This window comes from Manis pentadactyla, chromosome 1 (assembly GCF_030020395.1).
Source record: "Manis pentadactyla isolate mManPen7 chromosome 1, mManPen7.hap1, whole genome shotgun sequence".
Taxonomy (NCBI): domain Eukaryota; kingdom Metazoa; phylum Chordata; class Mammalia; order Pholidota; family Manidae; genus Manis; species Manis pentadactyla.
The window spans coordinates 193,054,886-193,183,989 of NC_080019.1; the positions used below are offsets into that span (position 1 = coordinate 193,054,886).

Genomic DNA, 129,104 nt, shown 5'->3' on the forward strand with positions numbered 1-129,104 from the left:
TCGCTAATTATCAGAGAAATGCAAATTAAAACTACAATGAGGTATCACCTCACACCAGTAAGGATGGGTGCCATCCAAAAGACAAACAACAACAAATGTTGGCGAGGCTGTGGAGAAAGGGGAACCCTCCTACACTACTGGTGGGAATGTAAGTTAGTTCAACCATTGTGGAAAGCAGTATGGAGGTACATCAAAATGCTCAAAACAGACTTACCATTTGACCCAGGAATTCCACTCCTAGGAATTTACCCTAAGAATGCAGCAATCAAGTTTGAGAAAGACAGATGCACCCCTATGTTTATTGCAGCACTATTTACAATAGCCAAGAATTGGAAGCAACCTAAATGTCCATCAATAGATGAATGGATAAAGAAGATGTGGTACATATACACAATGGAATACTACTCAGCCATAAGAAAAGGGCAAATCCTACCATTTCCAGCAACATGGATGGAGCTGGAGGGTATTATGCTCAGTGAAACAAGCCAAGCGGAGAAAGAGAAATACCAAATGATTTCACTTATCTGTGGAATATAAGAACAAAGGAAAAACTGAAGGAACAAAACAGCAGCAGAATCACAGAACTCAAGAATGGACTAACAGGTACCAAAGGGAAAGGGACTGGGGAGGATGGGTGGGTAGGGAGGGATAAGGGGGGGAGAAGTAGGGGGGTATTAAGATTAACATGCATGGGGGGGTAGGAGAAAAGGGAGGGCTGTACAACACAGAGAAGGCAAGTAGTGATTCTACAACATTTTGCTATGCTGATGGACAGTGACTGTAAAGGGGTTTATAGGGGAGACCTGGTATAGGGGAGAGCCTAGTAAACATAATATTCATCATGTAAGTGTAGATTAGTGATAGCAAAAAAAAAAAAAAAAAAAAGGGCAGTTCCTCTGTGGTAACCTCCAATGAGTTCTACACAAGGGTATAAAGGGCATATAAAAGTGTAGGCAAAGGGTCTGTTTGTGTTTATACAGAGGATCAAAGCCTAATTGGGCTACCCCGAAAAGGAACTAAGATACGATATGAAAAAGAACTTCCAACATCTGCACTCTCTGGAAGACTCATGCCAGAAGATGATCATCAAAAAACCCCAACAAAGATCCATGCACTGCTACAGCTGTAGATGCACTCATCCCACCAGTTCCTGGACTTGCCATGGGAATGAGGAAGGAGATATCTAAGCTGGCCTGTGCATACAGTAAAACAACAAAATTGGACTGGATCTATACTGTTGGAACTCAACCAAGAATTTGGAGAAGTGCAAATTGTAGCGCTCCAAAGTCTTACAACTACAAACTATTTACTGTTAAAAGAACATATGGCATGTGAACAGTCCCCAGGAATGGGTTGTTTTAATTTGTCTGATTTCTCTCAGACTGTTCAAGTTCAGTTGGACAATATCCACCATATCATAGATAAGTTTTCACAAATGCCTAAGGTGCCTAACTGGTTTTCTTGGTTTCACTGCAGATGGCTGGTAATTACAGATATGCTTTGGTTATGTAACTATACTCCTATTATGTTAATGTGTGTGTGCAATTTAATTAGTAGCTTAAAACCTATACATGCTGAAGTTACTCTACAAGAAGATATATCAAAGAAATAATCAATCTTCCCATGTTTTCTTCCGCCTGCTACTTCTATAGCTTTTCTTCTTCCTTCCTAATTACAACCCTTAAATAGAATTCGTGCCTCATATCAAATTTACCGAGTATCATAATTCTTCCAAGTGGTAAAGATACCTCAAGACAAATGCTGGGCATAGAAGCCACAGGGCATAAATATGCAAAGAAGTAAAAAGCTAACTTTTTCAAACAATAAGGCTTCTCTCTCACTTACCAACTTCACATTTCCCTGTATGGCCCCGGAAGATGACTGGTTAGCCAGAGACGGGTAAGATTCCTCAAGGGAGGAACAACCTAAGACAGGCACAGTCGCAGGGGGGCCATCAGGTGAGAAATTGGGGATCAACAGAGGTGAGGCTTAGAACCTCACCCCCCCGTTCTGAGAGAAATCTTCTGCATACGTGGATGTTTTATTGCCCGTGTCTAGCTTGGATTAACACATAGTCTACAGGAACACACCTGATCATCTACATGTGCTCTCTTACAACACTAAACTATGTTTTCTACCTTTATCTTGTATCTACCTACCACTTCAGCATTTTATTAAAAATAATAATAATAAAGAGAGAAATGTGGTATCCACATATAAATCAAGTATAAAAACCAAATGAGTATTCATATTTGAACTGACTGTTTATAGTTCATAATGCATGAGCAAAACCGAAAGTTTCTGTGATGACTGCCCTTTTACTGTTCACTATGTAACTTATTCATTATGTAAGAATTTGTTCTACATGTAAAAACTTGTTTGTTATGCCTCAGAAGATTGGAGACTCACAAAAATTAGGCTTGGGGTGGAATAATGATTGTGCATTGAGGATTGACTCCCCTATACAGAATTTTATTGTCGTTAACAGCCATTTGATCAATAAATATGAGAGATGCCCTCACAAAAAAAAAAAAAAAAAAAAAAAAAAAAAGAAGGACAGACTTCCAATGGTAAAATAAATTAGTAACCGGGATGTAATGTATAGCATAAGGAATATAGTCAAGATATTGTAACAGCCTGGTAGGGTGATAGCTGGAACCTAGAATTATGTATATAAATGTTCTACCACTGTGTTGTACACTCGAAACTCATGTAATGTAATACTGTGTGTCAACTACCCTTCAATAAAAAATAATTATTAAAAAAAAAAAAAAAAAAAAGAATCAAATGAGTATTCATATTTGAACTGTTTATAGTTCATAATGCATGAGCAAAACCGAAAGTTTCTGTGATGACTGCCCTTGTACTGTTCACTATGTAACTTATTCACTATGTAAGAATTTGTTCTCCATGTAAGAACTTGTTCGTTATGCCTCAGAAGATTGGAGACTGACGAAAATTAGGCTTGGGGTGGATTAATGATTGTGCATTGAGCATTGACTCCCCTATACAGAATTTTATTATTGTTAACAACCATTTGATCAATAAATATGAGAGATGCCCTCACAAAAAAAAAAAAAAAAAAAATACTCACTTCCAATGGTAAAATAAATAAGTAACCGGGATGTAATGTATAGCATAAGGAATATAGTCAAGATATTGTAACAGCTTGGTATGGTGATAGCTGGTTCCTAGAATTGTCATGTATATAAATGTTGAATCACTGTGTTGTACACCTGAAACTAATGTAATGTAATACTGTGTGTCAACTACCCTTCAATAAAAAATAATTATCTAAAAAAAAAAAAAAAAGAAAAGGCCACAGCCACCCAGCCACCACCATGCTGCTCAGTCAGCAGCCACCCACACGGAGGCAAGACCCTCCCCAGCAAAACACTGAAAGTTTAAGTGGCAGTTAGCGCTTTTCAGCAATATTTTCTAATTAAGGTATTACATGTTGTCTTAGACACAATGCCATTGCACACTTAATAGGCTACAGTATACTCTAAACATAACTGTTTTATGTCCCAGGAATCAAAAAATTTCACTTGTCTGGCTTCACTGTGATATTGATGGGTGGGGTGTGTGGTGTGTGTGGCCTGTGGCATGTGTGTGGGTGGGTGGGGTGTGTCGCATGTGGTGCCACCGGCAGGGCCCTGTGCTGTGGGTGAGTGTTCAGACGTGGCAGCCTGGCGGGGGGCAGGAGGAGACCCTGCCCACATGGCGGACACAGCACTTACCAGGCAGAGCTTCGAAGAGCTGCTGGTGAAGCCCATCAGGAAACCGCTGCTGGACCCTGTGATGCTGTCACCTTAGTGTTGTGAAATACTCCTGTGGTGAAATATTTGATTCCAGTGGTGGGGAAAGGGAGGTAGGAAGCTGCAGAAGGGCTGCCGGCCAGGCTAGTGGTGAGGAATGAGGGCCCTGAGCGGCCAGGAGCGGGGGGAGCTTCTCTGGGCACCCAAGGAAACAGGCGGTGGGGAGGCATCAGGGCCCTGATGGGAGGCCCCACCACACGGCTGAGAGAGGAGGGGCTTCACGGAGTGGCGCAGGCTGCTGTGAGACACATGTCAGTGGGAACAAGGCAGGGGTTTGAACAGAGGAGCAGCATGTGGCATATTTTGACAGGGTCACTATGGCAGCTGGGCAGAGCATGCCAGGGGTCAGGAGACCAGCTGGGAGCATGGGGCAGGTAGAGATGTTGGTGGCTCAGAGCAGGTGGCAGTCAGGCATAAGACGTGGGTGGCTGGTTTCTGGTAAATTTTGAAAGTAGAGCCCAAGAGATTACTGATGACTGGATGTGGATATAAGGTGTGAGGGAAAGAAGGGTCACAGATGCCTCCCAAATCGTGATCTGAATAGCCAGCAGGATGTGTGGGACATTAACTGGGGGTGAAGACAGCAGGTAGAGGACTGGGGAAGACTGGGGAAGACTGGGGAAGGATCCGAGGTGCCCATTAGAAATCCCAGAGGACTGTCTGGAGGCAAAGTCATGGTGCCAGGAGCCGAGAAGAGGGCCGAGCTGGTGCTCTGAACTGACATGATCCTTCCAGCCGTGATTCTGGGGAGACTCCACCAGGCACAGGGGAGGACCAAGGACTGCACCCCACATCTACAACACTAAGAGACTGAGGAGCGGAGAAGCAGAGCCCGTGAGGGAGACCAGAGAGGACAGAGGCGAGCCAAGGAGGGGCGGCAGAGGGACGGGGAGAATCTGGGGTGGGGGGTCTGCCCTGGATCAAAGGCTGCCCAGGGCTCAGGTTAGACAGTCAGCAGAATGTGCCTTCTGCGCTGGGGCTCACAGCCAAAGGTCACCTTCATACCCTTGGGTGTCCTTCCTGGGTCATGCAAGCTGCCCCTGGGGTTCACACCAAGGGACTCCATCAAGGTCACTGTCCAATGTGGTGATAACAGGGTCTGAGGATTTGAGCTAATTTGTTTAGCTTCGAACTTCAAGTACAAAATGTCACAGCCCAAGGTTATCACACAGAGTTAGAGAAATAGAAGCACTGCAGCCGTCACCTTCCAAGCAAGGAAGGCGAGCTCGCCACCCGCCACGTGCACGGACAGAAAGCCGACGGCCTTCCAGAATGGATGCGGGGGCTGCTCCCACCTCCTGGGGGTGCATCACTGCTCTACACCCCTATAAAGTATGGACGCTCAGAGTATTTTCTTTCAAAACCAAGTAAAGCACTTAAGTGGAAATAATCCAAAAATATTGGTGAAGGAAAAGCTGAAAGAAATGTGTTGCCCTCCAATTCTTCCTGAAGCTATTCGATGGGTGGATGACTCAGGGCGGGGGGCCAATGTCCACCTGCTGTGGGACACGTTCCCTAACACCTCGGAGTGGCAGTGGCCCCTCTTGTGAGCTGGGGGTTATATCGCCCACTGTCCACAGTTGCTTACAGATTGAGTAAGAGGAAGCGTGTAAGTGCCTGGCCCACCTGGCGGCTGATAAACAGTAACTCTTACGGTGGAGACCGTCTGTCTCTAACTATGCATCCCAACGTTTCTACCCAAGGCCCTCGTCCCCCAGGCCCCCCAGGAAGCCCCAGAGCAGTGTGGCACCGCTGGGCCTGCCCTGCCCACCCACAGACTCCACCGTCCCAAGTGCACCTTAAGGGAGAACTGCCCGGGTGAAAGTCCAGGTCTGTGGGAGTGGCCGCCAGGGCCCTTTCCTCCTCATCACAGGCAGCGAAGGCCCTTCACAGGGGTTTGGATAGCTGAGGGAGCTCCAGTTCAGGGTTGGCTTGTGACTCAAATCCTATGCTCCTGGTTGGAAAACTAATAGTTGCCACCCACTGTGTACACAGATCTATGGCCACTCTTTGCCCTGAGGGAGAATTTTCATGTATGACTTTCTCAGGTGTTTTATTATTAACGCCAATGCCAGCCGCCACCCACCGGAGGGCAGGAGCCCAGCCTTCCAGAAAAAAGCAGACAGTCTGCCCTCCAACCCAGACCCACCTGGCTGCAGTACACAAGGCCCCACCTGCAGGGCTCGCTGGTGAAGAGCTGCCGGTCACCCCCAACCCCTCCCATCTTGAGGAAGGAGTTTCTGGGTCCCTCCACAGGGGCGCAGGCCAGTCAGTGGGGTGGGAATGTCAATATTCCAAACCCAGAATCGAAAGGGTTTCTCGTAAGTTTTTGTAATAGTGTAACTAAAGTCCTAGGCTTTTTAAAGTTAAAAAAGTAAAATTAAAACATGTTTGCCCCTATATTTTCCTACCACCATCAATAATAATTATTATTAATTAAAATAATAGATGGTGAGTACTAAACACTTACAATGTGCCAGCTCCGTGTGACTGACTGGTGTGTCTGTCTTCATTTCACAATATTCAGGAAAATAGGCTTTAGCTCCCACACAAAGAAGCTAAGGCCAGGTGTGGGGGGCAAAACAGATGGTGACTGGGGTCAGGATTCAAGGCTGTGTGGCGAGGGTGCCTCCCTTCCCTCTGCAGATAACCCCAGGGCACTGGCCCTCCCGTCAGCCAATCCAGCCCACCTCACCCACACAGGACATACAGTTTAAACAATTTTCTCTTTGTCTCTGCGATTCCCAAGTGTCTTTTAAAATAATAGCACCCTGTTTTTGGTGAGCTCGATCCAATGTCTACAGTTCAAGGACAATCTGTTTCTTTGACCACTGGCTCACCTCCACCATTTCTGTTCTCCCTTCCAGGCCTCCCATGAAGGAAGAGATCTTCTGGGTTCCCCTCCATCATAAATAGTGCTTTTGATTCATAATTCCCACCTTTTTGCCTTTTTGCTCTGGGGTTGCAACAATTCTGGGAATTACACTGAGCTCCTAATTCATCCCATTAGTTATTAGCTCTGTCCTTCCTGCCATTTACTGCCTCTTGAGTTTTTCATTCATTCTAAAAAATTCTTTATATCTCCAAGAATTCTTTTTTGAACTCCAATTACTCATTTTTTAAACAGTAAAAGCTCTTATTGCCTTCATGTAAAAGCTTCTGAAATTTCTCAGAGAAAAAAAAATTAAACTGTTTGCTTCCCCACGACCCTCTCAGCCCTATGGGCCTCCTTAAGCTGCTGATTCTCATAGGTCTGGGAACCTCTCATTGTCCACACGTATTTATACATGAAAACTAAGATTGCTGAATTTTGGTGGCTCAGCTGGTCTCTCTCTATAAACCAGTCTGCTGGGAGTCTTTGGGAGCGACAGAGAGAGTAGAATTGGGGGTGGGGGCCAGCTGACATGCTTCCTCTTGGGGACAGTGTGAAGGCAGGCTGGGGACAGGTAGGTAAAGGCTAAGAACCAACTCTGGGAGTGTCTGCCATGTGGAACCACATAGGTGGCCGTGGCAAAGGCTGATGGTCACTGTAGGTACTCTGGTGCAATTTCTGATATTTCTAGTGAGTTCTCCCATAGCTGCTCCAGGTTTGCCCATCTACCCTTCCAGTGAGTGGTATTTTAGGGGCATTTCTAAGAGGTTAAGGGGAAGGCCAGGGAAGGTCAAGGCAGGGGCCATGCACGGCCCTCCTTCTGATCATGACATCCTAACGTGAGCTGCAGCACAGCCCTCCCCACTTGGGGCCCCTGCCACCTGCTAAGGGCCTTGTCAGACCAGAAACCCCACAGCAGGCAGCAGGCAGCCCACCTGGTGAGGATGACCCACCAGGGCCGTCCGAGGTCACAGGCTGTGGCTGGCTGCTTTATGTGCGTTAAGAGCCCTGCCTGAGTATTTGTCTCTCAAGATCCTTTGCCTTCCCCTCCTCCCACCCCACCCAGGGGACCCACTCACTATGGGCTGCCACACCCTGAGCCTAGCTGGGGAAAGGGGGCGTGCGTGCCCAGAGCTTGAGGGGGAGGGTGGTTTCTGGGACCCAAGTCCTGTCCAGCGGGAGGTGAAATAGATCAGATGGAAACCGAGGCAGCATGGGGCTCTGATGCCCCACAGAGCACAGGAGCCCCTGGGAGGGGGCACAGCCAGGCGGACTCCCACTGGCCCCCGCTGCAGTCTGCTGCATCTTCTCCCGCACTTTATTCCTCACTTTTCCTCCTTCACTCCCTCCCTTCTTCACTCTTTTACTCTTTTTCCCCAACAAGCTCATATATCCACACATAGACAGTCCCACTCTCGAAATGGCCTGCCAGAGCAGATTTTTGTGTTTTTGCACACAAGGTCTTAGCTTGAATGTGTGTTCCTCCAGATTTTTCCAGGAAAGGGAAGCAATTAGGACTTTACAAAGGTGACCAGAATACACAGCAGAGTGAAGAAGTCTGTGCAGCCGAATGGGCCGGTGTGCGGCTGCAAACCCACTTGTGACTTCTCCACTCAGGGACTCTGCCTGCACTGGCGCTAATATGAAGTACGATGCTGTAAAATTTGCAGCACACAAGGGAGCTGTCAACTTCAGGACGGTCCTAACCATGGTACAGGGGAAATCCACTCTCCCACCTGTGGGCGAGGTCACCACCAATGACTCCCTGTCCCCAGAATGGACACTGTCCTAGCACAACGGGAAAGACAGAACCACGCAGGTATAAAGTAGAAAAGGAGGGGGTTTGGGCCATGTCCAGGACTGGGTGATAAGGAAGGACAACAGTGGAGACGCACCCCAAAATCTCACATATACAGCCAAGGGGCCAAGTCTTAAAATCCTAGACAACATTTTCAGGGGAGGTAAGCTAGCATTAATGGAGGGACTCCTAACAGTTCTTCAGCAGGTTTGCTCCATTCACTGACTCTAACAATAGTGAGAAAGACACCTCGGCCGTTGGAAGCACTATTTCACGTATCAGTAAGGGAAAAAAAGTTACCATGAACCAATACCGTTATCCTTTCTTATCACTTTGGGTTTTGTTTTATACTTTAAAAGAAGTTTTTAGCCCTATGTGGATAAAATGAAGGTTCCTGTGGCCAGGATTCTCACCTGGCCTGGTTGACTAGCTCACTGCACACCTGTGGGCAATACATGGCTGTTGACTCTATATAAAGAGCTCCACCCAGTGCTCTGGGCGACATGATGGCATGGCTGCAAGGCCGCAGGAGAGCAGAGTAGAGGCTGGAGTGGTGGCAGCACCGAGGACTGAGGCCCAGAGGACGGCTGTGTGGGCAGAGGGACCTAGAGACAGAGACCAGCTTGCTGCATGCAGACTTGCTCTGAGTGGATGAGATTTTAGTGATTGACCTGTGTGGGGAAGTTGGGGTTCCTGTGGCCAGGATCCTCGCTGAACTTAAACCACCTGAAGATGTAACTGGCCTGTTGCTAGGCTACTGCTTCCACACCTTTAGGCAATAAGCTATTATTGCGCTATAATGAGAGCTCGGCCCAGTGCTCTGTGTGGAGGCAGAGATGCTAGTGCTCAACCTACTGCCAGGAGAAGCCTGGTGATAAACCCTTTCACCCCAAAGAACGTTTTACTGTCATTTCTTTGGTCACACTGAATCCATAGTGAACTTGCCTGGGGCTGAAACTCATTGGCAAGACACCTTATTTAGACATTCCTGTAGAAACATAAAACAAGTGAAATAAACTGGTAAGTTATTCTTAAAAGTTTTTTACGCTCCAGCCAACTCTTCAAATTTAGACTCACAGTTGTTAATATCCACATTTTTCCACACAAGTTCATTCTCTGTGTCACTGAGGCATGAGGCAATACAGTTTCCTAAGAGTGGTGTGTTGGTTTCCCATTGCTGCTGTAACAATTTGCTACAAACTTAGTGACTGGAAACATGAACTTTTTATCTTATACTTCTCTGGGTCCGAGGTCTCAGCTGGGCCTCACTGGGCTAAAATCAAGGTGCCAGAGTTGCTCTCCTTTCTGGTGTCTCTAGGGATGAGTTGGTTTCCCTGCCTGGACAAGTTTCTCAGGCACCACCACCCCCCACCCGGCCTGTGGCCCCCTCTTGCAGCCTAGCAGCACTGTCTCTCTGCCACTACTCTTCTGTAATCACACCTGGGAAAGCTTCCCTGCTTTTAAGTATACACATGATCAGATTGGGCCCAGCTGGATAATCTGGGATACTCTTCCCATCTCGAGGGCCTTAATTGAATCACACCTGCAAAGTCCCTCTGCCATGTAAGGTAACTTAGTCACAGATTCCAGGGCTTTGGATGTGGGAGACTTTAGGAGACCATTATCCTGCCTAACCGAGGATCCCCTGTTGTTGTCCCTGGCGGACGCCCAGCCCCAGGCACCTCCTGTAGGTGTGTATGCGGGGCTTTCTGGACATTACTTGAAAGTATCCGCTTTCTGGACATTACTTGAAAGTATCCACAGGAAGCTTCAGATCATCCCCAAGACTCACACACCTTTCACAAATGATCCTTAAATGGTTTGGTAGCTGAAATGTCGAGGGGAGTGGTTTCCAATCGTTAGATCAGGGGTAACCTTCAAAGGTGACACTGTGTGTGTCTTGCTTTGGGGCAGTTAAAACATAGACAAACAGACCTGGGGGACTAGAGAAGATAATGTAGTCCTTATAAAGACCCTTCCAAAGCAGGTAAATAAGCCATACTGCTCCCACAACAGCAGAGGGCGCCGCTCAGGCTGAATCAGGAGAACACAGCCCTGGAAGTGGGCAGTAGATACAGAAATAAGGGTGCCAAGGCTCAGAGAGCAGAAGAACGGTGCCCGGGGACACTCGAGTGGTCTGAGGCAGCATCAGAGGTTGATCACCGGCCTCTGGACTCAGAGCCTGTGGGCCTCCCACGGGCTGCTGTCTCCACACACATCAGAACAGGGCTGCTGGGGGACAAACATTTGGAAACCTCCCTGGTTGGGCAGCCCGCCTCCCTGGGTAGAGCTGTGCCTAGGTGGAATCTGGCTGATGTCACATTACAGTGATGGGCCTTTTTAATCCAACCCATGGGTTCCTGAAAGTACATAAGGCTTTTGTAAAGGGGACCTGTTTTAAGAACATGAGGGAAAGCTAGTATTTAAAGAAGTCTGAGGTGAATCCTTACTTCCCTCTGTCCCAAATGTGCCTCATTGGTCATTTTCAGAAGGCAACCTCCTTCAGGGAAAGGAAGGTAAGCTCTGGCAGCCACCTGACCAGGCTCAAACCCTGCTGGTCATTTCCTGGCTGTGATCTTAGGCAGATTTTCAGTTCTCTGGGCCTCAGCGTCTTCCAGGATGACAGGGACACAGGGTGCCTCCCTCGGAGTGTTAGAGAACAAGGGGCAGAGGGCGGGGATCAATCTGCATGCAGGGCATGGTGAGAGCTCGGTGCTCCTGACCTTCAACGTCCCTGCATAAATGGGGACATCTGCCACCCCTGCCTCTCACTGAGGATCAAAACGAGGTGGGATTTGTGACCCTGCTGTGAAAACCAAGCACGAAAGGAAGCACCACGCAGAGATATGTGCACTGAATGTTCCTGGCTCACATGTCCCACCCGACTTCCTTAGGCTGTCAAGACATCATCTCTTGGCCCTGAATGCTAACGTCTTCCTCTGTGTGCCCATTGCCACCATCGTCAAGGAGCCTTGCAGCGGGCTCTGAACTGGCCTCCCTGTCTCCGGGCTCACCACCCCCAGCTCTCCTCCACCCTGAAGCTGGAGGGGTGTTTCCATAAAGAAAACATACTACGGTCTGTCTCCTGGTAGACTGTGGTCTCTAATGGAGAGGGCTGGCTGGTCTTATTTGCCCACAGGGCTTGGGCTCTAACATGGTAAACAGCACAGAGAAGGGCTCCGCATACATCTGCAGCACCCCTGTCTTATCTTCTGTGCATGCCCCAGGAGGTGCTCTTCTGCAGGTCCTCTCCAGCCTGACCATCTGTGACCTGCAGAAAGACCACATCAAAGGCACGGCCCCAGCCCCCTGATGAAAGAACACAGGTTCTGGAGTCAGACCACAGAATCTAAATCCCACTCCCACCATTCAGCAGTCCAATATCCACTTTGTGCCTTGGTCTCTCATCTATACAGTGGGAATAATAATGGTGCCTGCTCATAGGGTTATCACTAGGACCATTCGTGTCATGGAGAACACTGACTGGCATGTCCTCCACCACCCAAATTACTTTGAAACAAATCTCATTTTGTTCCTAAATATCACAGCATGTGCCTCCACTAGGTAAGAACTCATACACACACACAAGCCAATGGCATCATTAGATCTAAAAATATTCACAGTAATTCCATAACACCATCCAAGCACTGTTTAAATTTCTCTAATTATCTCATCAGTAACTTTTTCATTTTGTTTGATCAGGATACAAATAAGGTTCCTATATGACAATTGATTGATAAGGGTTTGGGGACTGTTGATGTGTAGCAGGAGTTGGTAAACTTTTCTATAAAGGGTTAGGCAGTGGACATTTTAGGTTTCGAGGCCCGTATGATTTCAGCTGCTGCTACTAAAACAAATGGGTAAGGCTGTGTTTCAGTAAAGCTTTATTTAAAAAACAAGCAAGCAGGCCAGATTTGCCAACAGGATGTCATCTGCCAACCTGTGATACAGAGGCCCAGTCAGATTCAGGTTTGATTTTTGGGGTAAGAGCATTTCACAGGTAGCACTGTGGGCTTCCATCAGGGCACACAGAAGGGTGGGAGGTCTCTTTTGTGTGTGTGGTGCATCGGCCACATGTGCTCAGTGCCTAGATGCATGGGCTCCTTAGATGCAGCACGATGGCCATGTTCTAGTGCCTCCAGCCCTTCCTCCACTAGCTGTAATACTGCTACGAGGAGAAATTTCCCTTCCTCAATACTTGGTTATACCGAGCTATAGTTTGTGCAGAAAATTAGGATAATAAATGTGTCGTGCTTTCTTTTTTCAGCCAGTTTTCAAAAAACAGTGCTTTGGGCTCCTTAGCATTCTTCTAAGACAATGTACATTTTAAGAGAACATTATGAACGAAGAGGTTTCAACATAATTGAGGTGTTCTGAACCATTACAGTTCCTACTCTTAATGATGCTTCAGTGGTCCCAGCTCTGCCACAGCCAGTGACCAAGAATATCCTTGGTGACATTCTTGCTTTCTGGGATAACAGGATGTTCCCAGGTCACCCTGCTCCATTTCTGCCCCAGGCCTGGAGTCAGTCTTCCCAGAGGAGGCCCAGCTTGCTTTTGATTTGCTCCTTCCAACTTAAACGTCTAAAAACATTGACAATATATTGAAATATACAAAAGTTTTGAAAAGTTACAACTGTTGCCTTTGCTACAAGGTGGTCATGATGTACAGGCTTTATTGAATTCTGTTGTTCACTTTGTTCAAAACACACAGAAAAACTGGCCATCATATTGTCATAATAGCTATGTAACACTGGTAGTTTATTAAACCATTCCCCAAATGTTAAAAGCAAACAAACAGACAGAGTGGAAGTACTTTTTCCCCTCAAGGGAAGTGATGTTTTGAAACCCTAATTTGAGCACTAAGGAAGTTCATGGTATCTGGGCCTTCCCAGCAGACGCAGCAAGGACAATTCTTTTTAAATATGAAAGATCTCAGGAACACATACTGACATTTCCAAGTCAGTTCAGAACCACAAGGCCACAGAACCCCTTCAATGTGATACCTCATTCCTCCCATGCTCAGCTCTGCTTTTAAAGCTAGCAATTCTGGAACCCCATCCCAAACCAACCTCTAGGGAATGGGAGGCTCTAGGGAAGAGAGGCACGCAGGATCCCCCAGGTGATTCTGAGGAACAGCCAGCCTTAAAAACAACAGGGCAGAGGAGCCAGCGCAGAGTGCTGTGAGGGCCGGTAAGACTAAAGGTGGAGCGACGTCCCCAGGGCTGCCAGCTGTACAGGGTGAGGAGGGGGTGGAGATAATCGCAGCACTTCCAAGAAGCAGGGCTTTGCTGGGATGTGGGCAGTAAGCTGCAGAGGGTGGGATCTAGACAGGTTTAGGAAGATAAAGAAAAGACTGCAGTTAGCATGTTTACAAATATCTGAGAAGGAGCCAGGAAGCAGGCAGGCAGCACATGAAGTTCCAGGAGAAAGAGAACGAAGTGATGGATTGATAAGCTTCCACGGTGGGGGTTAGGGGGTAGGGGTTGCTGGAGGTGACTGGTGTCCTTCTCTTGCTAAGCCTGAGAGGCGCTCAGATGGAGAGGATAGGTGTCCCTTGGTCTAGTCTACAGACCAAGAGCAAGGGCCAGATCTTAGTTTGCCTTTTCTTCCCAGGGGCTGACCCAGTGTCTGACACATATGACTTGTTATAGGATGAAAATGACTTCAGATGCAAAAGTACAAACCAAAGAAAGACTGTATGAAACAGGTTGTCCAAGTGCAGCCTGACCCTTTCAGGGGTCCTTTAGCTCAAAACTATTTTTATGACAACATTAAAATGTTACTTACCTTTTCCACTCTTACTCTCTCCCGTGTGTTAGGCAGAATTTTCCAGAGGCTTTCTAACAGACTGAATGCAGAAGCACACATGAGATTACAACTGTCTTTTAGATAAGCCAGACAGAGACTTGCAGAAATGTAAAATAATGTCATTCTTCGCATTAATTTTTTTTGAAAAATATAGTTTTCATTAAAGGGTTATTTAGGTTGCTAATAGGTTTGTTTATTGTTAAGGCATAATCACATTTTTGTTAAAATTTCTCTTTTAATTCCTAATTTGGTAACTATTAATAGATGTGATCCACATAGACCAAAGATCTTTGGGTGCTCAATTTTTAAAAGTATAAGGGGTTCCTGAGTCCAGACAGTTTGAGAACTCCCAGTGTAAAAGAACTCAGAGCTTGTAGTAAGAGTCTGTGAACATCAGCAAATACATTGATGACAATTATTCCAGCCACGTGCTGCGTATTCCTGGAAGGAGTCCCCAGTTAGCTCCTCGGGCAGAGGGTGAGTTCTTTCGTTACCTTCTGCTGAACAGGGGCAATCTCAGTTCGGGGTGATCTCAGGGAATGTTCACCCTTTACAAGAAGGGAGGCCCATCTTGCTGTAGGGCTGGGCCTTCCCTGAGTGGACCAGGGAAGTGTGTGGCTGAAAATGGAGGTGGGAGGAGGAGGGGAAGCAGGACAGAGGGGGATGAAGAGGGGGGCACTATGAGTGCCCTGGGGGAGAGTGGGTGTGAATAAAATGAAGGTTCCTGTGGCCAGGACCCTCCCCTGGCCCTGGTCCACTAGCTCACTACACACATGTGGGCAGTACGTCATTATTGACTCTATATAAAGAGATCTGCCCAGTGCTCTGGGCAACACGGTGGCAAGGCTACAAGGCTACAGGAGAGCAGAGGCTGGAGTGGTGGCAGCGCCAAGGACAGAGACTGAGACGGTGTGGCAGAGACCGGCTTGCTGCATGCAGATTCACTCTGAGTGAATGGGATTCTAGTAACTGACCTGCCACCGTGTAAATAAAGTTGGGTATAACCCTTCCACCCCAAGAGCATTCTGCTGTCATCTCTTTGGTCACAGTGAATCCATAGTGAACTTGCCTGGGGCTGAAACCCACTGGCAAGACACTAGGCCTGTCTGAAGAGGATTTAGGGGTGCCATACGGGAGTGAGGGGTTCACTCTCCTTCCTCCCCACTGCTTTGCTCACCAATACCACAGGGAGTGTCTTGGAGAGGTGTTTCAAAGATGAAGAAAAGGAAAGCGAATGTCACCCAGGAGGACTGCCATATATGATTTCAGTGAAAACACCTAGAAGATAAAATGATTGTTTTCCAAATCCAGCCAGCACCATCATTCTGAGGAGGGATCAAGAACTCTAAGACCATTCATAAAACTAGGGATGAACAAGGGGACAGTCATAAGATGCTGTCACTTCAGCCCAAGTTATTTTCTGATGAGAGTTGTACTATCCCTTAAAACTGCAAGAGGACCTCAGTGACTTATCTTCATGCAGCTGTTTATTCACAAACCTGAACTGGCCCCCTTAAAATGAAAAGCTCACTAATACACTAGATGGATGGAGTCAGGGGCTTCGTGAAGGACAAACCTTAATTAGACTTGATTTTTTTTTTAATTCCCCTTGTGGTTTTTAATTATTAAAGAGATCAAATGTCTCTAACATTGAGCTTGAACATCCCGTAGTCCCTATGTCAATGTCCTTAAAATCTACGTGCTTTTAACAAGGCACCATTCCTCTGAGAGCTGTCTGAATGTCTTTTTGAGCCCTTCAAGACTGGACACTAGAAGTATAAACAATCATTTTTTTAAAACTTACACTTCCTCTACAACCTTGAATTTGAAATGTGAATATATGAATCTAATAGCTCTGGGATAACTATGCAGATTTATGGGGAATATCAAGTTAGGTTAGATCATGGATCCAACTAGGCCTTTCTTTGTGTGGCTGGGGATTTGTTAAAGTTGGGATATAGTTTGGGGAAAATGTGATTTATAGTTAAAGTCATCTAAAAATCAATCCAGCTGAAGATCTCTGGCATAAGGGTCCTTTGCAGAGATAGACCTGATTCTAAAATTGAGAACAAACGAATAAAAATAAAATCCTGAGTGGAAGTAGCTGAAAATTGCAGCCAGGAGTGACGCTCTGCTCCAGCCTCCCGCCTGTTTGAAGACTGGCTTATTTTTTTAAAACAGCCAACATAATTCAGGTGGAGGAGGCAGAAAGATTTTTCTACTTGTTTCAGTAGAAATCGAAGGACTTTAGCTTGTGTAATTCCCACCCCCACCCCCACCCCCCGCGTTTAGTCCCTAAAGCAAAACAACCCTCTTAGCTTGCATTATTGAATGCATTTCTGCGACCCGTGGTGTGTATGGCTAAACACGTATTCATTTGATCAACTGCGGAGAGCTGGCTGCGGGGAAGGTAAGGGGTGGATGGCAGAGGTGCAGACCCGACGCCCTGACTGGTGAGTTGTGACGACTTGCTAGGCGGACTGGGGAGCAGTGGGGAAGGTACGGCAGCAGCGCTAGCAGCTTACCTACATTGAGGGCTGAGAAATCCACGCTCAAAGCCAGCTGCGGACGCCGCCTTCCGAGCCGGCATCGTGCGCGCCCGGACCGAGGGCTGGGGGGGGCAGCACCAGCGGGCCGAGCGCTCGGCCCCCGGGACTTGTGGGGAGAAGGCTCCGAAGTCTCGCCCGCTCGCCTGCCTCCCCGAGCCCGTGGACCCCAGCCTCCACCCAGACCTCTTCAGAATAGCTCAGGGGCCGTAAAGAGGGGGGGGGCACGAAAGGGGCAGGAGGGGGTGTCGGCGCGCGGGAAGGCGGCTGAAGCGGGGCGCCCGCCTCTGACGAGGGGAGGCGGACTCCCGACTCCGTGAGGACCCCGGCGTGCGGGCGGCTCCCCCTCTGCTCTCCGAGCCCCGCGATGCCGGTGCGCCCCGCCGCTGCGCGCTCCCTGGCGCGTCGGGCCCGGGGCCTAGCCAGGCCCTCGCTGCCCCTTTAAGGGTTCCCGAAACTTTCCCCGGTATCAGATGCGCCTCGTCACATCCGTTGGCCGCGGCCGCCGGGGCGCGCTCCGAGGAAATTCAGGACTCGAGTTTCCCCGGGAAGAGGGCGGCCCGAGGCGGGCGCGGCGGTGGGGCGGGCCGTGCGCTCCGGGACCCCGCGCCCCGCTCTGACCTTGGCCGCGGGGCGGGGCCGGGCCGCGCGGACAGCCGCCCGCCAGAGGGGGCAGCGGCGCCCAACTTGCTCAACTTGGCGGCGCGGGCTGGGCGGCTCCGCTCCCCGCTCCTCCGCGCGCCGCCTGCCCGGGCCTCCCGCCGCCCGCCCCGCGCGCCCAGCCCGCCCGCGGCCCCGCCAGCCGCAGAGCCGCCGCCGGACGGGACGGGACGGGCTGGGCGCGTGTCCCGGGCCCCGCCGCGGGCATGGGCGCGCAGGCCCGGGCGCTGCTGTGGCCTCTGCTGGCCCAGTGGCTCCTGCGCGCGGCCCCGGCGCTGGCCCCCGCGCCCTTCGCGCTGCCTCTCCGGGTGGCCGCGCCCGCCCCCGGGCCCGGGGCCCCCGCCGCGCCCCACGCGCTGCCGCACGCCGACGGCCTGGCCTTCGCCCTGGAGCCCGCGGGCGGCGCCGCCAACTTCTTGGCCATGGTGGACAACCTGCAGGGCGACTCTGGGCGCGGCTACTACCTGGAGATGCTGATCGGGACGCCGCCGCAGAAGGTAGGTCGGGGGACGCACGCCTGCCGCCCCCACTGTCTCCCCCGGCTGCAGCCGCAGGCTCTGCGGGGCTCATGGGGGCGCCCAGCGGTGTCTCCGCGCAGCTGAGAGTAGCCCCCCCAAGCAACAGCTGCCCCTGGTCCCCGGAGAGCAGATCGGAGGGCGCAGAGGGGCTTTCTGGGCGGCGGCAAGACTATCGCCGCCCGCCCGGGCGCAGCCAGGGGTGTGTGCGAGTGTTTCAGAACTTGTTCGCTGCCCCTCCGTGTGGCCGGGCTGCGAGAGCAGACCTAGGACTCGCCTCCTACAGCATTTCCTTCTGCCGAGCGACACCTGCTTCCCGCAGGGACCGGGTGCCGTGGGCCTCGGGCGCCACGCTATTACCGGGGGACTCACTTCGTGTGAACGTTCTCCCTTCGCCCCCGCCTTCTGTCTCATTGCTAACGAGGCTGGTGGCCGCCCTCCAAGGCGCAGCCCCCTGTCTACGGGATGTATGCGTGAGCCCAGCCAAAAGCTGCCGGGTCCGCGGAGGCGCGCTCACCGCCCGCCAAGCAGCCGCATTTCCTCCGAGTTCAGCCGCCCAGCCCCTCTGCACCGGCATGCGTCTTCACATGTGTGTGTACAAAGTATTAAATGCAGCAAAGCAACTGGGAAAAACTATGGACTGTGCTAGGCTTCCGGGAACCAGGTGGTCTCCCAGTGACAAAACAAAAATAAAACCAAACGGCTTTCTTTTTTCTTATTATGATTTTCATTTATTAGCACTTTTTGTGGCAAGACACAGTGTCCCCAGGCTAGATAATCTTTAAAAAGACAAAATCCCGGGAGTTGATTTGGTCCTCCTCCTTCCAAACTACTTCACTGTGATTTGCAGTCAAGGTTTTCTTATCAATTGAATATGCTGTCTGAAGATAACTTTATTTTTAACACCATCATTTGGGTTTTAATTCAGCTATGATACCCCCATAAATAGAACATACTCATGACTTTGGTGTAATTCTAATTAAATTATTCAAGACTTTTTTTTAAGAGGAAAGACATGCCATGCTAATGTTTTTTAAAAAAAGAAACTCTCCTGAATAACTTCTATACTGTTTAATTAGTTAAAAAAAAGGAAACTTCAAAAATATGTTCTGCTCAAAACTTTGATTCCAGTCGTCTTTCATCTGCGGGTTGTCTGAGCCATCCCCACCCCACCCCCCCACCCCCACCACCCCCCGTGGTGGATGGTGGCACAAGGCCAGCAGGAGGGAGTGAGTCAGCTGAGGAAGCTTAACTTGACCACAAGATGTTGGTGCTGGTAAAAGCCACCACGTGAGAACATTCCCTGGTGGTGAGAACCTTGAACATTTTGCCTTTCACAAGATTTCACAAGATACTGGGGATGAACCTCTTTTGTGGTCTAAGAACAATCTTTCCAAAGGGCTACTGTGAATGACTCTCCATTTGGGAAATGTGTGCCTTAAGGGAAAAAAAAGCTCAAGCTGATTTTGGAGTGGAAGAGAAATCTCTCTATTAAAGTGGATCTGGGCAGTGATAAAGGGAGTCGGGGTGTCCCTGCCCCCCTCCCCGCCCAGAGAAGAGGGTAGGCAGGGAGCCTCCAGAAGAAGAACTTTCTCCTGGGCTTACCGAGTCCAAGCTTGTGCCACTCACCACCCAAAATGCCAATAAGAGGAGACCCAAGGTGTTGGGGCCAGGAAAGTGACCTTATTCAGAAAGCCAGCAGGTTGAGAAGATGGCGGGCGTGTCCTGAAGAACCATGTTACCTTAGGGTTGATTTCAAGCGTCTTCTCTATTAAGGAAGGAGGAGATGACTGCCTCAGACACCTGGAGGTCAGCGAGGGTCTGAGGAGGCTTGTGACACTCCTTGTCCTTGGTTAGCTGACTCTAATTGTTCTGTTGATATGGTCTGACTATGATGTTCCTGTAAGTCCTTGACAATTCGGTCATTTCTGTACTTAGTTATCTGCTGGGAGGGGAGTTTCAGTAAGGGGCTGGTTCCCTCATTGTTAAGCAATGAGCAAAATTCCTTTTGATGATTAACAAGCCTACTGTGCAGGGCCAAGTGGAAGCTTTGTGACCCAAAGACTAAGGCAGCAGAGGAGACAGACAATATGAAGTTAGAGATGCCAACTTTTCCACTCAGTTACAGGATCTCAAAAAAAAAAAGTTTTCATGAATAATAACTTACCTTTATTGATCTGATGACCTTTACTTTTTTTTTTATTCAATTTATTTTATTTTATTTTATTTTTTATTCATTTTATTATCATTAATCTACAATTACATGAAGAACATTATGGTTACTAGATTCCCCCCTTCACCAAGTCCCCCCCCACAAACCCCATTACAGTCACTGTCCATCAGCGTAGTAAGATGCTGTAGACTCACTACTTGTTTTCTCTGTGTTGCACAGCCCTCCCTATGCGCCCCCCGACATTATACATGCTAATCGTAAGGCTCCCTTTCTTCCCCCGCCCTTATCCCTCCCTTCCCACCCCTCCTGCCCAGTCCCTTTCCCTTTGGTAACCGTTAGTCCATTGATGACCTTTACTTTTAAATGATGAAGTGTAATTAATTAATAGGAATGTATGATGCTATGCCTGTACCTTGGCCAAAGAAGTAGTTCATTCAAAGTTTTTTCTCAGTTAAACATTAGCATGTTTCCAAGGAAGGCTGTTTTTAACAATCCAGGTTTAATTTTTACATTTGATGGAGAATGAAATCTTCTGTGCCTGATTTAGTAGTAACTGCTTTATTGCAAAATCCATGTGTATGACCTTTCCAGATGCCTTCTGTAAACTCTTAGGTGTGAAGAGACAAGCGAATTAGGATTCTTTTCTTTTCTGTCTCCCCCTGATATGTCTCTGACCATCAGCAGGGTGTGTGCAGCTGGCTAGAGGTGGCCGCTGTGGTGACTTCTGAACCTGGGGAAAGTTCTGCTTTGTTAATGGCCAAGAGTTATGCATTTATTCTCTGCTGATTCACTGAAGCTTCAAATAAAACTTGCTTGGGTGGAGAGAAAAATGGAATTGTTAACTCCAGCAATAAATACCTGAGAATTTTTTTGAGAATTAAGTGACAGTCGTCGATAGCATAACATGCAGTGCTCCCCTGGTGGCAGGTTCTGTGCTGTGTGCTTTCCCTGGGAATGCTCACAGCCACCTCACGGATCAGACGCCCATTTAGGGAGCGGGAGAACTGAGGCTTGGAGGGGTTGAATGACTCACCCAGGGAACAGGACAAGAAAGACGGAGAGCTAGAAATGAAACCCAGGCAGCTGGATTCCAGAAGCTAAGTTCTGAACTGACCAGCAGATTCCTGCTCCCTTGCCTTCCTGCCTCCTGACTTTTCTTTGGTGTGTTAAAACACAAAACTCAAACCAAGTAAATATGGAGATCAAGTTGGTTTCATTAAATGATTTGGGCAGCATCCCCTCTAACAAGTAGAGATGCTCTGAGATGTACAAAATGGAATGGTGGGGGGGGGTAGTTATTATCAAAAGAAGACATTAGGGTTTGTGTTAGGAAGGGTCCCGTTCTCTCAGAGGAAAAGCAGGGATCATAAATCTTCTTTGAGGGAAGATGGAGAAGGCACACGTGACAGCTTATCAGTGATGCTGACCAGAAAATTCCTGACCAACTATGACTGTGTTTCTGGGGGAGGTTGAAACTATAGTTGAGTTTAAGTATTAGGCCCTGGTTTGGTGGCTTGGCCTGTCAAAAGTGACACCATGTGGGGCTTGTGTGTGTCTTTTTAACAGGTGTTTGGCCTCCAACTTCCCTTTTGAGCCAGAGATCCCTGAGCCTTATGTCCCAAGGTGGTAGGGACTTGATGTGTGACCAAAACTGGACTCTCCCCCTGCTGCCCTCCCCCCTACTTCCCCTCCCTGGAGGACAATGCTGAAGGCATGATGGACAGCATGCTCCAGGGGAGAGAGGAGGTGCACCAGCCATGAGAGCCCCACAGATCCCAGCTCTCCTCTTGCAGAGCAAGTAATTTCCTCTGCCCCACAGGGTTCTTCTAGCTGGTCTAAGGATCAAATTGACATGAGACAGAACAGGAAAAAAAAAACTAAGTTTAATTGTGCATATGGGGAAGCCATAGACATGGGTTCCAAACACAGTCAGGCAGAGTGAGGTCTGCATGTCATCCTGAACCCAGGAGGGCATAGGGCGCTGAGACTTCAAAGAAAAGGGAGGCGATTCACAGGAATATGAAAAGAGTAAATGATAAACAAAATGCTTGATGGGCCACCCAGAACCAGTGGGGCACAGAGAACAATTTTAACAGACTTGGCTGCATCCCTCGCTGCCTACCACACCTCGTTTACATTACTGTATAGCTATCTGTTCCTTCATCTCAATGCTTTCTTGGCAGTTGTGGGTGGGGGGCAGAGTATCTTCCAGAGCCTTTTGGGCCTCGATGGTTTTCGGCTCAAAGTGATCTGCCTGTCACAGTGGCACATCTTGGAGCGGCCTGCCCTTGGTCCCTACCCTCCCATGGGAAAGCCAACTGTGGGACGTGTGCTTGCTCCCTGAATGCTTTAATCAAGAACTGGGGGTCCCTTGTTCTGCCTGACATCACAGGCATCTGTCCAGAAGCCTGAGTGCAAGTGGGACCATGTTGGCATGGAGATGAGCCCCTGGCATTTGATACCATTATGTGACTTCTTTCTAACAGTAGAGAACCAGCACCCGCTTGAACCTTGCAATTCGGTCTTCCTACTGCTAATAACGGTGTTCTAAAGTGATTATAATTACAGCAATTTCCATTATCTAAAAAAAAAAAAAGACGCATGCTGACACAGAAATTCCAACTGAAGATGCTAGAGGTCTGCAGCTATACACCTTGTAATGGCATCAAAAAGGCTGTTGGGGTTTCAGTTGAAAGATTTTCTGTCATCTCCACTAATACAGGTAAAACAGCTAAACGATTTTCATATTCAAACATTCAGATGCAGAGCGAATAAATTATTTGGGGGACTCACATTTTAATCGTCGTATATTGGCTTATTACATCTTAGTTCACAATTTTTTGGAAGACTTTGGATTGAAAATAGGTCCTAACTATATGCAGTTTAGGAATTTGTCTCCTTCAGAATAAGCTATCCTCTGTCCCCAAATTACATTAAGCTCACTGCAGGCCAGGCTGGGAAAAAGAAGGTGATGGCCAGCCCCAAGAAATTTGGTGTAACAAATCGAGATGGTAAACTATTAAGGACAGTGAAAAAGGAGAAGGTTTCTGGAGTTAAAAGAACGAGAAAGGCAAAGCTAGGTTCTGAGAGTCCTGTGAGTAAAAGTTGGCAGCTTCTGAGCTTCAGAGAGAGAATTCAACATCAAAGGCCCTCTTTGGGAGGAGGGTGGAAGGCCAGCTGAGGTGTTGGCTCTGAGCACCTTGGAGGGACAGTCTGAGAACTGCTAACCACGCAGTGTTAATGGCTAACCTTCCCTTGGGGCTTCCTGGGCCTTGGGCACCATGCTAAGCATTCCGCACCGATCACCTCCTTACATTCTTGCAACAGCCCTGGGAAGTACATACAGTTACTTGGCTTAACTTTCAGGTGAGGAAACTGAGGCAGGGAGAGGCTTGAGTGGTGTTTCTGTGGTCATGGCAGTGAGCAGCCCAGCTGCCACCCCCATCTGGGCATTTCCTACCCCCCTCTCCTGGGTGTGGGCTTTGTAAACAACGCCTGCATTTGTCTGTGGATGACTTGTGCTTGGGAGAAGCATCATCGGGGCTGCTGGTGAGTCCAGGACACGGACAGGTGGTCAGCCTCCCTGCGCTTCCCTTTCCTCCTGGGTCGATGATCTTTTGAGTTCTTAGTTTCGTGTGGCTGCTGAACGGTCTACCGCAAACTCGGGGCCGAAATATCAGGAATGTGTGCGTTCTCCCTCAGCCTGGAGGCCAGAGGTCCAAAATCAAGGTGTTGACAGTGCCTGCTCCTCTGAGGGCCCTGGGTGGGGACCCTTCCTGCCTCCGCTTCTGGTGGCCGCAGGCATCCTTGGTTCCCCTCTGCCCTTAGCTGGGTCACTCCGGTCTCTGCCTCTGGTACCATATGACATCCTCCTCACCCTGCGTGTCTCTGTGTCCACATTTCCCTTTTATAAGGACACCAATCATTGGATTAGGGCCCACCCTGATCCAGGCTGACCCCATCTTACTTGATCACATCTGTAAATACAGGTCCTGGGGGCTCAGGATTTTGGCTTTGGTGGGGGAGGACATAATTTAACCCATAGGTTCATTCTGAGTTTGTCCTTATGATTTTTTTTCTTTCATTCTATCCCTCCTTTTCACTGCCAATAATTTTAATTGGGAATTCAAGTAAGTACAGTTCTCATTAAAGGCAGTAGCAGATGGTGGCTTTGGTGTGTGGAGCCTGTGACAAGACAGTGTCCTAGGGATGTGGTGGGAGAACAGGGACAGGAGGGTTGTAGGTTCCTTTCTATATTTCTTTTCTGTATTTCTGAGAATATCCTGTTGTCACTAGAGAGTAATCACTTAAAATTGGAAAAGGTCTCTTGTCATGTCACACTAATCCTGGAATTATAGAGTGATTGCACAACTCGGGGAAAGTCCACTTACCTTGTGCCAGCCCAGATCACACTATTGAAATGCCTGTGATTAACAAATACTCAAGCTGGGAACAACACAGACATGGAGGCTTGAAAGCTTGTATTTCATCTTTTAAAGACTTTGTCAGGCATCTGTCACCCTTTTAATTGGACATATTTGATAGGAAATACATGCCTTTTCTCAAGTACTTCCTCCTACAGAGCCAGGCCTTTCTTGACTTCTGTCTGTTTTCCTTCTTGTAGGTAGGTGGGCGTCAGTGCCTCTGGTCTTCCTGTTTACTCCTGGAATGATTGCTGACCCCATATAGCTAAAAACCCAAAGGGCGAGGTTAACATTAGCTACTGCAATGGGTGATTTCCCAGACTGTCCGGCAGTGGGATCTCACATCACAGACACTGAGAGAAGCGGGCCAAGCCTTTGGCCTCTGAATTCAGGGTCCACCTGGGCTGAGGGTGGGGGTTGGCAGCAGCTGACTCGTGCCCCTGTCCCAGTTGCAGGCAGCAGGAGTGGGGGCGTCCTGTGTGGCATGTTTGGGGCACCTCCCCTTCCACCTCAGGACCATCCTCACCACTAACAGTGGCTTCCGCTTGCACTTGGCGCCTCTGCCATCTGGCACAGCCTCCCGGCACTCCCTCCAGTCCGCTAGCCCAGCCTGGGCTAGATGCTGACCCTGTGGCTGCTGCAGGTTGGTGACAACAGAACCTACCTGGAAAATAGAACACTGGCCCCGCCGGCTTCCGTGACTCACACCTGCGCAGTTACGGGTGAGGTGTGATAGGGGCATGTGCCCCACAGTCTGGGCCCCTTCCCTGGGCTGTGCGGAATGTGTGCATGAGGTGTGGTCAGGTTGGCTGTCACTTGGCTCCCTGCTGTCCTTTCCTGGCCCAAAGGGAGTGTTTGATTTTTTGTTGTTGTTTTTGCTTTTTTGCTTATTGCTACTCAATAAAAACTGGTAACGTGTTTGCTCTTGGACTTCTCAAAGAGGAAAAAACCCTCTTGGAGTGCTGGCATAGCCACAATAAGGAGACTTCTAGGCTTGTTTATGAGTTAGTGTTTGCTGTCCCACACAGGTCTCAGGCTGGATGTTTCTGGATTTTTATGATATAGCACATCCTATACTTATACCATGAAGATGAAGAGGGGTGTCTGAAGAGCAAATGGGCGATGCCCTGGGCCTGCTTCACCATTGTGGGAGGCATGAAGGGCAGTGGGGAGCCTCTCTCTCCTTCCATTTCACACTGGACAGAATGGCAGAGCAGGAGAATTTATACCTGGCCGCTGGGGACAGTCTCATGCGCCCCCTCTGCAAATCGTGAGCCCCCTCCCAAACCCGTGCTGCCTGAAATGCCTTACTGGTGGTGGGCTGGGGACACCAATCTGTCCTTGTGCAAACCCCTTGCCAGAAGCCCTAGAAAACAGCCCAAGGCAGCTCCCTCAGAAAGTGGTGCTGGTAGGGGGAAAAGGTGGGAAGTATCAAGTTAAAAAATTTTCCTGGTAGCAGACGGGGCAGGAGAACCAGGCCTGATCTCTTCTCAAGGTGAGGGTGGGTTGCCAGAAAGGAAGCTGCTTCTTGGTAAAGGTGGGCATGGATTCCAGAAGCTTCCGCAGGGCAGCCAGAGCCTCCCCCAACATCAGGCTACCTCCTGTACCTCCAGCACTGCTCTGGAGGCCTTTCCCTGGAGAAGACGCATTCCACATTTCCAACCTGCCAATCTTTGCTTGAGGTAGAGATGTTCTAAATGGGCACCAGAAACCACCAAGCAAAAGAGTCTGGCTTCTGTTACAGCCTCCAAGGGCTGGGCACAGCCTGACTGCATAAGGGGGACTTTGTGGGATATGGTAAAATGCAGATTCTTGGGCCCTGGCCCAGTAAGTCCAGACTAGGTCCTGGGAATCTGTTCTCTTAACCAGCTTTACAAGGCATTCTGAGTCTTTCCCATGGCCAGCTGGGCAGCTGGGTCAGACTTGGGAAGCAAGGACACCAGTTGTGGCCTTCCGAGCCGGTGCAGCACCCCGCAGCCCCAGCGGCGCGGACCCAGGTCCCTGGGTGGCATAACACAGCTGATGTTGTGGTTGGCGCAACCGTGTGGTCGGCGCAGTTGTTTGGGAATTAGGTGTTTAGGGTGTTGGCCCCAGAGGTGCTGCCTGGCAAATGCTTGGTATGGGGAAGCAAGCACTTCAGCTTCTCAGAGCCTCAGTTTCCTCACCTATAAGTTAGGGGCTTTGCCCAGGTGACCTAAGATCCCCTGGAGAAGCTCCAGTAACACAGCTGATGGCATAACACAGAAGCCAGATTCTTTTGTTTGGTGGTTTCTGGTGCTCATTTAGAACATCTCTACCTTAGGCAGGTTGTGTAGAGGCTTCCTAAGATTGGCAGGTTGGAAATGTGGAATGCGTCTTCTCCTGGGAAAGGCCTCCAGAGCAGTGCTGTTCAAAGTCTCTGTACCGATGGTGTCCTTTTTAAATTCTAGTCTGTCACGGAGCAATAATTTGTAAATCAATAAAAATGAATTATTGGGAAGAAAATGAAAAAAAAAGGAGACGTATAAATACAGTGATATTTTAATGATTAGATTCCGCAGACATCCCAGGTCTCCTCCCAGCTCCAGGTAGAGTTTCTGGGGCCAGCCTGGGGCCTTGCTGCCGCTGGGTAACCATTCGTTGAGGATCCGTGGGGCTCAGCAGAGCACTTGTGCTGAGCTCCGCTCTGAAGAGCGTCCTTGGCCCACAGAGGGAGGGCAAATTAGTAGTTGTTACAAATGGTTCCAGGAACAACTTTGTTTTTCCACCTCCTCCCTTTAGTGGGATGGGGATTATTTTTTGCTAAAGCAAAAAGGAAATGTGAGCTCTGGGTTTTCTTCCAGCCTGAAAAAGGAGTGGGCATAGCACTTTCCTCCAGGGCAGCCTGTGGGTCTAACTCTGGTTCTCCACCAGGGACAGCGCATCCTCCAGGGGGCATTTGGCACTGTCTGGAGATGGTTTTGGTTGTTGCGATTCGGGTGGTCGCTGGCGTCTCTTGGACGGAGGTGAGAAATCATGGTAACTCAGTGTGTCAACTCAGCAGCCTGTGAGCGGAGCCTGGAGCAGTGAGGGGAGGATGTCCACTAAAGCATGTGCCATGGATGCAAGGGGCAGTGCCAGCATGCTGACACCTGGGGATCTCGATCTTCCCGGGCTGCGTCCTGTGCCTCACGCTGTGGTCCTCCTTGCCAGATGCAAGAGTCAAAGTGAGGCATCACAAGAGTTAAAATCACTTCTAACTGGAGTGACTGGGGATAGAAGGTTTGGAAGAAGTTTGAACTATCCTCACAGGATGGACATACTTTCATTCCTTTATTCAGTATATTTATTAAGCACCTGCTATATGCAAGGTCTCATTCTAAGCCCTGGGATACAACAGCCCTCTAGATAAAGATGGTCCTTGCTTTTATAGAACCTATGTGCTTATTGGGAAGACAGATGGTGAAGAAAGTAAACAATTTAAATAAGTGCTGGGCCAGTACAACCTGGTAGCGAGTATGGGTCAAGGCAAGCTGCTATAGAAAGGGCGGTTCGAGAAAACCCCGGAGAGGAGCTGCAGTTTGGGCTGTGACCTGCAGGATGAGAGGGCCCGGCTTTGAGAAGTTCAGGGCACCATGTGCCAGGGCAAAGGCAGGCAGGTGAGGGCCATGCCTGACAGGACACATGGCATGAACACGTGTGGGCCAGGGGGCACCGTGGGCCAGGGTGCAGGCAGGCAGGTGAGGGCTGTGCCTGGCAGGGCACACAGAGTGTGCGCTCATGGGCTGGGGGGCAACTCTGGCATGCAGCTTTGGGAACAGCTCCTCTGCCATCTATTTTGAAATTGTGCTTTGGGGTTAGATTATCAGAACAGAGGCGCTGCCGTGGGGAAACAGTACTGTACTGTGTACAGGCCCTGTGGGTGTAGGGAGTGAGGAGCTGGGGAGAGTTGAATATGGCTGGCCAGGGGGGTCTCTGAATTAAAAAGGAGAAATAAACTCAGAGTGCCCAGGTGGCAAGGCCCAGGCGGCCACTTAGACCATTGCCTGTGGTTTCCCACGGTGGCTTCGTTTGCATTCCCCCAGGAACAGACTGTGACAAGGATGTGAAGTATGGGCGGTTTACTTGGGAGGTGATGCCAGGAATCATGCGCAGGGGTGGGAAGTGAGCAGGAAGGAAGGTATGGGTGGGGGAGAGGGCAGGTGCGGGCACGGGCTCCCCCACTGAGGACTCGGGGAGACACGTCGGCTCCAGCATCCCACTGGAAGGGCAGGAGACCTCTATCAGTCGAAAGCGGAGGGCTGCTCCCAGGTGTCCTAACTCTGTAGCACTGGACTTCTTGCAGCTGGCCCAAGGAAGCCGACCACAGCCACAGGCGTGGGCATGTTAAGGCCTTCAGGTCAGGTGTGCGGAAACTTCGGGGTCCTCATGGCGTCTGCTGTGGCCCCTGCATCCCTTCTGCCTGCAGCCTGGGCTGGCACAGTTAGGCTAATATTGGAAGAATGAAAGAGTGAATTCTCCTATCACTGAGTGTATTTGAGAGCATCATTTTGGCCCAAGAATCAGAAATGGAGTTTTAAAACCCTCCTTTAAAGTCCTAACTTCCTAAAGTGATCTGGAATCTAACCCAGGAAAGTCGTGTGAGTCAGTGCAGAGGGTGCTCTCATGGCTGTGTGTGCTTTGAACTTCTTTCTGGAAGATTGTGATGTGTAGGCACTGAGCAAGAGACAATGGCTGTTGAGGGTGGGGGGTGCACAGGGAGATTATATTTGAAGTTAAAAACAACCACAAAACCTTTGAAGACGGAGTGCTCTGAACATAAGGGCTTGCAAAACCTTTCGGATGGCAGGCGCCTTATGAGGTCGAATAGCAGTGCAGCCAAGATACAGTGTAGTGTCACGCTCCTGATCTGCCCACACTTCCACGGAATCCAGATCTCAGTTTATCAAAGTGTAGCTTTTGTATGCACAAGAATTTAGTATCTCATAGTTTGCTTATATTCTACATAACATCAATTATTAAGTATATACACATTTCAAATACATATAAAATGTTTTTTATTGTCCTTCCATCACTTAATGTGTGTATGTCTGTATCTGCCTGTAGGATGCTGGCAATATCTATCACCCTCTTGCCACCTTCTTACTCCGTCCAAATAGCAGAGAATACAGTGCTCTCCCTGGGGTCCCGGCATCAGCACCATGATGCCCACTTCTGGGACTTTCTGAGGTCTGCGCACCCTCTGCACCCCACCTTGGATTGGGGAAGACAAAGGAGCCCAGCAGTCCCCGCTCCTCCAGCCAAACCCCATCTCCACCTGTCCCTCAGAGTTTTGGAGCTATTTTTACATTGTCTTCCACACGGATGCTGTTGATAAGCTCAGCACAGTTGTGATTTCTGGTTCTTTGCATACAAGCTCTACATGAGATATTGAAATATAGAAGATATTATATATGTCATATTCTTCGACCTGGCATTCTGAAATTTCATGGCGATGTGTCTTAGTTTGGCTTTTAAATGCGGGCACTTAGTGAGTCTTTTAAATCTAGAAGCTCATGATGTTTCATTCTGAGAAATTTTCTGGTAAAATGTTCTCTCTTTGGGGGCCTGTTCTCCAGATGTTGGGCCTTCTGGTTTGGTCCATCCCATTCCATCTCGTCGCCTTGTGGTTCCACTCTCCATGGCCACTTCTGCCTTCTTGACGTTGATCTTCAAGAGCAGGCTCTTTGTGCTCCGAATGTTCCTTTTTCTCTTGTACCTTATCCTTGTCTCGAGGTTGCACATTTTCTATTGCAGAGATAGAAACTAATTACGATTTTTTTTGAAGTTTTCTCTTGGCTTTCTGCCTTTCCTCTGTCGCCCTGAGTTCCTTTTCCCCGAGGTGTTTGTCCTGGCCTCTGTTTCGTGCTAGAGGCTTCCCCCAAATATCTGGTTAATTATTGTTTGGTTGTCCATGTTAAAAGAGAGGCATGTAAAGGCTGATGGAAGTTCAGGGCTGTGGGAAGGCAGGGTGTAGAGTGTATTTTTGTTATTTATATCTCTGTCTAGTGCTTTGAAACATGGCAGTGGTAATGATTATGTGTCACCTGATCTGTGGCAGGTATCTGATGGGTGATCAGACTGAAACACTTCTCCCTGGCCTGAAGCTTTTCCTTGTAGCTTCCTTTGTGACTGGGGACATGGCCATAGACAGTGGGACCTAAAAGCGGGTCTCCCAGAGGATTTCGGGGAAGGCTTATGTTTTCCTGATAAAAGTGGCAGGTGTGGCTGGGATTATGATGGTGCACCATTTGGAGTGTTTTTGGCTGCAGGCAAACAGAAAACTATAGATTTAGAGTGGCTCCAACAAATATGGATTTATGTTTCTCCATATCAAGAAATCTCTAGAGAGAGTTGGTGTCAGATCAACATCTCAGTGAAAATCTCACTTTGGCCCGTGGGCCTTCTTTTGCAGACCTCTGGTCTACCCATACAGACTCACTCTGGGGTCCTCTCACTCAGGGTCCCTTTGCAGTGGCAGGCTCTAGATCCATTCAACAGGGTCTGCATCTTGCCCACTGGAAATACATGCCTTGCCAATAAGAATTCAAATATAATATAAGTATACGTTTAGTAATTTGTATTAAATTTAAATTATATAAATTGAATATGTATAATTCTTAGTTTTTAAAGAATTATAATTATTATAATAATTCTATTGTTGTAATTTCTGCTCTTTCCTCTCTCTGATGAAAATGCAAGGCCTTCAACAGAGACAGCCAACTTCTGACCTTGAGAGAAAGGCCAGAGGGGGAATAGCAGTGATTCACACTGATTTTCATTGAATTAGAAGGAAAAATATAGCTTAATAATTTTACAAAGTGGTTGAAGACAGTTTGCTATTCTTTTCCTTCCTTGAAATCCGCATAGAAGGAGAGGACGAGCCTAAAAGTCTTTTCACTATTGTCTCTGTTGCTGTTACTGGCAAGGCGCTTGCTTCAGGGGGCCAGGGGTCGGCCCTGCTAAATGGATCTAGACTCTGGTCATTGCAGAGGGACCCTGCATGAGGAGACCCAGGGGGAGTTTGTCTGTAGACCAGGGGTTGGGCCGGATCAGCCTGTTTCCATTTGTAAAGTTTTACTACAGCACAGACACACTGACTTGCTTACCTGTTGTCTGACGGCTTTCACACCACTGGGGCAGAGTTGACTGATTAAGACCAATATCATACCACCAGAGCCTAAGATACTCACCACCTGGCTTGACAAGAAAAGGCTGGCTGACCGCTTGGTTACACTGTTGTGCGCTATAGACTAGAGGGAGCCTAACTGGCTGACTGGCCAGCAGTGACATTGCCAGGAAGTTACAGGGGTGGTGAGGGACAGGGAGACAGCAGCTCTGAGCAACCGCTGAACACCCCACAAGAGGAAGGCTGGGCATGTAGACATGGGCCATGTCGGCAGTATACCAGCCCCAAAGTCAAATAAGAATGCTTCTCCCCTATTCTACCCTCCCTCCTGTTTCAGTCCTAGAGAAATTAGAGGCATTGCCATGAGCAAGGTGGGAAAATAGAAATAAATCAACCAGGCCTCCCATCCCCACTGTAGATCTCTGAGCCCAAGGTAGGCCATTGATACTGGATTCCAGATAGAAGCTTAGAAGTTCTATAGCACTAGACTTACCATACCTAAAAATGAAATTTATTACCACAAAGCTATTAGAAGAATATAGGCTTTGCCTAAGATTTCATTCAAAGATGGGGAAGAACAATTTACAAAGCTTGTTTGAAGGCAGTAGAATGACAAGAGAAAGTGCTATTAACATATTATCCCATCATACAAAGGCTGGGAGGGGAGTTTGGAAATGTCTAGCAAAATCACATATGTATTTATCCTTTGACTCAGAAATGCACTTCTAGGGGTTTACACAAAAGTTACACTGGGAAAAAAAATGAAAAGATATTCACAAGGCTATTTTCTGTAAAACAACTTGTAATAGCAAATGATTGGAAATAGTCCGAATGTTCATCGGCAGGGAATTGGTTGAGTAAACTGTGGGCATCTACCCATGGACACAATGCAGCACAAATGAATGAAGACGATCTTTAAAAACTTGTAGTGAGGAAAGCACAGTGGAGAAGAGATGGTACGCTGTATCTGAAGAAAGCGGATACAGAATGAGTAGGCAGCTGTCTCTCAAGATCGTTCCGAACAAAGGTTTCCAAAACTGGGGAGATTCTGTCTGAGTGAACATGGCCTCTGCCCCCTGACATGGCCCTTTGCTTACAGATGCTCGCAGGCTTCACATTACTGGTCTGGTTTGCTTTAAAAAACAAGGCTTTTAAAGATGAGTTATACATGCTTTTATTTCCCAGAAAGCCATAGTTGGAGATTTGCTGGCTTTTATTATGATTGTGGCTGGCAGTGGATAGATAATGAAAACACACACACACACACACACACACACACACAATTAAAATATGTCCCTTTAAGGTGATATTTTAACACTGAATTAGAAACTACATTTCTTAAAGGAGCTTCTGAGGACGTTGTCTTTAAATGTTTCCATCATTATTTGATACTAAAAAAAAAGACATGTTTGCTACCTACAAAGACACTTTTGAACCCTTAACCTGGAAATAGAATTTGCTACCTGTGTCAGTGCTTTCCAATATTTTAGTTGCTTAAGAAAAAAATAAGAAACTAGAGGTAAGTAATACCTTCCGGTAAGTTAGCTAGAGCTGATGATGGACATTAGGGAAGATGAGGCATAGATAATAAAGCAACACAATACATGGGGGCAGACCTTGTGCCCTGAACCACTGCACTAAGCGGCCTCTTAGCATGTAAGTTATAGATACATACAAATATGGGGTCGAGTGCTCAAAAATACTATTCTTGAAGGCAGTTTATCCAAAAATTCTCAGAGTCACTAGTGTGAGAATGCAGGAGAGCCTATAAGGAATGGTGGACATGGTTTGATCCCAGAGAACCTGCCATTTGCTGACCTGAGTCGTTGTCTCAGTCCTTGGAATAGCGCTGATGCTCCATGAATAGCCATCTGTTTGCTCCTGTCTGCCTGGCCCTGACACTCGGCCTTGTGGAGGAGCCACCACTCCTGCAATAAGCTCCTCCACCAAAGCAGCCCCAGCGCGGAAGTGAACGATGGGAAGCTTTATCTAAATCATAAGTATCATCTCCCAACAGTGACTGCCAGGCAGAGCGCGTGAGAACCTTGTTTCCCCGCTCTTTCCAATTAGCTCATGTGAGTTACACCCCTTGTGCTTTAGCGCTGCCCACTTTTTTAAAATGGAAACTCTCTCAAGTCAAGGTGCAGTTTGGGGCCTGCTCACCCCTGCCTGCCTGTGTATGTGGGCAGCGGGCTGGTGGCCCCACCTGCTTGCCCCTGTCCCCTCCTGCTCCCATTCCTGCTCCTGGTGAAGCCAGGGGGCGGGGGAGGAGCAGAGGAGGCTGACGAGGAGCAAGGTGTTAGGCATGGGTGGCACCTGATCTGGGTGCCTGTGTGAAAATGGCATGGCCAGGGGCCTTCAGAAGTAGGGGGTCCCCTGGGACAGGCCCTTTTGTCCTATCCTGTTGGGGCTAAGCTTGCACGACTGCACCACCCAGATGCCCTCTCTTCCTGCCTTCAGATTGGACTCCATAGGATGAGCGATAAGCTGGCATATAAAAGCCCTTGTCTTGACTTCCCTTCCGGTTTTAGCATGGCTGCATTTCTCTGCATGGCTGCAGCTTCTGACAAGGCCCTCTTCTGAGCTCCGGCTCTGCCCTGCCCCTTCAGGCCAGGACAGAAGGTTCCCGGCTGCGGGCCTGGGGTGCCCGGGCCTGTGCTGACCCCTACCCTGCCCACTTCTCTGCAGGCAGCCCTCCTGGGAGCACGGGAGTATAGAATTCCCTCCCCTGCCAGGCTCTGCCTAATAAAGCAAGTGACAATGGCAGTGTGAGTGAGTGAAACTCAGTGTGCCTTAGGGGTCTGTCCAAAACTTCTATCATTTAAATGCAGGCTTTGGCTTACCGCAGTTGTTGTAGTGAGTATACTGAGCTACAGAAACTCAGAGAACCAGAGAAGTCGGGGTAATTGTCCAATCTGTCTTCACAGCCTTCTCCTCTTACTCTGGGTTTGGAACTCAGGGTATGTGTGCTCACGGAGTCATGGACTGAAATTCAGTGATCTGCAGGGTCCTATGCCAACCCCCTGCTATTGGCTGAATTGTGTCCCCTCCTCCAACTATGTATGTTGAAGTCCTAACTCCCAGCACCTCAGAAAGTGACTGTACTTAGGGCTTTAAGGGGGCACTTAAGTTAAAATGAGGCTGTCAGGTGGGCCGAATGCCATCTGGCTGGTGTCTTAATAAGAAGAGGAGTTGAGGACACACAGACACCAGGGATACAGGCAGACTAGGGGCAGCCATGAGAAGAGGAAGCGAGGGTGGCCATCTACACGTCCAGGAAGGGCCTCAGGGGAAAGCTGCCCTGCCGACAGCTTGATCTTGGACTCCAGCCCCCACAGCTGCCATACTCGCTGCCCAATGTGTGTATTCTTCTGGCAGCCCAGGTGCATGAATACACCACACTTCCATCCCAGTTCTTGATCAGGTCCTATGCACGCAGCCATTCACAGGTCCCCCAACTTTACCCCTCCCATCAACACTCACCAGACCTTTTATGTTGGCAGGAATGAGGTCGGGGAGGACCCTCCAGAGAGAATTGTCTCTGTGCCATAAAAGCCCACCTCACCTTCCTCTAGGGACCATAAAAATAGTTTGTCTTAATTTTTTTGTTCTTCAATAAACGAATGTTAATGTAAAAAAGAACCTGCTGAGCTCCCACAGTGCACAGGAAACTGCTCTTCTCTTACTGCTCTAGGGGCAAACTTAAGAAAAGCACATAACATAGAGTTGAGCTTATTTGTTTTTCACAAATCAAGACACATGTACTTGGGGCAAAATCGTGACATTCAGGTGAACCAGAAAATCATGGCTTCTCTATACCCAGCTATCCACGATCCAAGAACATCCAGCTGCCTGCCTTTCTAGGCTCTTGAAACAAAAAGGGTTGGAACGTTTTGTGCAAAACCTGGCCCTTGGGAGTCTGAGGCTTTCAGCTGTGACTCTCGTGGTGTCGTCTCTGTCTCTGCAGTTCATTGATCTCCAGGCCTGGCAGCCTCCCTGAGGGAGAGGAGATTTAAGATGGAGCGGCCAGCTCAAATCTCCATTTCGTCCAGGACCAGTGAGCCCCGGGTGTGCTCATTGGGTGCGTGCTGATGCTCTGCAGCGAGGCTGCCAGGCTCTTTTCACGGACATCAGAGTCCAGGAAATGGTGTGATGAAATGTTTTTGCTAAAGTCGGCACTAACACTCGTTATGGAGGGAAATCTACTTTTGCAGTAGGTGGGGAGCTAAAGTTGGAGTTCATTTTGGCAGTTTCAAATAGTAATCAGTATTTTCCAAACGGGCAAGCCCCACATTACTTAGGACCACTGTCAGCAATTCAAACTAAAACTTGACTGTTTTAAAACTTCAGTTGAATGCCGAGTGAGAGGTCTGACTGCACAGGGCTGGTGTATTGGAGCATCAAGAAATTTCTATCAAGTGCAAACCCCATCTTTGTCTGAAGCCAGCTTTTATACAGCTCCAATGTTTTAGGGAACTGTGAGGTCATATGCTACAGTTTTTACTATGAGTTATTTTCACAGGTCTCTGTGCTACCTGGGCAGGTGTGACTGTAACCCTAGGATCCTTGTGTATATCACGATATGGACAGTGTTGAGTTGGCACGTATAGAAATGGACCATTGGATGTTCAATTGGTGAATTGTTGGACGGTGGCATGAAACCTGGATTTTGAGTTTGAGGAGGATGCTGAGAAGCTGCCCAGGTGGGGGAGGGGCAGTAAGTCATGTCACATGACCCACACTTGGCAGATTCCCAGAGATGACATCCCACCCACCACCCCCAGACGAGGGACATCTGGGCTGTAGGGAGAGAACCTTCTCACTGCAAATCCTGGGCAAGCTGCCTTGTGGAAGAGGGCACTGCTGCAGATGGCAGAGTGGGCCACTGGGCAGGGCGGAACTGTTAGCTCTGTAGCTGCCTGGAAACTCCCTGAGGACAGGTGCCGAGTCCTCCGTCCACCCCAGGATGGAGCGTCCTGCCTGGCACAGGGTAGGGCCTCAATAGACATTTGTTGAATTAAACCAAGGAAGGAAGAATGTTCTAAAACGGACGCTTCGGGCTTATAACAAGATAGGACGTAAGGTAATGAGCTTCCCATCTCTGAGGGATCTGGCAGAACATGACCACCAGTCAGGGAGGTTCTGGAGGGCAGTGCTACCCCATGGGGAGTCTTGACCCCTTCTGTCATCCCCATACCTGGCTGTTATCAGTCATCTGGGACCTTGGTCAGTGTGGATTCCATGGGTGGGAGATTCCATACATGTATTTCTCAATTCCTGGGGTGATTCCAGTGGACAAAACTATGACGCCCTCAGATTCATTTCAATTGTTCACTTTCTGTGTTTCTTAATAAAATCTAGTCTAGTGGCTGAGTTTGGGAATTTTGTTAAGGCCGTTACTGTAATTCACATGTGACTTAACACATTTAACAAAGATTTGGTGTGCATTCAGTACTCGCCTGGCCCTGTTCTAGGCACAGAGGATTGAGCAGTGAGCCACGGTAACGGGATCTGGCCTTCTCAGATCTTACACTTTGGTGGGAAGAGCCAGACAAATCAAGTACATATATTGTATTTGGATGGTGGAATATGCCATGAAAAATATGCCAGGAGCAGGGAGGTGTTATACTATTTATACAGGATGGCCAAGGAGGCCTCTCTAAGGAGCAAGCATTGGAGCAGAGCCCTGAAGAGAGCAAGTTAGAGAGTATATGGAAGGGTGCTCCAGGCAGAGGGAACAGCCAGTGCAAAGCCCTGCTGGCTTCAGAAGAACCCCAGGGAAACTGCCATCAGGAGCTCAGTGGGTGAGTTGTGGGGAAGCAGGTGAGAGAAAGGGGGTGGTAGAGAGTGCTGTGGAGGAGAGTTCTGTGGCTGGGAAGGCGAGTCAGGAGTCTAGTTTTGGAAATGCCAAACTGAGATGCCTTTTATGCCGTCCGAAGTGAATGGTCCAGTCACAGCTCAATATGCATTTGGAGTTCAAGCAAGGGGTCCCAGACAGACTTCAGTTTGAGAGTCAAGTGGGCAGGGGACACATTTAAAGCCATGAGAATCGGTGCAGCCTCCCGTGGGGTGAGTTCAGGCCAAGGAAATGAGATCCAAGGACGGGCCCTGCGATACCCCAAAACTTAGCGATTGGGAGGTGAGGAGGAGTCAGCCCAGGAGGCTGAGAAGGAGCAGCCAGGGGGTTGGTGGAGAGCCAGAGATGGGTAGTGTCCCAGAAGCCAAGGGAAGCGGAGTCACAAACAGTGCCAAGTCCCGTCGCGGAGCAAGCGTGGCATGGTCTGGTGGGGAGCTCTGGCCCATGAAGGTTGGGGTTAGTGGGGAGAAGAGCCATTTCCATGGGGTGGTGGATGCAGGCAAGACAGGGAGGAGAGGCTGTAGGGACCATAGTCACGGTCAGCTCTCTCAAAGATCTTCATTGTAAATGGGGTGCAGAGAAATGGGGCCATGGGGTGAAGACAGTTGTGTGCTGTTATCTATCTTACAATGGGAAATAGGGCAGCCTGCTTGTCAGCAGGTGGAAGTTGCCCTGGTAGAGGAGAACCTGATGCTGCAGAAGAGAGAAGAGGGAATCGGGGGTGTAGGGTTCTGTGTGGATGGTGGGGAGGGCCCAACACCCTCAGGGAGAAGCTGGAGTCAGGAGGAGGTGGGTGACATCTATGTCTCCTTCTGCACTAACCCTATTTAATGATGGTCTAGAAGAGCTCTTGCATGCTGATTTTGCCAAGGTTAATATGTTGCAAAATTTTTTTTGCTAACTCTAGTTTCTCCCATCTCTAGAATGTTCTGGAATATTTCTGTGTGACTTCTCTGTATCCTAATTAGGAAAACATCTGTATTTCGCTGGCATAGAAGCAAAAGAGGGATGTAGCCATCATTTCTCTTCTGGGTTAGCATTCTTTCAAAATATCTGGACACCATAAAAATGTGTAGATCAATGGAGATTTAATGTCTTTCCTGAGAGGAATTTACTTGGAAGGGCTTTAAAAAATCTTTTTTAGCAGAGAATGATCTCTTTGATCACCATATGCCTATTAAAACACTTTTTTTCTCTCTCATGGGTTTAACAAGAAAAAAAACATCAAAGCCTTTGACAAACCACATAGAAATAGCCTGTTTCTTAAATGGCTGGCCTGAAATTAGCAAAGGGTAGCAAATCGAAACAATAGCCTTTCTGTGCTACACGGTCCAAGTTTAGGCGGATCAGATCAGCATGCACAGAGATAATGTAAAATAGAGAAACCGTTTTAGATTTTAAGATGTCATTGGACAGGCCAGGTCCAAGCAATCCTCTCTGCCATGAATATGCAGGTTCTTAGATTACGAGTTATTATCATATGCATAATCATTGATGGTGCTAGAAGGTATTTGTACCTTTGTGACACTTAAGACTTAAGTCACATTTTCAGCTTTTAAAGCACTTAATACAAAATAGGGGTGTTTTCATAAAATAAACTCTGTGAGAGCCTCACCTAGCAAGGCCATTTAGGGGGTCAGTTATAAACACGGTGCAGGCATTATTTATTCATCTGTATGCACAGCTCAAGATGAATTGTATGATTGCCCATTTCCCTAACAAGAAATTTACTTTCCTAATTCTTTGTGTTTTACACAGTATTAAAAGCTGATATAGTACTTTGATGAACAGCATAATAAACAGAGGGAGTTGTTTTTAAGTTTGTGGAGTGGCAGGGGAAAGGGCTAGAAATTAAATTTTAATTCAGTGGGTAAACCTCACATAAATCATCACTAGTTTCTTGTGCTTCATTCCTCACCAGTCCTATAATCAATTCAACAGAGATTGGAAACCATTGTGAAAGAGAAGGCTGGTCTTTTGTGTGAACAATAGGTGGTGAACTGTGGAAGGGGCACCGTATCTTCTTGGTATCCATGATCCAGGTACGTGGTACCTACTCACTAAATAGTTACTGAAAAACAAATCTTCCCCAAAGACTTGAAACAGGGCTTCGAAGAGATATTTGTACACAGTTGTCCATAGAAGCATTATTCACAGTAGCCAAAAGGTGGAAGCAACCCAAGTGTCCACTGATGAATGAATGGGTCAGAAAAAATGTGGTCGGAACATACAGTAGAGCTGTGCTCAGCTTCCAAAAGGAGAGAGATTCTGGCCAGGCTGTGACATGAATGAACCTTGGACATTATGCTGAGCAAAATAAGCTGGTCACAAAGGACAAATACTTTATGATCCACTCGTGTGAGGCATCTAGAGTCCTCACATTCACGGGGACAGAAAGGTGGTGGGTGCCAGGGGCCAGAGGAGGGGGTGGGGTGGGGTTGTCTTATGGGGCCAGTTTCAGTTTTGCAAGATGAAGAGTCCTGGAGATGGAGAGGGGTGATGGTTGCACAGCCGCGTGAACTCACCCCATGCCACCGAGCTGTGCACTTAGAAGGGCTTCTGACAGTGAATTTTAGGTTGTGTATTTTACCACAATTTTTTGAAAAGTGAATCTTAGTAGAATAATAGTGAGGAGTAGCCACTTTATAGTAGTAAATTGAAAATCTTGCCTGTTACCACCACAAGTATATATACTTTATCTTTCTTATTATAGTTTTACATTTACTAAAAACGGACAGTATCTGAATGTTAGGAACCAGAGTGAAAACAATCCTTGGTCTTTTTTCTGAAAGTTCAAATCTGAAATGGCTTTTCAATCAGTTACCAACTCTTGAGCAACAGGCAAACATTTAGTGAAACTCCTGAAATATCTGGCAAGTTAAGACATTTTCCCTTTGAAGAGAATCTGTTTAAACTCCTTTGGAGAATGTGTAGAAAGAGCTGATTTTTAATAAAATGACGTGTCCTGAAGTTCCTGGAATCGTGTAATGGGTTTGGGGGAATGGTTTTAGTTGTGTCTTTGGGAAGGAAAAGGCTAGCTTGCCCTCTGTTAACAGAAGTTTCCCTACTTGGCCCCCTGGCCCCACGATGACCAAAATATGGGGACAGCCCCGCTTTTGTTGTTTTAAAGTGCTTTCTTAAAAGCAGTTTTGCGTGAATTTTCATTTCCCTGGAAAAAGATCATTATTTTTATTGGCATCAGTGAATGAGGTCCAGCCTTGTGACTGTTGAAATATCCGCCTTCATTCTTCAGTCAAGGGGATTGCATCCTGCCAGCAGGTAGACTGTGTAAACTGGGCGGCCGAGGGGAACTCCAGCCAGGGATGTCCCTGGGTCTGTGACACCCCCTTAGAAAGGGCGTTCCTCCAGAGTTCTCCTGCAGGGAGGGAGGGCTGGTCAGGCAGCTGGAAGCATCCGGCCCACCCGTCCCTGAATCCCCCACAGCAAACAGATAAGCACTTTGTGGCTTCTAAGTCTTGCTTCCAGAAGTCTGGTAGATTTGAGGCTGCTCACAGCAGCTCCTCTCCTAATCCATGCTTGGCCTTTCCATCCAGGAGACAGAGAGCCAGCACACCGACTGTCGTGACCACTGGATGGTGCCACTGTGTGCGCCTCTTGGCCAGCAGCAGGTGCCCTCCAGCGGGACACCAGCTGCTGTGGGCCTTGGGGTGAATCAGCTCCTGATTGGGGTCCTGGCTCTGCAGGTCCCTGGTCCAAGGGAGCGGCGGGGCCACACCGCTGGGACTTGCATGAGGCTGTCATCTCCCAGTCTCAGCTACCTCAAGGATGGATGGAAACTTAGAACATTAAGTGAAATGAGCCACGTGTCAGCATGAGACAGAGAGCTGGAAACCTGCAGGCAGAGCTCTGTTAGGGCACAGGGTCCAAGGGGCGTTTTCTCTCTTTTCCAGGTGTGCTCTAATGCTGTTGCTATAGTTAAAAATTGTCCTTGGAGCCTGGGAGGCCAGTGCCCAGGCCAGGCTTTTGGGGCTACCCCTTAGGCCGGCTCTGCCCAGGGGCATCGTACAACGTTGTGGGGCACCCCTGCATATTAGCGAGACCCACAGTCCACGCACCTGTCTTGTCTCAATTCTTGGAGCAACAAGTAAACTTAAACACTGACTTTGAGGCTGAAGTGATTCTCTCCACTGTGCAGATGAGCAAACTGAGTTCAAAAATGACAGTCCAGCCAGCGGGTGGCAAAGCGGGCAGCAGGTCTGACTGCTCTGCCGTGGGGCCTCTGTCCAGCCTTTGACAGCTGGTGGACACCTCGCTGGTTGGCTGCGGGAGGCAGGCTTAGCCCTTCGTTTGGAGGCTTGCCATCTAAGAGCCCGGCGGTATTTCAGTGGGAAGCACTGGAGAGTGCTGCTCAGCCTTTGACCCGAGGAGAGGGGGTGGCAGGCCCAGAGCAGCTGCAAGCAGTGCTGAGCTGCAGGGTTCTCCTGCTGTGCCCTTGGGATCCACACCTGTGAGAGGCGGGGAGGAGGCAGGAGTGGGCAGACGGTGACAGAGCCCAAGGTGGGCCTCCCAGGAGCTAGAAGGCCCTTCAGAATTGCCCTGAGTTGGGCAGAGTTGGCCAGGCCTTTATTCTCCTCTACTGACCAGTCGTTAACAGTGGCACAACCCAGGAAGGGTGTGACCTCAGGCCACGAAGCCAGCTGGCCTCCTTCCCTCAGCCAGCGGGGATCTGAGTAGCACACATGGACCTACACCCACCGTGTCTAACCTAGGGTGCAGAGAGTATTTAAAGTCCCAGATGCCTGGAAACACTTTGCCTTCTGGGAATGGAGTAGGGCATATGTAATTCCCATCAGTGGGAATATACATCTGCTGCTGCTCTCCTGCATTCCCAAGAGTGGGTTGGGAAGAAAGGAGGGAAGGACTTAAAACTTGAGAGTTATCCAGGCCATTCACCTGGCAAGGCCTTGAGTAGTGTCACAGCTGCTAAGCAGAGATAGTAGGAAGATGCAGGCTGCCCTGGGGTGAGGGCGCTGAGACCTGGCTTGGGGAGAAGGCGGCAGCCATGAGGTCCTGCTGTGGTGTCCCGCCCACTGCCCCCAGGCTCTGCCTGTCACCCGCCCATCACTGTGGGGTGAGTTCCACTCCACGGTATCCCCAGAGGGAAAGGAGGTGCCATGCAACAGAAATCAGGAGGGTGGAAGCCAAATCCTGGGGCCAGGAGATTCACTGCTGCTGGGGTGACCCCAAAACCCCAGAGAGGGCATCAGACCCTAAGAGGATCCATCCAGAGAGCTCAGATAACTGGACTTAAGTCCCTGGGGACAGGATGGCCTCAGTGACCTTTCGGCACCATTTATTCATTCGACAAACCTTTATTGAGCACTTATGTGTGCCAGGCATTGTGCTCAGAGCTGGTGACATGAAGCCACTAGGGTGATCCAAGGAGGTGGAAGGGAGGAAAGAGGCACATGAACAGCTTTATGGAAGATTCCAGAAGTAGAATAGGCCATACGGACTCATGGAAGTGGAGGCAGGGGAAAAGGGAAGAGGAACTTAGCACCCAGGGGCCACTGGCAGGGGTGAGAATGGGGCGGGGGCGGGAGGAAAGGCAAGCAGGGTGAAAACCGGAGGCACGGCCCTGGACCTGAGTTCCCTACCCATTCCTGCCACCTTGTGCAGCACTGTGGACACACGGTCACTCCCAAATGCCTCTGGCGTGATCACATCATCTCAACATCACCTGCTGCAGGACCAGCCATGGTACATGGAGCGGGGAGACGTGCACCCAGACTAGCTGCAGTGCAGAGACTCAGCAAGTCTGCTGGGTAATTTGATGCCAGCCGTGTTTGGCACAGCAATATGAGAAGTAAGCCCTGAAACAAGAGGAAAAACAAAGTCCCACCACACCCCTCTTTGGGGATTAAAACATACCAACGTGCCAGGCACTATTCTGGGTGCATCACACTTACATCATGTGCTCCTTAGAGCAACACTGTCACCCTGCTGTACAGATGAGAACACCAAGGGGAGCCTCAGAGAGGGGGTTCCGAGGTTCCACAGCCAACAGGCTAAGCCAGGGCTCAAATCCAGGTCTAACAAGCCCTAAAGCCAGTATTTTTTTCATGCCTCTCTGCTTTAGAGAAAGTATACATGATGTATCCTGGGACTAGAGGTAGAAAATGAACTAGAAACCAGCATCTAGTGAATGAATATCGTTGTCAGCGCACAGGAGGACATGTGCTCTGGGTGCGTGGTGGCATCGTCCCCCACTTAGGCTTTCCACTCTTCCTAGTGGGGGTGGGTTGTTTGAAAAATTGGAGAACTCAGCACCCCCTCCCTCCTGTAAGTGCCTCACTGCCCCCCACAGACAGCTTTCAGTGGAGGAGTAGTAGAAGTTCCCATATGCAGAAGGATTTTGATTTGGGGACGGCTTTTATGTTCTTAAAACAGGGGCCCCCACATGCTCCCTCCCACACCCCAGATTCTGCAATCTCAACCTCAGCCTCTGAAGCCAGGATTAACCTGGGCAGCCCTAAGCATTTCATGGACCACTGTCACCAAGTTCGGGAATCGGGCACCCCAGCCCATGTCCCTCCCCATCCTCCTGGCAGTTGTGGTTTCTCCAGAAGGAGCCAGGGAATCAGTCCTGATGCGTGTTTTTCCAGCAGGCGCCCGTGCTGCAGTAGTGAAAGCGCGTGCACACGGAGCCTGAATGCATCGCATAATCAAGCCCCTCCTAGCTAAGTTCTGTAACATCTGTTTGTGTTAAGTGGAGCCCTTTGAAAATGATTTTTCCCCTTCTTTATAAAAACAACCTTAATTTTAGATTGTAGAGAAATGGTGTGTGACAATTATTTTTGCTTTCTTCAACAAGACGTGTTTAAGTAAATGAGATTCATTTCTAGAATTGAAGTGCTGAAAGAACCTGATTAACAAGATCAGTGCCTACAATCACATGTAATAACTGTGGGCAAACAGCCCCGTGGTAGCTGGGCTGGAAGGGACTCTGTGGCTGTGGGTTCTGCCTGCAGGCAGACCTCAGCAGATGGGCTGCTAATGCGATTAGGAATTGTTGTGTTAAATGAGCCATTATTTAAATTATCTGCTAATTTTCCTATCTATTAACCTGCTGAAAAAGAGATGGTGATATCTGAGAAATCTCAGGCTGCTAATCACTAACTAGTTCTTCCCTTTAATGCCACATTTTACCTTATTGCAGCAATTAGCAAATGGCTTACAAGGGTTATTGCCCAATGCATTGGAGGAAGATTAAGGGATGGGGAGACAGCACAGTCAGTGTGTAGGTTCAGCTGGCTGCTAGACCGTCAGATGATTCTTAGCTTTCCTGAACACCCTTTGTTTCTTTCAGGGTCTCTGAGTTAAAGGATATTTGGTCTCTGGGCCGCATAAGGCGAGCTTTGTGTGAGGCAGCCTTCCCCAGTTTCTCCTACCCTGAGACACAGGTGGGGACAGGGAAAGGAGGCAGGAAGGAGGAAAGGGCCAACGCAGGGCGCCCCGCATGGCAGGTCACTGCCGTGGGGCCTCCCCCCACGCTCAGAGTTGTGTCCCGGAGGAGTCCCCTCAGGGCTTAGTCCACCTGCTGTTGTGTGTTTGGGGGTGAGGGCTGCTCCCAGGAGCATTCACTCCCTGGCCCTTCCTGCTCTGGACACTGGAGGGGCTCACTCCTGCAGCTAGAGGAAGTATCAGGGCCGGGGTGGGGCAAACAGAGAGGAGGGGCTGGTCGGTAGTGACGGGGTGAGTGGTGGAGAGCGCGGAGTCTCCCTGGGCTTACAGCGCAGAGGCAGTTCGCGAGCCTGGGTGGCACTGGAGAGGCGAGGCTGAAGCCGCAGCTCAGCACAGTGTGCAGAGTGGGAGACGGGGAACGAGATGGGCGCTAACCCCCTGGGGCTTGGCTGTGGAGGGGATGACCGGCTGCGGCTGGAGGGTGCGTGTTTGGGTTTTGCTGTTTTTAGGAGATGGATGAGAAGTTTGCCTGTCAGCCACCGCAGTTCCCAGCCATCCCAGGTCTTATGACTTGGATCACAGGCAGCTTCGGGGGACAGGCCTGTGGCCACTTCGATCTTCCCTCTGGAATGTTAACTCTGCAGGAGCCAAGAACACGTCACCCTCTCTGCTGCTTCGCCTCCCACACTGAGCACCTACCTCTGCAGGAAGGGGCTTCCCAGGACCACGGAGGCTGGCAAGGGAGTGGAAAGCCAGGAACGGGCCCATGGCTCCTTGAGGAAACGGATTTGTGTCTCTCGTTACTCTAGTCTGTGAGAAACAGACGGGGAGTGCTACAGGAGGCTGCTCAGGCAGTGGGGAAGGCGGTCAGGGCTGCATTTCTGCAGACCTCCTTGCAGAGGGAGGGTCAGACCTCATAGATGCCTCTGAGCCACTTTCTGGTTGTGCTTTGAACGTGCAAAGCATCCCCAAATTTGAGACTGTGTGTTTATTTTCAACCCCCTTTATGGGGCTGAACAACGTGATCCGGAGTTAGCCTTCCTGTATGTATGGAGTTAAACCCGAGGAGGCAGGAAATGATTTTGGAGATTCCCAGGGCAGAGAGAGCCACTGACGGTGGTGCTGGCCTGCAAGTGGGGTGAGGCATCCAGAAGTAACCTACACCCCAGCCTTGCGTTTCAGTCCGTTCAGACTGGACCAGATGGAGTTGATAGGGAAGGTGGCACTCACTTTTCCTTTGTGGCTGAGGCTGCTTGCAAGGGGAGGGCCACGGCCCTGAGGTCCACCTGAGAAATTCCCTCCCGACACCATCACACAGAAAACATTGACTTGTTCGCAGCTCACAAGCTTGTCTTCAAGCCCAGCCCGAAGCGTTTACTGTTCCCTGGAGATATGTCCCTTGCCTCGCTTTCCAGCTACCTCATTTACTGGGGCGATTTGTCTCCTCAAATCATATGTTCTAGAAACGACTGGGGAGGTGACAAGCCTTACTCAGCAGCCATAGCTCTGAATTGGATTTTCTTGAAAGCTGGCTTCTACTGACCCAGCTGGGAAAGATAGGGTTCTGCTGAATGCCTGGGCTTTAGGAGTCATCTGTGTAAAAGAATGCTGTCGATGCTTTGGTGTACCTTTCTCCGCTTTTGTGTCCCCTGCCTCTGCAGAGGGGGATGCTGTGCGTCACAGCAGACTGTGGGCAGGGGTGTGTAAAGGCCGTGGCTCTGGTTTGCTCTGGAGGCAGTGGGTGCAGTTCCACTCCAAGGAAAGAATGAAATGTCTACCCAGAAAGTCCCCTGGCCACTGGGCCAAGGACAATAGTTTTGCGTCTACTTGGACCACGCCTGGTCCGGGAGCATTGGTGCGGATGTGGAATGCTCTCCTGCCGGCGCAGTGAGAACCCGGCTCCAGGTGGCTGGCCACTCCCCAGGCGCCCTGCTGGGCTGTGGGTATGCGGTGGCCAACGAGACTGCAGGAAACACTTGTAAACACTGCATGGTTCCTGACCGTGAACAGAGAGGAAGGGTGTCCTTGCTCAGGAATCTACAGCTTTTATCATCCATGACTTTTAATGACTGAGAAAAAGTGTTTCTCACTGTTGTGCAATTGTGCTGTATGTTTTTTAGGGGGGTTGAGATGTCTTGCCTAACAGCCCCACCCCCTTCTTTTAAAGCCTGGAATTCCCTGATTTGCCCACGAAGGTGTTGTGCTGTCGATTTTATTCTTGTTTCCTTACCTCGCTGCTGGTTTCACCCAAGCCACTTTGAAAGTTCGTCTTGCTTCCAGGAACCATTTAAATCTGGGAGGTGGAGACCGTGATGAGGACTCAGAGCCCTGTGGCTCTGTCCGTGAGCTTGGGTCGGCTTGGACCGGGCGCCTGCTGCCGGGACAGTGGCCCTGCTGTTGGCAAGTTGTGTTCTGGAACTTCACTCCAGTGATGGGCAAGGTCCCAGGCCCTGCTATTTTCACGCTGACCATGTGTGATACTGTGCATCATAAGCAATATACACTTAATCTGGTCTCCATCCTGGTTTCCTGGCCAAGCTCCCAAGAGTCATAAAGGTGTCTTTTATCGTTCATAAAAAGCCCCTTTTAACTACACCTGGATTATGTTAATGAGTCAGTTCTGGGAAATGTGCTGAGGATAGGGAACCAGCCCTGTGATTAGGGTGGAACTTTGAGCCTCCCCTCCAGAGGGATTGGAGGCTGAGTCAATCCATCACCAATGGCCAGCACTTCAATCAATCATGCCTACATGATGAGGCCTCCATAAAAGTCCTGAACGACAGGACTAAGACAGAATGTGACACAGGAGGTGATAGCATTAAGAAAAATGTGTATAATGTTGATTCTTGAACAACATGGAGTTGAACTGCACAGGTCCACTTACAGATTTTTTTCAATAAATATATTGGAAAATTTTTTGGAGGTTTGTGACAACCTAAAAAACCTGCAGATGAACTTCCCACATAGCCTAGAAATATTGGAAACATTAAGAAAACATTTTGTCACAAATGCATAAAATACATGTAGTTATTAGTCTATTTTATCATTTACTACCATAACATCAACAGTAGGATATTAGGTTATTAGTAAGTTTATGGGGAGTCAAAAGGTAAAAAGGTATAAATGGATTTTCAACTATATTGTTCAAGGGTCAGCTCGGACATAAATGGAATAATGGAATAAACTCGTTTCTTAAAAAAGCTGAAGTTGAGGGGTGTTTTAAAAAAGCACACAGAGATCCTGATGTGCCTGCCTGGTTGGGGAATCACACTGTGGTGAGCCGCTGAAATCAGTGTTTGGGAGCAGAAAGAGAGAGAGAACTCCACCGTGCATGCATATCTGGGCCAGTCAGTTATGCGGATGGATTGCTCCACCTAATTTTATCTGTTACGGGCTGGTCAATACATGTGAGAATTCCTCAGCATCACCAATTCCTCTCCAGTAAAACCCAAGTACAGCAGATTTACTTGGCTCCCCTTTGCATGTTTACATTCAGATGAAATTCAGATCCAATCCAATCCACATTGTGGTTTAGGAGCTTGGGGCCATTGGGCATCAAGTATTTGAATAGAAAAGCAGATTTTTTAAAAATCGCATGCTCTCCGAAATCAACACAGACATCTCTGTAGGGAAGCAGCAAGATATGGCAACTTTTCCAGTGACTGTGGGTTAGTAAATGTACATGAAGGATAGAGAACTTATTGAGATCATTAAGTGGTACTTAACCAAATATGCAGTGGCCATTCTTTTAGATTCACTTCAGGCCTTAGGCCCCAGATCTGTCTGCCAGCCATCCTGCAGAGGTGCCAGGCATGATCTGCAGCAGCGGTGAGGGACTTCTCTAAGTCACAAGACAGATTCTGGTTTGAGAAAGCATAGGCATCGCCCTGGTGGTGCCCACAGCCCCTGGCAGATGCTCCAAGGCAATTCATTATTCTCCACTATTTCCACAGCCCCCCTCCAGGAAAACCCCACATGACTACATTCAAACAATATCCATGAACCAGCAAAACCAGTCCCCAGTAATAGAAGTCAGAAGTGGTTGTCTCTGAGGAACAGAGGGATTGTCTGGAAAGGGGTATAAGGGGACCTTTCGGGAATAGTAGAAGTGTCTGTACCTTGGCACAGGTACACACCATGTCAGCACTCAACGGTGGAAAAATCTAAGACCTTGCATTTTATTGCATGTAAATTCTAACTCGTTAAAACTAAAAAATGATACCTGTGATAGGTGTTCCCCGGTGCTATGCAACGGAGATGAGGGGATATACCAACCGCCAGGAGGCAGCTGGGAGACATGCTGGGGAGGGCAGGCCCTGATGGATCCCCATTTCCAAATGAGACTGGGGAGGCAGGATGAGGGAGCCCAGCCAGGGGGCACAGCTGGCCCACAGCCCAGGTGAGAAAGGGTTCTGCCTTGTTATCAAGGACCAAAGGCTGAGGGGGGAGCCCGAGTTATCTCTGTGAATTGATCTTCCTTTAAGGCTTGGTGTGCATCTGAGCAAAGTGTTGACCCCTTTGTGCTGCAGGTTTCTTAATGGACTGTGTTCAGGCTTCAATTTTATCACAGCTTTTTGGAAAAAAAAAATTTCTAATTGATACACATTTTTTCCAACTAATAAATTGTTCCTGGTACTTCATTTTTAAAAGAATTTTTCAAGAGTGCTGCCTTATTCAAGTAACCTGATAGTTTCTATTTTTTCTCTTTAAAATAAAAGCTGCAGATTCTCGTCGACACTGGGAGCAGCAACTTTGCCGTGGCCGGTGCCCCCCACTCGTACATAGACTCATACTTTGACGCAGAGAGGTGAGTGATGGGTGCATGGCGGGCACGGCCAGGCTTGGGGGCACCATGAGAGTGCTTCAAAATACCCTGGAACGAAAAGCCAGAAGTGTTTTCTGGGGGATGTGTGTATGTATATATCTGTGTGTATCAGTGTGTATATGTATGTATGTGTGTATCCATGTGTACATGTGTATATCTGTGTATGTATATCTCCATGTGTATGTATCTGTATGTATATATCCATGTATATGTGGGTATCTGTATGTATTTATGTGTATGTACCATGTGTACATGTGTGTAGTCATGTGCCTGTGTGTATCCCTGTATATGTGTGTATCTGAGTGTATGTATCATCTGTGTGTATACATGTGTACATGTGTGTCTGTATGTATATATCTGTGTATATGTGTCTGTACATGTGTGTATACCCATGTGTACATGTATGTATCCATGTGGACATGTGTATCCAGGTGTGTGTGTGTATCCTTGTGTATGTGTATATCCATGTGTGTATCCCTGTGTATGTGTATATCTATGTGTGTGTATCCATGTATGTGTGTATCTGTGTATATGTGTGTATCCATGTATGTGTGTATCTGTGTGTATGTGTGTGTGTATCCTTGTGTATGTGTGTATCCACGTGTGTGTATCCATGTGTATGTGTGTATCCATGTGTATGTGTGTATCTGTGTGTGTGTCCGTGTGTGTATGTGTATATCCATGTGTGTGTATCCCTGTGTATGTGTATATCCATGTGTGTGTGTATATCCATGTGTGTATGTATCCGTGTGTGTGTATATATCCATGTGTGTGTGTGTGTATCCGTGTGTGTGTGTGTGTATGTGTGTACTGTACCCACATGTAGATACTCGGCTCACCCAGAAGGTCAGTGAGCTCCAAGCTATGGTCTGTTGGCACCCTTTTAGGGAGGTGTTTCTGGGGAAAGAAATCCGACTTGTTTGGAAAGGCTGAGTCTTGTGGGCACAGAGCCTTCAGGCCTGAGGCAGGGCCCCACAACGGGCACTGGGGGTGGGTGGTGAGAAGGGTGCAGCTCAGGGGGTCTGTGCCCACCGCCCAGGCCCAGGGAACACCGTCCAGGCCTCGGGGCAGCCTTCAGCTGTGAGGAGCCCGCCGGGTCAGAGTCGCTGTCTTCTGAATGCCTGTCACTCCCCTAATGCTGTGCACATTTTGATTTCACACCTATTTTTGTGACCCTAAAATTTAAACGCAGCACATACAATGAGGAAGCTCACATGTGGGGGGCTCTTTAGGGTCATGACGTCAGACGCACAGCTGCCACCCTGAATTTCCGCACGGTGAATCCCCCTCTTGTCTCCTCTTCCCCCTTCCCTCATCCACGGTCTTTTGTTTCAGGGGATAAACTCCAGCTTTAGTTGGGGGGAAAAGAGGAGGGAAATTACTGGAAGCTTCCTTACTCCAAGGTGACCCTAGTAAGGCAGAAGCACACATCATCTTCTGCCCACAGCACAGCCTGGCCTTTGTTTTGGGGGCAGAGGCATGCACCCTGTACAGCTGGGGGAGTGGGCCTAGTGCTCCACCAGCCACGGGCCACCAAGCAGTCAGGTTGGCCCCTCCTCCAAAGACCCATAGTTTAGTTTATGACTTAGTTATTGATGACCTTTCATCATGGAAAGTACAGGATGAAACTCCCGTATTCCTTTGTGATCAAGAAGACTGACATGTGCCCTGAAGTGTATTCAGGGTCACAACAACTGAATACATGTGATGTCGGGTCGGGGTATCTCTGTGTGTGTGCAGGTGGGGGTGGGGGTGGACTGGTGTTGGCTGGGCTGCCCCTTGTCCTTCAGATTGGTGGTTTGTCCAAGTCCTCTGCCCTCAACAGCTCCCCTTTCTGAACTGCTCACCCCCGACAGCTCCAACGTGGAACAGAACTTCGAGTTGGCTGAAACCTCAAATAGTTACTTAAGTTGCACAGGAGGTCCAGGAAACCAGGAGACCTGCCCAAGTTCAAGCTTCAAGGCCTGTTGCTCCCAAACCTTCAGTCTTGGCACCCCCTTTTTGTGGAAGCACTGTAACGAAATGCAAAGGTCCCACCACCTACATTGTGATTACAGAAGCCTGGGTAATATAGGGGAGAATAAAAGGAGGTAGTTTATAGAAAGGTCATCAGTGCCCCAATATGTAAATGCTCCGGGAGTGAAGTAAGGGCTGCACAGGGCTGGGAGCATCACCTCAGGTGCGTGGTGCCCAGTGCAGACGGATGCAATCGAAACAACATAGATGGACACCCACTGCATCATGGGTTGGTAGCATGACTGGTAAGTGGAAAATCTTAGTGAAGTATCCCCAGAAAGTATCGCCTTCCCCCGATTTACACTGTAGTTGCATTCCTGGCAGGTGCAATGTATATAAACTGTAAAAAAGTTTTATCTTGGCGGTGAAGCAATGCCAGGACTCTCCTTCCCACTCCAGGACTGCAGTCTGCATATTTGCCCAGTCGCCCATGCCTGCCTCGGGGCTCAGAGCATAGGCACTTGGAGCTCGATTACGTCTCCAGCAGTTTTCCTTCTCCTGGGGAGTGATTCTGCTTTTCATCACCCATCTGCAGACACAGGAGACAATAGAAAAGATAGTACAGCACAGTGAAGCCAAAGTCCGGGTGGTGAGTGTAGTTACTTTATAGATTTAAACGTGCATATTTAACATTATGGATGGTTATGTTCTTTTTGAGTAGGTAAATGGTAGCTCTTTGGCAGCCGCCCATATCCTGGGTTCAGTAAGTTCAAAGCACACTTTGAAGCCACTCACCCTTTTGCCTGCCAATGCAGTTGTTGATAGATTCAAGGGTAAATAATAGTCAGCATTTCAGATACTCTGTGCAGTGCCATTTAATGTGTGTGCAGTATTTAATCGACTGTAGACACCCAGCATCTTTCTCATTCCCCTTCTACTTTTGAATTGTGTTATTTCCAGGCTTTAGTGGGACACATCTTTCTAACTCACCTGCCAACCTTAACCTTGCTAGCCAGGTTTGTGTTCAGGTGGCAGGTGCCCCTGGTTCTCACATAAATGTTGCACCTGATTCAGTGTGAAAACTCCTGGAAACATCCTCAGCTCCTGTGATGGCTAAGGCTGCCTTCAAGAGAATTGAGGGATCCCTCCCGGCACTCAGGGTTCACATCTATTTCTCCTTTCTTGGGCACATAAATAGAGAAAGAGCAGCTCCTGCCCTGTGCAGGGGGAGCCCCCAGACATCCCCTCCATTCTCCTTCCATCCCACTGGCACTCCTGTCATTCAAACTTCAGCCTGCCTTACTCATTTGAAATGTGACTGAAATTTACTCAGTACCTGTAAAATATCGCCTACATTTTGGGCCTCTCACCTTTCTTTTTAAAAAAGAACCATTCTTCATCAGGGCTGTCAGGTTGAATCAGATGTGAAGCTCCCGTTTCTGAGTTCTAGGCAAGTTCTCTTCCAGCGGCTGCATCTCTAAGTGTTTTGTAGGCTAAGCTCTTGCTTAGATTTATGTTAACTTTCCTTTCTCTCCTCTCCTCTCCTCTGTTTTCCTCCCCGCTGCTTCTCCTAGGCTTATATTCAACACGGATATATTATGGTAAAGACATGAACAGTTTCTGTCTGAACCGTGTTGCTAATTTGTCTAACATTTTCAGCTGACTTCAGAGTTCGCCTAAGGCGCGCCTCCGCCGTCACGTCTGATGGAGGCCGTGAGAACATTCTCACTTCCTTTCCCAATTTCTGACAAAGGTTTCTTTTCTGAGATGCAGCTTCCTGCCCCATGATGCTTCGGTATTTGCTTGCCTCTCTGATCTCCCTTAGTTATAATAAGGTTTCTGGTGGGTTTTGTCAGCCTCTGATTCTAGTGCCCCAGTCTTTGGATATTCAGGTTTAATGCTTCCTGGAACATCTCGCAATAATTGGAGATTCAGCTTCGGGTTCTTTGACAAGATCTCTTTGATTTATGAAATGAGACGTCAGGCCACCGTGAATCATCTGTGCAGCTCATTCCTGTCAGATGCCCTCTTTCCTGGTGGTGAGTGTCCCAGCGAATCTATGTGGCAAAAAGAAGATTGCGTATTTTTTTAAAGATGTACTTTTTTAGCCAATAAAATAGCTTCCAGCAAACTTGCTTGATGAGAGACTCAATATGCTCATTCTCCTGGCCTGCTGCTAACCTATTCGGGAGGTTTAGGCCTGTTTCCACTAGAATGTCTCCTCTTCCCAAGCTCCATCTGGGCGAAGCCCACGGGGTCACTGTGGCAAGGGGACAGCTTACTTCCCTCACCTGATGCTTGTGAGTGGGATTGGAATGTGAGACAGAATTACCCAGGGGCCTCCTGACAGACATTCATGCCTCATTATTTAAATAATTCCTCAAGCCTGCCCGTTGTTAGCCTGTCCAGGGTGGGGGCACGTGCCGTGTGGGAGCCCACCAGCATTTACCATTGTTGGTGAATCTCCAGCTGGGGCAGGCTCGCCGAGCAGCCCCTGGGCTATCAGCAGCCCCATGCACCCAGATCTGCCCACTTCAGAACCCTGGGGGAGTAAGTGGGTACCTGGTCACTCGGGCGGTGCAGCATCTGGAAGGTGGACCATACTCTGAACTGTGTGGATGAGCCTAGGCTGAGTTTAGGGGGCTCAGTGTTCCCCAGAGGGATGGCTTAGGGGACCCAGAGCTGATTCCACTCTTGGATTCTGCCCTCTCCCTCTCTTTTTGTGTTCTCTGGAAATAAAAGTGGTTTCCTTTTAATGTAATGAGATGTTGTGCCCTTCTCTTCTCCTCCAGTCAGTTGATTTCACTGTCAGTCTGCATTCCCTGAGCACCTTATCTGTGTCAGGATGTCTCCTGAATCCAAGTTGCCATGAGTTCGTTGCTGTGAGCAGACTTTCCCTGGCTACGCACAGCCTTGATTGATTAATGTTTCCGAGCACCCAAGATGGGTGCTACAAAGGAGAAGCCAATTTGGGTTCTGTGTGGATATAGTTAACTAATTAACTAATTAGTGTGCAGAGCAATTGGGAACAAAAGAATTTTAGTGCCAACAGGTAGGATGCTAGAACATGAAGATGGAGAAAAATTTTTTTTTTTTTAGTGCTGGAAATTACACATTAAATAATAATGCTCAGAGTGCCTTATGCTTCATCCCTGGGGATCTTGCTTTTTGAGGTTTAGTTCCAGGAGCTCAGGGAATATGAGCTGATGGTTATCTATCACTATGCAGTCTACAAGGGTAGCCCCTAGCTTCAATAAATTTAATGAATGTTAAATAAAATTAAAAGTTCAGTTTTTCAGTCACACCTGTGGTTTCGCATTGAATAACAGTAAATATTTCTGTCCTTGTAGCAAGTTCTGTTGGGCAGAGCTGGTCTGCCCCATAGGACTCCCCTTTTTAGGAACCCAGAAGGCACCTACTCCTCACCATGACCACCTGAACCAAGTCCCACCCACAGACTTGCCCCTTTTCACGGGGGTGGTTGGACTTCAGAAGACAGTTTGGGATATTCAGTAAGGGTAACTATAGTAGCATTTTCTAGAAAGAAAAAAAGATCTTCTATTTCCTAATAGTTCATAAATTGAATAAAAGTAGTGATTAGACAATTATAATAATAGCAGCTATTTCGGGTACATACCTGCAGTGTTCCAGGCTTGTACTAAATGCTTTACACTATTAGCCCTTCTGCTCCCCAGGGTTAACCCAAGTGAGGTGTGGTACTGTATTACCCTCATATTTTAGTTGATGAAACGGAGGCAGAGAGAGGTTATATAACTTGGCCTCCGGTCCCACACACCTAAGCATTGTTGAACTCGTAGTTGAGCCCAGACTATGTAACCCCAGCTGCCTCTCATCTCTCTACAAATGGCACCGAAATATCCAGAATATTCCCCCCATGACAGGAAGAGTGAGCTGGTCAGTAAACTGTAGAAGACACACTAGATAGATGTCCAGACTGGTTCTGGCTCTTATCATTAACATTACCTGATAAGTTTGCTGTAACCTGGATGGAGTAAAAATAAACCACCCTCTCTAAAGAAAGTCATGGTGCTTTAGACTGTTTTGAGGAAGAAAACTGATAGACCAGAAGCTGGCAAACTAGTGCCTATAGGCTACCTCCAACCTGCTATTTTTGTAAATAAAGTTTTATTAGAATAGCACCACACATTTGTTGATTGTCTGTGGCTGCTTCATTATACCTGCAAAGCTGAATAGTTATAACAGAGACCATGTGACCCACAGAAGCTAAAAAAACATTTATTTTCTGGCATTTACAGACGAAGTTTACTGACCTTGTCCTGGCTCATATTCTTTAAGCATTTAAAAATAATTAGCCTCTTCTATTAGCAACAGTATGTTTTTGAACAGGAGGAATGACCCCAGATTGTCAAAAGGTATTGAATAATTCAGTATTTTCATTGCTAGTCAACATAAATGTGTACAGCCCCAGCTGTGTGCCAGACTCACCTGAATTGACTGATGCTGGCACTAAAAGTTCGCATTACACCAATCCTCAGTGCCCGCGTTTCCATGACCTGTGCTTTATGTGTGTAATTTCTGATGGGCCCCTTAGTGCTGCATGTGCTCAGCGTCTGCCTACTGTCATTTTTCTGCCTGTGTCTGCCCTTGTCAGGAGGTGTACACACACAGAACATTCACTTAATGCTGTTTTCATTCTAAGGTCACAATGGAAAGGGTGAAAATAGTAAGCAAATGTTAAAATGAAACTTTCTTCATATTTTATATCCCATTATGAAGTTAGAATAAATTAAATTTCTCTAAAATTCATCCCATCAGACTTTTAAAAATCACTTTTTCCCTGGTTATAAAAGTTATGCAGAAAATATAGAAGAGACCACAAGAATGAGTCCCCTCAGCAAAACCCCACCACCCAGAGGTAGCCGCTGTTGGTACCTGAGGTTAATAAATTGTTTTGAAGAAGAGTCTGCCACCTATACAAATTTTTCTTTTACCTTTATTTCCTCTGTGCCATTGGAAATGTCTTAGTAAATAGTATTTTTCAGTACTATGTAATATTCCATCATGGAGATGTACCATGATTATTAAACTATTTACTTTTTCCTGTTGCTATTTGCTGTTATAAATAAAACATAATGCTTGTCTTTGTACATGAATCTCTCTCCAAATCATGGGAGTTTCCTTAGGATCATAGTCTCAGAAATGAAATTATTGAATTAAAGACTATTAGCATTTTTAAAGCTTATGAGATGTACCAAAAAAATAGATCATGTCATCTCTAACTGCACTTCCTCCCTGACCCTGAACAAGATGGCACTAACTCATGCAAACCTACAATAAAGACTTATTAATCTGTATTAGTGTTCAGAGACTTACTATTAAAGCAGAATGAAATGAAAACTGCAAGCAAACAGGAACACTTATAATTATGTTTGGTGATTTGACACTTATCTTAGGAATTTGGTCTTCTTCTTAGGGGAAGTGGGGTTCAAATGCCCAGATATTTGCCTAGAGCTGTTCCTTGAGTTCCTTCCTCTAGTCCAGCAGAGTTTTCAAATTCAAATGGGTGTACAGATTACCTGACATGACTGGACACCCCAGGGCCTTGACACCTGCTATCCTTTCTCCAGAATGTCCTTCCGGCATGGCTCATTATCTCCATGCTGGTCTCACACAAACGTGGAATCAAAGAGACCCAGGGGACACCAAGTCACTTCCCCCTCCCCTTACTCCACTGTATCCCCTGGATAGCTTTTGTCAGTCTTTATCGCCACCTCTAGTTTTACATATGCATTTGCTTATCATCTGTCTCTGAACTGCCCTGTCTGTTGTCTCATCTTGTTCATGTCTTTCTGTTTGAGTAACATTTACCTTAGGGCTATATGTATGTGAGGTTGCAGGTGATATCACCACAGCAACCTTGTGTCACAGCATATCACTGGCTTCATCCCCCACATTTTGGTACAAGTGTAACCAGCTTCGGGGCCTTTAGGAGAGCCCTGAGAAGGACACTGTGCCATCAGAAGGTGACGTGGCCCCTGAGGCAGGGTGCCCATGGTGTCTGTGGATGTGGCTGGGTGTCACGTTGGTTGTGTGACTCTGAACCCCTGGCCACTGCTGATACAAGCTGTTGGCACCTCCTGCTAGGCTGCCAGTCCCTCACTATGTCACAGAGCAGCAGTGCCAGGTCCCTGCAAAGCCAGAGGGCCAGGTGGGTATCCAAATGTGGGCGTGCCTTCAAAGGCTGATGCAGTTGATAAACACCTGAGTTGTGGGGTTTACCTGGGCCCAGGGAAGAGCTAATTCAGGGGCTGCATGTTAACCTCGGGATGTCCTCACACACAGTAAGGAAAACATTACCCAAGTGTTAGAGATTCTATTTTGCAGAAAATGTCACTTCTTTAGCAAGAACACTCCTCATTATTAGGATTGCATGCGGTGGGCTGTGCAGCTGTCTTAGCCACCATGACCAGGCATCTTGGCCAAACATGGACACACAGACACATTATGAGGCATTTCTTTCCTCTCTCCAGGTCCAGCACATACCGCCCCAAGGGTTTTGATGTCACTGTGAAGTACACGCAAGGGAGCTGGACTGGCTTGGTTGGGGAGGACCTGGTCACCCTCCCGAAGGGCTTCAACAGTTCTTTTCTTGTCAATATCGCCACCATCTTTGAGTCAGAAAATTTCTTCCTGCCTGGGATTAAGTGGAATGGGATTCTAGGACTTGCTTATGCTGCCCTGGCCAAGGTAAGACCCCAGGAATGTAAGTAAACCAAACGATGGGGCAGGCCCCTGAAAACCAGGCCCCAGGGGGGCTGGCAAGTGCGCTTCGGCTGCTGGAGATGCCCAGTGAGAATAGCTTGGTTGAAACAGACTGGTGGTCACACAATTAATTATATTCCTGTGCTTTTAAAAATGGAAGGTAAATGGCCCACGTGATTCCCACAGGTCCAACACCAAATGCAATGGTGTATTTTTTTCCTACATGTATGTTTAACAGTAACAATATTATACCCAGCAGTAATAGTCAAGTCATGTAACTCCATTTGGGTACCTGGACCCAATTCCAATGTGTGTAAGTATGTGGGAGGGGGTCTCCCACACGTATTTATACCAAGCAGTTCTCAAACACCAGCAGGGTGTTTGGAGAACTCACCTCAATCCTGATGCCATCTGCCTGGAGACAGCACCAGATTCCCAGGTCAAGGGCTCTGTCCTGCAAGACTGATCTCCACCGCCAACTCCAGACACGGGTCACAAGCTCCAGGCAGTTCCCCTGTGCTTCTGACCTACCGGCTACAGATTGGAGGGTCCCACAACCTCCCCCTTAGGTTCAGTTAATTTGCTAGAGCAGCTCACAGAACTCAGGAAAACACTTACACTTACCAGTTTAATAAAGGATACAAGTTCACAGCCAGATGAGGAGACACATGGGGCAAGGTCCCAAATAAAGGAGCTTCTATCTTCGTGGAGCTTGGGGCCTGGCTCGGTGGCACGTGGAGGTGGTCAGGTTCCCCAAACATAGAAGCCGTGTGTGACAGAGAAGCAGGATCCAAGGGAGAGACAGGCTCTTCTCTGGGGCTTCTGTGAGGGCTTCAGTGCATAGTCATGATTGGCTAAATTATTGGCCATTGGCTGATTCAGCCTCCAGCCCCTGCCCTTGTCTGGGGTCCATAAGTCTCTCATTAACATGACAAAACAACAACTGTTTCACCTTGCAGACTGCAGTGTTTTCAGGAATTGTGGATGAAGACCAGATATACCTGGGAAATATTTATTTGGTCATGGGAATGACCAAATATGTATTGTAACTCATTATATCACAGCCCCGATTCTTTGAACTTCCTGAGATATATGCTTTTTTCCTTTGTCTTTTGTTTTTTAAATGTTAACAGAAACTGAATCACTTTGCTTATGGTGTTTGTGTAGGAGTTTTTATTGGGTAGGATTAAACATCTTAAATCCATACATTTGCATGAAGATGGAGACTGTGGGCAGCATGGAATCTCAGTGGGTGGAGTGCCCCCAGCGGGCCCAGAGAGCTTCGTGCAGCCTTCCTGTCACTCCCGAGCATGGTTGAGGAAGCACATGAAGCTGGAGTGCAGCCGAGCTGAGGGCCCCCTCTAGGCTGGCCAGCCCCTGGAAGTACGATGCATCGGGAAGGAGAGTAGGACCCTTGCTCTTACGTGCATCAGAACCTTCACAAACTGGGAAGCCAGAATTGCACGTTCTCCAAGTACCTGTGCTGCGGCCAACCCGAAGGAAGTACTTTGGAGTTAGGAGGAGGGAAGCGGGCTCCCTTGCAGGCTGGGGAATCCATGCCAGAAGGCATTCCAGAGGCAGGTGGGGCGGAGCCTGGGTGTGCCCTGGCTCCAGGGGACAGGTTTGTGTACACTTGAGCAAGGCAGAAGGAGGTCACCCCTCCTGGCCTGTAGCTGGCGTCACACCTTGCCTTTTCACTGTTGGGTGCCAGGCTTTGAGCCACAGCTAAATGTGAAAGAATATGGAAGCGAGACCCAACACACCGGAGCCCCCACTGGTCCATGAGGACCTGAAGAGAAGGCCAGTTTTCTCTCCCTGTAAGGACGTTTGTTTACTAGCAAGTGCACAGGATGTTGGGGAGCAGTGAGCAGGGGAGTTCCCCGACTCTGTGGCTTCTCAAGGAGAAGGACGAATCCAGGAGGTGCCAGGCTGAGAGTGGACCAGTCGTTCCCTTGGCTGGGGCCTCCCACTGGGCAGCCTTGTAGGGCCGTGTTATCCCCAGGTGATTCCAGGAATGAATGATGCGGCTGTGATTGATTTTATGCTGAGGATTTGGAAGACAGTAAAGCTAAGCTACCTGGAATTAATGGTGTAGAAATCTCCCTTGAGAATAAACTACTTTGAGGTTCTTCTGGGTGTCCAGACTACCCACAGGGCCTTTTATCTTTTCTTCTATGAAATGCCAAGATGCCAGCAGTTGACTTCATGTTCTCCTTTGAGGATATAGTAACAGGATTTTAGGAGGTGGGACATGGCTGGAAACAGGCCTGTCTGGGCAGTTCTGGTTGATGGTCCCAAGGTGTTTCTGGAATTGGTTGACCAAACGCTCAGCGGTGGTCCTTGTGGGGCAGCCCCCCATGTGTCCCAGACGCCTCCTACCGAGGACGTGTGTCAGAACAATCTGCGGGTCTCGTACAGCTTCAGAGCCCAGCTGCACACCTGCAGAACCACGTGCCCTCTGCTGGTCTGGCGACTGTCTGTTTTTAAACCTCTGAGGGATTCTGCCCGAGGCCCAGTCCTACCAAAGAATGACTTGGCCAACTAGTAACAGATCTTTTACTGCAGGCAAGGCATTGCCCCAAGCCTGTTGTATGTATTGACCCACCTAAGCCCCAGAACAGCTCTAGAAGCCTATTATCCCTATTTTACAGACAAATGAAGAACAAGTCATGCAGGTAGCGGGTAGGAGCCAGGGCTCAGTTCCAGGCGGCATTCACTTCACTGCCTCTCGTGGTGGACAAGAGAAGGGTGGCAGACAGCCACCGCCAGCCCCAGCCCACTTTAAGAGGGGCTTGGGCTCAGTCATCGACCCAAACACACAGCGCTTCAGCCAAGATTGTGTGTAGAGATTGTACCGAATTCTGCCAAAGATTCCACAGGAGCAGAAGGAAACCAGTTGGAGGACAAATACAAATGAACTAAGCCATTGGGCAGATGGACACCTCTCTGATCCTGGGGCGCACTCTCCCGTCGAATGGTTTGGCTCTTACAGGTAATGAACAGCCATTCCTCACATTGACGGAAGGTGGTCAGAATATTCTGAGAGCATCTATGCTACTGCAGTTAAGTTCCCATTGGGACCAATAACTCAGGTGACTGACTGTTATCTCCCAGTTGTTGAGGCCCAAATTGAAACACAATTCTGTGACCTTCCTTCATGGCCACCAGCGCCCACGGCCCACCCCCGGCTCAGGACAGTTGACAGACCCTCCCTCTTCCCTTTTGAGTCCTAGAGAAATGGGGGTGTCCCCTGAAGGCACGGCCATATGCAAGGGGCACAGAGTGGACTGGCTGTCCTGAAATAGGGCAATGGGGAATAGATGAACGGTCCTCATGGGCTGGGTACCTCTCATGTGTGGGTTGGAGGACTGGGCCTGAAAGGAGTGAATAAAAACATCTTCTGAAGCTGTGAAGCAGCTGCTGGAGAAGCTGTTCTTCCTTATTCCAAAATGGCCACACTTAGAGCCCGCCAGCTTCCATGGTAACCTGCTTCCACATCTTCCCATGCCCACCTCACAAGGCAGACGCGATGATGAGTGGGACAGCATTGCCACAGCTTCTGGGAATACTGCCTTATTCTGACAGCAGAGCCACACCAAAAGGAACATTCTACGTGGTGGGAAAGTGTGTGGTGGACTTCTGAATCACTGTACTTAATCATCAACTTGTTTGTTAACCGTGGAAACAATTCAATATAAAGAAAAACAGCCTTATATGTCATGTCTGGGGTCCACACTGGCTGCCTCCTCCTCTACACTGTCATGACACTGCCGTCCTTCTTTCTCATCCTCCTGCAGCCCTCGAGCTCTCTGGAGACCTTCTTTGATTCCCTCGTGACACAAGCAAAAATCCCCAACGTCTTCTCCATGCAGATGTGCGGAGCAGGATTGCCAGTAGCTGGATCTGGTACCAACGGAGGTAGTCTTGTGGGTATCTTTTAGTCTTAAAGGGGTGAAAACGTACAAACTCATGGGGCTGTTTTTTCCGTTTTATTAAGACCTGACAGAACTATTAGACGTGCAAGCATACATGGATAGTGCAAACTTTTGATCACTCTTGTTACAGAGCCTTTAAGAAATGGATAAAATTAGGTCTTATTTTTATCTTTCCTAATTATCCTGCCAAGAGTTGATTCTCATTGCTTCCCCAAATTCCATTAAGGCTTTGTAAAATTTTCCTTTGAAAGGTAATTGCTTTGGTGGGTTGGGGAGGGGCAGTGAGGAAATCGGGGGTGTGGCAGGTGGGCCTTGCTCTGGGTGGGGGCACAGAGCAGCATGTCCGTGATGTCATAAGTTTGATGGGGAGACGGGACACCCATGTGTCCTTTCTCACACATATGCACACACACACACACACACACACACACAGAGCAAAATGTTTCCTAGGGAAACAGAATTCAGGCCGTCAGTTCTTGTGGACACGACACGCACACAGGCATCCTTGTACCTGGAAAGATAAGTAGGAGGTGACAGGGAGAATGCACTGGAAGGCACAGGGGGGTGCTCTCCACCTCTGTGCTCTCCAACTCTGAGAAGCAGGTTCAGCCGTGTTCACATGCTGACATCACACCCGCATAACACCATTTTTACCCCCTCTTCAGGGGAGAGGGTAACTCAGTGTTTGTGGGGTGATGTTTTGTAAGTTTTGCAAACTGGAGCTTTAATTAGGGCAGCTCTTTGGTTCTGCTTCCCATGTGTAAGTGTGGGGCAGGAAGTCATCCTTTGTCCTCTGAGGGACTTATTGCCCATCTGTACGGTTCACTATTTTATTGCATTTCTTTTGTGGGAAGGGAGTCTCAATTTTGTAAAGCTAGAATGTTATGCACTTTCTTTCTATAAGGAAAACCACCCGAGCATCTTGATTAGCCTAGGGCATGATATCGCTTGACCTTTAGGAAAATGGCCCTAAAATCTTCGTCTTGAATTTTCAAGTGTATAAATTTGTTTTGTAACATTACAGTAAAGTGAATTCTGATTCTGTCACCGAGCCCCCAAATGTGGATTCACGTACCTGATGCCCAGTAAGCCAATCTCTGAGTCACCGGGTTTGAAGCAGACAGAGCTTTATTTTCAGAAGAGCAGCCCAACGAGGAGGCAGGGGGGACATCCCCAAATCTGCCCTGCCCCCGAGCCGCAGGGCAGGTGGTAACACTGTCAGCTAAGGAACGTGGGAGTCGGGGCAGCACAGGAAGGGCCTTGAAACTTCTCAGACTGTCCCTGAAACTCCTTGGAGTTATGTGCTAATCCCATCCTCTATGCCCCCTCCTCTTCCCCTACCAACCCCACATCCCGGTGAGCTTCAAGTTGACCCCACCTCTGAAAGTGGTTCTTCAAACTAGATATCATCAACCAGCTCCCCCTGGTCCTGTAACTTGCTTCAGGAGAGAGGACAAAGAGCAAGGTCAATATTTCTTGCAAGGCGGTGAAGGACGGTGCCTCCACGGACCGTGTGAAGAGCCTAGAGAAGGTTTACCCAGGTCCGATTCCAGTGCAGATTCACCTTCGGAGTGCACACTTCTCTGTGTGACCTATTGGTATGTCTATATGTTTTTTCTCTTATACCTGTCAATGTTTTTCTTCTCAGGTCCTGGGTGGAATTGAGCCAAGTTTGTACAAAGGAGACATCTGGTATACCCCCATTAAGGAGGAGTGGTATTACCAGATAGAAATTCTGAAATTGGAAATTGGAGGCCAGAGCCTTAATCTGGACTGCAGAGAGGTATTTACAATGTGATCTCTTTGTGTCTACCTGTCTATGTGTGCCAAGGGCACTTAAATATTACAGCTGGGACATGAATATGGAATCAGAAAGTTGCATTATAAGATCAGTCAAAGATTAATTACATTGAAAGTTACGGACACTCAGTGTATGATAATGAACTTCTCTCCCCAAGACACTTGCTCCTTTCCAATCACTTGGCTTCATAGGGGGAAATTCATGTAAAATGGTGAATGAGAACTATCTCAGGCTACCCTTTCCACCATTCCTCTTGGCCTGACGGTCCCTGCAGTGTTCGGGAGGGTGAAATCAGCAGGGTTTTATCGATGTACAGGCACAGAATGGGACTAAACATGAGCAAAATGAAACCCAGAATAAATCGTCAGCTTTACCCTCCATCACAGCCAGCCCTCTTTTACCTCCAGGACTCAGTTGTCACTTGGAGGCAGCTTGGGCTGTAAAGATGGGTGCGGCTTGATGGTGCCAGGAGGCAACCGTGCTGACCTGTGACACCAGATGCTTACTCACCTCATCCACACCCTCTCACTGCATGGGGCTCATCTGTGGCACATAATGGCATTGTAATTACGATGACTTGAGGGAACCTCTGTCTTCTACAACATCTCAGAATGGCCTACAATTCATTATACTCCTCCCTGTCATTACTTCCTGTCATATTAACACCGCAGTCCACCATAAACTCCGGTACACAGCTGCCTCTGAGAAACCTGTCAAAGCTGGTGAAGTGATGGTCCATTCCTTCGCGATAGTGTTTTAGTCCTGAGCCTACTCACCTGTGTTTATTGTCCAAAGGCACTTATTTGCCATAGGAACCCAGTGGTAGAATCAGATGTGAGGGCCTATGATAATAGGCTCTGTGTGTATGTGTGGTTATCTCACTGAATGTGGCTCAGGTCCCTCCAAATGCAAATATGGGGTGTCTTATAAACTGTCTTCCCTTTCTGCTTTCTTGAGGTAAAGGGAGTTGATTTGGTGTGACTTGCACAAATGCACAAATGGTATTTATTGTGTCATTTCAATCTCTAAATATAAATGGGTCTTCCTGCCCTCGGAGGCTCCTTGTTGAGGAAATTGGGGCACCTCAGAATAAGGGGCAAGGTCTACACTGGGAGGGCCATTGATTTTGGTCACGTCACTTACCTTTCCTGGCCTCAGTTGCCTTATCTGTGGCGGGAGAATGTTGAGCTTGGAAGACACTTGGTTCCTAAGTTCCAAAAACATGGATTGAGTGGACGCTGCCACCGAGGTCCGGGGCTGGCCGAATCTGTACACAGCAGTCACACAGTGATGGCAGGCTGGAGCCACGCATCCACGCGGAGGCCGTGCCACTCATGTGCCTCTTTTTCTCCCCCCTCTCTAGTATAATGCAGACAAGGCCATCGTGGACAGTGGCACCACGCTGCTGCGCCTGCCCCAGAAGGTGTTTGACGCCGTCGTCGAAGCTGTGGCCCGCAAATCTCTGGTGAGTCCTCGGGATGCTGACAAGTCTTGGAAAGCACCAGGCCGATCACAGGCCAGGGAGTACCACCCTGTGCTCCAGCCACTTCGGGCTGAGGATATTGAGGGATGGGTTTTTCTTTTTAACCATTACTTGCTAGGTTCACAATCTTATTCCTTGACATTAAAGAATTCCTTCACTTTCACCTCAGTGGACTTGGATCTGAAGGAGTAATGCTTTCCAGTATTTCAAGTAACAGTGTAGTGGGTGTACTGCCTTTTTTTTATTTAAGAAAAAAAAATGCACCTGGTAATATATCAGCAGTAAACCAGGAATAGGTTGGTTGGCTTTAAAACAAATCAAGTAAACCAGAAATTGTACTCCCCTTGGGCCTCCATCAGGCTGTGCTGGGATTATAACTCTCACTTCTGTAAGAGATTATGTCTCAGAACACAGAGGTCAATCAGCTAATTTATTACATGGCTGTGCTTTGAAATACAATTAAAATCATGGCCAAGGGCATGATGGGGGACCTGGATGATAGTATTCCCAGAATGACCCGACCTTCCTGTTAGTTTGGGGCAACAGCATGGACCAAAGGCATTGATTGCTGAGAACACAGCTTCCAGGCTCAGATGGAATTGAATTTAGTTTTTGCCGTTTATTAGCTAAGCCCCTGGGGAAGGGTTCCATGCCCCCGAGACCTCCGTGTTGTCATCTGCAGGGGTTTGGTGAGGGTTTGGGGTAAATGCCTGGCACAGGAAGGAGAAGTTTCTATTTAATGTCTAAACCTTGCTGTTGCGACCAAGTGTCTAAATGTGAGATAAACATTTCTCTCAGCTTCTTAGCTGTTTTCATAAGCATCTTGCTTGAGGTCACCAAAAATGAGTGTTTCCTGCACAGAATCACTAACACACAGCTGACTGTCCCACTACTCCATGGGGATGACCGAATTCAGATAATGATGAGCAGGAAAATGCTCAGCAGTTGTGCTGTTACACATTATAACAGAGACAACAGGGAGGAAGAGAGGGCTTTTGGTTGTCCTGAACCAGGACTTCTAAAGTCTAAAACCACTCTGTGAAGAACAGCAGGCAAAGCAAGAGAATGGAGAGGGGAAATAAAAAAGAACAACCCAGAGGCCCTTTGTGAACTCAAAGGTCTTCAAGGCAGCGGCAGTCAGAAGCCAGAGCAAAGCCCCTGTCTTGTCTAGTATCTGCTGAATCTAGAAAACAGGGCAGGTAAAAGTGTTCAGTGCCTTACATGTAGAATGCTGGCTGAAAAATCAGACCATGCTTGAAGTATGGAGCAATATGCGGATTTTCTTAATAGTGAAAATGTTCTCAGCAGAAGTAACATGAGCATCTTCAGATTTAATATTCTGAACTAGAAATGTTTCTAAGCATCAGTGTGAGTCCAGCAAGCCTCCCCACCAGCCCAGGCCTCTGTGGCATTTGTGAGTCCAGCCTGACCCCAAGCTGAGAAAGCGGGGCTGCAGCTGACGGGCGTTAGCACTTCTGAGGTCATTGCCACCTGTGCTCGGCAGTTACTGACGTTATTAGAAAACCACAAGGTAGAAGGAACAAGATTACAGAATGTGTTTGCCTTGTCTAAAATTATCCTCTGATTTCAGTGCCTGTGAAGGGAAGGAGAAAGCTGGGGAGGCTGTCTTGGGGGCAGCACCCCAGAGCGCATGGCATCTCTGTCGTTGAGCTTGGACCAAAGATGCATTCGTTCCTTCTGTCTGCTGGGTTCGCCTCAGCTGGCTAACTGGGCTTGGGTTTCTTTCTAGAAGGAAAGGGCTGTCTTAGGGGACTTAAACGCAGTACAAATGCTGAGCTCTGTCTGCTGGCCTGGATTGTTCCATGGCATTTTATTTAGAAGTGAAGTCGGTCCGCATTTTGAAGTGAGCCTGGGCTGGAGATCTGTGTGGGCACAGAACTGGGCTCCCTGCCTGCGCAGCTGCCCCGCCCCCAGCTCCTGCCCCCTTCAGGCCTCACGCTTCTCCCTCTGGGAAGTCCAGAGGCATGTGACTCCCCAACCCCCATAAGATGCCTTCTGACTTTAAACTCTGTGATCTGAGGGTCAAAACTGTCCCCAAAGACCTTCCTTGTGACTTAGCTCCCAGCCCTTCCAGACTTATGGGCATCTCCTGGGAGATGGACGGGCCCCCAATCCGGTCCTGAGCTGGCCCCTCAGGCAGTTACTTGGTCCCTCTGGACCTCGGTCTTTCTTTGCAAAGTGGGGCTGGCCCAGCAGAGATGCTGGAGCTCGGGCGGGGGTTGGGGGGCAGGTGGGCTGCAGGCCCAGCGACCCTTAGCTCTTGCTCCAAGGCAGCAAAATGAGAGCCCCCACCCCCATCCCTCCTCTGGCCAGGGGTTCTTCCCTGTGATGTGTAGTTCCAACCAGTTTCACTTTTATGAAAGGGGAAATTGTGCTAACACCAGCACTAGGATTTTACAAGCCAGTCACCAGCCCTTATGCTGGCCAGTTCCTGTGATGGAGGAAGAAGAACCCATGGGAAGGGCCACCCTCCGCCCTGGGTGGGCCCTGCGGTGGTCCCTCAGCCTTCACCCGTGACTCCCAGAGTAGCCCAGATGGTGCCCCTCAGAGCCCCCACTTACCTGTGCCATGCCATCTCTCGGCTTCCCCAGCGCCCTCCTCCTGGACTGCTCCCTGCCCTGTAGCCCTTCTCGGGGGCATCCCTTGGTGGCCTGTCTCTCGGGGTGGGTCCAGGGACCCTCTCCACCCTGCTCTCACTCCTAGGCGAGTCCACTGCCTCCCACCAGCATTGACTAGCCAGTGTGGCCTCTAGCCCAAGCCAGCCCCCAAGTTTGGATTCAGAGAACCAAGGACCCTCAAATCCTGCCAGACACCCCCATCATGCCCAGCAGAGGTCGGCTCTCCCATAAAGGTGTGGTGGCGGCCCTGGGCCTGTGCCCCCCTTCATCTCCAGCCTGCCTTCCTCAGCAGTCACCTCCGAGGCATCATCCACACCCAGTGGGTACACCTGCCTCTGCCCGCCTCCCCACCCACCTCACCTATGTCTGCCCCTCAACCCAGCCTTGCTGCTCCCTCAAGGACACTCCCTCAACAAATGCCCCTTGCTCAGTCCCTGCCTATCACGTGCTCCCCAGCCCACCATGTGCTCTCCTGCTGCCACCAACCTCCTTACACGCTCTCTTGGCCCCGCCCCATCACATGACCCCCTGACTCCGCCCCATCACGTGCTCTTCTGGTTTTGCCCGCAGCAGGTGCTCCTCTAGTTCTCAACTGAGCAGGGACATTGTGCTACTTATGTTCAAAGGGGTGCATCCGGCACCATCCTTCCCTCTGGTTGTAGCAGGCACAGGGCAGGTCCACTCTGGAGCCTTTCCTGGCCTGCTGAGCTGGGGTAATTTACCATTAATGTGTAGATTCAGCAACTAGGGGACAGTGGCATCGCTCTCCCAGGCCCCTGAGAAGAGGTGAAGGTGGATGGTCTGTGTTCTTGCATTTTCATTTTCCCACAAATATTTCCTGAGTCTCCTATGGGCTAGGGGTTAGGACTACAAGGTGGGCCAACAACAGACTTCTGTCCCTAGAGGCCTGAAATTCTAGGGCCAGAAACAGAACCCAGCACATGGGCACATGTGACATAATAACTGCTACAGGAAGAAAAGCCAAGGAGGACAGGTCCATGGTGGGTGCCAGCATTGTGGGAGGAGGCAGGGAGGGCTTCCTGGACAAGGTGGCATCTAAGCTGAGATCCGGAGGAGGAGAAAGATGGTCCAGAAGAGCAGAGAGCCCCCCCAGGGCTCTGCACCAGGAGGAAACTTGCTGGGCTCTGGCAATGCAGAGGAGAGGTGATGCCCAAAAGGGGCTTGAGGGCCACATTTAGGATCTGCTCTGTGTTCTCAAGGGTCATTGCCCACTACTGTGTGGCCTCAGGCAAGTTACTTCACCTCTCTGTGCTTTGTGCTCCTCATCTGCAAAGTGGAGAGGATAACATTGCCACACTGCTGGGGGTGTTTGAGGATTAAGTATTGCTGCAAAGCACTTATACTGGTGCCTCCTACCAGTAAGTGTTCCACCTGCCTCAGTGATTTCAATAATTGTGATTTTGTCATTGCCATTACTCTTCCAGAGGCCGATGTCTCTGCTACGCTGTCCAAATTAAACATTGTTTATCGCCATGGGCATCTGGCGAGGTGCTGAGGAGAGCCGGGAGCTGTTTCCTGTTATGTGCCAGACCAGTCATTTTTTCCTCATGTGATCTTATTTTGTCTAGATTCCAGAATTCTCTGATGGTTTCTGGACTGGGTCCCAGCTGGCATGCTGGACAAATTCTGAAACACCTTGGTCTTACTTCCCTAAAATCTCCATCTACCTGAGAGATGAGAATTCCAGCAGATCATTCCGTGTAACTATCCTGCCTCAGGTATGAACTCAGATCTGTGCTTTTCTCTCTGTAACGTGTACCCGCAGAAGTAAAACCCTTCATGCATAATGTGTGTAGATATCACACGTGTATTGGCCGTCGATTGCCATGATAGTGCTGTGTACAGAACCCAGCGGCTGAGCGGTGAACACTCCCCGCTCACGAGCGTGGGCAGGTCTGCCGACCCTGGCAGGCTTGTTCTCCCACCTGCGGGCAGCTGGAGGTCACCCGGGGCTCGGATGCCTTGCCCACATTGCTCACGTAGCTGGGGCTCGGCCGATGCAGCAGTGGGACCGTTGTCCCTCCCCTTCCAGCAGCCGACTCACGTGGTGGTGGTGAGGTTCTGCAAGAGGCGAGACCTGCAGGGGCTCCTCGGCTCTGGGCCTGTGCGGGCACCACCCCCTGCAGAGAGCTGCCCCAGTAAGGCCGAGGCCCGCTCCCGTGCCCGGGCGGGGGAGGGCGCGCTGCATCCCGGCAGGAGGGGCCGCAGAGCCATATCACGGGGCAGTGGCTGTGAGTGAAGTCAGACAATAAGGAAGTTTTTGCCACAAATACCACAGCACCAATATATGTTTTTTTAAATAAAACTGGATTCGCAGAGATGAAGACGTCCTTTTTCCCCCGTCTTCACTAAGTTAACTCCTTCTTCATCCTAAGCCTCTAATCAAGCAGACCAAATCCTGACTCGGTCACATCTCCCCTCCTCCTGTCTGTCCCCATGGCTCCCCCACCCCACCCCCCGGTTCCCCTCCACCAGGTCAGGAACCGCCAGAACGCCCTCCGCGGACCCCAGGTCCCTTCCCTCTTGTCCTTTTAAAGCCATGACCGGATTATTCTTCCCAGGCAGCAGCTTTCAGCCTGATCCCCGCTGCTGTGAGCGGGCAGTGAGTCACCGCTGGTTGAACGGCCGTGGCCTTGCTCCCCGTGTGGCCTTAGATGACCTCCCTGGACCCTGCACGCATCTCCGGCCTGGCTCCTGCAGTGCCTGTGACCCTCCGCTCATCCAGTACTTCACGTGCACTCCCGTCTCGTAGCCTTTGCTTCTCTGCCCACCCCACCGCCTGAAATGCCCTCTCCTCCCCCTCCATCTGTGGTTCCAGATTCTTCCCATCCTTTAAAACCCAACTCAGACAACCACTCTTTTGTTGAACCTCTGCTGAGCAGAATAACCCGTTTGTGAGCTTGCCCTTCAAACTCATAATGCATGTTTTCTAGTCGACGTATCCGGCATGGACTTGTATCTTTAGGGTATCTTTTATGCAGTTGCCTTTTTCATTTGACTTCTGTTTCCTTTAAAAACACACACACACTCTTGTATTTCTAATGCAAATTATTCATTCCGAAGGTAAGGACCATGAGATTTAAATATTGTCCTTCCTTCTCAACACTGCCCTGCAATAGGGGTGGTGCAGAATAGCTGTTTGTTGGGCAGACTGATCAGTGTGTCTTTGTTGTGATTTGGTGAATTTGGGATAAAAGAGTGGGATGGGGATAAGAAGGAGGCATAATGTCAGAAGGAGAAAGTAAACGATAATGTTGCCTTTTCCTCATTCTCAGCTTTATATGTGGGGATGTTCGTTCCATGAATGGAGGGCTGGAGGGGAAAAGATTGACAGCTTCCAGAGAAATTCAGCCCACCCAGGGACACATACACGGAGAGCTGGAAGGTTGAGTTCTGTTCTCAGCACTGTTCTTGACCCTCACTGTAACTGGGCAGATCGCTTAGCCCATTGTGCGTCTGTCTCTTTAACAAAAAGAAATAATAATTCTTGCCACAGACATTTTCAGAAGACTGTGATATCCTTGGGTGAACAGCACTGCATAGAATAACATGTTTTCAGCATCTTTAAAGACACGTGCTCTTGATGACTAAATTCTTGTCACTCAAACAGCAAAATGTGGACATGATTTCATCAGTGGGGTTTGTACAGAAGTTGAAACCTCACTTGAGGACAAAGGTGAATCGAATGTGTACCAGTAAATAAATGGCATGCGTTTTGGTAGGTAGTCTCAGGAACTCTTAAGAAGCAGGAGAAGAAAGCAGACACTCAGGGGGACAATCCATTACATCCAGGGAGGTGACAGCCGTCAGAGCTGAAGGCTCACTGGGGACTGCCAGCTGCTTCTAGGGGTGAGCACAGGGCAAGTGCAGGACACTGAGGAAGAAAGCTGGGAAGTATTGCACTTGATATGCATATCTCTGCATAAGGACTCAGTGGCAGTCTTGCTTATGAGACTAGATATTTTTTGGCTGTCTCTGACATATTCACAGTTTCAGATTTTAAAAATCTGCTTTTCACTGCTATTTTCTGATTTCTTGTTCAACATCACCATCCCATTTGCCTCCCACTGCCTTACTGAGAGAGGACTTGCCTTGGGACTTGTGAACCCCACCCGACGAGAATCTCACAAGCCCCATGCCAGCGATCCACCCCTCAGGAGCAGCACGGGGCTGGGGCTGGGGGAGTCCCGGGGGGTGTCATTTCCTAACACTGCCACCGTGCTGCCCAGCCCCTTCCTGACATTTTGGGCAATCATCAGGACTCTTTGTCACCCAAGTTTTAGGTTCTAGGCCCTTTCAGACATCCACAGAAATAGATGGACAAATGCTTGCTAGTGGACGAAAGAATCATGTCAAAGGCAATTAAGTTTTGTCTGTTTTGAAAATACTATTTTTCAAAACACAGGGACTGAATCTTATTTGGCCTGGTTACAAAAGCAGCCCCCGACCCAAGCCCACAGGCAAATTCTGATTTATTTTTCTTCATATAATCCTAGAAATATAAATAGTTTCTATCTAAATACCACTGGTTCGCCTATCTGTGCAATTTTAGTTTAAGGCAGATAGTTTCCACTGAGCTCCAGCAATCTGCAGCTTTCCCAACGTGTTACAGAATTTACAGGAAGTCAGCAGGGGCACAGACTGAAAGGACAGAAGAAAGGAGAACTGGGTTGCATATTTTTGCATGAGTATCATCAGTTGTGCCCTATCTGATCATCATTTGGATCTTATTATAGAATTAGTTTGTTCAGAGGGAGGGGTATTTGTCTGTGGGTGTGTGCATGTGAAGAAGGGACTACTTCCAGAACCGTAGGTGAGAGCGTTTGGCGAAAGCTGTGTGCCCCACCTTTTCCCATTCTTAAGTTGTTGTGGAGAAGTTGTATGTTTCACTTCACACTGACCCAGCTCAGCACCCTCACTCAGCGTGTCTTTAGGAGGCCCTGCTACATGCCTAGCACACAGTGAGAAAAGGTGATTCCTACCCTTGCAGAGGGTTCACAGGCAGACCCCCAGCAAGGCTGTGACAGCTACAACAGTCCCCTGAGTGCAGCTTGCCTCCTGCCTGGCACCTTCCCTTGCACCCCCCTGGCAGCCCCTACTGCTGGAGACTTTTCAGACTGTGCCACTCCCTCTCACAGTCACCGCCTCTCGCACCCCTCCAGCCCATGGAGCCCAGGTCTCTGCCTCTCTGGGAGTCTCAACTTTTTCCTCTAAATCTTTCTTGGCGCCTTTGCCCTTTAGGGCTAATTATTACTCCCAAGAAGGTCCTTTTTCCTACTCATTTTGCATTTTGTTGCTTTTTTTCCTGATATTGGTATTTTGTCAGGCTAAGCCACTGTATTCTCTTAATTGCCTGCATCTGAATGCTTTGCTACTAAAAACAAAGGGACTAAAAACAAAAAAAAATGTTGTTCCTGACATACACATTGGTTTGCTCACGGAGTGTTCTTAACTTTGACTCAATGCCCCCACAGACTCTTGGGCATCCCATGGCCATACCGTGTTTATTTGGCCTGCAGAGCACCTGCTAGAAATGGCCCCACATGTGTCAGGGCTTCTTAGCCGTCGGTGGTGTGTCTTCTCTCTGTGATGGCTTCTCTCTCTTTTATGAGGAAATCATTGTACTTCTTTCTGTCGTGCTGCCCACTGTTAAGTTCTCTTTGGGAGGATGACTCCCAGGGCCAGTTAGGAGCCCCTGCTGTAGTTCTGAGAGAGAAGGAGAATGAACTGGGCCTGGGGGAGCCATGGAGATGGGAAGAGGCCAGACTGAGATTCCTTTCCAAAGGAAGGCCTGCAGGCTCTCGTTATGGTTTCCATGCAGGCCCAGTGCTCAAGGGCCTGAATAACTGGGTGAATCCTGGCTTTACTGAGACAGAAAACCTTGAGAAAAATGCAGATTTGGGGGTAATATCCAGAGTTCCATTTTTTAAGTTATGTTTGAGATGCCAGTTAAGTGGCAAGTGGGTAGATGGACATAGAGCAAGGCTTATGGCAGCAAAGGTCTGGGCTAGAGACGCAGGCCAGGGTAGTCTCTGCAGAGCGCACCGGGGGTGTGCTGTCGGGCTGTGTGGGCCGTCTGGGGAGGGGAGACGGCTTGGAGGCCAGAGCCCTGGGGTGCTGCAATGCGTACAGGTGTGGGCAGTGAAGGGGGCCCAGCCCATAGGCCTGAGCAGGAGCAGCAGGGAGCTAGGAGACAGGAGAGAGCACCCTTTCGTACAGGTCAAGTGGAGAAAGAGTTTTAAGGGGGAGGGAGTTAGCTGGTCAGTCTTACCTGAAGATGGGGCCTGGTGGAACACGTCCCATTCTATACCTACTGACCTGTCTCCCATAGAGGCGAAGCTTCAAGGGGGGCAGGGACCATGTGTTACTTATCTTTATGTAGCTGGTACCCAAGACAGTATTTTGGCCATATCAAGTGCTCAGTAAATAACTGCTGGCTGGCTGGCTGGAAGGATGGACATCTTCTGTATGCCTGTCCCTGTGCACATTTACAGGCAGTTCATGTTTCTATCACTTTTGGTAATATTTACACTATACTTATAACCTCAACTCGTGGGCAGAAGGGCTGCTAACATCCTCTGCTTTCTCTGTAGGTCCCCAGAGCACCTTGGAGTGTTCTGAGCATACTATGAACTCAACAGTTTTATGGTCTGCCTGATTCATGGGGGGTTTTTTTGTTTGCTCTTTCCTCTTAAACAGCTTTACATTCAGCCCATGATGGGGGCTGGCCTGAATTATGAATGTTACCGATTTGGCATTTCACCCTCCACGAATGCGCTCGTGATTGGTGCTACAGTGATGGAGGGCTTCTACGTGGTGTTTGACAGAGCTCGGAAGAGGGTGGGCTTTGCAGCGAGCCCCTGTGCAGGTAAGTGGTGCTTGAATAGGACCGGGAACATAACTAGAGTACTTAATGTCGGTTAACTCGCTTGGAAGCAATCCTTGATGCCAAGTCAGTTGCCATTGAATTGTTCCACGCATGCCTATCATCTTCGATCAAAGTCTTATCAATAAAATGTACTGTGGGATTGCTGAGAGGAATCTGTGAGACAGTCCACATCAAACTTTAGCCCAGTGCTTGGCATGTGGCAAATGCTCAACAAATGTGAGTTGTTACAGTTATATCTCATTAAACTTAAAATGACATCTCATCCCAGGAATAAAAATATCTCATGGCCTTGGAACAGATCACAGTTTTTTGGTAAGGGAAGCAAAATGAATAAAGAAGAAATTATAGGTAAGCTGTGTGTATTTTTTCCCTCAAAGAAATCCTCTTTATGAAATAGGAAGTGAATGCCTGTCATTGCTGTTTCTCAAAATTCTAAAATAATGATATCAAAAAGCCCATTTTTCTCATAGAGTTCCTTTGAAGAGAGGGTGTGGGGGTGACAGCAGCATCATTCAGTAAAGTGTAACTTGAGGATTGGACAGGTCTTCAGAGAAACCAGGAGAGCAAGATAAAGTTGACAGGATAGTCACAACTTGAAAACGGACTGTTCACACAGCACACGGCATGCTGGGAGGGTCAGGGGCTTCTGATGACTAGCCCAAGCCAGGAAGAGGCAAATCACCGATGTGGGCCTGAGCTTGAATTGCTGGGAGTCGGGGGCAGCGGAGAAAGCGTGTGCTCCAGGGAAGCGGCTGGGGGAGTGGCAGCACTTGAAAACGGGACTTCGGAGGACAGAGCATTCTGGTGCCCTGGACTGGGAGTCAGGAACAGAATGAAATCCCCAAGTTGTGCTGATTACATGCTAAGGCAGAGAAAAATTGAGCCAGTGTCCAATGCCAGGAAGAAAAGGAACTGACAACAAGGAGGCAGAAGAGGAGGAGGTCTGGGAACACACAGGACGGCCATGCAGTGAAGGGAAGGAAATGCCCATCTAAGGAAAACAGCCTTGAGTGCCAGGGGAGTCACAGGGCAGGCAGGAAGCCGGCCATGCTGGCGGCCTCGGCCCTGACCAGATCTTCACTGCGATCTAACCAGCATGAGAATCTGGGGGAGAGCCGCGGAGATGAGGGTGCGCAGGCAGAATGCCAAGTGATCACAGCCAACTTCCATGGGGGTAAGGATCTCAGTTATTATCTCTCGCTACCTAAATCATGGTCTTTAGATGGGAATCCTGGGAAGGAAAGCAGGTAAAGGGTGCTTCATGTCTTTGTTTCAACACACTGCCATTCCTCCAAAGCCAAAATAACATTTTGGAGACTGGAAGAAGAAGAATATTAAAAGGGAAAAAATACATCAGGGATAATAGGCCAATTCATATTCCATATAATTAAAGTCACTCAACACCATGTACATATTTGATGTGCTGCGGTCTGTCTTTTTCAGTATCAGTGCAGGCTTCTTTAGCTTTGTGTTAGTGGACAGACTTGGAAACCTTGCAACTTTTCATTTCTTACCTTAGTCACGAGTAGATATTTCCCTTTCAGATGTGCACTGACTTCTAGCCTGTTAGGTGTAACATTGTAGACCTTTCCCTGCAGCCTTATCTGGGACTATGCAACTTGAGATATTACTGAACTTCCTAACTGTGAATATTTTACTCCTTCCAAACTAGAGAATTTAAGAACTAAAGCAATTTTCCCTACAATTGCTGTTCTCTTGTTAAATACCATTAAAGTCGAGGCTACTATGGCAACAGCCTTACATCGTCCATTTAATATTGCAGAGGGCGTAATCACCGTGTGTTTCCGGAGTGAATTGCTGTTGGAAATAGTTTAATATTAGGCATCTCCAGGCAGGGCACATTCTTTCCTGCATTTCATCATATATTCTTTGTTAGGGGCTCTTATATAACTTTTTTTTGTTGCTATTTTAAAAAATAGATATGTAAGGTTTTGGTACTTAAACATTTGATTTTACCAATGGTGGGAATATACATGGATATGTCTCCTCTTTGGTACAAATTGTGTAGCTATTAAAGTAATTACTTCCCCAGGGGCTGCAAGTAGGAGCCAGACAGTGGTCCGTAACACCGTAATAGATGGAAGAGATGTCCTGCCTTTTTTTCTTTCTAAAAGTGCTTTTTTAAAATTTATAACACGCTTTAAGTAACAAAGGAAGTGTTTTAAATTACAGAAAATCATGTGGTATGTATACACACTTATGGAATACCCAGACTTAATAAATGTACGTACAACCATAACAAATCTAACATTCTGTTGTATTTCCCTTAAAAATTTGTCATAGAAATAAATAAATAAATATAGCCAAAGCCCCACCCCACTACCTTCCCCAGAATTACCCTTTAATCCTGAAATTGGCATGTGTTCTTCTCAAAATTACTGCGCACTTATAATTTCACTACATAGTCAAAAGTACCTTGGACCTATTACCTGTTGCTGTGGAACAACTTACTCCAAAATCTAGCATCACTTTTGACCTTGTGCAGGTGTAGTGGGTCAGGAATCGAGGAGTGGCTTAGCTGGGTAGTCTTTAAGTGTGCAGTAGCATTATGTCTATAAAAAACAATGTACATGCCTTAATTTAAAAAGATTGCTAAAAAATGCTAACCATCATCTCAGCTTTTTAGCAAGTTGTAATCACTGACCACAGATCACCATAACAAATCTAATAATAATGAGAAGGCTTGAAATAGTGTGAATATTACCAAAATGTGACCCAGAGACATGAAGTGAGCAAATGCTATTGGAAAAACAGCACCAATGGACTTGCTCAGCACAGGGTTGCTACAAACCTTCAGTTTGTAAACAGTGCAATCTGAGAGGTGCAGGAAAGCAAATCTCAATAAAACAAGATCTGCATCTATACCTGGATCTGTTTCTGAGCACTGTGTTTGACTCTTATTAGTTTAGTTGTCCACCCTGTGCACATGGTTTTAAATCTGTCATTATGATAAGACTTGATACGTGTCAAGACTGGACTCTTCTTCTTATTTATGTTGTCTTGGCTATTTTTGTCCTTTTATTCAGTTTGTCAAGATCCTTAAAGAACCCTGTTGGGATTTGGATTGGAACTGCACTGGATTTATAGATTAACTCAGGAAGAAATCAAATATTTATTATACAAGTCTTTGCTGTGAATGTGCTAAATCTCATTTGTTTAGATCTCCTTTAATCCTACAGTGACGTGTAGTTTTCTCCAAAAAGGTCTTACACATATGCTCATTACCAGAAGCCTCTTAGCTCTCACTGTTACTATAAATTAGATTATTTTTTTAAATTACATTTTCCAATGGATTGTTTCATATATAGGCATGTACTTTGTTTTTGTGTTTTGTTGGTATATTAATCTTTTATCCTGCCATCATGCTGAATTTGCCTTCCTTTAAATAGTTGTTAAAGTCACCTGGATTTTCTATGAAAGCAGTCATATAATCTGCAAGTAATATATTTTTTATCATTTCTAATCTTTGTATATTTTATTTATTTTTCATTTTTGTGATGCCTTTAGAGACAACATTGAGTAGAAATGGTTATGATGGATGTTGTCTTTTTCCTCACCTTAATGAAAATGCTTACCATTATTTCATTCAGCATATTCATGGGGTAGGTTTGTGGATTGCCTTCTAACCCTCAGTTAAAGGATTCCCAGCTTGCTGAAACTGTTTAGTATGAATAGAAAAACTGTTTGGCAATTTCTACAAATGTTAAATGTATACCCCCTTGATGACCCAACGATTTCACTCTTAGGAATATGCAAAGGAGACATGAATGCCTGCGCCTACCCAAAGACTTGCCCAGAGCAGCTTTATTCATAAAACAAACTGAAGTGCTGCATCACTGTCTTGCCAGTGGGTTTCAGCCCCGGGCAAGTTCACTATGGATTCAGTGAGACCGAGGAATGACAATGGAACATTCTTGGGGTGAAGAGGTTTATTACCTGGCTTGTTTTCCAAGCGATAGGTCAAGTACTAGAATTACATCTGCACCCAGCAGTCTGCAGGTCTGTAATCCTCTGTCTCTCCCTCGCCCAGAGTACTGGGCTGAGCTCCTTACATAGTGACTCAGTCAGTAACAGCTTATTGCCTTCAGGTGTGGAAGCAGTAGCCTAGCAGCAGGCCAGTTACATCATCAAGTAGTTTAGGTTCAGGTGAGGATCCTGGCATAGAAACCTTCACTTTATACACAATCACTCAGTAATTGTATTAGTTACATAAAAGTGTCATTTTCATCAAACTAAAAACAGCCCAAAGTCCAACAAAGGATAATGGATCAACAAATCATCAACTTTCCATTCAGTGGAATACTATCCAGCGATTTCCTTTCTGCTCAAGAGTTTACTTTAGGATTTCTTTTTTTTTTGTGAGGGCATCTCTCATATTTATTGATCAAATGGTTGTTAACAACAATAAAACTCTGTATAGGGGAGTCAATGCTCAATGCACAATCATTAATCCACCCCAAGCCTAATTTTCGTCAGTCTCCAATCTTCTGAGGCATAACAAACAAGTTCTTACATGGAGAACAAATTCTTACATAGTGAACAAGTTACATGGTGAACAGTACTGAAAGTTCACAGAAACTTTCAGTTTTGCTCATGCATTATGAACTATAAACAGTCAGTTCAAATATGAATACTCATTTGATTTTTATACTTGATTTATATGTGGATACCACATTTCTCTCTTTATTATTATTTTTAATAAAATGCTGAAGTGGTAGGTAGATACAAGATAAAGGTAGAAAACATAGTTTAGTGTTGTAAGAGAGCAAATGTAGATGATCAGGTGTGTGCCTGTAGACTATGTGTTAATCCAAGCTAGACAAGGGCAATAAAACATCCACGTATGCAGAAGATTTCTCTCAGAACAGGGGGGGTGAGGTTCTAAGCCTCACCTCTGTTGATCCCCAATTTCTCACCTGATGGCCCCCCTGCGACTGTGCCTGTCTTAGGTTGTTCCTCCCTTGAGGAATCTTACCCGTCTCTGGCTAACCAGTCATCTTCCGGGGCCATACAGGGAAATGTGAAGTTGGTAAGTGAGAGGGAAGCCTTATTGTTTGAAAAGGTTAGCTTTTTACTTCTTTGCATTTTTATGCCCTGTGGCTTCTATGCCCAGCATTTGTCTTGAGGTGTCTTTACCACTTGGAAGAATTATGATACTCGGTAAATTTGATAGGCATGAATTCTATTTAAGGGTTGTAATTAGGAAGGAAGAAGAAAAGCTATAGAAGTAACAGGCGGAAGAAAACATGGGAAGATTGATTATTTCTTTGACATATCTTCTTGTAGAGTAACTTCAGCATGTATAGGTTTTAAGCTACTACTTAAATTGCACACACACATTAACATAATAGGAGTACAGTTACATAACCAAAGCATACCTGTAATTACCAGCCATCTCCAGTGAAACCAAGAAAACCAGTTAGGCACCTTAGGCATTTGTGAAAACTTATCTATGATATGGTGGATATTGTCCAACTGAACTTGAACAGTCTGAGAGAAATCAGACAAATTAAAACAACCCATTCCTGGGGACTGTTCACATCCCTTATGTTCTTTTAACAGTAAATGGTCTGTAGTTGTAAGATTTTGGAGCGCTACAATTTGCACTTCTCCTAATTCTTGATTGAGTTCCAACAGTATAGATCCAGTCAAATTTGTTGTTTTACTGTATGCACAGGCCAGCTTAGATATCTCCTTCTTCATTCCCATGGCAAGTCCAGGAACTGGTGGGATGAGTGCATCTACAGCTGTACCAGTGCGTGGATCGCTGTTGGGGTTTTTTGATGATCATCTTCTGGCATGAGTCTTCCAGAGAGTGCTGATGTTGGAAGTTCTTTTTCATATCGTATCTTAGTTCATTTTCGGGGTAGCCCAATTAGGCTTTGATCCTCTGTATAAACACAAACAGACCCTTTGCCTACACTTTTATATGCCCTTTATACCCTTGTGTAGAACTCATTGGAGGTTACCACCCAGGAACTGCCTTTTTTTTTTTTTTTGTTATCACTAATCTACACTTACATGACGAATATTATGTTTATTAGGCTCTCCCCTATACCAGGTCTCCCCTATAAACCCCTTTACAGTCACTGTCCATCAGCATAGCAAAATGTTGTAGAATCACTACTTGCCTTCTCTGTGTTGTACAGCCCTCCCCTTTCTCCCACCCCCCCATGCATGCTAATCTTAATGCCCCCCTACTTCTCCCCCCCTTCTCCCTCCCTACCCACCCATCCTCCCCAGTCCCTTTCCCTTTGGTACCTGTTAGTCCATTCTTGAGTTCTGTGATTCTGCTGCTGTTTTGTTCCTTCAGTTTTTCCTTTGTTCTTATATTCCACAGATGAGTGAAATCATTTGGTATTTCTCTTTCTCCACTTGGCTTGTTTCACTGAGCATAATACCCTCCAGCTCCATCCATGTTGCTGCAAATGGTAGGATTTGCCCTTTTCTTATGGCTGAGTAGTATTCCATTGTGTATATGTACCACATCTTCTTTATCCATTCATCTATCGATGGACATTTAGGTTGCTTCCAATTCTTGGCTATTTTAAATAGTGCTGCAATAAACATAGGGGTGCACTGATCTTTCTCATACTTGATTGCTACATTCTTAGGGTAAATTCCTAGGAGTGCAATTCCTGGGTCAAATGGTAAGTCTGTTTTGAGCATTTTGATGTACCTCCATACTGCTTTCCACAATGGTTGAACTAACTTACATTCCCACCAGCAGTGTAGGAGGGTTCTCCTTTCTCCACAGCCTCGCCAACATTTGTTGTTTGTCTTTTGGATGGCAGCCATCCTTACTGGTGTGAGGTGATACCTCATTGTAGTTTTAATTTGCATTTATCTGATAATTAGTGATGTGGAGCATCTTTTCATGTGTCTGTTGGCCATCTGTATTTCTTTTTTGGAGAACTGTCTGTTCAGTTCCTCTGCCCATTTTTTAATTGGGTTATTTCTTTTTTGTTTGTTGAGGCGTGTGAGCTCTTTATATATTCTGGACGTCAAGCCTTTATCGGATGTGTCATGTTCAAATATATTCTCCCATACTGTAGGGTTCCTTTTTGTTCTACTGATGGTGTCTTTTGCTGTACAGAAGCTTTTCAGCTTAATATAGTCCCACTTGTTCATTTTTGCTATTGTTTTCCTTGCCCGGGGAGATATGTTCAAGAAGATGTCACTCATGTTTATGTCTAAGAGGTTTTTGCCTATGTTTTCTTCCAAGAGTTTAATGGTTTCATGACTTACATTCAGGTCTTTGATCCATTTTGAGTTTACTTTTGTATATGGGGTTAGACTATGGTCCAGTTTCATTCTCCTACATGTAGCTATCCAGTTTTGCCAGCACCATCTGTTGAAGAGACTGTCATTTCGCCATTGTATATCCATGGCTCTTTATCAAATATTAATTGACCATATATGTCTGGGTTAATGTCTGGATTCTCTAGTCTGTTCCTTTGGTCTGTGGCTCTGCTCTTGTGCCAGTACCAAATTATCTTGATTACTATGGCTTTATAGTAGAGCTTGAAGTTGGGGAGTGAGATCCCCCCTACTTTATTCTTCTTTCTCAGGATTGCTTTGACTATTCGGGGTCTTTGGTGTTTCCATATGAATTTTTGAATTATTTGTTCCAGTTCATTGAAGAATGTTGCTGGTAGTTTCATAGGGATTGCATCAAATCTGTATATTGCTTTGGGCAGGATGGCCATTTTGATGATATTAATTCTTCCTAGCCACGAGCATGGGATGAGTTTCCATCTGTTAGTGTCCCCTTTAATTTCTCTTAAGAGTGACTTGTAGTTTTCAGAGTATAAGTCTTTCACTTCTTTGGTTAGGTTTATTCCTAGGTATTTTATTTTTTTTGATGCAATTGTGAATGGAGTTGTTTTCCTGATTTCCCTTTCTGTTGGTTAATTGTTATGTATAGGAAAGCCACAGATTTCTGTGTATTGATTTTGTATCCTGCAACTTTGCTGTATTCTGATATCAGTTCTAGTAGTTTTGGGGTGGAGTCTTTAGGGTTTTTTATGTACAGTATCATGTCATCTGCAAATAGTGACAGTTTAACTTCTTCTTTACCAATCTGGATTCCTTGTATTTTTTTGTTTTGTCTGATTGCCGTGGCTAGGACCTCCAGTACTATGTTAAATAACAGTGGAGAGAGTGGGCATCCCTGTCTAGTTCCCGATCTCAGAGGAAATGCTTTCAGCTTCTCGCTGTTCAATATAATGTTGGCTGTGGGTTTATCATAGATGGCCTTTATTATGTTGAGGTACTTGCCCTCTATTCCCATTTTGCTGAGAGTTTTTAACATGAATGGATGTTGAACTTTGTCAAATGCTTTTTCAGCATCTATGGAGATGATCATGTGGTTTTTGTCTTTCTTTTTGTTGATGTGGTGGATGATGTTGATGGACTTTCGAATGTTGTACCATCCTTGCATCCCTGGGATGAATCCCACTTGGTCATGGTGTATGATCCTTTTGATGTATTTTTGAATTCGGTTTGCTAATATTTTGTTGCGTATTTTTGCATCTACGTTCATCAGGGATATTGGTCTGTAGTTTTCTTTTTTGGTGGGGTCTTTGCCTGCTTTTGGTATTAGGGTGATATTAGCTTCATAGAATGAGTTTGGGAGTATCCCCTCCTCCTCTATTTTTTGGAAAACTTTAAGGAGAATGGGTATTATGTCTTCCCTGTATGTCTGATAAAATTCCAAGGTAAATCCATCTGGCCCGGGGGTTTTGTTCTTTGGTAGTTTTTTGCTTACCGCTTCAATTTCGTTGCTGGTAATTGGTCTGTTTAGATTGTCTGTTTCTTTCTGGGTCAGTCTTGGAAGGTTGTATTTTTCTAGGAAGTTGTCCATTTCTCCTAGGTTTCCCAGCTTGTTATCATATAGTTTTTCATAGTATTCTCTAATAATTCTTTGTATTTCTGTGGGTTCCGTCGTGATTTTTCCTTTCTCGTTTCTGATACTGTTGATTTGTGTTGACTCTCTTTTCTTCTTAATAAGTCTGGCTAGAGGCTTATCTATTTTGTTTATTTTCTCCAAGAACCAGCTCTTGGTTTCATTGATTTTTGCTATTGTTTTATTCTTCTCAATTTTATTTATTTCTTCTCTGATCTTTATTATGTCCCTCCTTCTGCTGACCTTAGGCCTCATCTGTTCTTCTTTTTCCAATTTCGATAATTGTGACATTAGACCATTCATTTGGGATTGCTCTTCCTTTTTTAAATATGCTTGGATTGCTATATACTTTCCTCTTAAGACTGCTTTTGCTGTGTCCCACAGAAGTTGGGGCTTAGTGTTGTTGTCATTTGTTTCCATATATTGCTGGATCTCCATTTTGATTTGGTCATTGATCCATTGATTATTTAGGAGCGTGTTGTTAAGCCTCCATGTGTTTGTGAGCCTCTTTGCTTTCTTTGTACAGTTTATTTCTAGTTTTATGCCTTTGTGGTCTGAAAAGTTGGTTGGTAGGATTTCAATCTTTTGAAATTTTCTGAGGCTCTTTTTGTGGCCTAGTATGTGATCTATTCTGGAGAATGTTCCATGTGTACTTGAGAAGAATGTATATCCTGTTGCTTTTGGATGTAGATTTCTATAGATGTCTGTTAGGTCCATCTGCTCTACTGTGTTGTTCAGTGCTTCTGTGTCCTTACTTATTTTCTGCCCGGTGGATCTACCCTTTGCGGTGAGTGGTGTGTTGAAGTCTCCTAGAATGAATGCATTGCAGTCTATTTCCCCCTTTAGTTCTGTTAGTATTTGTTTCACATATGCTGGTGCTCCTGTGTTGGGTGCATATATATTTAGAATGGTTATATCCTCTTGTTGGACTGAGCCCTTTATCATTATGTAGGTCCTTCTTTATCTCTTGTTACTTTCTTTGTTTTGAAGTCTATTTTGTCTGATATTAGTACTGCAACCCCTGCTTTCTTCTCGCTGTTGTTTGCTTGAAATATGTTTTTCCATCCCTTGACTTTTAGTCTGTACATGTCTGTGGGTTTGAGGTGAGTTTCTTGTAAGCAGCATATAGATGGGTCTTGCTTTTTTATCCATTCTATTACTCTGTGTCTTTTGATTGGTGCATTCAACCCATTAACATTTAGGGTGACTGTTGAAAGATATGTACTTATTGCCGTTGCAGGCTTTAAATTCATGGTTACGAAAGATTCAAGGTTAGCCTCTTTAGTATCTTACTGCCTAACTTAGCTCGCTTATTGAGCTGTTATATACATTGTCTGGAGATTCTTTTCTTCTCTCCCTTCTTATTCCTCCTCCTCGATTCTTCATATGTTGGGTGTTTTGTGCTGTCCTCTTTCTAGGAGTGCTCCCATATAGAGCAGTCCCTGTAAGATGTTCTGTAGAGGTGGTTTGTGGGAAGCAAATTCCCTCAGCTTTTGTTTGTCTGGGAATTGTTTAATCCCACCATCATATTTGAATGATAGTCGGGCTGGATACAGTATCCTTGGTTCAAGGCCCTTCTGTTTCATTGCATTAAATATATCATGCCATTCTCTTCTGGCCTGTAGGGTTTCTGTCGAGAAGTCTGATGTTAGCCTGATGGGTTTTCCTTTATAGGTGACCTTTTTCTCTCTAGCTGCTTTTAAAACTCTTTCCTTGTCCTTGATCTTTGCCATTTTAATTATGTGTCTTGGTGTTGTCTTCCTTGGATCCTTTCTTTTGGGGGTTCTGTGTATTTCCGTGGTCTGTTCGATTATTTCCTCCCCCAGTTTGGGGAAGTTTTCAGCAATTATTTCTTCCAAGATACTTTCCATCCCTTTTCCTCTCTCTTCTTCTTCTGGTACCCCTATAATATGGATAATGTTCCTTTTGGATTGGTCACACAGTTCTCTTAACATTGTTTCATTCCTGTAGATCCTTTTATCTCTCTCTATGTCAGCTTCTATGCGTTCCTGTTCTCTGGTTTCAATTCCATCAATGGCCTCTTGCATCCTATCCATTCTGCTTATAAACCCTTCCAGAGTTTGTTTCATTTCTGTAATTTCCTTTCTGGCATCTGTGATCTCCTTCCGGACTTCATCCCATTTCTCTTGCGTATTTCTCTGCATCTCTATCAGCATGTTTATGATTTTTATTTTGAGTTCTTTGTCAGGAAGACTGGTTAGGTCTGTCTCCTTCTCTGGTGTTGTCTCTGTGATCTTTGCCTGCCTGTAGCTTTGTCTTTTCATGGTGATAGGAATAGTTTGCAGAGCTGGGACGAGTGACGGCTGGAAGAACTTCCCTTCTTGTTGGTTTGTGGCCCTCCTCTCCTGGGAGAACAGCGACCTCTAGTGGCTTGTGCTGGGCAGCTGCACACAGACAGGGCTTCTGCTTCCTGCCCGGCTGCTATGGAGTTTATCTCTGCTGTTGCTGTGGGCGTGGCCTGGGTGGGGCAGCTGCTCCAAAGTGGTGGAGTCGCGTTGGAGGCGGAGCGGCTGGGAGGCTATTTATCTCCGTAAGGGGCCTCCCTGCTCCCTGCAGCCCAGGGGTTAGGGTGCCCAGAGATCCCCAGATTCCCTACCTCTGGATTAAGTGTCCCGCCCTGCCCCTTTAAGACTTCCAAAAAGCACCTGCCAAAACAATACAACGAGCACACACACAAAAAAAAAGTGGCTGCTCGTTTTTCTTTATTCCCTGGCGCCAGCCTCAGGCATCTGCTCACTGTTCTTGCTGCCCTGTTTTCCTAGTATCGAGGGCCCTGCACTCTGGCCCGGATGGCTGGGGCTGGGTGCTCGGCAGTCCTGTGCTCCGTCTCCCTCCCGCTCTGCCTGCTCTTCTCCCGCCGGGAGCTGGGGGGAGGGGCGCTCGGCTCCCGCGGGGCCGGGGCTTGTATCTTACCCCCTTCGCGTGGCGCTGGGTTCTCTCAGGTGCGGATGTGGTCTGGATATTGTCCTGTGTCCTCTGGTCTTTATTCTAGGAAGAGTTGTCTTTGTTATATTTTCATAGATATATGTGGTTTTGGGAGGAGATTTCCGCTGCTCTACTCACGCCGCCATCTTGGCTCCCTCCTGCTTTATGGCTTTTGAGTTTAAAGTCACATTTTAAATGGCCTTCCTCATTGAAATTCTTTTGTGATTTGTTTAAGCACTTTTATGTTTGATTTACCTTGGCATAGTCTGTATGGATTAAACCTTTTTCTTCCAAAAATGACTACCCCATTGTTCCTATAATATGTATCAAATAATCCCTATTCTCTTCAGTAGTTTATAATTTACTCTTATTGCATAGCGAGTCCCAGTAAATATCTGGGAGATACATATTTACTTCTAGATTTTCTCTCTGCTCCATTGGTATGTCTTACAGGATTCGTTTCCTCCCATTATTCTTTTTGTTCAAAACATCCCCGCTATTCTTTTTTATCTTTTGCTTTTTGAACTTTTTAATCAGCTTGCTTAGTTTAAAAAAGTGTTGGCACTTTAGTGAATTTTTAATCACTTTAAACACAGTAATTGTATGTGTAATCTCAAGCATTTGTTTCTGTTTTCCTGTCATTTATGGAGAGCTTACCTCCCTGTTTCTGTGTCTGTTGACTGTTCTCTCATAGTGGATATTTTTCTCACTTGGCTTGCAAATTTTTGCTGTGAGCCTATCTTCAGTAGGAGTGCTTTGTTCCTTGGGAGAGAGTTCAGTGTGCTTTGGGATGGAAAAATGTTGCTATAAAGCAAGTTTGCATTGGTTTCTGCTGAGTGTCCTCAGACCAGAACTTTAGGGTTCCTGCACTAAGCTGGGTAAAAGCAAATGCTTTTGGAGATCTGGGGGCTCCATTTCCCAGGGGAGATTCTTTCTTCCCTCCTTGCCCACCCCTCTTCAGACTTCAGACAGGGTCAGTCTCCCCTGTGGGTAAATCTCCCAGTTCCCTCCTCCGATGGGCCAGGCTTTACTGGCTCTCCACTCCAGTGCCCGTCTTCTTCGTGCTGGGCCCATGTCTTCTGCTCTTCCCCTTTCTCCAGACATAGGAACCCCAGTCCTGTTTCTGGGCTCAGCTACAATTTTAAAAGTTGGGGGTTATCTCCTATCCTCATTTGTATGTGTTACAGAAGGAAGTTCTACCTTTGTGCCAACGTGCATTTGGTGAGCCAGAATCTTTGGGAGCTGACGTTCTCTCCCAATGTGCTATGTTTTGTTTTTACAATAATTTGTGTTTGGCCGACAACACCTTCTTGTGGGGTCAGGCTTGTCTCTTGGGGCTGGGACAGGGTGGGAAGGAGAACAGTGAGTGGGGGCTCTTAGAAGAATCTCATGGGGTGCTGTTTAAAATACACATGGTCCATATCCTCTCCTCCTTTTTTGAGCAAGGTTATCAGAATGGTGGCTGGTGGGAGGGTGAGGAGTATTTTGGATCTGCAGCTTTTCTTATGCAGCCCTACCTCTCCTCACCTCACCCCCACGCCTACAGAGAGTCGCTATTCCAGTCTCTGAGCCAGATAAAGAAGGCGGCGGTCACGTGTGTCATGTTGCTGGCCAAGCTGGGTCTTCAGCACAGTCTTTCAGACCAAGACCAGCTAAGGAGACTGGAGCGATGTGATGCCTGGGCTTAGTGTCCTGTAGCTAGAAAATAGTAGAGTGTTAAAATTGGCAACTCCCTCTTAATCCACCCAAGCTTCTCAAATGCCACCCTCCTCTTTTTATAGATTGAGACATTTAGCACCCAAGAATGGTATAGATTTCAGCTTATACAACTCGCGATATATCATGGATTGTGGCAGTCATTTCACTATGAATTTTCCTTGCTGCAGTTTGAAAAGGGATCATCTGGTGCATGTTCATGTTTAAAAATAGGCAAGTTAGCTTTTAAAAACAGAGTTTCAAAGACATGCCTCTGCCATCTACTTAGATACAATCAAAAGATGCCAAAGCCAGGAGCCCCTAAGACACAGACCAGGCAGCCCTGCTTACTCATTTTCTAGAAAGAACACTGAGATCCGATACTAAGTGGCCTTCACATGGTGACAGAGCAAAATGGCCCTAGGTCTGAACACCTGTCCCATAACTCCAAGTAAACCATGGTGATTCAGAAAGCATTTTAGTACCAAATCAGTCTAAGGGACAGTTCACTGTATTTTATCTCCTATGGTGAAAAAAAAACCTGACCATTATCATTTTTATACTTGGTAAATTGGTGTATCTTCCTCAGGCACTCATTATCATCTGGGTCCCCACCTGCTGGGGGACAAGACAGAGAAGGTACATAATTAAACTTTTAACCCAAGATGTTGATCAAAGGTTTAAAATAACAACATGTTATTGGGTAATACTTAGGAAGCACTGACTTATCCCAGGCACATGCTAAGTGCTGACCATTCATTGACTTGGTTATCCACACGAGACTGATCTGTAGCTGTGTCTTATTATCCCCATTTTACAAATGAGAAAACTGGGGGGCAAAGAAGCTAAGGCCCTGGGCCAAGATGACACGGCTCCTCAGTGGGAACCAGGATTTGAACCCCAGAAGTCTAGCTCCAGGGTCCATACTCTTAACAACTGCCTACTATGGCCTCTCAAAAATAAACCCAATATAAAAACATTAGAATCTGTTCTATGACCATAGCAATCGTAGTGTATGTCTATATATTAGAATCTAGAAATACTAGCATCAGTCCCCAAGCACCAAGCAGAGAGGGCACTGGTTTCATTTTTCTTTCTTAACCTAAATGTGATTATTTCTCGTGTATCCTCTGACATACTTTTTTGACTATGTTGTTCTTTTAATTCTTTTAACAGCTTTGAGATATAATTGGTATAAAATGAGCAGCTTGTGCTACAAGGTACAGTGTGAGAGGTTTTTACATATCATGTGAATTGGAGAAAGCCAGGTGTCCTTTGTGTCCCTCCTTTATCCTCACACTGCCAGCACACCCACAGCACTTCTGACACCAGATGGGAGGGTGGGGGTTCTGCACACCAGGCAATTCTGTGACACCAGCTGAGTGTCCTACAACTTAGCTCAGTTCTTACACTATCTTCCTATAGATGCCAAGCACGAGTCAGGGTCTCCACCCATGCCTCTCACCCATTGGCTGAAAACTGGAGGTTCTCACATCCCTTCTAGGGTTCAGTTCATCTGCTAGAGCAGCTCATAGAGCTCAGGAAAACAATTTACTCACTGTTTACCAGTTTACTCTAAAAGGATATGATCAAGGATACAGATGAACCTCCAGGTAAAAGAGATGCCCTCTCTGGGTGCACCACCTCCCTGCCCTTCACATGCTCACTGACCTGCAAGCTCTCTGAACCCCACACTTTGGGGATCTTTATGGAGGTTTCCTCATACAGGTCCATTTCTAGTCCCTCCCTCCTCTCTGGAGATGGGCTGAAAACTCCCAAGCTATTCATCATGGGTTGGTCTTTCTGGTGACCAGCCCCCTTCCAGGAGCCCCCCCAGAGTCACCTCAGTGCATACAAGGAAAGATGCTCCTGTCACTCAGGAAATTACAAGGGTTTTAGGAATGCTGTGCCAGGAACTGGGGGCAGAAACTACTATGCATATTTCTAGTATGTCACAGTATGCACAGCTGAAACCATCACCTCAAACAAGATGATAAACATTTCCATCAGACTGGGAGATTTCCCTGGACTTCTTTGTTCTGCCTGCCCCCCCGACCTTACTGACCTCCATCCCACCTGGGTAATCACTGATCTGCCTTCTGTCAATATCGATTAGTTTCACTTCTTAGAATTTCATATAAATTAAATCACAGTATGTATTTGAGAAGGATATTGTCTTCTTTCATCAGAATAATTATTTGAGATGAATCCATTTTGTTTCATGTATCAATAGTTCATTCCTGTTCATTGCTGAGCAATGTTCAGTTACATAGATATACCACAATTTGTTTAGCCCTATTGACCCATTGAACCTTTGTGTTGTTTCCAGGTTTTTTGTCAATAGAGCTGCTGTGAACATTAATGTAAAAGTCCATGGAGATGTATTTTCATTTCTCCTGGGTAAATACTTAGGAATGGAATGGCTGGGTCATGTGATAAGGATATGTCTCACTTCCTGAGAAACTGCCAAATTTTTCAGGTTGGAGTATCATTTTCCATCCATTGGCAGTCCAGCTCCTCTACATCCTCATCAACATTCACTATGGTCGGTCTTTTTAATGTGATAGGTATTTAGGGGTATCTCATTGTGGTTTTAATTTGCATTTCCCTAATGGCTAATGACCTTGAGTATCTTTTCATGTGCTTATTTGCCATTCACACATCTTCTTTGGTAATGGATCTTTTCAAAATTTTCTTACCAATTTTTGTATTGAATTGTTTTCTTTTTACTGAGTTTTCAGAGTTCTTTATATTCAGAGTACACATTCTTTATCTGAAATGTGACTGGCAAATAATTTCTGTGAGGCTTTGCAGTCTCTTTACATTTTCTTTCAAAGAGGAAAAGTTATTGATTTTGATGAAATAAAATTTATGAATTTTTTTCTCTTATTGTGCTTTTTAGTGTTGTAGCTAAGACAATTTTTGCCTGACCCAAGGACACAAAGATTTCTTCTTGTGTTTTCTTCAGGAAGTTTTACAGTTTTAAAAGTGTGTTATGTAGTTACTAAATTTGTAGGGATTTTCCAGATGTCTTTCTGTTTGTTGATATCTAATTTAGTATCAGTGTGGTCAGAGAACATAGTGTGAATTGAATCCCTTTTAAATGTATTGAGATTTGTCTTATGGCTCAGAATATAGTCTATATTGGTAAATACACTCTTGAAAACAATGCATATTCTGCTGTGTGGGTGGCCTATTCTATAATTGTCACCTAGGTCAAGCTGGTTGATAGTACTGTTCAGGTAGTCTATATCTTATTTTCTGTCTTTTCTTTTGAGAGTAATAGGGATATTGGAATCTCTGACTATTTTTGTGGATTTGTCTATTTCTCCTTGCAGTTTCAGGATTCTTATTTCATGTAATTATTTTTGAAACTCTTATTCAGTGCATAAACATTTAGGATTGTTATGTCCTGTTTATGAGTTGAACATTTTATCATTATGAAATTAGCATGTTTATCGCTGGTAATACTCTTTGCTCCATATCTATGTTGTCTGACACTAATGTAGCCACTCTGGATTTCTTTTGATTAGCATTCTCTTGATAGGTCTTCTTCCGTCTTTTGACTTCTAACAGATTTGAGTAATTATATTTAAAGTGAGCTTCTTGTAGTTAGTATATAGTCAGGTCTTGCTTTTTATCCAATTGGACAGTTTCTGCTGTTTTCACTGAGGTGTTTAGACAAGAGATCTGCAAAAACAACCATAGGCCAAATCTGGCATGTAGCCTATTTTTTTATATGGCCCATAAACTAAAAAAGTCAAAAGAATATGGGGTAAAAATCACATATGGTCCAAAGAGCCTAACATATTGGCTGTCTGAGCTTTACAGAAAACGTTTGTCAGCCCCTGGTCTGGACTGCTTATATTTAATGTGGTGGCTGGGGTGGTTGCCATGATGTCCACCATTCTGCTGTTTATTTTTCTCTATGTCTCATCTGTTCTTTCCCCCCATTTTCCTTTTTTCTGCCTTCTCTTGGATTGAGTATTTTTTACTTCTTGTTGTTTCTTTCGTTAGTTTATCAGCTCTAACTGTTGTGTTATTTTAGTGGCTGCTTTAGGATTTGTAGTATGGATGTTTCATATATCACAGTCTACCACTTCACATAGTAAAGACATACAATAAAAACAGTATACTTCCATTTCTCCCTTCTATTCCTTGTGCTGTCATAGGTTTACTTATGCATGTTATAAAGCACCTTACAATTGTTACTATTTTTGTTTTATATCAATTATCTACTTAATTAATCAAAGTTAAAACTAAGGGTGTTGTAATTGCCTATATATTTAGCATTTCTGGTGTTCATCAGGTTTCCATCTGATACCATTTATCTTCTCCTTGAAGGGCCTTCTTTAGTATATTCATAATGCAGAAGGCCTGTGATGATTTCTTTTTTTCAGCTTTATTGTGGTATAATTGACAAATGAAAGTTTTTTGTATTTGAAGTATACAACTTGATGTTTTGATACATTCATATATTATAACATCATAAAATAATATATCCATTATTTCACATAGTTGCTGTTTCTTTTTCCTTTTTTTGGTTTGTTGCTAACATTTAATATCTACTCTCTTAACAAATTCCAAGTATACAATATAGTTAACAATAAAATTGTTAACTATAATCACCATGCTGGACGTAAGCTCTCCAGAATTTATTCATCTTCCATAACTAAAACTTTGTATGCCTTGGCCAATGACTTCATTTCCCCCACCACCATCATACTCTCTGCTGCTGAGCTCAACATTTTTAGATTCTACACAGAAGCGAGATCACACAGTATTTGTCTTTCTCTGTCTAGTTTATTTCACTTGGCATAATGTCCTCCAGGTCCATCCACGTTGTCACGATTGGCAAGATTTCCCTCTTTTCTAAGGCTGGATAATAGTCCAGTGTGTGTATATCTGTTTATGATGCATTCTTTCAGCTTGTGTGTGTCTGAAAATGTCTTCATCTTATCTTCATTTTTAAAAGATAGTCTCACTTGGTATGTAAGTTTGATAGGATTTTCCCCTCCAGTACTTAAAGATGCTGCTCTGCTCTCTGACTATAACTTGCATTATTTCTGACATGGAATCTTCTATAATCCTTTTTCTTCCTTTGTACAAAATACTTCTTTTTGCTCTCTCTGCTTTTCATATTTTCTCTTTGCCTCTGGTAGTTAGCAACTCACTGGTGTAATCTACTTCATGTTTCTTGTCCTTGGGATTCTTTGAACGTCTGTCTGTGAGCTTATAGTTTCCCTCAAATTTGGAACATTTTTGGATATTATTTTTTCAAACATTTTCTCTGCCTCCCACCCCACCTCATGTGGGTACTCTGAATATATGGATATGTAGCCACTTTTAAGTGGCCACTTACAGTTTACTGAGGTTCTCTATTTCTTCAATATTTTGCTCTTTCTGTGTTTCATTTTGAATAGTCTATTATGTTTTCAAGGTCACTAGTCTATTTTGCTGTAGTTATATAATCTGCTATTAATAACATGCAGTATATTTTTTATCTTACATACTGCAATTTTTAGCTCTAGCAGTTTGACTTAGGTCTTTATTATAGCTTCTGTGTCTCTATTTAGCATGTCTAATATTCCCTCTAGCTCCCTGAAGAGAGAACAGAGTTGTAATATAATTGTCTTAATATCCTGTCTTCAAATTCTATCATCTGTGCCATTTCTTGCCAAGTTTCAACTGATTGATTTTTCCCCCTCATTTTAAGTTGTATTTTCCTACTTCTTTGTGAATTATGAATTGTGCTTTCCTGCTTCCTTTTGGATGCCAGGCATTGTGAATTTTGCCTTGTTGGGTGTTTGTGATGTTATGATTCATAACAAGAAATGTCTATTTGGTCTGTTCTAGCACACAGCTCCTGAAACTCTTGGAATTTCCTGAGTGATAAGAGGATAAAAGGTGTCCTTTGTTGTGTTAATGAGGTGGCTGGGAAAGCACCTGGAGAGGAGGGCTGGTTGCCAGCACAACCAACTCTGTGATTAGAGGGTTGAGACTTTCAGTCCCACCCCTTGACCGCCTGGGGTGGGAGAGAGGCTAGAGGTTGAATCAATCTATGAGATGATGGCCAATGAGATAATCAGTTGTGCCAATGTAATGAAGTCTCCATAAGCACCCAAAGTGTTAGGCAGAAAATTAGATATGAGTGGGTAGAGGGAGAATAGGCCAGTAAAGCCCACTAAAAGTGACTCAAGGAGTTAACCAGATAAAACTAGAGAGCCAGAAAGGGCTCACAGAGTTAATGAGTTAATCAGTTGAAGTTTCAAAGGCCAGGAGTAACTTAGAATGTCTGGATATTCCCCAGATAAAGAAAAGTATCCCAGCACAGCCCAAGTCTTCATTGTATCAATCAGATCATGCCCTTGTAAAATTTACTTTAGCTTGTAAAAAGGCCCATCTTATTCTTCAACTTAACCTTTATGCGTTTTTTCCTCTTCCTCCAGCCCCTAATCAAGTACCTTTGTAACCAGGGCAGGAGACAGACCTAGGAAGTGTAAATAAACCTATGTGGACAGAGAATGCTGAAGTCCCAAACCAACACAGTCACCTGAATAACCTTATTCTTAAGACGAAAGTTCAAAGGAATATGAATCACCTGTAAACATCATGGCTTATGCTGACCCTTACCCAAAAAAGCCCTATAAAACCCCAGACCCCAAACCCTCAGATGTGCCTTCTCTCTGAGTTGCCCACACTCCCCTTTCTTTGAGTGTGTCACTCTCTCTGTCCTACTTCAGATAAGTAGGGAGGAGCTCCTGAGAGCTAGGATTTGAGTTTGCAAGTTCCTGTCACCTGGGTGACCTGGATGGAACTGCAGTTATACAGCCTGCCTGAAAATCTCTTTTCTTTGCCTTTAGGAAGTTCTCAGAACATAATCTCACTCCATCCAGTGCTCTGCAGCTCCCGAACATCCTGGGGTGGTAGTTTCCACGCTGTGCAGATTCAAGCAGACACTGGGTGCCCGGCGACACTGGCTTTAGGGGTTGGCAGGGGATGTGCCCTGTGCCGAGCAGGAGTTCAGGGAGCTTCCCTTTCCTCCCTCTGTTTTTCCTTCCTCTCTGCTTTATTCAAGTAAACCTGCCTTTGTCTGCCTTCAGTTCTTCGTTGTGGTGGAGACAAGAACAGAGGAAAATAAACTCAACCCCCCCAACAAAAGAAGGGGTTCAGAGTCTGCTCCATGGGTTGGCGAACACATGGAGATGTGGGGAGAGCGGTGCGCTGGTGGGGGGCAGGGGAGCTCTGAGCCCTCCCCCACACCTTGCCCTATGCCTCTCTTCCATCTGGCTGTTCCTGAGTTGCATTCTTTTCTAATAAACCAGATGATCTGGTAAGTAAAATGTTTCTCTGGGTTCTGTGAGCTGCTCTAGCCAACTATTTGAACCCAAGGAGGGGGTTGTGGGCACATCTGTAGCCAGCCAGTTAGAAGCACAGGTGACAACCTGGACGTGTGCTGGCTGGATCAGGGTGGGGCCTACAGCAGCAGTCTTGTAGGACTGCGTTCTTAACCTGTGGGGTCTGGGGCTGTCTCTGGGTAGATAGTATCAGAATTGAGTTGAATTCTTGGACACCCAGCAGGGTGTCCAAGAATTGCTTATTGGTGTGGGAACCACCCCTACCCCAACCCCTGTCATCTCCCCACTCTCCCGCCACCATCTCCCCTCCATCATCTCCCCCCATACACACACTTTGAAACTGGGTCCAGGAACCCAAAAGAGTGCTGAATACTTTGGTGTTCTTACAAAGTTTGTGGATATTTGTTTACAGTTAATCCTGTTTTGTCTTGCCTCTGAGCTTCATCAGGTGGGATCAGAGCAGTGTTCAGTCTGTGGTCCGCATTTCCTGTCATGGGGGAGACCCTGAGCCGTCTGGCTGCTGCCCTGTGTGTCAACTTGGTTTTCTTCTCACTCTGGGAAGCAGCAAACAGGGAATGGTTGGCAGTAGGCGTTGTTCTCCGCCTGTACCCAGCTCCAAGCAGTGTTCCTTCTAATCCTTCTGCCTCTTTCACTGGCCTTTGCTCCTTCTTGACCGGCACCCAGGACCTGTGGACCACTACAGCCTCCCCTGCCTCTGCCTCCCCGTGTCGGGACACTGCCAGCCTCTGCCCAGGTTCCTCCCTCACCTGCAGCCCGGAAAAGGTCCCAAGGCGACTGCAGGACTCACTCCATCCATTTCCATCTTGGGATTTCCTCTCTCTCCTAGACAGATTTGCGGTATTTCCACAGCCTTTTTCTCAGACACTCTGTCCAGTGTTTTAGTTGTTTCAGGTGGGAAGTAAACCTGCAGAACCTGGTCCCTCTTACTCCGTCATGTCAGGAGGCACAGAAGGTCTCAAGTGATTTTTCATGTCTTTAAGCTTTACTGGCTGCGGCTGTTATATTTGCACAAAGCACGCCTCACCATCGTAGTTTGTTGAAGTTTCTCTGTTTATAAAGTGAATGAATTTTTAGAAAGACAGATGACCGACCTACTGTGGAAAGACATTTGCGATATAGCAAAGTTCTTACCATATGAAGGGTTCTTACAAATCAATGAGAAAAAGACAGAAATTGCAATAGAATAGAAATGGCTAGTCAATGTTATTTTTAAGTGGTTCCCCCTGCTAGTAATTAAAGAATTGTAAACAGTGTGATCATTGGTTGAGGACCATTATTCTCCCTTATACTTGCCAGCCATGTGGTTAGGGCAAATGTGGGAGAAGTAAGCACTCCCGTAGCAGGTGCATATGCGTGTGTCTGGGCTCCGTCTTTCAGCGCGCACATGTCAGAATGTATACAGACGCTCAAAGAGAGCAGACCTTGACCCATAGTTTTACTTTTAGTGACTCACTCTAGAGAACTTAAGAATATGAGCAAAGATTTAGGACCAAAACGATTCATACATCAGGGATTATAATGGCAAGAATATTAAAAAACACATAAATAGTCCTAAGTAGGGATGAGTAAACAAGTTTGACCCGTCCATGAAGTCTTTTGTGGTCATAAAAATGGTGGAAAATCAAATGACATGAAAAGATTCTTATCACCTGTACAGTGAAAAGAGTTTACAAAACAACCTGTACTGCACAATCCCATCTTTGTTTTTAGAAAATTGATTTACAGGAAAAGAGTATACCCTGAAATATGAATATTGATTATTTCCAAGTGGCAGATTTATGAGTGTGTTTTTATTCACTAATATTTTTAGGTTTTCTGCCACAAACATTTTTGTCTTTGTGATAAGAAAAATAGAACTATTTTTAGTTGTTTAAAGTGTTTGTTAAATATTTGTGTCTTCATGCTGTGGGCCAGAGATTGGCCAAGTTTCCCACAAAGAACCAGGTAATAACTACTTCAGGCTTGTGAGCCAGATGGTCTCTCTCGCAACTACTCCGCTCTGCTGTTAAAACAGAAGAGTTACCGCAGACGATATGTACACGAATGGATGTGACCGTGTTCCAAACAGAGAAAGCAGGCCAGATTTGGGCTGTGGGATGCTGCGGGCTGGCTGCAGCTACAGGCACATGGGGTCTAGACTAACTGACAGCCAGCATCCCTCTCTTCTCAGGTATTCGCAGACTCTGGTTCATCGCTATCCTCTTCCAGCACATTTAGAGAAAGCCAAGAAGCCACATAATCCAAATGCATTAATCAAGTTTGTTTTTCCCCTCATTTTTAACCATTCTTTTAAGGCTATTATTCCATTTTCCATTCCTTGGTAAAAAGGATCCAATTTGGGTACAAACTTCCAGTTATAAAATAAGTCACAGGGATGAGAAGTACAGCCTAGGGAACATAGCCGACAGTATTGTAATGGCTTGGTATGGTGATGGGTGGTGACTCTACTTACCGCGGTGAACACTTCGTAATGTATGTAAATGTCAAATCACTAAGCTGTACACCTGAAGCTAATACAGTATTACATCAACTATACTAAAGTAAATTTTTTTTAAAAGAAGGATATTATTTGGCAGGACTTAGAATCTTGAGGCCTTAGGCTTTTAGAAAAATTAAATGCTTAGCAACATTATTTTCTGGCTTTTAGAAAAATTAAATGCTTAGCAACATTATTTTCTGGTGCCTAGATATTCATTTCTGCAATTAAATATGGGTGAAGTGGGTGACGAAGGCTTCATCTTTTTCCAAGTAAAACTTAAAATGCCAAACAAATTCTGTACTCCTGAAAGGGATGGATAAGTCTAGTATAAATAAATGAAATGCAGAAAATTCCCAAAAGAAATCATCTCAGCCGCCTCCCTATACAAGAACTATCCGAGAGTCTGCTGACAAAGCCACTGGGTGAATTTCAGCTGCTTCCTTTTGTTACTGGTTTTGCCATGAATTCCACGCTGCACTCATTTTCTGCTCTTGATTCTGGATCCCCCATACACGGCAGAAGGGGCACAGGCCACGTGTGGGGCGGGGAAGGGTCTCCCGGGCCAGTCTGACCCAGGTGGCCTCGGAACCCATGAGTGTGGGTCAGGCTGACGTGAGCACTGTCCGTCGTGGAATCCACCAGAGAGCGTGTACTCAGGTCGGCTCCCCCAGGATGCATCCCCAGGATGCAGGCAGGCTCGCTGCAGCTTTTTGCCGTAGGTACTGCTACTCTGCGTACTTTTCCTCCCAAGCAGCCGGCACAGCGGCCCCTGCCAGGCTCTCACGCACATGCTCTTGTCTGCGTAGCTCTCCAGCCTCGCCAGGCCTCCACCAGGAGCAGCACTGCCGTGTGCGCCCTTCTGCACGCTGCTCTCCAACGTGTAGGTTCAGCACCTGCAGACGCTGCAACATGCTGCCGGGCCAGGTGCAGGGGACCGGTCCTCTGAAGGCCCATGGCCACTGAGAGCCCCCTCGGGGCAGGCTGAGTGCGTGGGCCTTTGGAACCGGAGCGTGGCTGTGCTTTGAGAAAGCAAGAGGTTGCCTCTTCTGTCGTGTGTTAGCGGTGGACTGCCCGTTTCATAGCTGTGGATTCTCCCCCTTCTGTCTCCTCAGAAATTGCAGGTGCTCCTGTGTCTGAAATTTCTGGGCCTTTCTCAACAGACGACGTAGCCAGTAACTGTGTCCCCACCCTGCCTTTGAATGAGCCCATTTTGTGGATTGTCTCCTACACGCTGATGAGCGTGTGTGGGCTCATCCTTCTCATCTTGATCGTCCTGCTGCTGCTTCCGTTCCGGTGCCGGCCCCTCCCACGCGACCCCGAGGTCGTCAACGACGAGTCCTCTCTGGTTCGGCATCGCTGGAAATGAAGAGCAGAGCCTGAACTCCAGCGACCCTGACTGCAGCTGTTGAGAGAATTAAATTTCAAGTGCAGCTGTGGGGGCGACAAGGCAGGGTTTCCTCCTGTGTCCATTAGTCTTAAATCTCTGTTCTCCCAGATGCCTTCCACCGTCACTGTATTTTGATTCTTGATTTTAAAGCTTCCTCCTTCACCCCTACTACCAAGAAAAATTATAATAAAAAACACCTCATTCTAAACCAAAAGAGAGTGAATTGGGCTTCAGGCTTCATGCCAGACTGTCCAGGTGTGTTACCATAAAAAAAAAAACCACAAGCCTTGACTAGCTCTCCTTTCCCTCCCATCTCTGGAGAAATGAGTGCACACAGTTTATAACTCCACTTTGCTAATGAGAAGCTGTTTGTATTAATTGCATTTAAGTGTATTTTTCACCAAGCTTCAACGTGGGTCAGAGTGGTACAAGGTGGCTGGCGATACGACAGCAGGAGAAGCCTGAGGCCTGATGACAAAACCGTCCTGTCCCCTTCTGAGTCGGACACAGGGCGGCAGTGCCCCTTTCTGGGGCTCTCTGGGCTCTGAGCAGGAGCCGTAAGCTCAAGGACGTCACCATCCAGCAGTCTTCACCAGCCAGTTCCTAAGGCAGAAGGCCATACCAGCAGAGTGAGGAGGAAACCTACTTTTCTGTGTTGGTACTTCTATAGTGTCGCTGGTATCAGAGTAAAAACCACCTCTGCTGAGACTCTGCCCAGGGCCCTGCACGAGGATGGGGGTGTGGGCGGCCTTTCCAGCCATTGCCCTCACCTGAAAGAATCCTCACTCCAACAGGTAACAGGTGCCATGCCTCCCATCGACCCAGGGAGCTGTCAGCATGCTGGTCATTATCCTGTGTGCTTACTCCTACCTAAAACTAATGAACAGTCTTTTAATGAGAAAACCAAATTCTATTTAACTAGCTTAGTTTCTTTCCCCAGCTCTCTCTGAAGGTAGATTGATTATTACCCTTTTGGTAACTAAGGAAATGTCTAAATGTCCATACTTGTGACCAGCTCTCAGGGGAAGGAAGACACAAGATATGCAAAGGCCTTGAAGGGGACATCGACTTTTTCTTGTGCTTTGCAACCACATCCTTCCACGTGCAGATGCTGCTGGATGCACATGCTCATCTGTGTCAGGTTAGCCAAGTTGTGGGACCTCTCCCCCACACATTTTTCCTTTGGCGTATTCAATCTTTGGTGACAAGTTGGGTGTACAATGGGATTCTTATTTAGGGAAATTCCTTCTTGCTATCATTTATTTGATAAACAGATTTCTTTGCCAAAGCAGAAGCCTTTAACTGGATACGAGTAGCCTTATATGAGCTGATGTAACAGGAAGGGTTCATCGCCAGTGTCCCTCCTCTGTGTCCACATTCAGTGTTCCCTTTCATTGCAATTGGGCTGAGCAGGACATAAAATAAAATTCCCCTAGAAGGGCTTCCTGCAGAGCATCTCCTCTGGCCATAGTGTTACTTGTGTTCAAAATAAGCTCCATGTGGAGGTTTGAGCCAATGTCTCGGCTCACCATATCCCCAGGCCACCTCCATACTGAGAAATATACACCCAGGACAAAGGGATGTGGGGCCACTTACACAAGTCCTGGTGTCCTTAGACTCTCCACTGAAGCTTTGAGCTGCATCTTAGAATGTCAATCTTCTGTGTTCTTTGGGTAGATAGTTTGAGTGTGTTGGGAATGAGGCCCTCTTGGGATGGGATGGCAAGAGGGGATTCAGGTATCAGGTGCATATTATCATGTCTGGTCTCAGCTGGTTGAGAGGTAACCGTTTCAAGAGACAGTGCAGAGGTAGAAATCTCTGGAAGCCTGTTGCTCTTCTTGGCTTTTTCATTGGTTCCTGTTTGGCGGCCCTTCTGCATAGAACTAAAGGCAGCAGCCTGCTCTGTGCCTTCCCATTGCTGTGGAAAATCTGAGCCCCTGGAATAAAAGGAGGGAATTGCAGGTATGACCACTTAGTTTTGCTATTTATTTCCTCAAACAGGCATCTTCTGTCCCATTTTCTCATGTGAGGTTTCTGAGCTAGGGATCATCTCTGTTGCAGCAGATTAGCACCATCCCCGGAGTGTGTGCTGATCGCAAGTTAGATGTCAAGGTAGGGTGTTAGAATGAAGGGAGCTTTAATGCTCTGTATTTCATATCAGATTTCGCTACCTTTTCATCTCAGATGTTATTGGATGTGACATATTGATGGAGAGACTTAAATTACAAAAGCATAACTTGGCAACAGGAATGAAATAGACAGCTGGATGTGAAACATTTTGCTGGTGTATCTTGCTGCTGAAAATTGGACTTTGAATCAAGACCCTGTTCGTGACACCCACTCCCTTGAGTTATGTAAAGGGATACTTGGCTTGGAGAACCTTCAAGGAGGCCTGCTTTGAACAGAGAGGGAAGTAGCAATCATTTGAGGGTGTCATTTTTCCCTTGTAAGACACTTTGGAAAATGCTGGAAGGTGGTCCTTTCCTGAAAGATGCAACTTAGCATTAAGTTGTTCTCAAAACCCTGTCGACTCTCTGATGGAAAATGGATACTTTTATGTAAACAATATATATTTTAAATAGGGTGAGGCTTTATATTCTTGATAACTTATTCAGGAGGCTGAAATAATATCCTGTCTCCAGTAACTTAGACTGTTTATTTAAAAAAAATAGAAGAGATGAGATGGGGACAGTCTATATTTTGCCTTGGGGATTTAAAAGAAACACGGGTGATTGGCATCAAATCACATGGCATTTACCATACACTATTTCCTATTTTTATGGACCAAAAACAAGTACCTGGGGTTAAAAAAACAGATTCCTTGCATGTGACCTTGGGGAATGCTTTCCTGAACACAGGCCACTCCCAAGCATTTGGAAGGATTTTATCTGATTCACCATGAAACACAGAGGTCTTGGTTGGAGATGAAGTGTGGGTTCAATGATGGTTCAAAATTAGGAAAGCAATTCTCAACAATGTGGCATTCACACCTCCACATGGCTTTTGGTAGTAGAGTCTGCAGAGCCCTTGTGATTTAGGGATGGCATTATTTCATTTAAGAGGTAAGAAAATATTATTTCATTATTTAATAGGTTCCCTGTGTGAATGAAAATTTGTTAAATTCCCTTTACCAGGCCCCAGTGGTGGAGTTGTCAAGCCCAGTTCAGTTCTAAGTTCTGGCCTAGTGCCACTTGATGTCATTGGGAATAAATGATTGTCCAACAGCCTGTTCCATAAGCAACAATAATTGAGTTTCACAGACTTTATCCCGGTTAGTGAGAAATAATTGGTTGGAATACCAGTGTGTTTTTGTCTTGCATAAACTTACTAGAATTGATTATAGAACTGTTCAGAGGAAAAACTTGCCACTAAGCTATTTTCTTTTTTTAAGGAAAACAAGTAAAATGTAAAAATTACGAGTTTTGCCAAGAGATATACTACATTTTTAGTGCCAAGAAAATTATACACAACAGAAGTTATTGTGCACATTTCTGGTGGGTTTTAAGAATTTCGGGTTTGAGCTTGTGGCAGTTTACCAATTAAATAGCAAGCTGAAAAAATACATTTTGAGAGTAGGGAAGGAAAATAAAAATATAATAAAAAGTATGCTAACAAAATAAGCAAGATTAGTTCTTTTGGAAAAGTTGCTGTCAGTCCAGGAATCCTCCAATTTCTTTTACCTGTAAAGCAAAGCTGAATCTGTTGGAGGTGTGGTTTATCTTACACAGCTGGAAACACCGAAATTTAAGAATAATTCAGTCTGGCATCATGTGTCAGATGTCAGCATGGACAGACAGAAAATGTGGCCCCTTCCACTTGCATTGTCCAAGCCAGGTTGATGATTGGTTCATTTAAGGAACAGAGAGTAGAGGGTGGTTGGGACTTGGAAGATTCTAGAATCTGGGAAGGGAGATGGGATAAGACATTGTAGCCTCAGGTCTGCAGATGACTGCAAAATTCTGAACAAGCTGAGAACATCCCAGGATGCTGTAGGCAACTCATTCCATCCTGAGGTGTTTTTTTTCAGCACAGTCTGCTTCTGAGGTTTTTTCCAAAGGAATCTCTTAGGATTTATGATTTGTCAAAGAGAAAGGTGCTTTGCAGCCCATCTTTAGAAGATGTCTGGCTGGACACAGTCCTCAGGCTGAGGCTCGGGGTTGTGCACTGGGAAGTTCTTAGGGCAGAGTCAAGAGGCGAAGCCAAAGGGGGCAGGCATTACCTTTGGGGTCTGAGCACCTGCAAAGGGCTCCTGCCAGCAGCTGTACTGGAGTCACCCTGAAAGCTGGAGCAGCCCCGACAGCCATTTCCACTGGGTCCTGCTGGGCAGCCCACAGGCTTGGGAGGCATCCCATGGGTCTGTGACCACAGTTCTCCAGCACCATGTTCTGTCAGAGACACTTCCAGAAAGAGTGTGTGAGAGAGAAGGCCCCTGAGCCCCTGGCATCCGTGCAGGTCCCTACATCCTGCAGCTCGCCAGGGCCGCTCAGGAGGCTCCGCAGGGAGTCTAGGAAGGAGCTGCCGCTTTTGGCCCTGGGCAAGCACCTGGGTTGGTGATAGCTCACCCTGGGGCCGTCGGAGACAGCTTGGTATGGCTGTGACCTTGATTACTGCACGTGCAAGGAAGCAAAGCCAGGCCTTGTAGTGACATCAGTGTGTCTGGGTGGCGGCCAAGGGCAGGTGCCCTTTTAAAGGGTGACACTGTGGCATGTGGACTGTTCTGAGCTTAAGGCAATCGTGACCCTGCGGACACAAGAGAAACCTTTGCCCTTCCCTAACTACCCAGGAAAATCTAAATTTTGGGTCTTTCCCAAAATAAAAGTTACTAACAGAGATAAATTCTGTCTGGTAACCCATCTGTGCAGAGAGCAGATTCTCATCACCAAACACCTGCTCTTCCTGCCCCGCGTCTCACCCCCTCCCCCTGCAGCCCCCCTATCCGTTCCTGGGCTCAGGATGGTGTTGATAGCTCCTTGTCCCTTTCTGTCTTTGGACCTCTCATGTATGTGGCCCATACGTTGGTTCCCATATGTACGAAATTAAATTTGATTTTCTGCTATTAATCTGTCTCACATCAATTTGATTCTTAGACCAGCGAGAAGAACCTCGAAGGGTAGAGGAAAATGCTTCCTCCCTGACATCTGCAAAACCTCTAGTCACATTAGTTACTGGGATTAATTACGAGTGTTGTGAGGACACGCGGCTTCATCCGAGCAATGTAGTGCTTTCTCCCCCACCCCCGAGCTTTCCCTGGTTGCTTACAGTCAGATACTCCAGAAACCTGGTGTTTGTAAACTGCCTCGTACTGTGCGATCCTGCAGCACATGTTCCCTTAAAGAGTGCTGCGCTGCTCACGGCCGGGCCAGGAGGCCCAAGAAGCTTCCTGAGAAACTCAGAACCAGCCCACAGCAAGGGCAGCTCCAGGGCCTCTGACCGTGGGCACTGGACAGCCTTCCCGTGACCCGGAAAGCCTTCGGGTTCCTGTCGGGCCACAGCTGCCCAAACAGGGAGGCCGGAGGTGCCCACTCCCAGGAAAGGGTGCGATGACAAAGTACCGTTCTCACCTCTGGGTATCTGCTGGTCACGGTTTGTGCCTACGGTGCAGTGGTGACAAGGAGCCAGTTCCCTTTGCAGGTGGAGAATTTTTTGTATGGGATCAACTGGGGACAGTCTAAATGGTATGTCGCACAGGTGTGCCCCACACATACCAATCTGAGTAGAACATTTTGCCAGCCTGGATTTATAATCATCAATTATATATTTACAAAGTATAGGTTTAAAACTAGACCTTGAATAGGTGAGCGCGGCTGTCATCCTAATGGCGTCACTAAAGGGGACTTGAGACCTGGGGAATCTCTGGAACCTGGCCTCCTTTACCCCTCATGTTTTTCCACAGAATTTACCTCGTTTAGGTTGGAATATATGTATTTTTGTTCATGATACACACGTGGGTCAGAGTATCATGAGAAGGAAAGTGTCTCCGAAAGGCAGGGTTTATTTTTCTTCTTGGTTAAATGCTTTATGTAGCGGTTTTCTGAACATTTCCTGGTAAAACTAAGTTTCCGCTTGGCTTCATTTTACCTGTTGAAGTAAAATTTTACATGACCTTCATATTTTTTAAACGAACACTTCTGAATGAAAGTTAAAAAAAACAAATGTGAAAAGATTATCTTTTGGAGATAAAATGAGCAAAGCTGATTAAGGATCTTTTAATCTATAATGAAAATCACCAAGAAAAAAACTTCTTTACCTCCTGTTTCTTACACACTTGCGTGTTCTTCGCTGCCCATGGTAACAGCTTGGAATTGTTTCATCTCATTTTCCTAATTGTAGCTAATGTGTCATCTAATGTGTAATGGGTTTCACCTTCTTAGCAGGTCAGAAGTTCTGTTTGTTTAGTGTTTGAATTACTTAGTACATATGAGAAGAAAGAGAAAGAATGAGATTTGTCGTGCTCACGTAATCTAAAATGATGTATTTATGCTTACTACAACTTCTGTTCATTCACACAGTTATATGCACTTAATGTTTAAAATCCCCATGTTCAGTTAGTTTTAAAGCAGTCACTCATTTTTTTCTTAAAAAGGGTGACTTTGCTGCTACTCTAGTGGTGTTTGTGTCTGGTCAAAGAGCTGCAAGCCTTGTATTCTGAAGCAGATGCTAAGAGTAGAGTTTTGCACAATGTATTCATGTGTGTATCTCAGATGAACATCCCTTAGTACACAATTCCTAAGTGTAACTTGTATTTCTGAAAATGCTTAAGATTATTTTATATTTTTCCCTTTTGAAATTTCCTCTATTTTTAGTATACCATGTTGTTTTAAATCGAAGTTGTACTCGGACCAAGAGTTGACATAAGGAGGTATTCATTCCATCTTAGACGTGGTTCTGCAGCTCCTGAACGATGTCCAAATTGTTGTGTGCTTCAGAATGGAGTTTTCTAAGATAATCTTATTTTTATACTTGTATGCTCCACCAATTTACGATGTACACCATTGAAAAAGAAATTTAAAAGTTTGGCTTGTTTGAATAAATAATACTTCTAACTTGTTGGGTTTGGAATTTTTTTACTATTTAGTTCAAACACTTCTGAAACTGCTGGTGGTGACATGTCAGTCTGTTCACCTCCTTACTTTACTGTAGGTTCCTGGAAAGTGTCAAAGATAAAATTCAGCGGAGGGAAAACCAGAGTCCAGCGATTATGATGGGAAAGAGGCTGGAAATGGGGGCCGAATAAAGTGCTTCAGCAGGTGAGAACCATCCCCAGAACGGAAAGAACACGCTATAGGAAAGAAACCCAATAAGCACGTTTAAGCCACTGTGAGCACTGGGCAGGGTGTTCAGCCTCAGCCTGGGGACTGAATGTGGCCAGTCTGTGTACGCCTTTGCCGCCGCCCCCATGCCACACACAGCAGAAAAAAGGTTTGCCCAGGGAGGGGACCCGGCTCTGTCCACCTCCAAGGCAAACCGCCTCCTGCACCGCACGTGCTCACCCAGGTGCCCTGCCGAATCCCACCTTCCGGAAGCCTGAGGATCCAGCGAGTGGGTCAGCCTCTAGAGGGGGGTGTTCACCAGCTCAGGCAAAGCAGAAATGCCTAGTTGCAGGAGGCAGGCGCCAGCCGTGAGCCGTGAGCTAGCTGAGACACCCATCCTTGAGAAATACACCTCTTTGACTAAACCCTTCTTGCTTGAGGATATCCGGATGAGAAAAAAAAATTCAAACCATTAGAAGGTGAAGCAGTCGTTACTGGAGAAACAGAATGGGACATTTGCTTTCTGATAACAATGGAGGTAATTTCGGTGTTCGCTCTTGTTTTCTGCAGGAGCTTGTGGTATTTTGCACTGGGAGTGGCTTTGCAGATGCTATTTTTCATGTTTGTCACTAGGTGGTGCTGTTGTGAAACTGGAATGACGTTTGTGACCTTTCATTCTCTAATTTTCATAGGCAACTTTTATCAGGTGTGTGTATGTAATAAATGATACCCAGCAGCTATCTAAGGATATCCTTCCATTCTTCTCTGAAATAGAATCTGCAAAATATGCTGGCTATTTAGGTTGTGAATCTTGGAGGTAAACCAAATACACAGGTTCAGCCCATGCCCTGTCCACATGGCTGCCGCACAGGGAAGGAAACTCAGTCAGGGACCACAAAGCCTCCCCCTTAAAGGCCCCACTGTCCGCAGCAGAGTCCACATTCGAAAAGTCAGCTTGTCTGATGACAAGACCCATGATCTCAACAATTATGCTACTTCCCCTATAAGGTTATTAAACTTTGTAAATTGAAAGGAAAATTAAAAGTTAGAACTGATGTCACTTAAAATACTACAAGGGAAAATATTTGTAACAGATAAAAGGACGGAAGCTAACACTGATTAAACAGCAACTTCTGGCCATGCGTATTCGATGCATTATGACAGCCCATCCTCAGAACAGCCCAATCGGGTACATATTGTTACTAAAAATACTTTTTAAACCCTGGGGTGGAAGGCAGGGGACACAGAGAGGACAGATTCAGAATATCAAGGGCTTCAGGAAAAGGCAGGTCTCACCCACAGGATGAGATTCCACAGGCCAAGTTCTTAAGTGTGATCATATTTGTCTCTTATTTTCCGTGTTATGATGCTTTGACATCTGAGACCCTACTGCCCCTAGAGAGATTGGAGCCATTCCCAGGGAGCGCAAGCAACTTGGCCACGCAGCAAAACCGGACACGTGCCCTGCAGACACAAGCCCACCCACCCAAAGCCCAGCCCCGCAGAACCTCCTCCATCTGGCCCCCACGCCTGGGGCTGCTGTGCCCCTCCCCTAAGCACCCCAGGGCAGGGACCAGGGACCAGGCGATTAAGGGCAGCCTCTGTGCCCCAGAGCCTGCTGAAACTATTCCGCTTGGCCAGCCCTACACCTGCCCCGCCCTGCCCTGCCTCCCTGGAAGGAGGGAGGTGAGGGCCCTGTTTTCTCCTGCTCTCATCCCCTCCGCCTCCTGACCAAATGGTGCTTCCACTGCATGCGTGGGACAGTTGTTCCTGCTCCTCGTGTCTTACTATGCCTCATTATAAAACATCCCAAGGGTCCAGTAAGTCCCTTAAAACACCAAGGAGGAACATGAGAGAGAGGTAGGAAAACATGCAACAGCTATGAGCTGAAGCTGACAAATGTGGGAATACAACAGTTCAAAGCTGGAATGTGTTCAGTCTTAATAATGTATGCAACACGTGTGTGTAACTAAAAATCAGGTTTTCAATTTAAAAACAAAGTTTTGAATGACAACAGCTGCCTAAGAGATGAGCAATCTACTTTGCAGAGAAGTTGGATCAGCCATTGCAGAAAATATTGAATAAAACATAAAAATTCAAAAACCCCTAAACCATCTCTTTCATCTTCTATTCCCTCTGCTTGGGATAATAGATTAGTGTGAATTTTATATACTCAGTAGACCTATTAATGTGAATTTAATATATGGGAAAACTAATATAATTAATATAGGATTAATAGCTAATATCCCCCTAGTCACTCCTCTGACGTATTATCATCACATATTTCGTCTCCTAAATAACCTTTAGAAATATTGGACGGTCTTTCTAAAATTGTCCTGTTGAGATTTGGGAATCATGCTAAATGCACAGGTGAATATGGGGAGAACTTACATTGTTTCAAAGCTAAGCCTTCGAATTCAGTAGGATGATGTAATGCTGTCATCTATCAGGTCCCTCTGGAGAGATTCTTTCACGTAGATCCATGCCTATTTCTTGATTACTTAATTCCCAAGGGTTTTGAATTTTCTGTTGTCATTATGAATGGAATTTTTTTTTCTATTACATTTTTTAATTAGTTATTACTCATGTACCTGAAAATACCTAGTTTTCTGTGTTCATCCTGTAATTGACTACATTAGTAAGTTCATTGCCTCTCACAATAAAGTTTTTTCTGCTTCGGTTTTCTGGGCATATCCAAGAGGAAAATTACATCATCTACAAATGATGGTAATCTTATCTGCTTTCTAATATCTGTGCCTTTTAATTTGTGTTCTTTTCGTCTTTTGTTCTGCCTGTTGCGGCATACGACAATGTTTAAGCCTTATTTTTCTTTTAATTTTGGAATCGGTTACACACAAAACTCAAAAAGCAGAACAGTTTATGGTGAAGTGTCCTTCCCACGCCTGAACCTCATCTGCCACCTTCAACCCCTCCCCCACCACCCCACCCCTGCCAACATAACCTGCAATGAGCTCACCATGCAGCCCTCCAACTGGTCTGGAGGCGTTGATCAGAATATATTCTTATTTTCCTTCTCTTTCACATAAAAAGGTAACAAACTGTATACATCATGTGCTTCTTTCCTTTTTTCACAGAGTTTACTTTGGTGATTGCTCCATATATTTTTCCCGGATGCCTCACATCCCTGTATGCATGTGTCATTATGTAACCAGCCACAGGTTGACAGCACCTGTACTGTTTGCCATCTTTTATTTCTATAAATGTTGCAGCAGTGAATAACCTTATGTAAACATCATTACGTGGGCTGGTCCATCTGTAGGATTCATTTCCAGGAAGGGAATTGCTGGATAAAAAGACACCTACATTTATATTCAACAAGTGCTGTCAAATTGCCCTTCATAGGACATGTGCTCTTCTTTCCCAGTGACTGGTTTTCTTAGGTTCCTTGGTTATCTTTTCTGTCTATGGGGAGAGCCAAGTGTTTCTCAGGAGTGTCGCCTTAAAGCGTCATTCACTGAGTCATCTGTCCTTTCCACATTGCTCTGTTTATATTTCAGCTTGGTCTCTCCTGCAGCTCTCTGTCCTAGTCCACTGGCCTCTGTCTCCCCCTGACTTTTAATAATTGCCTTATAACTTTAATGCATCTTGCTTGCTAGGAGGGTAAATCTCTGCATTCATCTTCGAAATTATCTTAGCTAATCTAAGACCCTTGCACTTAAGTATGGATTTTGGGATTAGCCTGTCAAATTCCATAAAATCTCTGTGGTTATTTTGATGGGAATTGCATTGTGCCTCTAGTTTAACTTGGGTAGAATTGACGTCTTCATGGTGTTTTTGCCACTACCAATGAGATTCTAAAGTAAAGGGCTCGAAAAAACGTTTCCTCATATATTTCACTTTCAGAGAGGGTTCTTGCCCACACATGTCCAACTGATGAACCCCAAGTACGTGCTGATACCTCAACTATAAGAGAAGCTGCAAATATGAGCTCTGCCTTCCACTTTGGGGAGGGCAAGAGCACGCAGAACATGACGAGGCTGCGCTGTATATTCAGTCCATTATATCCTTTCTACGTAAGTGTGACTTTGCTTCTTCCTGTTGAAATCCTACAAACTTAATTTCTTTTTCTTCCCTAACTGCTTTTGTAGGAAGCTAGAAAAGTAGCAAAAAGAAACAGTGATATGGGGCATCTTGCCTCATTCTGATATTAAAGAGAATAATTTCTGCATTTCACCCTTAGGTATAATATTATGGATTTTACCTGGGTAGGAGTTTCCCTTAAATTTTATTTATTTTTTGTTAAGGTATAATTGACATATAACATTATGTTAGTTTCAGGTGTATAAATAATGATTTGCTATTTGTATATATTGCAAAATGGTCACCACAATAAGTCTGGTTAATATTTTAAAGTTGCTGAGAGAATAATATTAAAAATTCTCATAGCAAGAAAAAAATGTAACCATGTATGGTGACAGATGCTGACTAGACTCTGATCATATTTTAATTGAGCTATTTGTCTTTTTTTATTACTGAGTTGTAGAAGTTCTTTACATACACTAGATTTTTTTTCCCTGAATATCTACATTTGTGAATCCAAATCCAGTTTTTGTCAGTATTTACCGTTACCAGATATTTATGAGATTATATTAGATACATGATTTGCAAAATTTTCTCCCATGCTGTGGGTTGTCTTTTCACTTCTTAAACCGTAGCCTCTGAAGTACATTTCGAAGGTTTGATGGTGTCCAGGTGATTTATTTTATTTCTTATTTTTGCTTGTGCCTTTGTTGGCATATCTGAGAGTACATCGTCTTACTCCAGGTCAGCAAGTTTATGCTTATGCTTTCTTCTAAGAGTTTTCCATTTTTAGCCCTTTCAGGTAGGTCTTTGATTAATTTTGAGTTAATTTTTGTATACAGTGCGAGGCAGGGGTCCAATTTCGCTCTTTCACATGTAGGTATCCAGCTGCCCCAGCATCGTTTGTTGATAAGCCTCTTTTCTCCTCCTCCGATTGCCTTGGTGCCCTTGCCCTTAAATGTGAGGGTGAATTTGCACCCTCAGCACTGCCTCGCTGATCTGTATGTCTTGCTCTGTGGCAGTACCACGCTGTCTTCGTCTCGTACCTCCATGGTGAGTTGGTATTTACTGTGAGTCCTCCAACTTTGTTGTTTTTTTGTTTGACTTTATTCATCTCTTCCTTTGGCTTTATTTAGTTTCTTTCTGATTGATGATTAATTTGTTTTCATTCATGTTTTACACATGCTTGCAAAGAAGATGCTTTTCCTTCCTGGTCGAAAATTTGAACTATATCCATTCATTCTACTTTACTATGCTATGTAGGTTCTCACATCTTTACTTTTTAATATGACTTTTTACAGACCAAGAGAAGATGTTGTGGGTTGAATTCTGTTTCCCAAAATCTATATGTTGAAGTCCTAACTCCCAGCACCTCAGAATGTGACCATATTAGGGGATAAGGTCTTCACAGAGGTGGTTAGGACAAAATGAGGCCCATAGGGTGTCCCCTATCCCAATATGACTAGTGCCCTTATAAGAAGAGGAGAAGACACCAGGGACCCATGTGCTTGGAAGGATGACCATGTGAAGAGATGGCAGAAAGGCGGCATCTGCAGGCCAAGCAGAGAGGCCTCAGGAGGAACCAGCCCTGCTGGCACCTGGATCTTAGACATCTGTCCTCTGAGACTGTGGGAAAATAATTTCCTGTTGTAAGCCCTCTAGCCTGTGCTAGTTACGGCAGCCCTAGCAGACTAATACAGGAGGAACTGAAGTCTGTTACTGCCATGCATCTGTCTGTTTCTATAGAGCTCATGTAATCTCTGTTCTAGAAACACTGCTACTATATTACTTCATCCACACATGTGATATTACATACTACATGCAATTCATTAGGAATTGCCCCTTTAACAAAGGAGGCACAGTGCTCCTCTTCATATCATTTAATGCCTTTGACTTCCTCCTTGACTGGTATTAAGACCCCAGACCTTATCTTACTGTCTGTGGGACCTGCTGGGAAGAGCCCATCACTTTATTTTCAGCCTTTCTGAATCACCACACAGAGGACTCTTTCTGTCAATTCATTTAAGAAATCATTTTAAAAATAGATGAATTTGATTCATTTACATTCATTCCCATGACAAGATCATCCTGTTTCTGTCCTGTGTGTCCTGAGGGTTTTATGTTCACTTTTAGTATGCTTTTTTTCTTTCACTAAGTGATTTGTCTGCTTTACTTTGTCCTGTGTGTAGTTCTTTCATCCAGGAAAGCTTGTGCTTTTTTATACTTTGATCATCAGAGCGTATGTAATACAGGGACAGAGTCCCTTAGTCTTACATTTCTAGACAGCATGTGAGCAGTGGTCAAATGAGCATTTCTTCCTGCTGCCTTCCTCCTCTCTGCCATTCCCTGATTTTAGTCTTAATATTCATCTCTGTATGGTAACATATATGTACACTCTTCTTGCTTGGTTTGTGGCTTTATTTGATCTTTTGGCTCCCAACAATTATAGGTGAGAATCGATGAATTAGTTCTACCTCTTAACTTTTGTCCTGCTTCCCCTCATAGTTTTTGTTAATCATATTGTTTCTACATCATCCAGCACATAGAAATGCTACATTCTGTTCTATCTCCCTAAAACCACACCTGTGAATGCTCCCTTTTATGTTTGCCAGGATGTCCCCACTTTCCTCTGGATTAGCTAGGTTTTCTTCTAGTAGTTTCCTAAAACAGGACTTGAAGAAACAGCCTTTCCTGAGTCCTTGCTTGTTAAAACCATTTGTCGCCTTTATACTTGAAGAAAACTGTGGCTGGGTATAAAAACGGTATTGCACTTTCTTTTCTTGAGCATCTTATAGGCATGGCATCACTGCTTTCTGGCTTTGAACTTTGTTTTGGGGAAAACTGAGGCCAGCTTTACATCCCTCCCTACTTTAAGTGACGTGACATTTTCTCCTAGCTGCCTCAAAGATTCTTCATCTTTAAAGCCCTGTAATTCTAGGATATGTCTCATGCTGACCATTTGAGGTCAAATTTCCTGGCACAAGGGAAGTTAAATATTTCTTTCAATCCTTTGCTTTCAGCCCCCCTCCCATTTTAAATGAACTTCAATTATACATATATTAGATCTGCTTTGTCTTCTATATCATTTTTATAATTTAAAAATATTCCTTTACTTCTGTAAGTTTTTTCTTGCTTCATGTCTATGTACTGTGTTCCTTACTATGTTTTCATGAGTATCTATTTTCTCTAGTGCTGCTGCTTCTAATGGCTTTGTCTTTTTCTTCTCTTTCTTGAGTTTGGTCATCTCAAATTTCATCTTCTGTTATTTTGTTATCTTCCCGTGATTTTTGCATTTCTTCATTATTGGCCTCCTTCACTGAAGGAATCACTTCAATGAGTTGTTTTTTGTTTTGTTTTTTAATTTGTGATGAAATGCACAGTCACATTTTTCATATGCTCTCTGAGGACTTTTTCTGGCAAGTGTTATTAGATGGCAAGTTTTACACAAAAGAAACAGATCTTTTCTGCATTTTTAAGTAACATCTGCTTATCAATTCTGCTACATTTCTTTTAAAATCACTCACTTACCATGGAATGGGAGACCTGCTATTTGCAGGAGGTTCCAGTGAGACAGAGAACATAGGTTTCACTTAACCTCCCAGGTTACATGACCTCCCAGTCACATGACCAAATATGTATTTCTCAGGTATAGTTGGTCTGATAAATATATTTTTCACATTTGTGAAAATGCTACAGAGCTGTAAAGATGAAATGGGTATATTCTTATTGATGAAGGTGGCTTTTAGACCCACCCAAGGGCAGGGGCCAGTTTTCAGGAGGGCCAACCATGCAATCAAAAGGTTGGAACTTTAAGTCCCATGCACCCCCTCCACCCCCACCTGCAGGGAGGGGAGAGGGGCTGTAGATGGAATCAGCCAAAGGTCAGTGACTGAGTCAATCAGGACTATGTAATGAACCCTCCATAAAAACCCAAGGGAACAGTGTTTTGGTCCTTTTTCTGAGAGTTTCCATGCTTGGGGAACCAAAATGCTTCCACGTGCCACCCACACCCCACAGAAGGACAGAAGCTCTTCTGTTCAGGTCCTCACCCTACACATCTCTTTATTTGGCTGTTGATTCATACTTTTTATCACATCCTTTAATAAACCAGTAAACGTGAGTGTTTCCCTGAGTTCTCTGAGCTGCTCAAACAAATTAATCAGACTCAAGGATACGGTCATGAGAACCTCCAATCTGTGGCTGGTTAGATTAGAAGCACAGGTAACCTGGGGTGTGTGACCAGCATCTGGAGCCAGAGATGGGGGCCGTCTTGTAGGACTGAGCCCCCAAGCTGTGGAATCGGATACTCTTTGCAGGCAGATGGTGTCAGAACTGAGCTGAATCCAATCTGCTGGTATCTGAGAATTGTTTGGTGTTGTTTGGGGAGCACTCCCCCTGCCGACCAACACACACACGCACATTGGGACTGGAACACCTATTCAGTGCACACAGCCCTGCTGATTGTCTGAGTGCCGCCAGCCCTGCTCACTCTCCTCCTTCCCCACTTCCTCCCTGAAAAGCAGGAACAAGGCTTGCACCCGTCAGAGGGAGGCCCTCATCTGTGGGAAATGAATGTCTGTGGTGCCTTCTACAGTTGGGCGCCGCTGTACCCTATGCCTGCTTGCCACCCTGTCCCAGAATTTCCTCCCTGTGACCTTTCTCCTCTCTCAGCTGCTCTTTCAGCTCCTGTGCATTCTTTGCCATCTGCAGCTTTTCTCTCCCTCCTGGCTTCACCAAAAATGCAGGGTTGAGGGCTTTGTGATTTGTTTTGTTTTGTTTCATTTTTCTTGCTTCTCTACAATGCTTCCCAGGAAAGGGCAACTGGTTGACTTCTGTGTCCTGTTCACAGTGGAAGTCAGGCTTTCAGTTTTGATGGCATGTATTTTAATACTGTTTTAAGATTTTCTTTTTTAACTGCAGAAATGTTTTAGGTTGGTTATTTAAGTATTTTAAAGCTTTTAGTTGAAACTTGGATGAAGGTTTATTACAAACATATTCATTGCTACATTATTCAAGATGGAAAAAAGTGGAAGTGATCTGGATGTCCAAAAGAAATAGAGTTAATTGTCACACATCCATTGGGTAGAATGCAAAGCAACCATTAAAAATATGTATTAATAATTTTAAATTCAGAAAATGATTATAATATATTAAGAGAAAAATGCTATAAACTGTCCGTGTAGTGTGATCAGTTTTAAATGCACACACCCACATACACGTAAACACACACATGCACACATACACACACAGAAAAAGGGACCAAAGACTGAAAAGAAGTGCACAAAAAGGTTGAAGAAGTGATCTCTAAAAGAATTACAGGTGACTTCAAATATTCTTTTAAAAATTCCATATTTCCTAAATATGCATTATTTGCATAATCAAGAAATATTATTAAAAATATACTTCATGACTTTGCCCATTATTTTCCTCCTACCCTTCCTTGTGGCGTTCTCCATCTTGGTAGATGGCAACCCCACCTGCTTGGCAGGAAACCCGAGTCATTCCCACCCCTTCCTCTCCCTCATCCCCACACCAAACTTGCCATTTGTCATCTTGGTTCTGCCTACCAGTGACCCCAGATCTTTTCCTGTCACTGGTCATCTGTGTTCCCGCCTCTTGAATTGGTTTCCTTATTTGTCTCCTAGCCCTTTGTCTATCCCACCTGAAAATCACCTTCTCTACAGGTTGTATCACTGCCAGCCAAACTGTTCCCTGGCTCGCTGCAGGCACAGCAGAAAAATCCAAATGCCAGCACCGAAGGCCAGCCCAAGTCCCTCTCCCACAGCCCACCTGCCCCATGCCAGTCTCTAGGTGCCCTGCCTCTGGCACCATCCCTGCAGTCAGGAATGACCACAGAATTACATAACGACTGTCATACAGCAGGGCTCAAAAAAAACAGAACAAAGGCCATTGTGCCAGCTGCTATGGATGGTGATCTGCCCTGCCAAGAATATAGCAGGTGTTCAGTAGATGTGACTTGAGTATGTGAAGCACAGAAGAAGGTGACTCAGCTTAGCGCTGGCTTCCAGACAGAACCAGTTCTAAGCCAGGGTAGAAAAATGATGGTTTGTTCTAGCTTAGGAGTGTGGAAGAATAGGACCTGAACAGCCAGCCGAACAACATGCAATTCATGTTTGTAACAATATCCTGTTCGTGTTTGTATTGTTTGAATAGCGTCAGGGTCAGGAAATGCTCCAATGTTTCTCTCTCTACTTGTTTTCTCTGCACTTTCATTTTCCTGGGACATGCTGACAACCTCACTGGATAGGGGAGCAAACAGAGGGCTTGGCAGTATTTGCATTCTTTTCCCATTTCCAAATTCTCATCCCACTCAGCAGTGGATGAGATCAGTCACCAGACTTACATTAATATTAGTCGTTAAATCCTTGCTAATTTTAGAGGCATCTGCTTGTTTATAATTTGTAAGCAGTTGCTTCATTTCCTTGGCCCATTTTTCCCCTGGGGTTTCAAGTCTTCTCTGCCTTGACAGTATTAAAGCTGTAATTGGATGATTGAATTCTGGGTATATATATATATATATATATATATATATATATATATATATATATATACAGCTAACACTGAAGGGAGGGCTGTGGTCCGTGCTGAAAAAAAGAAGGTAACACAGTGGCCTGGATGAAGGTCAGGAAATTCAAATCCCTGTCTGATGGGAGGCGGGACAGAGATGCCGTAGAGCTGTGGTCTGTGGGCCTCTTGGTTCTCACTCACCTGCCCACGTGCAGCTTCCCATATTGGTCTCAGACTCTCTCTTGCCCCCAAGACTTTCTCAAAGCTCTGCACAGAATTCTCTAGGTGAGGGCTTGGCAGGGTTTGAGGCACACACGAATCCCGCCAGGATCTTGTTAAAATGCACATTCTGGTTCTGTGGGTCTGGGGCAGGGTCTTCTGAAAGGCCCCAGTGACGCCATGCTGCTCCATGGACTACCCCCCCTTAGGTAGCAAGGTCTGGATTACCCCAGCCCAGCCTCACCTCCCCCTGGAAGCCCTCTGGGACCTCCCAAGATGGGATGAAAATCAAGCACCAAGCATGTGGGATACTTCTTAGCTGGGACTGTATCCCCGCCTGTCACCTGCTGGGAAGTGGGCATTGGGGGTGATCACTGTTGTTCCACAAGGATCTTGTGCTATGCCTGGGAACATAATTACCCTTTTCTGGATCAGTGAATGAGTGTGGTTCTTTGTATTTCTCCAGGCATTTTACAATCTCATGAAAACATTTTGAAATACCACACAGTAAAAATCTTAAATGTACTAGGTATATGTGTGAAGGTCCATTTCTGTATCATGCACTTGACAAAACACACTCTTGGGGGGCTGCTGCAGTCCTCCCCACGAATTCATGCTGTGACTCCCACCGCCCACCCACCCACCCATGTATCTAGCAGGGAACAGCACTTTGAATTGACCTGACCCCTCCAGGAGGAAGATGGCTGCACGCGTCAGTGACTGGAGAGGCTTGCCTCATGATTGCTAATATGGTCAACCTTGCTTCAGTTACCAACAAGGCCTTTGTTTTCCTTGTCCTTTAAAACCACCCAGTGCAGGCCTTAGGCCTGCTCATGAGGCTTCCATGGAGCAGCTCTGTGACCAGATGTAGGAAGCCCCCTGATGTTCCCGCCATAACATGGAGATCCTAACACCCACCTTCCCAGACAGCTCAGGTTTTCAGGACATAGGTTAAGCTTTGGCTTCCCTTTCTTTCCCAGAACCCAGCCTGTTGCCTGACAGATAGCAGTTACTCAATAGATAGTCTGTTCATTGACTGTAAGAATGAATGAATGAACGAATAAATGAACAAAGCCAAGCATTCGCTATACTGAACTCTTAGAAGAAACAAGAGGTATTAATATAAGCAGTTTGTAACGTCTTTGAAAGAGGAGATTGAACCTAAGCAGCAGTACTATACCCCAGGAGTAGTGAACTTGGGGCACCCCTCTTCGTTTTTTGACAGTAAAGCCCCACATTGCTTTTTATAAGAAGGTGGATCAAGTTATCAGAAGGGAAGCAGGAATGAAGTGGTTCCTTCAGTTACTTAGATGAACCCAATGCTTCTCTAGCCTCTTGCTCATTCATTATGCAGTCACTGAACAAATATTTAGGGATCGCTGGCCACGATCCAGGTCCTGTCCTAGGCCCTGGGATTGAGCTGTGACTGAGTCAACGATCCTATCCTCTTGGAACTTGTGGTTTGGGAAAAAGGAATTACACTCCAGACAATAAGCAAGTGAACAAGAAAATGCCTGAAATAATGCCAGGTAGTGTTCAGTGCTGTGAGCGAGGGAAAAGGCAGGGGAGAGGTGAGTGGGGGTGAGGAAAGGAGCTGGTTTAGATGAATAGCTCCCTGCAGAGAGCCCTGTCCACAATCCCCCCGTGGCTTTCTCTGCCCTTCAAGGCTAACCTGGAGATCTGTGTTCCAGCCAGGCCAGACGGAACTCCAGGACTGGTCCTTGGGTGGAGTGCCAGTTGGCAGGCCTGCCCTCTGTGTCCAGCAGCCCCACAGTGGGTGTGCCCGCTGCACTGTGACCTGATGGCTCCCGCCAAGCCGGTTCAGTCCCACCCTCGCTTTCCTGCTGGCCTGGCCCACAGGAGGCAGCCCCCTGTTCACACACCAGGAAGCACTGGCCTGGCCTGACTGTCCTTTACAAGGGATCTAGGAGGGAGCAGCAGGAACAACAGGCTGTCTCTGCACCTGCAGAGACTCCCTCACCCGGTTCCCTTGGTCGTGACAGTCATTAAGGTCCCCTGATACAGCTCTCCCCACCCCCATCCCATCCAGCAAGGCCTGTCCGCGGTACACCCTGGGTACACCCTCTCACCTGCCACTCACCCTGACGGCTCTGCCACAAGGAACCGAACCACCACAGGGTCCTTGCCTCGGAGGCAAGGTTGGCTTCCCAGGTGTGTTCCACCTGGACGCTTCATGGCTCTGATCCCGATTTATCTGCATGCAGCTGGTGAATTGCTAAACTCTGTTAATAAAAGAGCTCCAAAGGAAGCCAAAAGCTTTATTTTATGCAACTGTGGTTCCAGAATTGCTAACTTTTTCTTACCCCTGGATGAATCCAGTTTGGGGCCCTTGAAGGTCAGGGTTTTTAAGGAGGTAACATTTACACATAACACATAGGTGTGGAAGTATCGTCACTGACAAGTCACTTAACCTGGTTAAGAGGCCTCCTTCCAGCTCCTGGAAGGTCATGTGCTGTTACAGACTGAATGCTTGTGTCCCCCAAATTCATATGTTGAAGCCTTAACCCCCAGTGTGATGGTATCTAACTGGATGTGGGGGGGTTAGGTTTAGGTGAGGTCATGAGGGTAGAGCCCGCATGGCAGGATTAACATGCTTAGAAGAAGAGGAAGAGACACACGAGCCCACTCTCCCTCTCCATCTCACCCTCCTCACACACACACACACACACACACACACACATATGCGCGCGCGGGTTATATGAGCACACACTGAGATGGCAGCTGTCTGTGAGCCTGGCAGAGACCTTCCCAAGAACCTAATCTTCAGGCAACTTAACCTTGGACTTCTAGCCTCCAGAACTGTGAGAAAATAAGCTTGTATTGTTTAAGCTGCGCAGTCTGCGTCACTCTGTTAGGGCAGCCTGAGCTCCTAACGCACCTGCACTGGACGAAAAGCTGCTCCCCAGGGAGTTAAACCAAGGGAAGCCTGACTTCCCACCAGCCCGGCCTCTCCGCAGGATTCACGGAACACAAGTCCTGAGTGTTCACTGTGCAGCCGCCTGTGCGGCGCTGGGGACATAAAGAAATAAACAGAGGCCTTCTAGAATCCTTCAGGCCAACAGGTGCGACTGCCGTGCAAAGATGTCATTAACCCCACTTTATAATAAAACAGGAAAGTACAGTGGGGGCACAGGTCAGGAGAACCACCTCGGGAAGTATTTTCACAGGGACATTTTAGTAGAAGTTAACTCTAAAGTACTTCAATAGAGGCTCGTTCTGCCATTTCTTAATGAGATGCGGCTGTAAACGCGACAGAACAGCAGAGGCAGCCCAGTTCCGCCCTAAAGAAAGTGGGCTGCTGGCGCCTGAGCCCAGACCCGGGCCCCCTGGGGGAGCTCCGCAATGCGGGGGTACCCTGCTTCGCACGCGCTCTGCTCAGCCTCGAGGACCTTCCCGGGGGACGCGTGAGTGTCACGTGGCCGACCCACTTTGGCAGCCATGACCCCCGAAAAGCTCAATGCAGTGCGAGGGGCCATGTGGCAGGGCTGCCCTGGAAGCCCCTGGGGCCCCCGTGTCCCCACCGGGGCCTACAGGGCGGGAAAGGCGGCAGGGACCCCACGGGACACGGAGAGTGGAAAGGCGGCGGGGACCCCGGGGGTGGCAGGACGGTCTGGAAAGGCAGTGGGGGACCCAACAGCCCGCCCCCCTGCGACGCGGGACAGGCCATGTGGACCGGGGTCGGGAAAGGCCGGCGGGAGCGGCAGCACAGGCAAGGTGCGGACCAAGCCCCTCGCGTCGGGAAGGCGGTGCCAGGGCTGCACCCCAGGCCGCTTCTCAGCCCCCACCCCGACTCGTCCCCCAGGGCCCCGGGGAGCGACCACCCGGCCGGGACTAGGACCTCCTGGCTGGGTCCCCGGCGCCGCCGCAGGCCAGTGGGGAGGCCTCGGGTCAGAGCCCCGGGAGCCCCTGCTCTGCCCTGAAACAGTGGGGGCGTCCGGTTTTCCTCCACAGACGCAGGAAGTAGTGGGTATCCAGCAAGGAGTGGTGGCCGGTCAAGGTTAACCAGCCCACGGTAGGCTTGGCAGAGCGACGCCATCAGGGCCGCGTGGCACCATGACAGGAGGCCGGGGACCCCAGGTGACCCCCGCGGTCCCCCTTCCTTCTGGCTGTCACCGCCCCGTCTTCAGTTGCCCGGCGCCTTTGTGCAGGGCTGGCCCAGCTCGAGCCCATCCTGAGATCTCGGAGTCCACCCCAGCTGGTGGACATCTGGAGGCTGGGGAGGAGGCTGGCCCTCTTCAAGGACTTTATGGGAAAATGGAAAAGAAAGAGGGGTTTGCGGAGGTCCATGTGGTGGTCCAGGCGGTATGCTCTCGGCTTGAGGAACAGGTTGGGGCAGAGAAACAGGTAGGAGCAACGTCTGAGAGCTGCCAGCATAGTGTGATTCGGTCCAATTTTTGAATCAGAGTTTCAGAAGTACTTTCTCTTTTCTTCCATTTAGCATTTTTGGACTATTACATATATATGCTGTTGAGATGTATTATGTTCTTTCCCAAAGGATTTACCTTTAAGGAACATCTTTTCTCACTGGAATATTCTAGGACAGATGTCATACAGTACATCTTTCATAGCTCCTTATGTAACTTTTTTCTAAACAAAGATAAATTCAGCTAGTTTTTCTCTTGATTGGTAATGGCAGAGATTATCTATTAAAATAATAATAATAGCAACCATTTACAGGGGTGCCTCTCTTGAATCCAGCACTGTTCTAGACCCTTCCCTTTATTCTCTCACCTCTGATGTGGCCGTTGTGATCCCCCATCCCCAGCCCATGCCCCATGCCCCAGACCACACAGCTGCTGAGGGACAGAACCGGGAGATCAGGGCCAGTCTGATCCAGTCTCCATGGTCTTCCTCGAGATTTCAGCCACAGCAGCCAGCAAAATTGGTTGCATAAGAAGTGAAAGCCAGTGACAAACAGAATGAATGAGTTTGGGTGCTGGGTTCTTGTTTTGTTTCTCACACATCTTGCATTCCAGGCAAGGCCCATGTAATTAGTGACTTGGCCAACAGAAAGTGGCAAGTGTGAGGAGGAAGAGACAGTCTGGGAGGCCCTTTGCCTGGGAACCATTTAATTTAGACACATCCCTATGAAGGGAGGCCTGGCACTGCAGGAATCTAGAACCCCAGCTGCTGGGTGGGAGGCTTAGGGGGCCCAAGCTATAGCTGAGTGGCCGGCCATGGGCTCCTAACCTTTCTTACACTCTTCAGCTGACTCACTGTCCAGGAGGCGTGACCAGGGGATCCAGCACTGAGCACAGCATCCCACACTGCGCAGGGAGCATGTGGCATCAGCCGGTTAGATTGTCCTGCAAATTACAGTGCTGGTTTACATCACACTATTGGCCAAAACCCCCTTTCCAGTCTCCAGGTGGACTCTCCCTTCTGACAAATGGGCCACCATTGCCCCAGCCTCCGTCAGAGCTGTTCTCTCACTTCATCATCACCAGAGGTCCGGAAAATTGGATGCCTTTCCTCATAACAAATGATTCGCCCCTTGCACAAGGCCTTCTCTGTGAAAAACATGCCCTCTGCCTCAGTTCCTCCCGCAGCAACCCCACCCCCACCCCCAGCAGTGCTGGCCACGGGCAACATGACACTGCAGAATACATGTAAGAAACATGTAAACTATGAGCTGGAAACCTCCCCATTCACAATTATTGGGGTCAAAAATAGTCCAAAAATCTGGGCTCTTCCCCACACCTTAAGTGTCCCTGTTTCAAGGTGGATTTCGGCAGCTAAGGGTGTGACCCACCTCTTGGTTTCTGCAGGCAAGAGCTTTCCAATGAAAACCCCGTGTCTGCCATGGCTTATCTGCATAACACATGGGGCCCCTTCAGGAGAACTTCAGATAGTCTGCAAGGTACCGCTTGACGAGCAGAACAAACATGACCGGTTCAGAAGCTTAGACACATCGCTCTGGACCCTCACCTACCAGTCCTTCCTAAGAGCAATGGCTGTTTAGAAACAGGTGGTGGGCACAGTCAGCAGGGCACCTTTATGTGTGGGTCAGCATCTGGCCATCCAGCTTGCAACCCAAAACCAAAGAGGAGAGCCCAGAACGGCAGCTGCAAGAAGGCTGTCCGCTGACATTCTGTCTGCACTCTGAGGTCCGGCACCCAGCCTCCCCTGGCCCCATTCAGACTCAGACACGTCTGGACTACATCTGTGCCTTCTGCCAGGCCAGACTTCAAAGGCCCCTGGATTTCTCCTCTTCCCAACCTGTTGCCATTAAGGAAGCTGCTGAGAAATTTATGACGTAGGAACAGGGTCAAAGTTTTTACCCAAAAGCTGCCTTCCACAGCCTCAGGCTTCTTCCCTTTCCCTCCCTCATCTTGCTCCAGGGCAGCCCCACATCCTGCTTGTCTTTACCCCTAGCATCCCTGGCCCTGGCTCCCCAGGGTCACCAGCACCTCTGCCAGGTGCCCCATGGCCCCGCCCACAGGACCCTTTGGGACCCGCTGCCCGTGGTCAGCCCCTCCGTTGCCCATGGTCAGCCCCTCCGTTGCCAAGGTTTCCCATTGGTCGTGCTGCTGTGTGCAGCCCGGCCCTTCCCAGGGGCCTGTGTTGCTGCTTCACTTCTGTAACTTTGCACTGAAAGGTGAGCTGCCCAAGTCCCAGATCTTTGTCAGTTTTGTTCCCTGATTTGTTCTCTGGGACTTAAACAATGCCTGGCATCTAATAGGTGCTTAATAAACATTTGGCTAATTGAACTGAAACTGAGACCTCTACTGTCCACAGAGACGCTCTGTCTGGATTTCTGGCCCCTCAGATGAACACGTCTTCCCCCAAGGCTGGAAGAGCTTTGAAAGGCCCGCCCTCCTGCCGTCTGCTGACATTCCCAGGCCGCCTCCCAGGACAGGGAGAATCTATGGGTCCCTTTCAGTCAGTGAGCTGTTCAGAGTTCTGAACTTCACCCCAACTCAGCTGAGTCCCTGGCGGCCTGAGAGCCTTACAGGATGAAGTGCAGAGTGCATCAGCGATGAATGTCTGCCAGCCTACTGGCTGCAAGCCGTCTGTGCTAGTACATTCTATTCATTAGCTCATTCAATCTCAACAGTTCTGAAAACGATATTATTCTTCCCGTTTCAGATTTTGAAAAGTGAGGCTCAAGAATACTGATTAAGTCCTCCAAATACATCGCTGTGGCATAGAACACTGATGAAACTCAGGTCTGTCTGACTCCAAACCCAGCTGATTTGAGCCTTTGATTTCTGGAGGATCTGCTCAATATTTTGGGTCAGGCAGTCCTCAGACTTTGTCATCCCAAGACCCCTTTCTACCCTTAAGAGGGATTGTGGCCATAGAAGAGTCTCTGTGTAGGTTATGCATTTGAAATTAAAAGTGAGACATTTAAAGAATATTTAATTCATTTAAAAATAATAATGTGCCCATTGTATGCTAACATACCTTTATGAAAAATAGTTTTCCAAAACAAAATATCTAGCAAAAAGAATGGCATCATTTAACATTTTTGCAAATCTCTAATTTTTTAACATAAGGCAGCTGGGTTCTCATGGCTGCTTTTGCACTCAGTCTGTTGCAGTATGTTGTTTTGGTTGAAGGATTGGCAAAAATCTGGCCTCACGTAGGTATAGAGTTGGAACAGTGAGAAGCGTCTTAATATCCTTTTCCAATAATTGTGGATATTCTTCTTTGATACTATACCAAGACTCGACAAATCCAAGTTCCTTAAATAACAGTTGCAATGTAGAATCAAAAATGGGTTTTTCTTACTCTGTTATGTTAAAATGTATTGGTCTGCCTGACACTTTGAATGGATCTTTTGCCCTTGTGTGATTTTGTACTGCTATATGTCTATCATTTGGAAAATGCTATCTTGATGATGAGTCATGCAGACCTTCTCAGCCTACAGTGGAAAACTCCACTGTACACTCCTAAAAGGATGAGAATGGAAAAGAGAACTAACATCATAATATTAGGTTTTGATTTAGCAAACTCTCTGAAGGGTCTCATGGAACCCCCTGCCCCAGGGGTCCCTCCCTGGACCACACTTTGAGAACTGCTGATCATTGACTGAAAAGCTCTGTAAGAGTATACAAAAGAAATAAAAAGTTAAGCCCAATGAATTTAACATTTAAAAAGAAAACATAAGTCACTACTGTACTTGACTAGTTAAAAATAAAAAAAATAAAATAAAACATAAGTATGTTCACTTCAGTATGTGAAATTGAAGAAAGGCAAATGAAGATGTGAATGCATAAGTCACAAGGCATTCTAGAAACCCATTCTGTGTGTGTGTGTGTGTGTGTGTGTGTGATGCCTGCATCTGACTGACCTGAACAGCTACTCAGGATCCCAGTCACATCCCTGCTACGGCTCTGTATCCGCCTCCCATGAGCCAATGGGTTGCTGAAGAGTTTGGGGCTGCCAGAGGACTGTGGGGGTGATTGTGGGGCAGGGAGACAAGAGCTTGGGGGAGGTCTTGAAGGAAGGGTAAGACAGACTGTAGTGGGGGAGCTCATCCAGGTTGATGTGGGACCACAAATTGTTCCCTCCAATCCCCCAGAAGAATGGCAAAGACAGCTTGTAGCATATACAGCCAATCAGAGCCCAGGCCAGGCTTTTGAGGGGCCACTCCAGGCCTGAAATGGCACCTGACCAGGACCAGGGTAGCTTACGTGTGCTGCGTTGGCCGGACTGGGATGTAAGTGTGCTTCCATAGCCCAGTGACCTGCCAAGATTCACACACCTGCTCACTCTATTATTTTTACTCATTTGCTTTTTCTTTTTTTGATAACATACCTACTTGAAGTATAATTTGCATGCAGTAAAGCACCAAATCCCACATGTATATAACTCTATAACTTTTTACATAAGATTCTTGTGTGCTCACTACCCAGGTAAAGAGCTTTTTCATCGCACCAGTTTTCCCATGCTGCTGCCCATTTTATACCTTTCCACCTCTATACTCAGAGGAAACTACTAGTCTATCTTCTGTCACCATTTGTTAGTTTTCATCTTTAAACTGAACTTCATCTAAATGTAATCCATCATCCAGTTTGTATGTATACAGTTTTTAAGAGTTATCCACTTTGTTGAATTCATCAGCAGTGCATTCTTTTCTTGAATTGCTGACTGGCATTCCATCCTAGGAATATGCCATGATTTGCTTCATTCTCCCTGAAGGGTTTTTGGGGCTGTATCTGGCTTTGGCTATGATCACATGTGGGTACTATGAACATCATGCATGCAGTTTGTTCTCTCGGGTGTAGCAACAGGGGTAGAACTGCTGAGATGTGTGATAAGTGTGCATCTAACCTTATTAGAAACCACTGAATGGTTTCCCAAGTGGCTATATCATTTCACACTAAGAAATAGTGCAATTCCAGTGGCTCCTTATTCTGGAAACAGTTTGTGTCCAACTTTTTAATTTAGCTCTTCTTTCAAGTATGTGTTATCTCACTGCAGTTTTTTCCTTTTCTTTTTTTTTCCATAGTTCATTTCCCTATTGTTTATCCTATAAGATATTCTTGATAACCTTTAACATTTTATCTAAGAAGTTAGGGGAAGGGATCCTCACAAGGATTTAAAGATGTTTTGTTTTCAATTATCTACAGATTCTCCCCCTGAAAAGTTGAATAGGAAGGGTTCTATTTTAAAGGAGAAAATACGAAATGTGTAAAAATTTTAGAGAATTAAAAAGACACTTAGGAACTTCCATTTTCCAGTTCCATATGTAAGGAGCTTGGAAGTCACCACCCTATCCTAACCACAAGCAAAACTGAACAGACTGAAAAACCAATGACTCTTCTCAGATCCATAAGAAAGGGGGGCCCTGAGGCAAGCTCCTGCCCCAGGTTGGAGAGGCAGACAGGTGAATAAAGGAAGCTACAGCTGATTGGAACAAACTCAGGTGGACACAACCCTGGGAACCAGAATCCAGGCGGGAAAGCCTGAACCAAACTGAGAAATTGCTACAGGCTCAGAGTGGATGACTCTGCGAGTTAAAATCTCAAGGGGGACCCAGTCATAGAGGGACTCACAGTATTGTGAGATTTACCTCCAGGTTCTCACAGTAAACATCACAGAAAAATCTCCTCCTGCTTTCAACAGGAAAAGAGGAAAAGGAACCATTTTAAAATATACCAGAACACTCTGTTCTTCCTAACCAGGCCTGCCCTCAGAAGAAACTAGTTAACCAAAGCCTAACCAATCCAGAAAGGGAAATCTGCAACTCTAGTCAGCTCTAGCCTTCCAGTGGCAGAAGGTAAATCCCCAACTCCAGCCCACTCCAGCATCCTGTCCCACCTAACTGGGGGAGAAGAAATACCGAGGGTGCTTAGGCAGCTCATGTCCAGAAGCACAGGCTCGCTGCAAGACAGACACGTAACCAGAGGGCTGTCCAACGCTTCCCCACCCCCACACCTCACCACCACATGGGTAAAAGACCTATTTACAGCAGTTCCTTTAACCCAGTACAAAATGTCTGGCTATTGACAAAAAATTACCAGGCATATCAAAAGGCATAAAATGTTTAACGACCTAGAGTAATCATCAGAACCACACATGGCAAGGATGTTGGAATTATCAGACCAGAAATTTAGAACAACTATGATTAATGTACTAAGGGTTCTAATTCATAAAGTAGAAAGCATGCAAGAACAGATGGGCAAATGTAAGCAGAGAGATGGAAATCCTAAGAAAGAACCACAAAGAAATGCTAAAGAAAATACATTGTAGCAGAAATGAAGAATATATTTGATGGGCTTATTGCTAGACTGGACGCAGCTGAGGAAAGAATCTCTGATCTAGAGGATTTATTGATAGAATCTTCAAAAGCAACAAAGTAAAGAAAACAAAGACTGAAGAAAAAAAACCAGAATATCCAAGGCCTATGAAACAAATACAAAAGGGGGAACATATGAATAATGGAAATACTAAACAGAGAAAA

The 129,104-nt window shown here is 46.6% G+C and overlaps 1 protein-coding gene and 1 long non-coding RNA gene across 2 annotated transcripts; one reads left to right on the forward strand and one right to left on the reverse strand.

Moving 5' to 3' along the window:
* Positions 1-12,355: 12,355 nt before the first annotated feature.
* LOC118907883 (uncharacterized) lies at positions 12,356-16,950 on the reverse strand. The gene is made up of 2 exons (XR_005023012.2): positions 16,825-16,950; positions 12,356-13,072 (listed from the first exon to the last, which is right to left on the reverse strand). It is a non-coding gene; the product is annotated as an uncharacterized LOC118907883 (long non-coding RNA).
* A 760-nt stretch (positions 16,951-17,710) lies between these two features.
* BACE2 (beta-secretase 2) lies at positions 17,711-107,180 on the forward strand. Its single transcript, XM_036876915.2, has 9 exons — positions 17,711-18,002; positions 49,744-49,832; positions 58,319-58,535; positions 62,348-62,476; positions 64,134-64,268; positions 65,650-65,751; positions 69,998-70,147; positions 75,129-75,297; positions 99,859-107,180. Exons 1-9 carry the CDS (start codon positions 17,712-17,714, stop codon positions 100,110-100,112), a joined length of 1,536 nt encoding a protein of 511 aa, XP_036732810.1. The 5' UTR covers position 17,711; the 3' UTR covers positions 100,113-107,180.
* The last annotated feature ends 21,924 nt before the right edge of the window (positions 107,181-129,104 follow it).

Coding starts and splice junctions, on each gene's coding strand:
- BACE2 (XM_036876915.2), top strand. CDS start 17,712: ATGGGCGCGCAGGCCCGGGCGCTGCTGTGGCCTCTGCTGGCCCAGTGG. Junction 62,477..64,133: donor GTACCAACGGAGGTAGTCTT/GTGGGTATCTTT, acceptor TTTTCTTCTCAG/GTCCTGGGTGGAATTGAGCC. Junction 75,298..99,858: donor TGCAGCGAGCCCCTGTGCAG/GTAAGTGGTGCT, acceptor CTGTCTCCTCAG/AAATTGCAGGTGCTCCTGTG.